The sequence below is a fragment of the Marmota flaviventris genome, chromosome 8, assembly GCF_047511675.1.
Source record: "Marmota flaviventris isolate mMarFla1 chromosome 8, mMarFla1.hap1, whole genome shotgun sequence".
NCBI lineage: Eukaryota > Metazoa > Chordata > Mammalia > Rodentia > Sciuridae > Marmota > Marmota flaviventris.
The window spans coordinates 127,985,692-128,114,671 of record NC_092505.1 but is presented as its reverse complement, the minus strand read 5'-3'; the positions used below and the strand labels follow the sequence as shown (position 1 = coordinate 128,114,671).

Here is a 128,980-nt window from a genome sequence, read left to right as displayed (position 1 = left end):
TGTCCCCGCAGACCTGGTAGCGAGAGAAGAGGCGCCAATATAGGGCGCGCCTACCTCCAACCAACTATTTATTTTGTGCTAAATCCTAACCTGCCCCATGGGAGAGAAGGCACAGTGACCCCTGAATGCCAGTGTGCCTATCTCCAGGACAGTGGCCTGAGTTTTTTGACCCTGGGGCGGCCAGACTGACAATGATGACACTCCTAGCCTTGGTAATTGTGTGTATCTGGACAATGAATTCTCAGAGGAAACAGCACTGACCTCCCAGTGCCTCTGTACTCGCCTGGCCCACTGAAGCACAGGTGATAAATTGTGAGTGGATGAGAGCAAAGAGCAAATGCCAAGCTTAGAAACACTCCCAGGACAGCTCCCATCCTGGCTAATGGAGGTTTTACAAAGCTACCTCTTACTCTCCCGCCACCCCATGGTCTTGTTCATTTGTGCTGTACAATGAATGTTTGGGGGGGATTATCATCAGCATATCTGATTATCATCAGCATACACTTTAGGGGTTATAGGAAGAGAGAGAGAGGAATGGGGGGCAGCCTTCACCTGTTCATTTGGAACAGGAGACATTTCTTCACCAGGAGACATTTGTTATTTCCCCCACCTTAGAATTTATTAGATATGCTCAAGCAGTTCCCGGTCTGTCTCCCTGCTGCTTCTCCCAGAGCCTCTCATTGCTTTTTAAACCCCTGACAGCAAGTGCCTTGAAACCAGCAGCTGGGATTCCACTCTTGGACCCCAAGAACCAAGCTCAGGGCTTAAAATAATACTTGTTGAATGCTCTAATAAATGTCTAGACCCCAAATCAGAAAAACCGTTCTTGTTCTTACATTTTGGAGCCCTAGGGGTTGTAGATCAACACTCTGAGATATCAGCTTAGCTGTGCTTGACATCAGAGTGAGGGCAACCTTCCCAACTTCCACCCTACCTCTGCTCTGGGGTTCTTCTCTCTAAGGAAACTGCATTCAGCATGGGGCTGAAGGGAGCTCCAGAGAGAAAGAGGAGACTCCCAAGCCACTACTCTTCCTGCCTCTGTGAGTGGTCCCTCCACCGAAGGGCCAGGGTGCCTGCTGGTCAAGGCACCCAACCAGATAACCATCCTCCAACTGCACCTTCTCCAAATACCTGGTGCTGTCTTCCTGCACCCTCTATGCTGTGCTCAGATCATCTGTGGCAAAACAAAGCAGCTCAGTAGTGTCAGAAAAAGCATCATCCTTTGGGTCAGTGTAAGCCAGTCCAGTACCTTCCCTGATCATCTGGACCTTCACACACAAGGTGAAATGGTGGTAGGGGAGAAAGCGATGGGCCCTTTGGGCATTTCTAAGCCTCTGTATCAACCCAGATGCTTGCCAGATGCAGCTTGCCAGAATGCCTTGCTGGACCCTGGCAAGATTCTTCCAGTTCAAATGACAAAAACCCAGTTCCAATCTCTGGGCTGTTGTAGTTGGGGCAGGTACTAATGATGCTCACAAAATGTCATCATCACACTGTGGGAATTAGAGCCTTAGAGATTCCAAGTCCACTCTGCTTCCATTCTCCCTCCTTCTCCAGCCACCGTTGCTTTTTCTTCTTACTCTGGGCCTTGCCCTTGACCTGCTCTAGAGCCATCAGCCTTTCTCTGGGTGGAAGAAAATGTGTCCACTCTGAACCGTATCTTGACAACCCCACTAGAGAGAGTTTCTTCGACATAACATCTTTGTGTCCCATCTTTAAGAAGTCTGCAGAGCTTCCTATTGAGTGTACACTATATATAGCGAAGTTATAAAGAAAACCTGTCACTGTGAATGCCCATTTGTTCTCCACCCAGCTGGAGAAGCCAAACATTGCAACACTTATGATGTCCCTAGGTGCATTCCTTCCTTCCCCAGCAACTTGAAAATCTAGAACCCTGGCTTTTCTTTTGCATTTTATCACATTTGAACATGTCCTTCAACTATACATTGTTTTGGTTTTCATCTTTTGAAGTTTATATAAGGTATCAAAGTGTGTGTTCTGTTCTATGACTTGCATTTTCTTCCCATTTTGTCCCTGAGATTCCTCTGTTGCTGCGCACAGCAGCAGTGCTTACATTTCCACTGCTGTTTAGTATTCCACTGTCTGCCCCAATTTTTAAATCATTTTCAATAAAATGTGTCCAGTTTTTAAAACTCCAAATAATTTTAGAATGGCATAGAGGTTGCCAAAAAGAAAAAAAAATCACAGGAAGTTTGTGTGTCTTTGCCCTGCTGCCCCATGATAACATCTTATATAACCACAGTGCATTAGCAAAGCCAGGAAATTAACATTGGAAAACACACCCAGCTTTCTTTCTGCTATTACAAATAATGCTGCTAGGAACATTCTTTACACTTCTCCTGATGCATCAGTGAAAAGTTTCCTTAAGATCTGTATTGGGGAGATAAATTACAGCATAGAACAAAGTGTATGTTTAATTTTATGACACACTGCTTTCTAAAGAGAGTTGTCAGGTCATATAGCTTACATCTCTCTCTCTCTCTCTCTCTCTCTCTCTCTCTCTCTCTCTCTCTCTCTTTCTTCTTTGAGAAGGACTTGGCTATTTTATTAAAGTCTGGGTTTTAACTCTGAGATCATTATAGATTGACAAGCAGTTGTAAGAAATAAGACAGCTCTTCTGTATCCCTTATCATCTGGTTTCCCCAATGGTAACATCTTGCAAGACGAGGTCCTGTAGTTCAATATCCCACCTAGACATTGACATTAAGACAGTCAAGGCACTGAAGCATTTCCATGAGGTGGGTCCCTCCTATTTCCCCTTTTATAGCCATGCCCACTTTCCTCCCACTTCTGTCCTTTTCTAACCTCTGTCAACCTCTAATCTGCGTTTCATTCCAATGAATTTGTCATTTCAAGAATCTTATGTAAGTGGAATCACACAGTATGTAACTTTTGGAGATTGACTTTTTTCACCCAGGAAAATTCTATGGAGATTCATCAGAATTATCGTTTACATCAATGGTTGGTTCCCTTTTAGTGCCAAGTAGTATTTCATAGTATTTTTTTTTTTTCAATTCACCTGTGAAGAACATCTGGATTATTTCCAATTTGGAGCCATTAAAAATAAAACTGCTTTGAACATTCATGTACAGGTTTTTGAGTGAACATAAGGGTTTTTTTTTTCCTATAAAATAATACTGGGCCATATGTATGTATGTCTGTTTTTTTAAAGAAACTGCCAAACTTTTCCAGAATGGCTCTACCACTTTATACTCTTGCCAGCAATGTATGAGTGATCCAGCTTCTTCGCACCCTCACCAGGATTTGGTTGTGTCAATATTTATTTTTTAAGCCACCCAGAGATGTATGTAGTGATATATCCTTGCAGTTTTTAATTTACATTTCCCTGATGGTTAATGATACTTAACATCTCTTCTCATTTTTTTTTTTTTTTGCCATCTGCATATTCTCTTGGTGAAATGTCTGTTTATTTCCTTCCTCCATTTTTAATTGACTTTTTTCTTCATGTGTTCGAGAAACTACTCCTTTGTTAGCTTTGTGGTTTGCAAATATTTTCTCCCACTCTGCAACTTGTCCTTTCATCCTCTTTACAAGGATTTTTGCAGAGTAAAAAAATTTTTCATTTCAATAAAATACAACTTACTTATTTTTTTTTTCCTTTATGTTTTTGGTATCATGTCTAAGAACTCATTACAAAGCCTTAAAATCCCAAAGGTTTACTCTTGTGTTTTCCCAAAATTTTGTTTTAAAAATAGTTTTATGTTTTATATTTAAGACCATGGTCCATTCTGAGTTAAATTTATGAGTTGTAAGACTTGGGATGGAGGTTATTTTTTTGTTTTTTTGCCTATGAATGCCCAAATGCCTAGTTTCTTTAGCACAACTTGTTGAAATGCTGTATATTCACCCTTGAATTGCTCTTGAACCTTTGTCAGAAATCTTTTGGGTCTGATTACTGTGGGAGGTGTGGAAATCCAGACTCCCCACATGGTTTCTGCTGACACTACAGATGGGAGATGGCAGTCCTACACAGCATAGGCGAAAATTCTGGTTCTGACACTCCCATCCTAGCCAAAGGGTTAAGGCATTGCTGTGATTTGACTGTGTCTCCAGATTTCAGAAACTTACTTCCCAAATTCATATGTTAATGGCATCTGGAGGTGCGATCACTGGGAGGTCTTCAAGTCCGGAGGACCCTATTTGTGAATGAATGGATGAATCTATTTGTGAATTATTAGATTCATGAATTAACAAGGGAGTGGTTTTGTTATAATAGTGAGCTCTCTCCTGCAAACTTGTTCTGTCTTGCTGTGTGATACCCTCTGCCACGTTATGATATAGCAAGAGGGCCCTTGCCAGATGCCAGGAAGATATGGGTGCTATGCTCTTAGACTTTGCAGAACCCTGAGCTAAATAAACCTGAATTATTCTCCTCCTTCTTCTTCTTCTTCTTCTTCTTCTTCTTCTTCTTCTTCTTCTTCTTCTTCTTCTTCTTTTAAGACAGAGTGAGAGAGAGAGGGAGAGAATTTTTAATATTTATTTTTTAGTTTTCGGCAGACACAACATCTTTGTGTGTATGTGGTGCTGAGGATCGAACCCAGGCCGCACGCATGCCAGGCGAGCATGCTACGGCTTGAGCCACATCCCCAGCCCAAAACCTGAATTATTTATGAATTACCAAGCTTCAGGTATTTTGTAAATGCAATGGAAAATAGACCAAGACAGACATATTGGTAAAGGCTGGTAATGGTGGAAGTCTGTACTCACCACTTGGACTTTGCTGCGTAGGAAGTTTCTCTGTGGTGTTTGGCTGGAATAGAGCAGTTACTAAGTTTTCTGTCTTTCTAGGTTACCCCTTTCCTGGTCCTTTGACTAAAGATCAAACTTTCATTGGGTATTCATTTTTGTCTGTGCTTGTTGGCATTTCTAGGGTTCTTGCTTCTTCAGCTCCAAATCTTGGACATATGAGATAAAAAGAAAACCCAAGGAGCCCATCACCATGTTGTTCCTTGGCTCTCAAGGACCCTACCTGATCTACCTTCTTTTACCCACCTTTCAGAGTTTTCTTTATATACAGTATCCAAAGAGTCCATTGTATTTAGCAGGAGAAACAGAGAAAAGTACATCTCTGTCATCTTTCCACATACATATTTTAATATAAACATATTGAAATGTAATATACATGCATAAAAGAAAAAAATCATAAGTATATGGCTTAATGAATTTATGAAGAGTGAGTATATCCATATGGCCACCACCCAGACCAAGAAAACAAATATTATCAGTACCCCCAGAAGTTTCCCTCATACCCTTCCCAGTCATTACACTTTATTGCCCACAAAGGAAATAACCATTCACATATGTCAGCATGGATTGGTTTTGCTCATATTTGAATTTTATATAAGTTGAGTCAAAATCAGAGTGTATTCATTTGCAAGTGACTCTTTCATTGAACATTGGGTTTGTAAGATCCTCCCATGGGCTGTGTGGTTGTAGTTGATTCATTTTCATAGCTATATAATAGTGTTGTATGATTATATCACAGTTATTCATCTATTCCACTATAGAGGGACATTTAGATTGCTTCCAGTGTTTGGTTACTACAAATATTGCTGTAATGAAAACTGGTTATGTGGTTTTTGTTGAACATATATACTTATGTCTTCTGGGTATATACTGAAATATATACCCCATAGAGTTTAGGTTTAGTTTTAGTAGATCTTCCCAACTTTCCAAAATGGTCATCCCAGCACCAGTGATTTATGAGAGTTCCAACATTTCACAGCCTTGCAAACCCTTGGTTTTATCAATCTTTTAATTTTATATATTTGGTATATTTGTAGTGACATCTCTTAGTAGTTTTAATTTGTATGTCTCTGATGACTAAGCATTGACCATCTTGTCTCATGTTTAAACATTTAGATAATGTCACAAAAGAAGTTTCTGTCCAAGTGTTTTCTCCCTTTTCTACTTGATTTTCTGGCTTTTTTTTTTTTAAATTATTGACTTGTGGGAGTATATATTTTTTGTATTTGTTAATTAGGTGTATTATGGAATCTTCTCATAGTCTGTGGATTGCCTTTTTACTTTCTTAATGATAATATCTTTCAATGAATAGATGACCTTATTTCTAATGTAGTCAAATATGCTGTCTCCTTTTTGTTAGGATTTTCTGAGTCCTGTTTAACAGAATCTGCCGCAGTCTGGCTGGGCACAAAATCACGAGCCACCACACAGCTTGTAGATTCAAACAGCAACTCTTTATTCCCGAACTCACACCAGCCGTCTACAATCACGTTCTGGGGAAATCCACGTTCTCTGCCCAAATCCACCCCCACTGGGCTTCTGTCTCCCCAAAAATACTGTCTGAATCCCGTGAGAACTCAAGGGGAACTCAGGCAGCAGGATACGCCCTATTCCCAGCAGGAATAACCTTAAACCTGGAACGCCCTAAACCTGGAACGCCCTAAACCCGATTATCCTAAACCGGGAACACCCTAAACCCGGATCCGCCCTGGTCCTTGAGCAAGGTCACCTACATGCAATGTCACTGCAAAATCTCCTATTTCCACGAGTCCTTCCACTAAGCAACATGGGGTACGCTGGCAAGGAAATTGTCATACCTACTTGGCTAATGGCTCCCAGCAAAAATCCTTGTCCACTCTAAGATATGAGTCTGAACATACTTTATCTTGTAGACGTTACATTATGTTACCTTTCATTTTGAGGTCTATAAAACACACAAAATTGATTTTTATGGGAATCGTATTTTCCCCATAAAGATATCTAGTTAGTGCAGAAACCAACATTATGGAAAAGACCTTCCTTTCCACATAGTACTCAGGTTTACCTCTTTTGTAAGCCGAGTGACTCTTCTAAGACCTGCTTCTCTTCTCCATTGGTCCATTTGTCTTTCCTTGGGCCAACACCACACTCTCTAAATCACGATAGCTGTAAAACAAACAATGCAATGCCTTCTTCAGAAAGCAACTTGTTCATTTTTATATTTTCCAAATACCCTTGGGAAACAGATTCTCAATTCCTGGACATGCATGTGTGTACACATGCTCATACACACTCATACCACAAACCTCTCTGAGAGGATTTTGATTGGAATTTCATTGACTCTTCAGATCAGTTTGGGGAAAACTGACATTTTTACAATATTGAGTGTTGCAATCCATGAACACAATATGATTTCCTTTTCTTCAGTGATGTAGAGAACTTGCACCTCTTTTATTGGATTTATTGATAGGCATTTATTGTTTTCTGATAGTATTATAATAGGTATAACTTAATAAATTTCAATGAATGATTTTATACTACTGGAGTATAGAAATAAAATTATTTTCATAATTGACCTTATATCCAGTCATCATGATGACTTCACTTATTTAATGTAATAGGTTATCTATAACTTCTTTTTGGATTTCTTATAAATACAATCATGTTACATAGTCAGTTGGTTGGTGTTTTTAATTTTAACCATGCTATATACATATGGTGGTATCTCTTTAATTTACATTTCCCAAATGATGATCAGCATCTTTTCATGTACTTGTTAGACATTTGTATATTTTATTTGACTGAAGTTTTGGATGGCTCATTTTCCTATTGTTTAGGTTTTGAGATTTCTTAATACATTATACTCTTAAGTCTTTTATTTATTTTTTTTAATTGGTACTGGGGATTGAACCCATGGGCACTTTACCACTGAACTATATCCCCAGTCCTTTTTATTTTGTATTTTGAGACAGGGTCTCACTAAGTTGCTGAGGCTGGCTTTCAACTTGGGATCCTCCAGCCTCAGCCTCCCATGTGGCTGCGACTACAGGGATGCACCACCAAGCACAGCATACTCTCAAGTCTTTCGTCAATATGGGCTGGGGTTGTGGCTCCGTGGTAGAGCTCTTGCCTAGCATGCATGAGGCACTGGATTTGATCCTCAGCACCACATAAAAACAAAATAAAGATATTGTATCCACCTAAAAAATAAATATTTAAAAAATATATGACTTATAAAATATTCTTTCTGTCTATGGCTTGTCTTTTTATTCTCTTAACCAGGATTTTCAGAGTCAACATTACTAATTAATTTTGATGAAATATAATTTGCCAGTTTCTAAATTATGAATGTGATATATAATAGAAATTTCGTCTAACACAAGGTTGCCCCAAAGTTTTCTCCCATTTTCTTTTAGAAATTTTACAATTTTAGGTTTTCTGGTTAGTTCTACAATATATTCTGAGTTAAGTTTTGTATGTAGTGTGAGGTATAATTTTTTTTTTAATGGTGTATGGTATCTAATTGCTTTGGCACAATTTCTTGAAAAGACTACTTCATCTTCACTGAATTGTCCTGGCATCATTGTCTCAAATCAATCAACTATTTATATGTGAGTCTATTTCTGGATTCTATTCTGTTCAATTGATCTATTTGTCTTTATGCCAATGATGCACTGTCTTTATTATAGATCCGCGACAGGTTTTAAATATGTAAATGTTTCAACTCTTTTCTCTTTCAAAAAAAAGAAACCTATTTCAAGACCCTTGCATTTCCAAATAAACTTTTAGTATAAGCTTCTCCATTTCTACAAACTGGCTATCTTTTTCAAACTAGGAGTTGTGCTGAAACTACAGTTCAATATGAAGACAACTGGCTTCTTAGAAACACTGAGCCTTCTGACCTATGAACATGACATCTCTCACCATTTACTTATTTAATTTCTCATAGCACACTATTATGATTTTCGGCATAAATAACTTGGAGATATTTTGTCACATTATCCTTGAGTATTTCACATTTTTAATATTATTGTATACAGTATTGTTTTTTGTTTCAATTTCTAATTGTGCAACTGTATAAAAGTATAATTAATATGAGTGTATTTGTTTTGTTTCCTGTAATCTTGATGAATTTACTTACTAGTTCTAGAAGTCCTTGTTTGTAGATTCCATAAGATTTTCTACATATAACATTATGTCATCTGTTCATATAGACAATTTTACTTCTTTCTTTGTAATCCAGATTTTTTTTTCCTTGACTTACTGCAGTGGTTAGAACACTACACTAATTCAACATTGAATAGAAGTGATGAGGGTTAACATTCTGTTTTTCTTCCTGATCTTTTGGGTAAGCATTAAGTTTTTCACCAGTAGAAATGATAATTTCATTAGTTTAGTTTTAAAGGTTTTGTTTTGTAGATAGCCTTTATCAGTTGAAGAAATTCTTTCCTATTTATAGCTTGTTGAGGATTTTTAGTCAGAAAAGAATGTTTGATTTTGTTACTGTCAGTTCTAAATATTTATAGTTTTTCTGTTTTAGTCTGTTATTAGAATAAAGTACATTAATTGGTAATGCAAAACTAAGCAACTTGTAGTCTTTGAATAAACTTCACTTGGTCATGACATATTATTCTTATTATATATAGTTGGATTCAGTTTTTTAAAATTTTTTGAAGCTGGGCATGATGATATGCAACTGTAATCCCAGAAGCTCAGGATTCTGAGTCAGGAGGATCGCAAGTTGAAAAATCCAGCCTCGGCAACTTAGCAAGTCCCTAACCACTTAGCAAGACCCTGTCTCAAAATAAAAAAGGAAAAGGGCTGAGGATGTGGCTCCGTTGTTAAATACTGCAATTTAACAACAACAGGGTTCAATTCCTGGTACCAAAAATAAATAAATAAAATTTTGTGAAGAATATCTTTTATTTATGTTTGTAAATAATACTGACCTGTAACTTGTAGTATTTTTTGTTTTTTGGATAGCAAAGTAATACTGGCCTTACAGACTCACCTGGGAAGTATTATGGTTTCATCAATTTTCTAGAATAGTTTAGAAATGATAAAAGTTCTGAACTTCTTTTAAAGTTTGATAGAATTAACCAACGAAGCGTTTGGTTTTGCATTTTCTTTGTGGGAAGATTTTTAAAAGTATAAATTCAATTTCTTCAACAAAGTTTTCTGGGTTTCTTTTTTCTTGAGGGAACTGTGGTAGTTTGTGTCTTTCAAGGAATTTTTCCATTTAATTTAAGGTATATAATTTATTGGTATAAGGCTATTCATAATATTGCCTAATTATTTTTAAAAATCTGTAGAACCTCTAGTGGTATCAGTTGTCTCACTCAGATATTGGTAGTTTGTGTTTTGTTCTTTTTTTTTTTTCCCTCATCATTCTGTCTAGAAGTTTATTGATTTTACTGTTTACCTCAAAGAAAAAGCATTTGATTGTATGGATCTTCTCTGTTGCTTTCTTTTTTAAAAAAATTGATTTCTGTTCTTATTTATATTACTTTCTTTATTTTCTGTAGTCTGAGTCTGATTAGCTCTTCTTTTTCTGTTTTCTTAAAGTGAAGGATGATGTATTGATTTGAAATATCTTATTTTTTAATATAAGCATTTATTGCTATAAATTTCACTCCAAATGAAAGAAGTCATTCCACCAATTTTAACGTGTTTTCATTTTAGTTCAGTTCAACATATTTTCTAATTTTCCTTTTGATTTATTGTTTTACCTATGGTTAGTTTTAGAATAGTGTTATTTACTTTATAAATATTTGAGGATGTTCAGGAAATAGTTGGTTATAATTTCTAATTTAATTTCTTTGGAATCAAACACCAAATTTTTTAGTATTAAAATTTCTGTTTTCTGGGTCCGGTGGCACACACCTGTAATCCCAGCAGTTTGGGAGGCTGAAGCCAGAGGATTCCAAGTGCAAAGCCAGCCTCAGCAACTTAATGAGGCCCTAAGCAATTTAGCAAGACCCTGCCTCAAAATTAAAAATTGAAAAAAGAGCTGGGGATAGGGCTCATTGGTAAAGTGCCTGTGGGTTCAATTCCTGGTACCTAAACCAAAACAAACAAAAATCCCTTATGTTATGTCCCTGTATATGGTCGGTCTTGGCAAATTTTCTGAATATCCTTGACAAGATGGCCTGTTCTGCTGTTGTTAGGTGAAGTGTAATATAGTCAGTCGTCCATTGGATCAACTGGTTGGCTGTTCTGTTCATGTCTCATATATTCCTACTGATCTTCTACTTCTGTCAACTACAAAGAGAGGGGTGTGGAAATCAGCAGTTGTCATTGTGAACTTCTTTATTTCTCTCTGGAGTTCTACCTATCATTGCTTCATGTGTCTTGCAACTCTGGCACAAGGCATGTTAGTTAACACGTAGAATGTTCACATCCTCTTAATGAACTGACCCATACACCGTTATGGAAGGACCTTCCCTATCTCAGGCAGTATTATTTGCTTTAATTTCTACTTTGTCTGATATAAATAGAACCACTTCAACTTTTATTTAATTCATTTTAGTACAGTATATTTTTCATACTTTCTTTTTTTTAAGCTGTTACAATTTGTATCCTTTTGACTGAAATTGTGTTTCTCGCTTCTTTATCAACACGGACATTCTCTGCCTTCTGTTAGGGCATTTGGACAAGTTTACATCTAATGTAATCATTAATATGATTCCACTTAAAATCTGTCAATTGCACTGTTACTATTTGTCTCATCTGTTCCTTACTCCTTTTCCCCTAGATTTCTACTTTTTTTGGATTGAGTATTTTTTTCTGATTCCATTTTACCTCTTTTGTTGTTTCATTTTGGGGGTTACATCAGGGTTTACATCTTAGATTTAGCATAGTCTATCATGTAAAATCATGAGATTTACCTGTAATTCAAGATCCATGTGATAATACACCTCTATTCCTGCCCTGTACATTTTTGTGCTGTTATTTTCATACATTGTACTTCTACATGTTGTGAAATATTATTCATTTCTCTTAAAGACCTGCATTTAATTTTTTTAAAAAAACCCTTTATTTTGAAATAACTTTATAATTATAGAAACATTGCAAAGATAATACAGTGTCCCTGTATGTCAATATGTCTTTTAACTGGTAATGTGAACTTTGATCATTTGCTTCAAGTGGTTTTGGTGAGGTTTCTCTTCTGTAAATTCATTGTTTTTCCATTTGTATTTAGTAACTACCTGGGGGGAGATACTTTTTAAGTCTATGCAAGTATTTTTCCTACCTAAATTTTAGCATTCATCTTTGAATCTTGATTGCGACTACTATTTCTGTGGGTTTTATTTTTCCAGTACTGGGAGTTGAAATTGCTGATTAGTGTGTTGTGCTAATGGTGATTTTTCCGTTCCCCTTATTTCTTCTACATTCGTTCATTGACATTATCTTAAAGAAGTATTATTCCTTCCTTACCAGCTATTAAGTATTCTCCCATCTATTTCTTTCAGTATAGATTTGTGGGCATTTATTTTATTCTTTGGCTTTTATTCCAATAGTATTATTTTTCATTCTATTCAAATTGCTTCAACTTTGACCATAGAGAGTTTTGTTTTCTTGTATATTTTTTTCAGATTCGCTTCTTTGCTCTGTATGCCTAAACTTTCTCTTTTTCCTTTGCTTTTTTCTTTCTTTTCCCTTCCTTCCTCCCTTCTCCCCCACCTTTTGTTTTTGTTTATTTGTTCAGTTCATTTGTTCATTTGTTTTTGAGCCAGGACTGAGCCCAGAGTCTTGTCCATGCTGGGCATGCACTCTATCACTGAATTATCACCCAGCCCCATTTTCTCGTTCTCTACTCCAGATCTTATATTTTCCCTTGGATCTCATATTTTTCCCTTCCCTAGTCCTGGTATCAAGCATCTCTCCAAGGGCCCTGGTTCTCTGTATCCTGGTTCTGGGCTCTCCAGATGTTCTTACTGTTACTGACAGATCACTGCTTCTAAGCCCTCTGTCTTGCTCAGCTTCATGTCACTGTATTGGAACACTGGAGGCAATCATCTTATAAAGAGTAAGCATGTATTCAGCTCAGGTTCTGAAGTTTCCAATCCAAGACCAGAAAGCCCATTGCTTTCTGGGCTGGTGAGGGCACAGCTGGCAAAATGGAGAGGGGTGGTGGGCAACTTCTCATCTCATGAGCTGGGAGATAGAAAGACACTGAGACTGGGAATCCACCATCCCTTCAAGAGCACTCGCCTGGTGACTTAAGGACCTCCCCTGCCTCATAAAGGCAGCACCTCCCGGCAGTGCCACCCAGGGACCAAGCCCAGGACACAGGGGCCTTTCAGGGACAGTCATCCCAACAGTAGCACTGTCCAAGAGGACAGAGCAAGAAACTGGGTGCATGTGTACTAACCCATGTATGTGGATCTATCTATCTATCTATCTATCTATCTATCTATCTATCTATCTATCTATCATCTATCTATCTATCTATCTATCATGCATGTATCTATTATGTATGTGATACCACCAGTTACTGGTGAGGAGTCCTGCTCCCTCACATGTTGAAGTGTAACATTAGAGAAGCACGCCAAGGCAAGCAGACAAAGCTGGTTTTACTTAAAAAGGAGTAACATAGACTTCTCCTGGAGGGAGAAGGGGGCCAGAGCTGGTATCCCAAGAAGCGAGGTGTTCTGCCTTTTTTCTATGTCTTAGGCTTCCTTTGTTCTCCTGCTCTCTTCCCCTTATCTCTCCTTCCTGTATATGTGACTAGGCCCAGGAGATGCTCGGTGGGATGGCCAAAAGGTGAGAAGCAGATGGGTGGAGGAAGAGCAGGATGGAGCAGCGCAGGACACATTAATTAACAATTTTATAACTCCCTTTAGTGAGGGGCAATTCCTGGGACAGGTTACCTTAGCCACAAGTTAGAGCAGGGGCAGATTCTTGATAAGGGTGGAGGAAGAGCTCTGAACATTTCAATCCCTCAGGGAGCAGTCTCCAACTTCCGGAGCTTATTCGAATTGGCCTCTTTGATCCAATCTGACTCAATTTACCTGTCTGTACTGACTCCCTGTCTAATTCTGGCTTTATATGTATGTATGTATGTATGTATGTATCTATGTATCCATGTATCTCCCTATGTATCTATGTATGTAGATATGTGCCTATGTATGCATCTGTGTCTCTATGTATCTAACTACCTATGTATGTATGTATGTATCTATGTGTATATATATATTTATCTATGTATCTGTGTATGTATGTATCTATGTATTTATGTTATCTATCTTTGTATGTATGTATGTGCCTATTTTTGTATCTATGTATCTATGTATGTGTGTATCTAGGTTTCTATGTATCTATGTATCGGTTTCTATATATGTATCTGTGTATGTGTCTGTGTATCTATGTGTCTGTTTATGTGTGTATCTATGTATTTATCTATGTCTCTATCTTTGTATCTATGTATATATGTATGTATCTATGTTTCTATGTACCTATCTGTGTATCTATCTATCTCTATCCATCTGGATAGCAACATGAGTTCACACCTGTTCCCAGCTCTAATCTGACATCACTGGGTTCATTCTAACACTACCTATTGGGGCTTATTTGAGACTTCTTCTGACCAAAAAGGGGCTGTCATTATCTATACTATTGCTTTTCTGTTCAAACTTGGTATACATATAAACCAGTTTGGAATTGTCTACTCATAGCCCTAAGAGAGTCGACCACAGCCTAGTGTTTGTGTAGAGTTCCTCTCATGATGAGCCTCATTAATATCCAGTCAGTGCACTTCCAAGTTTCCTTAGGTCACCTCCTTGGCTCCCCACCCTTTCAATGTGGTTATGTTTTTAACCAGATTTAAGAAGCTGCCAAACTGTTTTCAGTGTGTTTTCCAAACAAATGTGGCAAAGGTGGCAATTTAAAATTAAGAAAATAAACACAATTTATTCAAGCCAATAGGACTGTATTTAACTGTTGCATTATATATTATTGTATCGTGCGGTCGACAACAGTTTGTAGACACATAAGCACATTAGGTTTCTAGCTGGTGTCAACAGACTGATTCAGTATGAATTTTTTTCTATATATTGAAATAACACCTTAATATTCTATATAGATAACATGGTTACAGTGAGACCTAGCTATGTAAGTTGTAATTGGTAATGAAACAGTTTTCCTAGCTTAGAAAATAACTATGAACAAAATTTTAAGTTTAAAATGAAAACATAAACTCAGAATGTAGTGGAGATGTTAATATTATGACAAGAACAGTAAAAAAAAAGAGACTGGCAGAAATTATATACATATTTTATGATGAATGGCAACTGCAACTTGTTATAGCAGAGCAAAACAAAAAAGTAAATTACTAAGTAAAAAATTAAGGACAACAAATTGAACAATACTTACAGACATTTTGAGCAAATAGTGAATTTACGACTTTCCCTTTCAATAGTCACATAAGAAACAATAAAATTATTACCCTCAAAATCCAAATAAAAACTGCATTGGAATTTCATCTCATTCCAGTCAGAATGACAATCATCCAGAATGGTGAGAACATGGGGAAAGGCACACTCATACATTGTTGGTGGGACTGCAAATTATTGCAAACACTCTGGAAAGCAGTATGGAGATTCCTGAAAAAACTAGGAATGGAACCACCATATGACCCAGCTATCCCACTTTGGCATATATCATCATACTACAGTGACACAGCCACATCAATGTTTATTGTAGTGCAATGCAGTAATAGACATCTTTTGAAACCAGTCCAGGTGTCTGTCAATAGATGAATGGTTTAAGAAAATATATATTCACAATGGAGTATTACTCAGCCATTAAGCAGAATGAAATTATGGCATTTGCTGGCAAATGGGTGGATCATCATGCTAAGTGAAACAAACCAGACTCAGAAAATCAAAAGTCAAATGTTGTCTTTCAAATATATAAGCTAAAACAAAATAAAGGGGGAAAGAAAAAAATGGTGGATGGGGGATTGAATACTATTAGATTAAAGAAAGATCAGTAGAATAGAAGGAGATTGAGTGGATGGGAGAAGGAATGGAACAGGAAAGGGGAGGAAATGCAAAATAAATTTGACAAAATTATACTAGGAACATTGATAAATATACCACAGTGAACTTCAACTTTATATATATGAGATAAATTAAAAATAAATAGATAAATAAATAGAAAGAAGATCAGCAAAGTAAAGGAAGGAGAAGAAGGGAAAGAGGAGACAACAGAGGTTAGAATGGAACCAATTAAATTCCACGCATGTACGATCATGTCAAAATGAACCAACTACTATGTATAACCATCATGCACTAAAAAAAAGCACTAAAATTATTTCCCAAAATCAATTTATTTTACAATAAAAAATTTGACAACATTTCATAGTGTCTGAGCTGTAACTCTATACAGATAACTGAGGTTCTCGTACCAGCAGCAACAACATTTTTAGATGGAGAAATGGTAAATTAAACATTTGATTCAGTTCTGAAAATTTCCATTTAAAAATTATGAAGAAAAGAAAGATATTTTACAAAATGTGATCTTTAGTGAAGTCATCTGACAATTGTCTATAGACTAAAACCCTTTTCTAATAATATCAATTGATTCAATATTAGGTAAAAATACTAGTACTTTTCTTTAGCTTAAGTAAGTCATATATGTAAAAAATACTAATTACTGAATGTGGGTAAGTGCCCTGGGTTCAATCCCTGGTAATAAGATAAGTAAATAAATAATTTCAACTAGATGAGAATAAAATTAGTTTTAATCATGATAGAAGGTACTCAAGCCATGTTAAGAGTCCAGACTCATTGGAAGTTTAAAACTTGAGAACCAATAATCAATATTTTTAAAAACAGTACAAATGTTGGGGCTGGGGATGTGGCTCAAGCCGTAGTGCGCTCGCCTGGCATGCATGCGGCCTGGGTTTGATCCTCAGCACCACATACAAACAAAGATGTTGTGTCCTCCGAAAACTAAAAAATGAATATTAAAATTCTCTCTCTCTCTCTCTCTCTCTAAAAACAACAACAACAACAACAAAAAAACAACAACAACAAAAAAAAAAAAAAAAAAAAAAACAAATGTTGGCCAGAGATTCAATAGTTAAATATGTCAATGGGATTTACATTTTTATACTGATGTTATATTGCATGTGAGTAATCTAATTTTGAAATGGTAAGGAAAGAAAAAAGTTTATTTGCCACCTAGCTAAAGAGGAATCATAATTTATTTTGAAGGTACAACTTTTCATAATATATCCAACAACAATGATTTGGCCCCTTTTTCTAAAATGAATCAATAAGTTGAAGACTTTTATTGTGATTATTGCCATATATAAGCTGGCCACAAAAACTGTAAGAAAAATTTGAAAAATGCTTTGTTTAACAGTTTAGAGTTGCTTTTTAATTTATGTATTACATTTTTGATATATCTTTAATAATACCGAATTGAAACAAGGTATTAAATTCACTTACCTTAGTCAGACATAGTTTGGAAAACAATATCCCTTTTTCTCTAAAGTCAAATCAATCTTTCTAAAAAAGACGAGCTCATTTTTTAGTATAGATGCAAATACTAAAGGAAAATTATAATACTGAAGGAAAAATTGGGGAGCTCAATTCAGTTATTAAAATGCTTTATTATGTTTTTTGAAAAAAAATCTAAATATGTGAATCTAACCTTTCGTTTATAAATTTTGTGAAAATACAGCATCCACATTGTAATGTCCTATAAATGCAAATTACACGCTGGATTTCCAAGACTTAATATGAAAAAAAAATGTAGAGTATCTTCTTATTAATTTTTTATGCACAATCATGAACAGCTTAACGATGGTGTTGTGTTCTGAGAAATGTATTGTTAGGCAATTTCATCACTGTGCAAACATCTCAGAGTGTACTGACATAAGCTAAGACAAAAGAAGTCACTAGATGATATAATCTTTTTTTTTTTTAAAGAGAGAGTGAGAGAGGGAGAGAGAGAGAAAGAACTTTAATATTTATTTTTTAGTTATCGGCGGACACAACATCTTTGTTTGTATGTGGTGCTGAGGATCCAACCCGGGCCGCACGCATGCCAGGCAAGCGCGCTACCGCTTGAGCCACATCCCAGCCCTAGATGATATAATCTTAATGGATCACTGTCATACACGTGGTCCAAAGGTCATCACTCAATGAATGACCATATTTACTATGTTTTGAAATCACAATATTTTGGATATATTGGGTTAAGAAAATTATATTTTTAAAAGTAATTTCAAGTTTCCTTTTAGTCTTTTTAATGTGGCTATGAGAAGTTGCGAACTGGCATACTTGGCACAGATCACGTCTTTCCTAGACAATGCTGTTCTATAGAGTCAATATTCATTTAGATTAACTTGTACATTCATTGGTTCATCATTCTGTGCTTCTGCCTCCATCTCCATCTTCCCTCTGGGATCATTTTATTTTTGTCTGAGAAGTTCTTAAGTATTACTATGGAGCTGCCAGGGATGAATTTCCTCAAGTTTTAAAAAAGTATCTTTATTTTGCCTTTATGTTTGTAAGAGTTTTTTTTTTTTTGCTGGCAAAAAAAAAAAAAAAAAAAAAAAAAAAATTCTAGGCAGTTATTTGCATTCATTATTCTGTAAATATTCCTTGGTTTTCTGACTCCCGTGGTTTCTATTGAGAAGTTAGCACGAACTCTGCTGTTTCTGTAAGGGGAAATCTGCTCTGACTGCTCTAGTATTTTCTTTTTACTTTGGTTTTAGAAATTTGGCGTGTTTGGGTGTGCTTTCCTCTTTATTCCCCAAGATAAAATTCTTTCAACTGTTTGAATCTGTGACTTGATGTTTTTCATCAGTTTGGGGAAATTTTTAGCCATTAAAATATTTATTTCGCCCTTCTCTCTTTCTGGAACTACTAGTATTGATGATTAGAACTTACTGTGTCTTATATATCTCTTATTTTTTATTCTTCTGCCATTTCATGCTCCATTGTAAGTATTTTAGTCTGCTTAACCTTCCAATTTATTTATTTTCTTTTTAGCTCTTTTATCTTTCAAAATTCATCCAATGAGTTCCTAATTTTTATTGATATGCTTTAATGTCTAGATTTATATTTTCAAAATCTTCTGTATTCTTTTAAACATATATCCCTTTTATGATTTTTCTCTTCCCTCCTAAAATTTCAAATGTATTTTTTTTTTAATTTTTTATTGTGGGTTGTTCAAAACATTACAAATTTCTTGACATATCATATTCCACACTTTGATTCAAGTGGGTTATGAACTCCCACCTTCACCCCATACACAGATTGCAGAATCACATCAGTTACAAATCCATTGATTTACAAATTGCCATACTAGTGTCTGTTGTGCTCCCCTGCCTTCCCCATCCTCCAACCTCCCCCCTCCCCACCTCTCCCCTCCCCTCCCCTCCTCTCTCTCTACCCCCTCCACTGTATAACCCTGAGGGTCTCCTTCCATTACCATGCAATTTCCCTTCTCTCTCCCTTTCCCTCCCACCTCTCATCCCTGTTAAATGTTAATCTTCTTCTCCTGCTCTTCGTCCCTACTCTGTTCTTAGTTACTCTCCTTATATCAAAGAAGACATTTGGCATTTGTTTTTTAGGGATTGGCTAGCTTCACTTAGCATAATCTGCTCTAATGCCATCCATTTCCCTGTAAATTCTATGATTTTGTCATTTTTTAATGCAGAGTAATACTCCATTGTGTATAAATGCCACATTTTTTTTATCCATTCGTCTATTGAAGGGCATCTAGGTTGGTTCCACAGTCTTGCTATTGTGAACTGTGCTGCTATGAACATCGATGTAGCAGTGTCCCTGTAGCATGCTCTTTTTAGGTCTTTAGGGAATAGACCAAGAAGGGGAATAGCTGGGTCAAATGGTGGCTCCATTCCCAGCTTTCCAAGAAATCTCCATACTGCTTTCCAAATTGGCTGCACCAATCTGCAGTCCCACCAGCAATGTACAAGTGTACCCTTTTCCCCACATCCTCGCCAGCACTTGTTGTTGTTTGACTTCCTAATGGCTGCCAATCTTACTGGAGTGAGATGGTATCTTAGGGTGGTTTTGATTTGCATTTCTCTGACAGCTAGAGATGTTGAGCATTTTTTCATGTACTTGTTGATTGACTGTATGTCCTCCTCTGAGAAGTGTCTGTTCAGGTCCTTGGCCCATTTGTTGATTGGGTTGTTTGTTCTCTTATTGTCTAATTTTTTGAGTTCTTTGTATACTCTGGATATTAGGGCTCTATCTGAAGTGTGAGGAGTAAAGATTTGTTCCCAGGGTGTAGGCTCCCTATTTACCTCTCTTATTGTTTCTTTTGCTGAGAAAAAACTTTTTAGTTTGAGTAAGTCCCATTTGTTGATTCTAGTTATTAACTTTTGTGCTATGGGTGTCCTATTGAGGAATTTGGAGCCCGACCCCACCGAATGCAGATCGTAGCCAACTTTTTCTTCTATCAGACGGCGCGTCTCTGATTTGATATCAAGCTCCTTGATCCATTTTGAATTCACTTTTGTGCATGGTGAGAGAAAGGGATTCAGTTTCATTTTGTTGCATATGGATTTCCAGTTTTCCCAGCACCATTTGTTGAAGATGCTATCCTTCCTCCATTGCATGCTTTTAGCCCCTTTATCAAATATAAGATAGTTGTAGTTTTGTGGATTGGTTTCTGTGTCCTCTATTCTGTACCATTGGTCCACCCGCCTGTTTTGGTACCAGTACCATGCTGTTTTTGTTACTATTGCTCTGTAGTATAGTTTGAAGTCTGGTATCGCTATACCGCCTGATTCACACTTCCTGCTTAGCATTGTTTTTGCTATTCTGGGTCTTTTATTTTTCCATATGAATTTCATGATTGCTTTCTCTATTTCTACAAGAAATGCCGTTGGGATTTTGATTGGCATTGCATTAAACCTATAGAGAACTTTGGGTAATATCGCCATTTTGATGATGTTAGTTCTGCCTATCCATGAACAGGGTATATTTTTCCATCTTCTAAGATCTTCTTCTATTTCTCTCTTTAGGGTTCTGTAGTTTTCATTGTATAAGTCTTTCACCTCTTTTGTTAGGTTGATTCCCAAGTATTTTATTTTTTTTGAAGATATTGTGAATGGAGTGGTTGTCCTCATTTCCATTTCAGAGGATTTGTCGCTGATATACAGGAATGCCTTTGATTTATGCGTGTTGATTTTATATCCTGCCACTTTGCTGAATTCATTTATTAGCTCTAATAGTTTCTTTGTAGAGCCTTTTGGGTCTGCTAGGTATAGAATCATATCATCTGCAAATAGTGATAATTTAAGTTCTTCTTTTCCTATTTTTATGCCTTTAATTTCTTTTGTCTGTCTAATTGCTCTGGCCAGTGTTTCGAGAACTATGTTGAACAGAAGTGGAGAGAGAGGGCATCCCTGTCTTGTTCCAGATTTTAGAGGGAATGCCTTCAGTTTTTCTCCATTCAGAATGATGCTAGCCTGAGGCTTAGCATAGATTGCTTTTACAATATTGAGGTATGTTCCTGTTATCCCTAGTTTTTCTAGAGTTTTGAACATAAAGGGATGCTGTACTTTGTCGAATGCTTTTTCCGCATCTATCGAGATGATCATATGGTTCTTATTTTTAAGTCTATTGATGTGGTGAATAACATTTATTGATTTCTGTATATTGAATCAGCCTTGCATCCCAGGGATGAATCCTACTTGATCATGGTGTACAATTTTTTTGATATGTTTTTGTATCCGATTCGCCAGAATTTTATTGAGGATTTTTGCATCTAGGTTCATTAGAGATATTGGTCTGTAGTTTTCTTTCTTTGAAGTGTCTTTGTCTGGTTTAGGTATCAGGGTGATGTTGGCCTCATAGAATGAATTTGGAAGTTCTCCCTCCTTTTCTATTTCCTGAAGTAGCTTGAAAAGTATTGGTATTAGTTCTTCTTTAAAGGTTTTGTAAAATTCTGCTGTAAACCCATCCGGACCTGGGCTTTTCTTAGTTGGTAGTCTTTTGATGGTTTCTTCTATTTCCTCAATTGATATTGGTCTGTTTAGGTTTTCTATATCCTCCTGACTCAGTCTGGGCAGATCATATGACTTAAGAAATTTATCTATGCCTTCACTATCTTCTAATTTATTGGAGTATAAGGATTCAAAATAGTTTTTGATTATCTTCTGTATTTCTGAAGTGTCTGTTGTGATATTGCCTTTTTCATCCCGTATGCTAGTAATTTGAGTTCTCTCTCTTCTTCTCTTCGCTAGCATCGCTAAGGGTCTGTCGATTTTGTTTATTTTTTCAAAGAACCAACTTTTAGTTTTGTCAATTTTTTCAATTGTTTCTTTTGTTTCGATTTCATTAATTTCAGCTCTGATTTTAATTATTTCTTGCCTTCTACTTCTTTTGCTGTTGTTTTGCTCTTCTTTTTCAAGGATTTTGAGATGAAGTATGAGATCATTTATTTGTTGGTTTTTTCTTTTTTTAAGGAATGAACTATAAGCAATGAATTTTCCTCTTAGAACTGCTTTCAATGTGTCCCATAGATTCCGATATGTTGTGTCTGTGTTTTCATTTATCTCTAAGAATTTTTTAATTTCCTCCTTGATGTCTTCTATAACCCATTGATCATTCAGTAACCTATTGTTCATTCTCCAAGTGATGTATGCTTTTTCCTTCCTTCTTTTATCGTTGATTTTCAGTTTCATTCCATTATGATCAGATAAGATGCATGGTATTATCTCTACTCCTTTATATTGTCTAAGAGTTGCCCTGTGACATAATATATGATCTATTTTTGAGAAGGATCCATGTGCTGCTGAAAAAAAAGTGTAACTGCTTGATGTTGGGTGGTATACTCTATATATGTCAATAAGGTCTAGGTTATTAATAGTGTTATTGAGTTCTATAGTTTCCTTATTCAACTTTTGTTTGGAAGATCTGTCCAGTGGCGAGAGAGGTGTGTTGAAGTCTCCCATGATTATGGTATGGTGGTCTATTAGACTCTTGAACTTGAGAAGAGTTTGTTTGACGAACATAGCTGCACCATTGTTTGGGGCATAAATATTTATGATTGTTATGTCTTGTTGGTGTATGGTTCCCTTAAGCAGTATGTAGTGTCCCTCTTTATCTCTTTTGATTAACTTTGGCTTGAAATCTATTTTATTTGATATGAGTATGGACACTCCTGCTTGTTTCCGAAGTCCATATGAGTGATATGATTTTTCCCAACCTTTCACCTTCAGCCTATGTATGTCTTTTCCTATCAAATGCGTCTCCTGTAGGCAGCATATTGTTGGGTCTTGTTTTGTGATCCATTCTACTAGCCTGTGTCTCTTAATTTTTGAGTTTAAGCCATTAACATTTAGGGTTATTATTGAGATATGGGTTGTTCTTCCAGCCATATTTGTTTATTTCTGTTACTAAACATGGTTTGTTTTCCTCTTTGATTATTTCCCCCCCCTTTATTGTCCTACCTCCCACTGTTGGTTTTCATTGTTATTTTCCATTTCGTCTTCCTATAATGCTTTGGCGAGGATGTTTTGAAGAGATGGTTTTCTAGCTGCAAATTCTTTAAACTTTTGTTTATCGTGGAAGGTTTTAATTTCATCCTCCATCCTGAAGCTTAATTTCGCTGGATACACAATTCTTGGTTGGAACCCATTTTCTTTCAGTGTTTGAAATATGTTATTCCAGGATCTTCTAGCTTTCAGAGTCTGTGTTGAAAGATCAGCTGTTATCCTGATTGGCTTACCCCTAAATGTAATCTGCTTCCTTTCTCTTGTAGCTTTTAAAATTCTCTCCTTATTCTGTATGTTGGGCATCTTCATTATAATGTGTCTAGGTGTGGATCTCTTATGATTTTGCACATTCGGCGTCCTGTAGGCTTCTAGGATTTGGGATTCTGTCTCATTCTTCAAGTCTGGGGAGTTTTCTTGTATTATTTCATTGAATAGACTGCTCATTCCTTTGGTTTGGAGCTCTGTACCTTCCTGTATCCCAATGACTCTTAAGTTTGGTCTCTTAATGTTATCCCATATTTCTTGGATGTTCTGCTCATGGTTTCTTAACAGTCTTGCTGAGCTGTCTATGTTCTTTTCAAGTTGAAATACTTTGTCTTCATTGTCTGATGTTCTATCTTCTAAGTGTTCTACTCTCCTGGTAGTATTCTCCATTGAGTTTTTAAGTTGGTTTATTGCTTCCTGCATTTCTAGGATTTCTGATTGTTTGTTTTTTATAACCTCTATCTCCCTGTATAGTTGATCCTTTGCTTCCTGGATTTGTTTGCGTAATTCATTGTCGAAGTGATCTTTCATTGTCTGATTTTGCTGTTTAATGTCTTCCTTGATACTCCAGATCATCTGAAGCATGTATATCCTGAATTCTTTATCTGACATTCCATCTGCTGCAGCTGTTACCTCTTCTAAAGTTGCGTTGACCTGCATTGCTTGTGGTCCTTTCCTTCCTTGTCTTTTCATACTGCTTGCGTATCTTTCCTGCAGGTGCGGGCGGCGGCTCTGCTCTCTCCTTATTCCAATTGGGGTGTCGTGGCTACCACGCCGGCAGGTCACTGGGCCTGTTCTGGGAGCTGGTGGCGGCTCTGTTCTGCCCCTACTCCAATTGGGGTGACGAGTGTACCACGCCGGTAGGCCACCGGGCCTGATCCGCCGGTCGGTTGCAGGTTTGCCTACCCTGCAGGCGCGGGCGGCGGCTCTACTCTGCCCCTACTCCAAGTGGGGTGACGTGTCTATCGTACCGGCAGGCCACTGGGCCTGTCCCGCTGGTCGGTCGCAGATCTGCCCACCTTTCGGGCATGGGTGGAGGCTCTGCTCTGCCCCTACTCCAATTGGGGTGTCATGACTACCCCGCCTGCAGGACGCTGGGCCTGTTCCTGGCACGGGCGGCAACTCTGCTCTGCCACTACTCCAATTAGGGTGGTGTTTGTACCACGCCGGCAGGCTCCTGGGCCTGATCCGCCGGTCTGTTGTAGGTCTGCCTACCTTGGAGGCGCGGGCGGCGGATCTGCCCTGCCCCTCCTACCACGCCTGTGGACCCCTGGGCCTGATCTGCAGGTTGATCACTGGTCTGCTCACCCTGCGGGCACGGGTGGTGGTTCCGCTCCGCCCCCACTCCAATTGGGGTCACGTGACCACCACACCGGCAGGGCCTGATCCGGGCGTGGGAGAAGGATCTGCTCTGCCCCTACTCCAGTTGGGGTGACGTGTGTACCACATTGGCAGGCCACTGGGCCTGACCCGCCAGGCTGTCACAGGTCTGTTTACCTTGCAAGCGGGAACGGCAGCTCTGCCCTGCCCCTCCTACCACGCCCATGTACCACTGGGTCGTGGGTCTGCCCACCTTGCGGGTGCGGGTGGCGGCTCCGCTCCGCCCCCTCTCCAATTGGGGTCACACGGTCACCACGCTGACGAGCCGCTGGGCCTGCTCCGGGCGCTGGTGGCGGCCCGGCTCCTCCCCTCTGGCTCGACGACAAATTGAGGAGACTCGGGTGACTGTGCCTCACCCCCCCTACCAGGAGACCAACTGCTTATGTCACCGCTGGTATTGATGAAGTTCTCTCCTCCGCCGCTTTCTGCTGACATCAGATCTCTGCCATGTTGGTATCCTATGCGAATGGCAGCATTTCGTTCCCCTTGCCGGGCAACCAAAGCAACGGGTGAGTCCTGACCGGCCCTCAGCAGGACCCGGACCGAGAAGCAGTTTCCGCGGGCTCCTAGCCCCGGGCCAGGGAAGTTCCGGGAGCCGGAACTCGGCCGCTCCGTGCTCGGTGTAAGCTCCTATAAGTGTAAGCTCCAAGAAGCAGTCCCCGCAGGCTCCTCAAATGTATTTTTTAAAGATATCTTTGAATTGAGCAAGCATTAATTTAAACTCTGTCTCTAATATCTTCATTATCTAGATTTTTTGTACTTTTTTGTGTGTGTTTATGAGGTGTATGTTTGTGTGTGTGTGTGTGTGTGTGTGTGTGTGTGAGAGAGAGAGAGAGAGAGAGAGAGAGAGAGAGAAATTTTTTTGGTTGTTCTCTAATTCATGTTATCATGTGTCCTCAAGTGTCTAGTTATTTTTTATTATGTGACAGACATTGCATTTGAAAATCTGCTTCTGTAAAAATGACCTGGCCTAGGATGATGTAGTCTTTCTCTAGGGAAGATTTACATTTGTTTATTCTAGGCACCAGGGAATTCTAGTAAACACAGGGAATCTTAGTCCAGTTACAGAGATTGAACTGATTTGAAGCTGGCCTGATGTCTCTGTGAGACCCAGTCTACCTGCAATCCAATCTTCTGACTGTGTTGCCATTCTTTGGGTTCTTGTCCCAACACTGATTGTGCCCTTGGTGAATGCTGGACCCTGACATTTTAATCACTTTCCTTTGAGGCTGTTTAAAACATTGCTAAAGCTCTCAACCATCAGTAAATGGTCCCCAAGTAGAAGAAGTCCAGATGTTGACCTCAGTCTGGATTCCAATTTCCCCCCAAGATCTAGACCCCCCCCCATGTCATTGCTACCTTGCTATCACATTAGTATCTTCAAGAATGTATATACATTAAAAACAAAACAAAACAAAATGGTGCCTAGTTTGTTTTGATGTTCTGAATGAATTACCTATTCTGTCAAAAGAAGAGAGATTTCTTTTGTGTGGATTCTTGTTCTTTCTTCATTTTACTAATATATTCTCTCATATTATTACTATATTGATAATGTTTATTATAATTATTTTTCCACTGTAGATTTTCCTGTGGCACATATTATGTGCAATTTGTGAAGACTTGTTATGGTAAGATTAGAAGATTCCATTATTGGGGAGATTGATGATAGAAGGCTCAGTGTTAAATAGGATGCCATGAGACCCACACTTTTTCTTGCAAGAGTGTTTGAGAGACAATTAGCATATGAGTTTACAGATCTCCTTATCAAGCTCATAAAATGGTCTTCTCTTGAATGAAAACAAAAGAGTCATTCCCTCCTCTGAAGAATGAAGATCTGGGTTTCAGGATTATAGGATAAACTGATGAACATGTTGGATGAGTAGTTGAATTAACAGGATAAATTAGGAATGAGAGATGAATTTAGTAATTGTGAATGAGGGACTTGGTGGATAGGTGGATGGATAGATCAGAGTCTGAATGAGTAGGTGTATCTAGTACACATGTTTGAATGGATGGATGGATGTTGGAGCAAGTGAGTGTAAATAAATGGAAAGATAGGTAAACAGAAAATGAAGGGTGGATTGATAAATGGAATAGATGAAGTATCTGGATAGATGAAATGGCTACATATCTATATGTGTCTGTAAGTGTAAATTTATTTATGTATAAATGGAGTAAAGAGGACGTAGGTAGGTGGATATTTGATGGACGGATGGATATGAAATGTGAATAGATGCAGAACTAGCTAGGTAGGCATTATGGATAATGAGCAAATGTCTAAGTGAATGTCGGTATGAATAATGGATAGATGGTAACACAATAAGCTCTGAAATTAGACCTGCATTTGTAAGGATACAATCTGTATGACATTGAATAAAATCTTCTAATTTCTCTAAGTCTTGAGAAAAATTTAAATATCTGAAGAAAGGTCACAATTTGCAATGAAAACAAAAATATCCTTTTTTGTTGAAAATAAGTATTTTTGAGAATAAAAAACATTAAAAAATGAATATCACTAGCTGAGAGTAGAAAAGGTCTTATTTGAAATTAAATTTATGTAAATCAAAATAAAGGTTTCAGGAATGAAGAGCCCTGGGGAAATATCTAGTGTTAATTCTTAAAAACATTTAACTATGATGGGGCTGGGATTGTGGCTCAGCGGTAGAGCGCTTGCCTAGCATGCTAGAGGCACTGGGTTCGATCCTCAGCACCACATAAATGTAAAATAAAGATATTGTGTCCACCTAAAACTTAGGAATAAATATTAAAAAAACATTTCACTATGAAATAGTATTAACAAAATCATTTGTAAATCATAGCTATGAAATAAAATATAAATTAATATTATATGTAAAGATAAGGGGGAGGGAAAAAAGAATGGCTTTGAATCTAATGTCTTCATCTTTCTCAGCAGGGAATCAAATGATAAATTGTAATATGGAACAATAATGATATAAAATATGGAATTTCATACAATTAGTCACCTTTCTATTACTGTAACAAAATATCTGAGTTAATCAATTTATAAAGAGAAAAGGAATATTTTGTCTGACAGTAACCGTGATCATTTGGTCCTGTTGCATTGAGCTTGTGGCAAGCAACCCATCATGATGGAGACGGGGGCATAGCAAAATCACTGACATCATAAGCTCGGGAGCAAAGAGAGAGGGGAAGGGGCCAGGGTCCCATAATTTCCTTCAGGGATACTTCCCCCTACAATGATCTAAAGAACTTCCATAAGGCTCTACCTACCACCTTCTAGGAGCAACATCTTGGAGACCAAGTGTAACCCACAGGCCTTTGGAGAGTGCTAAAGATCCAAACTACAGCAGAATATAAACATCATTAATTTCTCTCTCTCTCTCTCTCTCCAAAACTTCTTTTGTAATTTTGAAAAGGTTTTTGAGAACAAACCTCTCAAGGTGAACAAACAATTTATTTGAAATTTTATAATTCTTTCAGACTCCCTTTGGCTTCTTTTTTAAAGTTTTAAATATAAATTAAATTAAATGTAATAACAATAATAGCATGTATAAAATAATCACATTTTTAAACACATTTCAATCTATCTCTTTAGACCATATGCACAAAAATATGTCTAGAATGATATGCCACCAATGTAAATGCTGATTACTCGTGAGTGATGATATTTGAATTATTTTAACCTCTATGCTGGGCTTGAATAATTTATAATAAGCATGCATTCTTTTTACAAAACCCACACTGATTTTTCTTTACATAAAAGAGGAAGCTGAAAAAATTAATTTTCTGCTTATTCTAATCTTGTCGTAACCTTGAGTAATTTATTTGCAGAAATGTTCTCTTAACCTTCTCCATTTTAACCCTAGGCTTTGTTATTAATTCTCCAAGGTACGTACCCCTCATCTCAAGGCCATGAAAGTGGTAGTGCTTGTTTTATTTTGTGTGTTTCTTAGAGAAAAGTGCAGCTATTAGATGTTTGTTATAAAAATTGTGACTGTTCACCTAGAGTTACAAAATATATATGTGGTAGGAAATTGATTTCACTCCCCAATCACTTGACAAGCAATCTCTGGCTATGTCCCCTCAGGTACTGTTATGATTAATCTGAGAATTTATAAACTAAGTGGTGTCTTTGGTGAATAAAAAATGTAATGGGGCTGGGCATGTAGCTCAGTGGTATAGTGCTTGTGCCTAGCATGCGTCAGACTCTGGATTTGATCCTCAGCAAGAAAGAAAGAAAGAAAGAAGGAAGAGAAAGAGAGAGAGAGAGAGAGAGAGAGAGAGAGAGAGAGAGAGAAAGGTAAACTTTTCTCCTTAAAAAGATTTTTGTAAAAAATTTTAGCAGATCCATTAAAACTAACTCTAACTCTCTCTCTCTCTCTCTCTCTCTCTCTCTCTCTCTCTCTCTCTCTCTCTCTCTCTCTCTTTCTCCAGTAAGGAGGAGTGTTGATTCAGATCCAGCTGGGCAGGGGCTCTATGGGATGGCATGCTGGGAGCATAATAAGCCCAGGCCACCTCAAAGCTAATAAGGAGCTGATTTTACTTTGCAATCACTAAGCCATGTGTGGAGAGGAAATGCCCACTCACAGTAGGTAGAGACCTAAGATTCTAGAAACCTGTCAGCCAGGAAGTTTTCTGGCAGAGACATGGTCTATTAATTTCCTATGGCTATTGCCACAAACATGGTGGCTAAAACAATAGACTTCTATTCTCTCTCATTCCTGGAAGCCAGAAGTCTGAAATTAATAACTACTGGACTATGATTAAGGTGTCAGCAGGGCCTTGCTCCCTGGGAGACACTAAGGGTGAGTCTACTGGGGGCCTCTTGCAGATTCTGGTGGCTGTAGGTATCCCTTGCCTGTGCTTTGTCACGCTAGTCTGTCTGTTGTCACTTCTTCTTGTGGTATGCATGTCTTATCTTCCTTTGCCTTCCTCCTATAAGGACACTTGTGAATTGCATGTAGGGTCTATCCACATTATCAAGATAATCTCCTCACTAAAGATTGTAAATTGAATTACGTCTATAAAGTAACATTCACAGGTTCCAGGGATTAGGATGCAGGCATATCTTTACAGACTATGATTTAGCCTAGCCCCATTGGTAATAAGATGGTAAGATTAAGAAAGAGATAGAAACACTTTTGTGTCCTCAAGTGGGGGCTATTTCACACCATATATGTTGAGGTTTCAATCTGAAAGATGGGAATGAGCATTAGGGTTTGGATCTGGATTGTAAAAGCTCATGTATTGCAAACATGGTACCCAGTGCAGCAAGTTTCAGAGATGAGGCTCTTAGACAATGATTAGATCACAAAGGCTTTGATCTCATCAATGTATGAATACATCGATGGCTAAATGAACCGCTGGGAGGTGGGACCTCCTTGGAGGAAGGAGGTCCCGGATGGGGTGCCTTGGAAGGATTTATCCACTATGGCTCCCTACTTCCAAGCTGCAAGAGCTAAGGAGCTTCCCTCCATCACACCCTTCCGCCATGATGTTTTCTGCATTGGAATCAGCTGATTACAGATTGAAACCCTGAAACTGTGTGAGTCAAAATAAATCTTTCCTCCTCTGAGTTGTTCTTATAAGATATTTTGGTCACAGCAACAAAAAGCTGACAAACTCAATGAGTTTACTCTGAGCTGAATTGTGAAGCCCCCACCTGAGAGGTTTCCAGACCACAGAGTAGGCTATTGGGTGTCTTCAGAGATACCCAGGTGCACAGGCCTCCATTCCAGAAGGCCCTCTGTTGCTAGAGGGGAAAGCCTTAGTAGGAGAATACACTCATGCTGGCTGGTTTGAGTGTGTCTTGGACCTGGATAAAAGACAAGAGGGAGGGAGTGTGTGTGTTTATCCACAAACAACTGGTCTGGAGCTTTCGTGCACTAGCCCCTATCTGTTTCTGACCTAAGCATCTCTTTTTCTTTTCCTAATGGTTCAGGGGCATTCGCATGGAATACCATTTGTACTTAAATAGGGTCCACAATTTATGAGCCATAAGAAAAATGGGTGCTTGCTGTACATGGGTCAAGAAGGAGTAGACTCCCTCAGGATGCTCTACTTTCTGCTTTCCAACCTGGAAAATCCCCTTCCTTGATTCACTAAGACAATGTATTGCATGAGCACTATAGAAGTGAGCCACCTGGAGTAACTCCTCCAGGATTGAGACCCTCTTCTCACTGTATCAGTGTGAAATGATGCTCCCCAAGGACACCCACATCAGTCAGTTGGGAGCTGAGAGGAGGGCCCGTCTCTTGGGATTCCTTCCTGCTCACTATTATGAATCATGGCCCTATGAGGTTATTGATGCAAAGTTGCAGAGTAATATTCCTGGATTCAGATGAACACTAAGGTGATTTTTAGAGTCATGACTCATTGCCTACACAACTAGAACCAATGAACAGTTTGTTCCTTCCCCCGCCCTCCATGTGTCCCTATACCCTGGGGAAGGGTGTGGGTGAGAAGGTGGGGGAGTGGAGGCTCTCTTTGCAGCCTCAGAACCCTGAGTGAAGGGATATGATTTTTAAACGGAGGTGTGTGCTAGCATATTAAATGAGTTTTAAAAAAAAATCCATGGGTAGTGTTGGGCAAGGTGGCACACATCCAAATCCTGGTGGCTCAGCAGGCTGAGGCAGGACTGTGGGTTCAAAGCCAGCCTCAGCAACTTAGCGAGGCTCTAAGCAACTTAGTGAGAACCTGTCTCAAAATAAAAAAAAATAAAAAGGGCTGGGGATGTGGCTTAGTGGTTGAGTGCCCCTGGGTTCTATCCCTGGTACCTCCCCACTAAAAAATTCATGAGTAGACAACTGGACTTTATTAAAAAACCAAAAACTTTGTTCTTGGAACAAGTACTTTGTCAGTATAAAATTAAACTATGCATTAATAATTAAGCTTTTATTTATAAAGTAAATATTGTGAGAGATAATAAACAGATGAAGATATTTTGGGGTAAAATCTCTATCAATTACAATGTTTTCAGTCTCAGATGAGTTTCAAACAGTAAAGACTAAAATGTCATGTGAAAACTAATAATCCAATCTCTCCCCACATCATTTATTTTCTATTGGTGCAGACTGAAAAGGAAGGAAGAAAAGTCATCTTACTTTTTTTTAAATTAAGTTAACAAATCAGATTTTTGGCTAGATGCCATGCTAGATAAAATAAGTTGCAGGGCAGGTGGCACCTATCAGCTTGCATTCCAAACAACTTCACATAGATAAAGTCACACAGGTCAATCAATGTTCTGCAATTGAAAATGCTTTTCATGGGAGGATATTTTAAGACAAAACCATTTATTTAAAAAGGTGGTATTGTATAATAAAACCATGACTGGTTGATTTTGACCTAAAATTTATCCGAAACCTGTAATTAAATAAATCTGTAAAAAAAATTAGGTCTGATTTTTCACTTTAAAATTGATTCTCTGTTTTATCCCTAGGATGATGGTGCAATTATAATAGTGCCCAACTGAGGTACGTACATGGAAGTATATCATTTTATACTGTGAAGTATATTACACAGAAGTACCTAAAGCATAAATGTACAACTCAGTAAGTTATGACAAAATAACGTGCCCACCAACAGTTCAAGAAATAAGACATTTCCACAATCACAGAACCCTCCCTCCCAGTTACTAAGTCTTCCCTCCTTCCAGAATTTAACATCTTTTTTGACTTATCACATGGCAGTTGCTTGTTTTTGAAATCACTGGGGATGTATTCTTCTGTGTGGTAGTTGTTCACTCAATGAAATATTTGTAAGATTTATCCATGATGTTGTGGTTAGTACAGCTCATTTATATTTAATTGATGTGTGTGTGTGTGTGTGTGTGTATGTGTGTATGGTGAGGTGATGTTTCCAGTTTGGGGCTATTCTGAGTAATGTTATTAAGACTCGTCCTGTGTGTGTGTGTATGTGTGTGTGTGCGTGTGCGCACACACACACACAATGCATTTCTGAGATTGTGTCTAGAAGTGGACTTTCTGGGTCAGATGACATATAATTTGTTCAACTTTATTAGAAAATGCCAAAATGATTTCAAATGGATTACACCAATTTACATTCCCAATAGCACCATATGAGCATTCCCATTGCTCCTTGTTCTTGTCAGCACTTAGTATCATCAGTCTTTTTAACTTAGCCATTCAGGTTGGGTTGTTGTATGCAAATGCTGAACTACTTTTAATTTTCATTTCCTTGATGACTAACATTAAGTACATCTAAATGCATTGGATGGCTGTTTGGATATTCTCTTCTATGAAGTATCTGTTCAAGTCTCTTACCTATTTCTATATTAAGTCTATCTTTCTTATTCACATGTAAGGGGTTTATAAACAGATTTGGAATACAAAATTTTTGTCTGATATATAAATTGCAAATCTCCTTTTCATCTCCAGAGAGCTGTTTTACTCTTTTAATGATGCTTTTTCTGAAAAATGTTTAATTTTAATATCATTCAATTTGTCTATCTTTTTATGGTTAGTTTTAATTGTACTCTAAGATACCATTTCTGAGGTCTTCTGTTTCTACCCAAGAGAAAGAAAACTACAAGCGAAATTTCTTCCATTCTTAAAACAACAGTAACAAGTTCAATAGGCTACAAAGACACAACTTTTCATGAACCCATCAGACAGTCCTCTCAACCAAGCACACATGAGATACACAAGCTATTTCACCCTCAGTGGGACATTAAGGAAGGAGTGACCACCATGCAACTGGGTAAAAAGAATTCAGCTAATATTCTAATGAATTCCTGAGAGCTGAATGTGGTCCAGCATATCACTCTATTATAACTATGAGTCCCAGACACAAGTAGAGCTTGTGCACACTCATGAGATATTCTTTATGACTCTTCTCTGGGTTCTCTTGAGAAAAATGGGGCCAGAGCAAGAGGCCAGACAAAGCTGCCTTAGGTGGTGTGGATATGCAGGAGGTGATTGTGGTGGCTGACACACCACCTGTTTCTCTTATGCCTTTTCTTATACAACCCAAAGCCTTAAGGTGTTGGGGTGGAACAGCAAACCTTATAGCTCAGTGCTATTGGAGGAGGGATAGGAACACATCCTAGAACCAGGCCTCCTCTAAACCTGCATTAAAAAGGCCCCAAATCAAGACTCAATGGGATGTGTAGTTGAAACAACTTGGAGATCCAATTCTACTGTTAGAGGGGCTTACCAACTATCTTGATGTGTTTTTAAACGATCTTGGGTCTTTATAGATTTGCCTTGACAAAAGTATATAACACCAAGCTTATACAAAGTAATCAGCTAATAGGTGAACTTCCTACTAAAACAAGTAATCAACACTCTTTAGAAGGCAATAGCAGAATTTGGAATCTCCACAACATGTCATTCACAATGTCTAGTATATACTAAAAAATAGAAAAAGGGAAATGTGACCCAAAATTCAGAAATAAAAGCAACCCAGAGAAATGGATCATTAGATGGCCCAGATGTTGGATTTAGCAGATGGAAAATTCTAAGTTGCTATTATAAATAAATTCAAAGAGTTACAGGAAAATAAAGGTAGGCTATAGCTCAATGGTAAACCAGGCATGGTGGCGCACATGTGTAATCCCAGCTAATAAGGAGGCTGAGGCAGGAGGATGGAAAATCTGGGCAATTTAGTGAGACCCTGTCTAAAAATAAAATAATAAAAAAGGGATGGGGTGTATCTCAGTAGTGGAGCACCTGCCCAGCATGTGTGAGGCCCTGGATTGAATCCCCAGTACCGCACACACATATATACACAAAGAGAGGAAAAGAAAAAAGTTTCCTGAAGTTGCTGCAAGAAAAAAATGGTCAACCTGGATTTTAATATACAGTGAAAAAAAAAAAACATTCATGAAAAATGAAAGACAAATAAAGCCATTTTTAGCTTAATAAAAGCTGAGGCAGTTTTGAGCCATGAGAATTATAATATAAGAAATACTAAAGAAAGTTCTTTGGGCTAATGTTAAATTATTCCAGATGGAAACCTGAACTTATGGGAAGGAAGAAAGAGGGACAAAAATGGTACATTAATAGTGATCTGATTGTAACCTTAATAACTTTGGTAAACAGTGTGACATTTCTTATACACATTCACTTGCAGATGGTCCAGCAGAAATGAGAACTTACGTCTCTGATACAAAGATTCATTGTAGCTTTGTTTCAGCTAATAAGTAGAATCAACCCAAATGCCCATCAATAGATCAGTGGACAAAATGTTGAGATATATTCATATAGTGGAAAACTGCTGAGAAATAAAAAAAATAAATAAATTTGACGCTAAAAAAAGTCTAGCACTTATTTAGAAAAAAAAAAAAAAACCCTTTCAAAACTCAACAATTAGAAAACATATAACGAAATGAGGTAAGACAGAAGACATGAACAGATACTTTGCCAAGAAGGATATACAGATGGTAAATAAGCACATGAAAAGATATTCTACATCATTAACCATCAAGGAAATGCAAATTAAAACCACAGTTAGATAGCTCCGCATACCTAAAACTTAAAAAGAATGGCTATATCACATGCTGGCAAGAATGTAGAGAAACTGGGGCAGTCATATATTGTTGGTGATAATGTAATAATGATCCTGCTACTCTGGAAAATGCCTTAGCAGTTTCTTTAAAAATTAAACACACAATTATTTGACTCAGAAATTACACTCTCCAGGTGTGGTGGAGCACACCTGTAATCCCAATGGCTCGGGAGGTTGAGGCAGGAGGATTGTGAGTTCAAAGCCAGCCTTAGCAATTTAACAAGGTACTTATCAACTCAGCCAGACTCTGTCTGAAAATAAAATATTTAAAAAGGGCTGGGGATGTGACTCAGTGGTGAAGCACCCCTGGGTTCAATCCTCAGTGCCAACAAACAAACAAACAACAACAACAACAACAAAAACCCAGAAATTACACTCTTGGATATTTATCCCTGAAAATGAGAACTCAGTCACACAAAAACTTGTACTATCAATAGTATATTTATTAATACAACAGTTACTAATAGGGCATTATGTAAAAATGTAGATGTGTAACCGATGTGATTCTGCAATCTGTATTTGGGGTAAAATTGGGAGTTCAAAACCCACATGAATCAAATGTATGAAATACGATATGTCAAGAGCTTTGTAATGTTTTGATCAACCAATAAAAAAAATAGTATATTTATTCATGCTAACTCAATTCAGCTCAGTAAGTGAATGATTAAACAAATGGTGGTACGTCCATACCATGGAATACTCCTCAGTAGTTTGATACCTGCAAACAATCTGGATGAATCCTCAGTGAATTATGTTGAATAATAATTATATATTGTAGGATTCAGTATATATCCAACATTGTTGAAATGGCAGAATTTTAGAAATGCAAGAGAGATTAATGTAGCCAGAGGAATGGGGTAGGTTGGGAGGAGGCAGGAGGAAAGGAGGTGGATGTGTTTATAAAAGGGTAGCAGGAGAGATTCTTCCAGTAATGGGACCATTCAGCCTCTCCACTGTGATAAAATTATATGGAGCTAAATATTCATGAACATGTGCACATATATAATTTTATAGTATACATGCAAGAACACAAATGAACACAGATAAGCTGGGGTGATCTGACTGTGTCAGTGTGGATATTCTGGTTATATATAACCTAGTTTTTAAAATGTTACAATCAGTAGAAACTAGACAAAGCATTCAAAGAATTTCTCTGCATTATATGTCACAACTTCCTGTGAATCTATAATGATCTTGATAAAAATTTACACTAAGATATCCCTTCAAAAATTATCCAAGCATAGGTTGGTTAGGACAGTGCCTTTTTTGAACCATCGTATAAGCATTTCCATGTGAAACTGAAAAGGCAGACTCTAAATTGATGCCTTCATGGAAACCTAGGTGATACAATTGTCATCAGCTTGTTCCACTTGAGAGACCACCTGTAGGTATTGTGGAAATTAGGGATATTCAACAGGCGGTCTTTAAGTATAAGTTTAGACAAGGAGCACTCAATAAATATATGACTTTAAGACCTGCATATTTTGTTAAATACTTAAGGAGTAGTAAAAGAGTTCAAGACTGCTGGAGTGATGGTTCACACCTGTAATCCCAGCAACTCCAGGGGATGAAGCAGATGGATTGCAAGTTCAAGGCCAATCTCAGCAATTTAGTGAGGTCCTACATAAAAAAAGGAATGAACTACTCATGAATGCAACGATGTGGATGAATCTCAAAAGTATTATGGGGAGAGGACATACTTAAGATTCTACTTATATCATACTTTAGAACAGGAATAATTAGTCTATAATGATAGACATTACATCCGTGGTTCTCTAGGGGCCATGGGCATAATAATAAGGAGAGTCTTGACTGCAAAAGGACAGGAGGGAGGTTACTAGGGAGATGAAAGTGTTCTATTTCTCAACTGGGATAACGTAGTCCTACGACTGCATACATTTATCAAAGTGAATTAACCAATTACTGAAAAATGTGTAGATGTCACTGTATGCAAATGAAACTGCAATGCAGTTGATTTTTAAAAAGCTAACAATACCAAATTTTCAAGAGTATTGGTGTATACACTGCCAGTGGAAAATGCTAATTGGCACAACTTTGGATATAAGTGGTTCCTTATAAGGTTAAACATACTTACCCTATGATCTAGCAATTTTTTGCATCTAGATATTTCCCTAAGAGAAATAAAGGTATGGGCTCACAGAAAGACTCATGTATGAATTTTAATAGCAGATTTATTCATAATTGTAAAGAATTATAAAAAATTTAATTGCCTAGGTGAATAGAGAAACAAATTATGGTGTATTCATTCAATGCAATACTACCTAGCAATAAAAACAACGAATGACTTATACATACAACCACGCAAATGAATCTCAAAGACATCATGCTAAGCAAAAGGTGACAGATACATAAGAGATGCAAAGTGCCATGCCATTTATATGAAATGTTAGAACAATTTTATTTAATTGATAATGAAATAAAGCATGTCAGCAGTTGCTTGTATAAAGTTGGGGAGAGGAAGTAGGTATTAAGTATTGTATGTAAAAGAGTACCAAGACACTTTTGGAGTTATAGAAATGTTCTATACCTCAATTAATAGGGTGCCGAGGATGTGGGAGAAAGGAACACCAACGCATTGTTGTTGAGATTGTAAATTAGTACAATCACTGTGGAGATCAGTATGGAGGTTGCTCAAAAGACAAAGACTGGAACCACCCTATGATCCAGCTATACCACTAAGTATTTATCCAAAATAGCCAGCATACTATAGTGATGCATGGATACCCATGCTGAAAGCAGCACAATTCACAAGAGCCCAGTTATTGAACCAGACTATGTATGTGTGTCCATCCACAGATAAAGAAAATGTGGTAAAGAGATATGATGGAGTTTTACTCAGCCACAAAGAAGAATGAAATTATATAATTTGCAGGAAAATAGATGGAACCTGAGACCATTGTGCTGAGATAAGTCAGATTCAGAAAGTCAAGGGTTATGTTTTTTCTTATATGTGGAAGCTAGAAGAAAGGAAGGAAGGAAGAAAGAAAGAAAGAAAAGGAACCTAGTGAAAAATAGAAAAGAGACCAGGAGAGTAGAGAATGGGGAGCAGGGGAGGTGGGAGGGATGGCAAAGGGGACCCAAATGAAGAAAATTATGCATTGTGCACATATGGAGACATCACCATGAATCCCATTAGAATGTATAATTATAACACACCAATACAAAATGGGAAAAAAATGGTGGTTACATGGTTGTATACATTTTTCAAAACTCATTGAACAGTAAATAGACTTAAAATAATTTTCATTGTAAATTGCCAGTATTTTTTTTTTTAAATAAGGCTTTTTAAAAGCTTACTTGTCTCCAAGTTTTTGGTCTAATCAACTAAGGCTGAAATAATACCATTAACTGAGATGGGAGAGCCAGCAAAAAGAGGTTTAGGGAGAAAGAAAGATGGGGAGTTAAGCTTCCCTGCATTTGGATGCAGGGGTCCGCTTGCACTTCTCCTTCACGCACCATTGCACCCGCAATTGATCAGCCAATTGCAACTGCGCAGTTTGTGTGCTTTCCTGGCTAGGTCGGTTTTCCTCCCCAAGGAGGAAGGGGCTTTATTTGTCTTGTTCACCCTCCTCTCCGGGCCTGGCGTACAGCATTTGCCCTAGTCTCTGACAGGGGCCACTAGGTGCCTTCCCAAGGTGGTCAGAGCCCCGGATACTGACATTGATTTCTTTCTGATGCCCGCTCCTGTCTCAGGCTGGGAGGCTGGAGGTGCTCGGGTAAACAACAATTGGGGGAAGGAGGAGGTGGAAGCTACTTGAACGCCCGCGGGCAGCCGCTGGAGTTCCAGATGGTGACGCTGTGGGGAGGCAGACAGCATCTGGGAGCGGGGACACCACGCTGCAGTGGGGTGACTGCCCTGCCCACAGCTGGTCAGAGAGCCGGGAGAAGCAGTGAGTGCCCGCACTCAGTCTCGGAGCCTGGTGCTGGCACGTTATTCTCGACATTCTTGTTGTTCAACTACATTTTACTGAAGGTGCATATGCAGGAGAGGGAGACAGGAGCAGGTCATGTCCAGTGAGCAGGCTCTGGTTGGCTCAGATCGCGGGCTCCTCTGGCGTGACCACATTAGGGAGAGTGGGGTGGGCACAGGGAGCCCGCAAGACCGAGGGCACCCTGGCGTGGAGGCCGGGCTGTCCGAGGGGTGCCGGGCGGGAAGCCAGTCCCCAGCCCAGCAAGTGGTCTGGCCTTTTGGTCGGCAGGGCGTGGTGCCTCTGCTGATCCCGACACCGGCCACCGCGCAGGTGGGCGGCGCCCCCTGGTGGTAGACTGCGACTCCAGGGCGCGGGAAAGGAGCCCTGTCCAGCTCGACCAGCTGCCGGGACCGCTAGGAGGCGCCGCTTTGCAGAACTCAGCGCCCGTGGTCCCTACTTGTGGCTTATGGCAGAAGCCAAAGGGAGGGAGCTGCGACCGCAGCCAGCTGTGCCTCAGTTTCCTCGTCCGTGAAATGACATGATAATTGTGTCTCGGGGGTGTGGTGAAGATTCAAGGAGATGTATGTAAATGATTTGTGTGTTCTGAATTTTTAATGCACTCAGGGCTGCAGCAGCCTCCCTGGTTTTCATGGGTCTGGAGAGGCGGTCCAGGTTAAAGAGGAACCCTGTGAAAATTGCATCTGTTCTTTCCCAGCATGAACCCAAGGGAAAGATTCTGCCTCATCTGAACCCTCCTCCCCACCTGCCCAGTTCCTCTTCTGTAAGCTGGTGGTCGGCAAGTGTAAGGAGGATGAAATCTTAAATATTTCTTCCTTTCTGGGATCCTTTTCATGGATTTGGTGATTGAATTTAAATGGGGATGCTTGCACATTGATGGGCCCACAAAGCAAAGAGAGGGGGTTGTAAACACATGGGGGTCCTGCATAGAAGCCCTTTTGAGTTAGCTGCCCCATTCTGCCCCGGGTCTGAGCCATTTTGAATTCCAGTTCCATGCCTGCAGAATCCCAGTTCTCTCAGCTGCAGAGACGCAGATGGGAGAGGACGGGGAAGGTGATAGAGCAGCTCAGTGCAGAAGAGGGAGACCAGAAATAGGCAGGTGCTCTAAGTGCCACAAGGTGGGGGGCTCCTGGGGAGTGTGCTGGGGAGGGGTGGGTGTGCTTAAAGTACTTGAGAAGATGGCTTCTCTGGGTGTAGCATGGCCCATCCAGCACCCTCTCCCATATGGACTCTAGGAGGATCTTCTGAATTAGTAATGCCTTCCTGGAACTGGTCAGCTGGGACTCTAAGGCCATTCTGCAGACATTCATGGGCAGAGCACCAACCCAGAAGCCAGAAGAGACTGGTCCCACTCCTCAAAGCCTGGTGTAAGTCAGCCCTAAAGACACTCTAGCGCCTGAACCTGACCCCTCTTCTGGCCTTACTATTGATCTCCTTCATGTGTCCTGGCCAGTGTGTCCTCAGAATGGGCCTCCTTACCTCTGTCTGTTCCCTCTACTGGAAAGTTTTCTCCTGCGTCTTTGACCTTCTTAAAATCCAGCCCAAGCCCCTTCTCTTGATGGCTCAGCTGAATTGCTCCCAGCACCCTGTGTTTATTTCTTATGAGCCCTGGAAGGGCCGGGAACATGTATTTATCATGTCCTGTCCTTGCACACATCAGGTACTAAATGAATGCAGGAAAGCATGAGCGACAAACTGGAAGAGTCTTTGTTTTCTCCAACTGCAGGTTTGATGGTCACCATGACCTCACAGGGCTGGTGAGAGTGCTGGGTGGGATTCCTCCACTGCAGATCAGGCCTCCTGCTCCTCCTCATGGACTCTGCTCAGCCAACTGTCCTCCTCTGGGCTCCTCAGACTTCCTATCCTTTGTTTCTGTATCCCAGCAAACCTCTGAAGACGACCTTTTCCTTATCCTGCATCTGTCTCAGCCACTGCCCCATCTCTACCTCCTCAGATCCAATCTTCCCCACTTTCCACTCCCCTGAAGACAGCCATGGCTTTGCCTGGATATTATCTCCTCATTTTGGGGGGCTGATCATTGAGGCTTTCCTGACTATGTGCTCTACTCCCTCGTCAACAGCTGGATAAAGCTGGTTTAAGTGTCTCAGTGAGCAGCTGCGTCCACCCAGGTTTGCTCCCCATGGTGGAGGATTCTGGTGCTTATCCACATCTGTTTTTTTTTTTTTTTTTCCTCTCTTCTGAGCACACAGGATTATCATGCTTCCCCACCTCCATAGCAGTGGATACAGCCATGTGACAGGTTCTGGCCAATGGACTAGAAGCAGAGTGAAGTGTGTTCCTTCTAGACCAAAGAGCCTGCTTACCCACCCAGGAGACCCTCCTCCCCTGCCTCATCGATCCTGACAGCATGATGAAAGGAGACCTCCAAGGTCCAAGAATTGTGCTTTACTGAGTCACCCTTGGAAACCTTTGTCCTGGAATGTCACCCAGACCCGCCATGGACTTTGTGTGAGCAAGAGATATAAACTTGTGTTGTGTCACAGGATTGAGATTGGTGAGGTCTGTTATCGATGCATAGCCAAACCTCCCCTGGCTGATTCACTGATGAAAGGGGCCTGTTAAAATGAATGGATGGCTTGGCAAACTGTTCAGACCCATGCACATTTCTTACCGTGATCAAGATGTAGCATGTGCCTAGGGAGGCAGGGACTTCAGCAAGGTGGTGAACTCTGTTGTGTGGCCACACTGCAGGGCTGGGATTGGGGGCAGGGAGTGGATGCACGGGCAGGGTGTGTCATGGGAGAAAGGCTTTCTCTCATTTATGATTTGCCAAGGGCTTGCCCAGGGCCTGTTTACATATTTAATCTCTGATGAAAGGTTATAATGAATCTGGAGCTATTGGCAAGAGATGGACATTTCTCCTAGGTATTTAGTTCCTGTGGTTGTGAAAGAGGAATTTTTCTCCTGAATTTCCAGGATGTCTCTCTCTTTCTCTCTCTCTCTCATGCATATACACAAATGCACAGAGCTACTGCCAACCTCTCTGGGAATCTATAATACAATATTTTAATATCAATCTGATACTAGCTGGATTCAGGCCCCTGCTTCATTATCTCTCCATCTTTGAGAGTGGTTGAAGAAAATCACAATATGGCTTTGTTTCATAAGCAAGAATCTGCTAACCAGTCACCAGATGGGGGTGTTCCCTTGAAGGTCTGCCTGCCTGCAGAGTTCCCAGAGCCTTCTCTTTTCATAACCTTATCCTCTTTGTCCCCTTTCTCCATGACTCTCCCTTAACTCCTTGTGCAGCAGGGCCGAATGGGCCCTATTTAATGAATAGTCATAATGTTCTTGTGCTGCACGAATAGGAAGTGGGTGGTTTCCCCCCCTCTGTTTCCTATCGAACAGTGCCCTAGAGATTCCTCCAGCTCCCTCCCATGGGTCAGTGAACTTCAAGGGAAAAAGAGGCAGTTTTTCTTATTTAAGTGCACCCCTCAACTCCAGAATGACTCAGTAGGGGAGATGAGGTTGCAACACGCAGAGAGAGCTGGACAGCTTGGTTTGAGTCCGGCACTGGCAAGCTATTATTTGTGTGAAGTGGGTCACAGTGGTTATGTCCTTGATTATAGATTCCTCATATTTAAATGGGGCCTTAAGACCAGACAGGCTGGTCTTCATCATGAATGAGGCTACGGTGAGGATCCTCCAGAGAGGGCTTTGGACCAAAGGATAATTGATGAAGATATGACATTTGGTTCTCACTGTATTTTTTCCTCTCTTATTCCAGGAAGTGTCAAAGAAGGACAGAGAGAAGAAGAAGAAGAAGAAGAAGAAGAAAGAAGAAGAAGAAGAAGAAGAAGAAGAAGAAGAAGAAGAAGAAGAAGAAGAGGAGGAGGAAGAAGAGGAAGCCCCTGTAGACCCTTCCTTTCATCCCTCTTTTGTTCATCCCACGTGGGGCTGGACTATGTAGGGAGCAGACAGATGGAGTGGAACAGGAGAGTGGGGCTTCCTAGGACTGGGCAGGGGAGGGAGAAGTGGGGAGAGGGTCTAGCTGTGGGTGTGCCCAGGGAGTGACCCTAGCCCTGGGTCAGCTTCTGCAGGGTTTCCAGACTCAGTGGAGAAGCCGGACCATGAGGAGGCCTCAGACTGGGAAGGAACCAAAGACCTACAGTGGCCTTCTTAAATACCTAGGACCTTGGGATGGCTCTGGGAGCTAGTCCCAAGCATAGTTGATATTGAACTTCCAGCCAGTCAGCAGGATGGGGGTTGGACATCCGGCTCAACTGATTTAAAGAGATAATTATAACAAGCTTGTGGACAGAGAGTCCCTCTCTCAGGACTGACAGGAGCCTGATCTAAATGTGAGCTCTTTTTTAGGCCTGCTTGTTCCTAGTTGCAGCCATCTAGGAAATGGGACTCCCTGGTGTCCCTTCACCCTGTCATCCTTCACACATATTTAAATTTACCAAAGGCCTATCCGACTATACGTTTTTCAGTGGACAAGACTCAGATGCACTGGTGATCCCAGACACGGGGTTTGAGGACCACCCACGTTGGCCTTGTGAGAGAGGCCAGTGAAAGTGCCATTGATGGGTCCCCCAGAGAACCACAGAAATAGTCTCTCAGGCTGTGTGGAGGGTGTTCAGGACCCACATTTGTTAAGTTTTGGTCTAGGAGTAAAATGAAAGTGATACCATTATATTTTCTGCTAGCATTTGAGAGGAAAGATTTGCTGGGCAATAGGAAGTGATCAGTTGTGATTATAATATTAATTCTGTCCTGTGTCACAGACATAGCTGTTCATGTCCAACCCCACTTCTGGGTCTAAACTCAAGGGCAGGTTAGGCCTCTCCAGGGCCTGGTACCACGGACCTTTAACAGCTTTCTGCAGAACTTCACTGGTACCTGCTCAGGACCAACTGACAGGTTGAGAACAGCAGGACCTTCAATGCCACTGGCCATGGGTTCAGAGGGCCCAGGCATGGATACTTCCTCTGTCTAGAAGGTGCAGGTTCTGTCTGTTCTCGGATAGATGTATGTGACAGCACAAATTCATGACCAAGTTACATCACTAGTAAAATTATAATATATTCATAGCAATATAATAGAATAAAGGATTAGGAGGGCAACCGATCTTCTAGAACCTGAAGGTTGACATTCATTGTTCATGAGCTCAGGTGAAGGCAGCACCTTGGGAATTTGGTTAAATTGTAGCGAGAAAGACCAGGGTTAGTTGGAGGAAACCGTTTTCCCAAGCAGAATCATTGCAAATGCTGAAACCGGCCCCTGAGGTTGCCTGGAGCCTCCTTTCCTGAGTGAGATCTGTGGAAATAAGGCTGGTGGCATTGGAAAGAGGGCTGTCTGTTATAGTGGCTCCCAGAAGACTTGAGTCTCACAGCAGTTGGGCCACTGACACAAACTGCTGACATGAGACCTTTCCAAAGGTGGCCTCCACTATCCTGCTGGAAGGGGGGGGTCTTCCAAGAGGAGCAGCACCAAAGGTCATGCATGGCAATGACCAATGCCCAGCTGCTCCAGGGGACACAGTGAGCCAGGTCTCCGTCACACAAAGGACAAGGTGCAGAGTCAGTCTGGAGGGGCCGTGGATGGCACCAATGGTCAGGTCAGTATCCTTCTTACTGATCTTAGGTCCTTGCTGTTCTTGACAAGCATGTGTGTCCCCTACATGCATTGTCCACACTGCCCATGAAGCACACACTCAGGGAGGGGGTCCTGGTGTACATGGAGGGAGGTGAGGTAAGATCTGAGGGAAGCTCCCTGGAGAACCATGTACTGGCACTGCCCAGCACAACGTCGGTCTCCAATAAATAGAGTAACCGATGAAGGCCTCCTCCGTTGGCCTCTACCTCTGACCTCCATCACGTAGCAGCAGCATCTCCCAGCCCAGGCCCACAGAGGGCGCTCGCTCCTCTGGAGTTAGTGAGAAGAGGCTGAGAGGATGTGGAGGATTATAAGCAGGTCTGAAACAAGGAAAGTCAACCTTGTCTGCTTTGGTTTTGTGCCTGCAGCTTGCCGTTCAGGTGGGGTGACAGTTGACTTCCACTCTGCTGCCATCTCAGAGTGTCTCTCTCCACTCCTCGGCCACGGGCTGAAGTCCAGATGGGGAAGTCCATGTGAAATCACTTCTTCTCCTCCCAGGCAAGTGTAGGGAGGGCCTTCCTGTTACTCTGAGATGAGGGGAATCTCGTCCCCACTCTGAGATTGAGACCATGACATTTCGGGCCTTCAGCTTGTGTGACTTTCTTTGCTTGAAATGTAACCCCAGAAAGACAGAGATAAACACATGCAGGTCCAGGGACACAAAGGGTTCAATGTGAGCAGCATTGGGAGGACCCATCCTCAAAGCATCTTCTGCCTGCTCTGGTGCCAGAGTGCAGGCACTGGAGAGGGATTGTGCTTCCCAACATGGCAGCCTCCAAAATGGCCTCCGTGGCAGGAAGTGAGGATAAAGGGAGCCAGCCCCTTCTGGTTCTATAATATGCTGAATACAAATGTGGAGGAGGTTATAGCTTCTCCCTCCCCTAGCCTAACTCGGGTTATTAATAACTCAGCCACTCTCTCCTTCCTTCCGTTCTGCTTCTCTGTGGGGTGTGGGCAGTCAGAGGAGAGTCAGACTGCTTAGGCACACCCCACCCTCAGGGCTGGTGAGGGGCAGGGACTGCCTAAGTGGGCATCCTTGTTGGAGGACCCATTGCTAAGGAGAACCTGGGCATGTGGGGGCTCCTTCCAGGGAACCAGGGGGAGAATGGATCCTCCATCTCTGTGCCTACCTGGTGATCCTACCCAGCCCAGATATATATGTCAGCTCTTAGAAGCCATGGGAGAGGCTTTGGGAGGAGGAGACAGGGAAGGCAAATAGTGGCTGGTGTTTTCTTTCTTATTTAAAAAACAAAAAGGCAAAGATATGTTAACATTAGTAAAGGCAGGTAGGGGTGGAGGAGGCAGGGTCCACTCTGGAAGAGGGCGGTGGTCCGGGCCGAAGGTCAGACAAGGCCCGCAGCCTTCTCCTGCACATTGTACTCCCTGTTCTTCTTTACCCTCCAGCTGATGAAGAAGAGCAGCAGCGTGCCCAGCGCCTTGTAGCCCACCTGCAGGCCCAGGTAGCTGTGGGACAGGAGGAGACAGGAGTAGTGAGGGAGAGGGCCACCCAGAAAAGGAGCATCATTCTCACAGTGGCTCAGGGAATGTGTCAGTACCACCCAGGGCCGCGGGGACAGGGGCATCACTTTCCTTATTCTTTTGATCTGAAAGGACATACACCTCCCAGGAGGTAGGAAGGGAGTAGATATGGGACTCCAGTGATCCTCAGTCCACTGGAGCCCCCAGAGGGTGACACTGCCATGCCAGCCAATCCCAGGGAGTCCTCCTCCCAGCAGTCAAAAGGAGAGGGCATCTTCTCACTGCCTTTTGCTCTGCCCCTCTCACAGAGTTTCCAGGTAAGGTAGCTGACCACACTGTAGCTGGGCTGGGCTTATTGGAACCCACCACCCCGGATCTCTGCTAGGAGTTTCTCTCCCTTTCCATAGCCACAGTCTCTCCCTTTAACCAACTTCTTTCTATTACTACCTGCCCCTCCTTACCCCTCAAGGGCCTGTGGGGTCAGCATACTAGGGGACTATGGTTTCCACAGCTCCCTACAGGCCCTGAAATGCCTGTCACAGTGACCCTGCTCCCTTTCCATGGCAGGACCTACAGAGTGGCCCCTCAGAAGCCTGACAAGCCTCCAGCACAGTCGCCAGACCAATGACCATTCTTCGCTCTTTGCCTAGCCTTCTGGATGCACACGCAGGCAGGGCCCTCACCTGTCCCGGAGAGCGTCATTGTCATAGTAGACACAGGCCCCTCGCCTCCCTGAGCACTGGTAGTTCCACCGGATGCAGGAGTAGTCAATGGTGAGGCCATAGAGGGCTGGAGACGGCAGCCAGGCTGGCAGCAGCGGGGAGGAGAGTTCAGAGAGCCCAGGTCAGGTGGAGCCACAAGCAGAGGTGCCAGCAGGGTGGGGCGCTAAGCCCACTTCAAGGTTCACACAGGTGAACAGCTCTGCCTGCCCCACCCATGGGGACCACAGTGGCTTTGAAAAGCAGAATAGCTATCAGCGAAGCCTGAATTTCTCTTTCACCAGAAGGCTTAGGAGATAAAAGGAACCCAGGCCATCCTTTCTGGGCAGAATGAATCATAGGGTCACCTTGATGCCAGCTCAGACATACAACATAGTTCTCATGCCCGAGGTTGGCCCTAGGTAAAGACGTGGACTCCCCAGGTCCTCACATAGTCTCATGAAATAAGGGAAGGTGAGCTTGGTCAGTTCACTGTTCCAGGACCAAAGGGGCTCAGGACTGGACTCTTGAATCCCTGTTTACCAAGGTTCAAATCCCATGTTCTTTCTCCATGACTTTACATTGTCCTATTGGGTCAGACAGGGTCCCTGGAAGACCTGCCACACCACGTCCCCAGCAGCTGCATTTTGGATGCCCACCCTCACCCCACCCCCACTCTGTACCATTAGGTCAAATGCAAGCAGCCACTGGCCTGGGAGGGGAAAGAAAGAGGTGGTATGTACTTGGGGCCCCACCCATGAGTGGGAAACTTCTAGAAGTGATCTCTCTAATTAGAACCTGCTCACTACCCAGTCTCCAGGGAAACAGGGAGAGAGAATCTGCCCCCAAAGATTGACCTCCAGCGATCCTTTCCTAAATAGAAATGAAATCCCGAAAAAATGTTCAAACAAATCCCAGTGGGTAATTATAAACCTACTGCAGTTTACAAGTAGGGAGTCTTTTGGTCTATCCCAGAGTGGAACTATATTCTCCAGCGATGAATGGAATCTCTCCTGGTCTGGGTTTGCTAACCATGGCTCTGTATCGAGTTTTCTGAGCTCAGATGGAAAAACTAAAGCAGCAAAGGCTTTGAGCAGTGGGAGAGAGTGGTCATTTTTCTTTTCTTGCTTGGTGGTATACCGGAGATTGAATCCAGAGGGGCTCGACCATTGAGCCATGTCCCCAGTCCTTTTTATTCATTTTTTAAATTTTGAGATACCATCTCACTAAGTTGCCCAGGCTGACCTCAAAATTTGCCATCTTCCTGCCTCAGCCTCTGTAATCACTGGGATTATAGGCATAGATCACTGTACCCAGCAAGAGAAGCGATTTTAAAGGTCACTGAAAGAATCAGGGCAGGGCTCATAGGAGCCCGTCCCAGCAGCTGGTTGGCTGGAAGGAATCAAGGTCTCCCTCCCAGCAGAGACCATAGAGCTTGGCCAGGAGGACAGGGCACCCTGTGTCTTGTGTCTTTATAATACAGGTCACAGGGCCTGGAGGGACTCCACAAGGACAAGAGGAACCAGTGGTATGAGACATGAGGTCAAGAAATCCCACTGAAAAAGCTGGTTCATTTCTCATCAGTATCTCCAGCTGGGCTGGATTCCTGCAAAGGCTCCTGCTCAGCCCACCCCAAAAAGGACACGGCCAATGCCCAGTGGCGGCCACTGCAGGGTGAGGTCTGGACCTGGCCCCCAGGGCTAACATGCAGAGGGGACTGCACAGTGTCACACCTTGATAGCAATGAAGTCTCCCTCTTTGGAATCTCCACGTTCCCCCCTGCAGTTTCCACCCACCGGGTCCTTAATAGATACATCCTCAGTTGAAGGGACCCTCAGTCCCTTTCCTTCTATTTACCTGTATCTCCAGGGTCCCACTTGTGTGCCTTGTGTTAATCTAGTGCATGGATGTGTCAAAAAGGGGCAGCCCAGTGTGAGCAGTCCAGGAAAGAATCTCACTCGGGGAGAGTTGAGTACCCCCGCTCCCTGTGGGCAGCTTGCCCTCCCTGTAGGGCACTGTTGATCACCTGTACACAGCTGGATTCCTCCAGGGGGCTCTGGGGCTGTTGGACAGGCAGGGTTCACAGGCAAAAGACCCCGCACAGAAGAAACATTGGCTGAACAGAAGTAGGAGGAGGGACTTTTTAAAATGGGAAGAAAGCCAGGGCTGGGTTCAGCTGCTGTTTGATGAAGGGCAGGAATGTAAGGTTTTTGTTCCTACGACAAATTCTTGGAGAAAGGTTTAAAAATACCTGCTGTTAACTCTCCAGGAGGTATTCTCAGCTGTGTCCATTTTTCCTTTTTCTTATATAATTTGGTTTGGAATTCATGCCATGGATGGAATCTTTCCTAACCTCAAGCAATCAGGGGAACGTCCATGTGGGGTTTGGCCATCTGCTGTTAATTATGCACAGTTTCTGTGTGCACTGGAGATGAGATGGGCTACCCCCAATCCTTCCCCACTCCCCATAACCCCTGAAAGCCCACAGCCCAGGTCCACTACTCAGAAAGGGGGCTCTAAGATACTCACCCAGCAAGCGCATCAGCAAGAACTGTACCCCGATGGCAAATGACTTTTCTTCCTGGTTCACCACACTGAAAAGGCAGACAGGAGATTAGTAGTGCAAAGATTCGGGGCCGCACCATGCCCCGGTCAGAGGCGCAATTGTCCTCAGAGTGGGTCCAAAGCTGCCCTCATGTGGCCCGAGAAGGCATCTGGCCAACTGGATTCACCTGGGCTGAGTGTCCTGCTGTTATACTGGTGGTTCTCAGAGCATATCCCTAGATCAGCACTTGTTAGAAATGCAGGTTCTTTGGCTCCAGGGCTAGTGTATGGATATGCCCAGAAGAGACAGAGACTTGGGGGAAGGGGAGAGAGATCTGTGCTTTCACAAATCCTCCAAGAGATTCCAATGCAAGCTCACATCTGAGAATCGCTGGTCTAGGTGATTTTCAGGGATGCCCGCTTTAAGAGAATGGGAGCAGGAGAGACTAGGAGGGAAGAATTGGTGGCGGAGGATTTTACGGCAGCAGGTCTGAACAACTCCCAGAGAGTGTCTGATACCAGGAAAAGACAGCCCTGGTATAATTGGGGCCCCTGGGCTGTTGGCTACTGTGCACAACTGAAAGAATTCTTTACCCCAGGCCAGCTTTGTGGGCGTGTGGCCTGCACTGCAGCACAGGAGTGCTCCACCCTCAGAGAGGCCCCTGCTTGTTCTAATGGTCGGCTGTGGCTGTCCTTAAATTACATTTTCACTTGCACTAGGTCCTGCAAATTAGATAGCTAGCCCTGTTCCCACCTGACTCCTTCCAGAGGGAAAGTGCATTTGGCTGAAGGAGGTTCAGAAAGAGGGTGGGTGGCCCTGCCATCCCAGTGGGGGGATGGAGCAGAGAGGAGCAGGACCTGGCCTCTGAGGCACCTGTCGACGGCTTGGGTTCTCTATGCGGTCAGTGCACACTCCTGGAGGGTGCTTGTTGGGAGAAAAGCATGGAGGGCTGAGGACATAGTGAGGAAGGGAATCTGCAAGGAATCCCACATCCCTCTACAGTTTGTTTTGATCCCACTACCAACGTTCTCCTAGCAAAGGGAAAGGGACCTCATTCCAGACCCCTGGAGGGATGGCCCAGGGAGGGGATACTTATTGGGGTATAGGCAGGAGAAAGAGGCACCATTGGGGATCCCCTCAATGGAAAATACCTCAAACCCTGATCTAATTTATGCTCCCTTTATCCTATAGAGCCCTAAATGGCCCAGTCCATAAGAGAGGCACCCTCTTGATCTTTGTCCCTACCCTGGCCAGACTCTCTCAGATTCTTAACTTATGAGACTTGGGAACCCCAGGTTGACTTTTGATTGAGATCCTGATGTCCCCCCTCTTACTCCTGCCCCATCTGGCCCTGAATCAGTGCTGGCTTTCTGACCACTCTTTCCTTCCACATTTCCCCCCAGCCTCTTTTCACATGCCTGGCTGGGGGCTAGGACTAAGAGAAATAATGCTCGGGGCACCTGTGGTCACCTTAAGTCTCACCTTCCTGACAGTAAGTAGCGTCCATTCTGTCTTCCTTCCCGGGGGGGATTTATTTTTAAACCATCAGGGGATCCTCAGATCTCCTGTCTAGTTTTACCCTAGACCCTGACCAGGCTTGGAAAGGAGAGATTTTTCTAGAAAAGCTCATCTTGGGGTTGAAATAACGCTCTGTTCTCCATGACTTCCCCATTCCCTGAGGTGTGGGGAAGAAGTCCTCAGGGTGATGATTTGATGGGGATTGTCCTCTCTCCCTTGAACTTGTGAGATTTCCTTACCCCGTCTCTCTCCTCCTCAGGGCCTCGTGTAGATTTATCCCAGGGTCGGAGAATCTACTAGGGTCCATCTGACCCAGAGTGCTAGAAGGGACTCCTACTGAGGTGCCTTAGATGAAGGCATCAGTGCTTGGAGCACAGGATGGGGAGCAGTAGAGAAGAGGGTGAGAGTGGCGTTGGTGGAAGCAACATGGGCTCTGAGCATCCCTGCATGTCCTTGGTGAGTTTTGCTGAGCATGCGTGGTCCTGGCTGCTCTGATGCTGGGCCATTTCTCAGGGCTGTGATTGCAGTGAGCAAACTTGGGGCATGAGTGAGACTCTAGACCAAAAAAGAAACTGTCTCACTGCTCACGGTGTCAGGGCTGGCTCTCCCAAGCTTCGCATTCCTCAGCTGTGGTAGAAACCCACTAGAGGGAAAGCATCCACCTGAGCCTTTCCCTGTCACCCCCTCCCCCTCAGGATGTGGGGGACAAGGATAACTGACAGAACACCAGGGTCATACTGCCTTCTGTATTGTATGGAAGTCCTTTGTCTCTGATCCAGGAGATTCCGATCTTCTGTCAGCATCTTCAAAATAGCAACCATGCTAGGAGCTTGTTGGCTGCAAGCTAACTCAATTGGCTAATTTGAAAACAGGGTAAAAATCTCAGATCTTGACAAGTAGCTGCTTTGCTCTGTCCTTATCTCCCAGTCTTCTGGGGGGAAAGAGGTCCTGGGTACCTAGCTGTTCATAGTAATTATTGCAATTTGCTTCATAGTGATAATTGACCAATGTATAGAAAATCCGATGTTTACAAAGCAACTGACCATAGAATTCTGACACTAACCCTTTGAGGTCAATGTCATTATCCCCATTTCATAAATGAGGAAGCTGAGATTCAGTGAGATTAGACAATAGCCAAGGGCACTCAGCTGGTATGTGGCAGCATAGGGACTTTGACCCTGGCACTGAGAGTCCAAATCCTGTGTTCCTTCCTCTCGGCTTTCAAGGTGGGTGAGAGAGGACAGGAGGGAGGGTACCCTGTGAAGTGGGCAGGGGGTGGGGCAGTGAACTTGGGTGGAGTGAGCGAAGGAATAGGCATTCACTGTATAACCCTCAGAGGCACCTGAAGGCCGTTTTGATGGACACCCCTTCTCCCCCTCCCACCTTGGCCAGCCTTTCCCTTCTGATCTGAAGTCAAGGTCCTAGCTCCTAGCATGCTGGGATTTTCTCAACAGCCCTCACTCTGTCTCTGGAACTTTCCTTAGTTCCTGCTTCGATTTTGTGCCTCCAACTGAATCATTTTCCTTTCTCTCAGTGCTTTTAGGATTTTAAAATAAGTGAACCTACAGTCATTTCCACCACAGGAAGCCAGGCAGCCTGGCTCCCCCTTGAGACTCAACCATTCACCAGCTCTGCCACCCCGGGCCAGTGATTGATGGAGGCACTAAGAGGGCCTGCCTCAGATGGGTGCCATGGGACTGAACAAGGTCATGCCACAGAGAGTCCAGCAGAGAACCTTCCATCACTGCCACGAGTATTATTCCCCCCTATCACAGGAATACCTTGCACATCATCATTCAAAGGACTCTGTGGGGCATCAAAGGAAAGAGAGATGAGAAGTAGGTGACAGGGTGTAAAGGAAAGAGAGATGTGGAAAGACAGAAACCAAGCTCTGGGCCCCAGAAAGCACCACTCACCGCAGAACCATCATGTAGAGGGGGTTGTGGGAGACGCAGGCTATCAGGGCCACAAAGGAGATGAGGAAGATGGTCGGGAGCAGGAAGTGGGCGCAGGGGATGGGGCACGACCCCGTCTTTGCTGAAGCAGATCCCCCCGTCACGCAGCTGCAGTTCAAATAGATCTTGAAGGGCAAGGGAGGACACAGCGGGGAGAGTTACCGTCACGATCTCATCTCCGCGCACTTCAAACATCCGCACCAGCTCTTGCCAGAGAGCCCCTCTGGTTTGAACCCCTCTACCCTCCAGGGAAGAGGTTGAACTGGATTTGGAAGCTGAAGAGGAGACCAAGTAAGGTTCCAAGGTGCCCCAGGGAGTTCCGCTTCTCTGGATGTCTGGGCCACAGGAGCCATCTTCAGCAAAGCCAGCATCTGAGTGTGGGCTGGCCTCCCACAGTTACACTCACATTCAGATGCCCAAGATCCACCACCAGGCTTTGTGTGTTTACCGCAGGGGAAGGTATCAGCAGCAGGGGAGTGGGAACACACGGAATCGCCTGAGCTCTGCATCTCTTAGGCCTTTGCAGAAGCTTCCTGCCTGCTAGGAATTCTCTCTGCCCATAAAGGACTCTAGAAGAGGTCCTCGTCCCAAGTCTGCAAGTCTATAGGGCTCAATCGTGTTACACAACTCAACTTTGGTGGCCACTACTTGTCTGATGGTCTTCACCTTCCTTCCTGCAGTGGCTGATGGCCCAACCCCTGACCTTGTGTTACAGCAGTTAAGGGGCCACTATTGGAACTAACGAACTGGTATGCTTTCCCCGCCGCACAGCGGAAATGATGTACCCTCTTTACCTTGGCTCCTAGGAAGCTCAGAAATATGTTATATATCATGTTGTAATATTTTTTAAAACGTATGACTTTTTCCTTTATACTTCCCAATATTTTCCTTTAGTATATTTTTAAAATATAGGGTTTTTCCCCCCCTTTTAATTTGCTATTTTTCCCCTTGATACTATGCGAATGGATTTTTTTTTTTATCTTGATTGTACTTATGCTGTTATTGGAAACTTTTCAAGATTATTTCTGGAAGTAGATGAGTCAGAGGTAAGTAAATAAAGATAAGGAAACCACAAAAGCCACTGCAGACTCCTCCAAGTTGAAGGCAGGTGAGGGAGCATCTTGTCCAAGCCCCTTGTCCTCCCTATATCTAAGAACCATGTTCCTTTGCCCATCGAGACAGCTGGGAAGCAGCCTAACTCTGTCCCCCCAGAGGATGGTAAGCGGGGGCCTGCCAGGCCCATGCCCTCCACAGAGGCTAAAGGAAGCAGGCCCACTCCTTTCCTTAGGAATCCTTTTGTAACAGTGGAGACTTCCATTGCTCTTAAGAGAAAGAACATCTAAGTGCTAAGCCTGACCTGCCCAACTCTGGCTCTTCCTGCTCCCTGGCCCAGCGGGGCATGACACTCCCCTGCCCTTTCTCTGCCCCTAACTGCCCAGCCTGTCCAGTGCATTCACGCCTGGGGCCATTTTGCACCTGCTGTTCCCCCTACCTGCAATGCTCCCATGATTCCCAGGTTTTCATAGGTTCTCTTTTGCTGCCTACTCAGTTTTAACCAATGCCACCTTCTTAGGGAAGTCCCCAGGCACCCTCTGACCCACTAAGTCTCTCCTCGGCATGAGTTATTGTCTAAAACTCTCTTGTGTCTTTATGGAACAGATGCAAAGTCCAGGAGGGCAGGGACCTTGTCTTCAGTACCTGTGGCCGTGCCCAGAGTCCACTATTTGTTGAATAATGACACAAATGACTTAAGTTGGTTTGCTATTAGCTGATCCTGAAAGGCCCGGAGCGACAGTGCTGAGTGACCTTGTTGGACCTGGGTCTATCTCTAGCTGACTTTTAGGTTGTCGGCATCTGGTCATGACCTCTAGGACAGGGGAGGAGGAGAGAGGGCTGGCAGGGCCCAGAGAGGCTAGGAGGCTGACAATGAGTCCCAGAGCCCGGGATGGGTCTGCATGGGAGCACATTGAGCCCTAAGATCCTGTGGGGGCTGTGCCTGTCCCTGGGGACCCCAGCTGTCCTTACCACTTGCTTGGAGCCTACAGAGCTCATGTTGATGCCGCTGCAGCCGGCATGGCAAGGAGAGATGTATTCAATCCCATTGTCTCCGCAGACAGGATGGAAGATGGAATCCGGGCACGAGCAGTCCCTGCGGCAGGCCAGAGGCTGCGGACGTATAGAACTTGATGTGCTGCCAGCAAAACAGGAAACGAGGAATCAAACAAAGAAAGACCAAAGGGAAAAAAAAAAAAGAAAAGAACAACTCTACACTCCAGCCCAATGTGAGTTCCTGGCCTGCTTAGTGTGCCTGTGCGTCTCTGTTTGTCTTGGGTCAGTGCCACCCTGGGATCTGAATTATACCTATGGGAGCCAAAAGTGAATCTGCCACTGTTGGAGGGGTCACGACATCTCCATTTCTTCTGACATTTGGAGCCCAAACCCACAATTACACAGTTGGAGAGGTCTGGTCAGCAAACCCCCTACAGTAGGAGTCAAAATAACCAAGGAGCTAAGACTCGGAGGAGAGAAACAGCAGCTGTAAGAGGAACATCGCAGGTAGCTTTTGCTCTCTTCCTCTTCCAGCTGGATTCGGGCTGACGGCAGTGACTGGGACCCTTGGAGGTAACTTGGGCTCTTGTCGGCTGCCTGTTCTCTGGGTCAACCTGGGCATTGCTCAGGTCTCTGCATCCCCTGAACTCCAATCAGGGGGCTCTCACAGTCTGATCTTATGTTCCCGTCCTGACTCGGGTCTGGTATTCATGATCTTCTTTGGGGAGGGTGGAAAAACTGCAGTCCAGAGCTTCATTAAAATAATAATACTAATGATAGTTACAGTTTAGGAGGCATCTCTCAAGTGCCGGGCGCAGTGCCCGGGTGCTTTTCATGTAGTCATGACAGTCAATCTACCATTAACGGCTCACCTTTGATGACGGATGAAGAAACTGAAGCTGAGATAAGTAACTTCCCCCAACTAGGAAAGGGCACCATGAGTGGCTTTCAGGCCAGTCTGATGGCAAAGCCATGGGCTAACCTTCCAGTGAAAATCCCCAAGGGGCTCAAAGGTTTCTGGGCTTCTCTCCACCCACCGTCAGCCTGCAGAAAAGAACTTCATTGCACACCCAGAGCCACCCTCCCATCCCTTATGGGGCTCTCCTTCCCCTACCAAAGACAAGAGGTAATTTCAAAGGGAAAGTGGAAACACCGCAGCTGAAAGGTTTAGCATCTTCAAATCTTGCAAAATCCAGAAGAAAAGGCCAGGTGGCGTAGGACAAAACAGACACTCTCCTTGCCTAGCATCCTGCCTCTCCCGGGGCTCTAAAGCCCCTCCCGAACATGAAGCCAGACTCCAAACTATGACCCATATTGCTTTACAAAAACTGACAGATATGCCTCTCCTGCCCTCCTCCTCACCTGTCCTGAGTTTTCAAGTGTGCCATCTCTTTTATCGTTCTTCTCCAGATCTTTTCAAATCTCCTCTTATCTTTCTTCAGCTGTTCAATGAGACTCTGTAATTCTGATGCTAAAGATAGCTTACTTCCTGGTTCCTGGGGCTCAGGTTGGTCCTGAAACCAAACTAATTAGTTTTGGGCGCTTCTTAAAAAGCAGAACCCTAACCCTGACTGCTGGTGGCCCACTAGGACCCTTTGATCATGTCTCATAGCGGAACGTGTATTTATGGCCTGATTTTCTAAGTTCCCGTGTGAGAGATCAAATCAAAAGTGAACAGGAGAGAGGACAGGAGAGGGAGCAGAAAAGAAGCCCTACGACAGTCAGATTCAGGCCTTGGCTTCAGCAAAGGATATCTCTGCACACTTTATTCCCCTTACCTAGGGGGGTAGACCTCGGCCACAGTGGGGGTGGAGCATCCCATGAAGAAGAGAGGGGCACAGAGGATCATCGAGATGGTGATGATGGTGGCAGCCACACGGGGGATGGTTTGCAGAGAGAAAACAAAACGCTTCATGAGGATCCCTCCAAACAGCATCCCTAAGGCGGCCGCGGGGAGGTTTACGGCACCTGCAGGGGAGAGACAGAGCTGGTCTGTGTGCTGGGCCTGGGAGCTCTGAGCTGGACCCCCAGGAAGGGAGCATGGCTTCAGGATGAAACACTGGACATGTTAAATTACCATAGTAATTGCTGACATTAATTAAGCACTTCTTGTTTGCCAGGCATATCTAGAGAGTTATCTTCACTAAAGCATTATCCTGCCTGTGCCAAAAATAAAGTGCCACTTTTGCAACCCAAGGGATGTGCATTTATTAAGCACCTTTCACTACCTGTGAAGGAAAAAAAACCAGGAGGCGCCGTATCTGCCTCCACTGCCAAGTCCATCTTCTCTCTCTCTCTCTCTCTCTCTCTCTCTCTCTCTGCTGTCCCTGATGATGTCAGCTGGGAGGCTGTCAGACTTCCAGCCCCTGAACAGGGAGGAAGGCAGCCCCCAGCCTCCACCCACTCCTGACTGGAATAATGAGAGTCCCAGAAACCTGCCAAGAACATTCTAGATTGCCAACCAGGAAAAATGTCCTTAAAATGCTCTCTCCTGGGCAAGTCCTCCTGTCTCCTGTCTGTGTCCGGTCTGGTCTCTCCCTCAGCCGGAGCGGCCCCAGGCCTGCAGCCCGCTCTGGACTAACCAATGAGAAAGTTGGCATAGGCCGCGGAAGCGCCATACTGCTTCTCCAGGAACTTGTTGAGGAACGTGGAAAGTCCGGCGATGACGGAGGAGAAGGTGCACTGGGCCAGGACCACGAGCATGAAGAGTGGGTTCATCAGGAGCCTCATGAAGATGCGGGGGAACCCTGCAAGCAGACTGTTGTCAGGGCCCAGGCGACCTCGAGACCAGCCAACCATCCTGCTCTGAGGAACCAAGAGTGCAGGACCAGTCTAGGGCCACACAGCCACGGGGGCTCCCACAGGACATGCTCTAGGGCTAAAGCCAGGCTGTGTCTAAAAGAAATCTGGGATTAACACGGAAAACTGTCTCCTCCCACGACTGCCACCTCCACATGCAGGGAGGAGGGACAGGACGCGGGGGTCAGACTTCACAGTGCAGTACAAACTGCCTCTGCCTACAGACCACCTGCTTTTAATGTCCCTGACAACACACCTGACCACCTCCCCCACAACCACCCAGAGCCAGCCCACCCAGGGCAGCGGGGGTTGTCAGTTACGTTTAATGAAATCCATGAGGGAGCCTCTGGACCTGGCTTCTTCCAACTTCCTCGCCTCATCGACTATGGCAGGAGACCTCTGGAGGCAGCAAAAGGGGTGAGCATTAATGGCCCTTCACAGAGCCCCTGGTCTCAGTGGCTCAAGGCTGGTGTGTGTCTGAGAAAGTATCAGAGCATGTGCCCCTGAAGCAAACACCACCTGTGCTTCAGAGAGCCTGGGGCCTTGACCGCAGTGCATCTGCGCCAAGGTCTCTCCTGATACCTATGGCCACATTATTTCATGTCTAACTTTCCCATGACCGATGCCAAAGGTGTCTTCCTGGATCCCAGCCCTTGTCTATATGTCATGGCTACACTTCTCCCCTATGCTCAGATTTCAGGGGCTGCCAGCTTGTAGGACACAGGGATCTAGAATGTCCCCTGTTTTCAGATCTCCGTCTCGGTCTCCTCTTTGGGGTCCCTGCTTCCTCCTGGGCCCACAGGGCAGTCCTGCTCCAGGCTCTGGCTCTGTCCTTGCACTTTGCCTGCATCTTCTGGGAACCCAGCTCCGTGAACTTGCCTCTTCTGAATGCAGCAGCCCCGCCCGAGGCCCCAGTTCCAAACCACTGCACAGATGCCAGGCCCCTGAGTGCTGTCACTATTAGGGTCCTAAAGGTGACAGATGCTCCCATCCACTGCAATGTCTGGCTCCTCACCACTTCCTTCCCAGGTAGGTAGTCTAATTATCTTGAGTATTTTAACGAAGAGGAAGCTTTGGTACAAAGCAACTTGCCCAAGATCAACTGGCCAGTTTATAAGCAGCAGAGTTGTGCTCAAACTCAGATCTGTCTGACCCCCAATCCACCAGGACATGCTGCCAACCTCAGGAATTCTTCCCCAGTCCAAGCCAAGGTCCTCTTCCCCTGCCCCTCTTCCCACAGCTGGGCCCAGATCTCACACGCCTCATTGCCAAACATGGAGCTCCATATCTGGCTCAAAATCTGGGCACAAACACAGTCTTCTTCTTCTCCAACCAGATCTCTGCCGAGTCCTTCTCAGGACCCCTCAAGGAACGTCTAGCTTAGCCCTTGTCCCAGCGCCCTGACCGCCACCACCTGATCCTCAGTGCATTCTCCCTCTCTCACCTGTGCCTCTTCACATCTCCAGATTTCATTCCATCCTGCCTCCCCAGCCTCAGTCTAGCTGCCACATTGCCACTCAAGTGGTCACCCAGTCACTGAAGTGCCCAGACAAGTTCAGAACAAGTTTTGGGCCCTCAGCCTCACGTCCTCCCCCCAGTCTTCTCTTCCCTGTCCTCTGTTCTCACCCTCCCTGGATTTCTGTCCCCAGCACATCTGACCAGCAGATGCATAGATGGTCACCAGTTTAAGTGAACTCAGTGTTTTCCAGACCTTGGAACTCTCATGATTTTTGAGATGCCAATATGGTAAAGGAACATGAATGACGAGGCTAGACGTCCACCAGTCCCTTCACCCCTCAAAGCCCCTAAGATGCTCTACGTCATTGAACTTCTTCCCGTTTCACCCAGAATTTGCTTAGCCCGCTGCTGCTTCTCAGCTCTTTTTTCTTTTTCCACACCTGCATCTCTTTCTTAAACTCCTATTGGTAGAGCTGTGGCCTCCAACAACTTACCTCTTTTCCTCTGGACATTGTTCGAGGAAAGAAAAAGAAGGGGAAAGAGGTAAGAACCAAGAAGCCTGAAGAAATGAGCAGGCCCAGCCACCAGGCTCCAATCCATCGAGGGTCACCTGGGCTCAAGTTAACTGCAGCTGAAGAGAAACCAAAGAATACAGGTGTTTGTTGAATAAACGCAGAAGCTCACCTTACTGGACAAAGAAACTCTATTCAGGGTTTTTTTTGGTTTTTGTTTTTCCTTTTTATTATTTTTAACTTTTTTCCTCACAGGACAAGCCTGGAGACAGAGCCAGAACCTGGGTCTGGAGATTTCCTTTCCAGGTCATTCTGCTCTTGCCAAAGAACCAACCGAGGACACTGCACATGAAGCTCAACAGCAGAAAAGCCCCAGGCTGAAGGGAGCAGTCCCTTCCCCTCACTGGATTTTATTCCCAGCTGTTTTATTCCCAGCTCATCTGGGGGTGTCTATGAAGTAGGAGTTACATCCATTCACCTCTAACCTATCAGAAAACTGGAGTTTGAGAGGTTGAGTCCCTCGTCCAAGGTTAAAGTCAGTGAGTATCATCTCATGGGTCAATTTCAAACCTAAGTCTTCCTGGTGACCAAGGTGTACAAACCTTAACCATGAGCCATCTTAATCTTAACCACTGAACTCTACCACACCCCAGCTTTATTACTCCCTAAATAAAGGAGGCCCCATAATGCTTAGGAGCTAGAGGAAGCAGCCATCAACAGCGTGGCTGGCCTGGCCCCCAAGGGAGAAGCTCCTCCTGCAGTTCTCCACATCTAGAAGTCTGCCGTTGTGTTTCTGAAGGAGAAGGTGGCAGAATGGCTCACAGTCACACGACGACAAGCATTCCTGGGCACTGATCTGGGTACGCAGGGAGCTCAGTTGCTGGTTTCTTTGGACAGCCAAGTATCAATCAGCTCAGGAAGGGCCAGCAAAGGGCACAGATGGCTCGATCCAGAGGCACAAAACTCCCCTTGGTTCGCCACTTCCTCTTGATGTACAGGCAGATGACACTGTGGTCTGACAGCCCCTACGGATAGTCATCTAGGCTCTGGCAGCACGGGTGTGTTTAGCACCTGCCCAGTTCTCTCTGAGATGGACAGGCCTTGCCCTGGGTGAATGGGCACTGATGTTGCGGGGGGTGTCCTTCCTGCGGGTCTGACTCGGTCCTACCTCCCAGTACCTTCGGCGAGTGGGAACTTCCCATACCACCCCCCACCTTGCACTCCCTACTCTTTCCACCCTCTTGGCTCTGATGGGGGGGTTTCATCCACCTGGGAAGGCCTTCCTTCTCGTGACTACTGTGCAAATGTCCCACCCACCCACCATGGCTCCATGCAGACATCATCTCCCTAGAAAGCCCTCCCCAGTTGTCTCATGCAGGAGCTCTCTTGCCTTTGAACTTGGAAAGCACTTTGCCCATCTCTCTTCCACCCTTCCCTGTCTTGCAGAAGGCTCATTGGGGTAGAGTATGCCCACAAAGGCAAGAATCCCTGGCTGGACGCATACTGAGGCTGGCTTCCTGAGTCCTGGTGTTCATGTCTTTGGACTTTACTTTCTCATTTAAGATATCTGTGACTTAGTCTATACCATTTTTTTTTTTTGAAAAACGCAAGCTCACACCTGCTGATCTCTTAATATCTATCAGACTCACTCTAATCTTTACAAGAACTCTACTACTATTATTGGCCCAATTTTACAGATGAATAAACGTAAGCACAGCAAGGTGGAGTTATTTGCCTAAGATCACTCAGCTAGGAACAGGTGGAAACAGGATGAGACACAAAACTAGTGCCCATTGGTAAAACACCATGTCACGTTCTTCTGGATGTGTGTCATTATCATAAGAATATCTTGGGCAATGTTTCTTTTTTCCTTCAACAGAGTTCTTATCAAATATTTTGCTTTTAAGCAATAAAGCAACTTCTGAAAATCAAACAACCCGAGAAGTCTTTTTCATGCCACCACCAAGATGGGCAGGTGAGGTGATAACAGGTGGGGTCCTGCCTTGGGGTTCAAGGTTTCCTACTTGAGTGCAAAAAGTGTGTTTGCTTTGGCAGCTCGTTACCCACAAGATCTGGCAGGGGCCCTGGTGAGCACAGGAACAGGCTCTGCTCCTGGCTGTCAGAGGGACTTCAGGAGTGGGGGAGTGGAGTGTGAGGTGGCCATGAGCAACTGAGGTGAAGCCTCATTCCCTTCCCTGATTGATGGGAGGGTGATGGGATGCTCCATGGAACAGGTAATGAGGATGGGTGTCTTCTGCACATGCTTACCTGTGTCAACCCTGCCGTAGTCCACAAAGATCTGCAGCATGACAGAGCCCAGCAGGTACCCGAAAGCCGGTCCAAATACAGCTATGGCAAACAAGATGGCTGGAAATGGAAGCAAAGGAAAATAGTTTGAGGGGGGCTCAGAGGGTTTGGCAGCCCTAGGCTTCCAAGCCCAGGGGGATACCTGAGATGTCACCATCTGTCCTCTGGACCTAACAAGCCCACACTATCTCCCACTGATAGACCACTCGAGATGCCAAGACACACAGAACCAAATGGGTTTCTCCTCCAGCCAACTGCCAGAGACCTGCTGTCCAGGAAGGAAAATGGTCTTAGCATTTTAAAAATGACAGCCTGTGTGTGTTGATGGGGGGCACTCCCTGCAGGTGACAGTGCTGGTCACCCTGGCAGGAGCTTGAGGGGTCTGGAGCCTGTGGGTGTGGTGTGTCTGGTCTGGGTTATGGGTCTCCAGGAGCTCACTGTGGCTTGCTCCAAGGGAAGGATCTGGGCATGCAGAGGGTCACTTGCTATCTGTTTTCTATGTGCTTGTTTGAGGTCAACCTGCCTCTAAGTGGATAGCTCAGAGGACACATGTGCCTGGACTATGCCTGGAGGACTGGACAGTGATAAAGCTGCTGTTGATTCAGGATCGATAGTCTGCACTCATTTGCTGTGTTCTGGCCAAAGTCAGACCTCATTTCAGTCCCAGGACCTTGGCAAGTGCTCCAGCCAGGCCTGATCCTCCCCACAGCCCTCTTCAAGCCCAGGACTCACAGATATACAGGGGTGAGTTGTTGGGTTCTGCAAAGTCATCCACATAGGAGATCCCAAAAGGCTGAATGGGCACCGTCCCGATGCCGGCCAGCAGCTGGGCCATCACCATCAGGCTCCACATGCTGCTGGTCTCCTTCCGAGTGTCCTGCATGGTGCTTTGGCACTTAGTAGGGGGCAGGTCCTGCCAGTGCTTCTGACAGAGATCATGTTGGAAGCTGCTGCTGTTCCCTGTAAGGAGAAGCTCTGGTCACCACAACTGGATCCACCAGCTGACCTCTAATCCTGGCCTTTCTCCCATGACGTTGGGGAAGAACCAAACCAGGGCCAGAGGCTGTGCTGGCAGAGAGAACATGGCTCCCAAGAATCACTCTTTCTGTTTAGCTGGCAGAAGGGACTCTAGAGACAAAGGTGAGAGAAAGGTAGAATGTGGGGCCCATTCCAGGAGGAAGAGGGAGCTGCTTCTCATGGTGTCCATGCTTCCTCCCGGGGTGGTGATGAACAGCTGAGCATGGTCAGTACCCAAAGGGTCACCCACCTGGAAAAGGGGAACCCATGATCAAAGCTCTAGCTTGTTGGCCTGCAGATCTGGGTCCCCAACATTCTCTTCACCAGGACAGAGGTCATTCTGTCCCACAGAAGACAGGGTCCCCTTCAGCCTTGATTGTGTCCCGCCTGGGTCATGACCTCTAGAGCTTTCACTCCTTAATGAGCCCAGCTTCAGGTCATACTGGAGGACCTACTGCCAAAGACATTAAGTGACCTTGCCATACCTAGGCAGAACCCCAAAACCACAGACCTTTGTAAGCTAAAGGGACTGTGAGACCTTCTAGTGCAATTTCTTGTATCATAGAAGGGGAAGCTGAGGCTGCACCAAAGGAGCTAGGCTGCACTTGGGGTCCTTGTGGGAGGGCCTCCGTGTGGCCTGTGGGTACTATAGTTCCTGTGACTATGGATCTGGCCAAGCTGGGCAGTGCTTCTATGCCTCTGTTCTTTTTTGGGAGGTGTGGGAGGTACCGGGGTTGAACTCAGGGGCACTCAACCACTGAGCCACACCCCCAGCCCTATTTTGTATTTTATTCAGAGACAGGGTCTCACTGAGTTGCTTAGCACCTTGCCATTGCTGAGACTGGTTTTGAACTCACAGTTCTCCTGTATCAGCCTCCCGAGCCCCTGGGATTACAGGAGTGTATAATTGAGCCCAGTTTATGCCTCTGTTCTTAATTGGGCCCATACTAAGCAATCAATATTGTATCCCCAAGTCCTTGAGAGTTTTGAGGGGCTCCTTTCTACAAGACCCCTTTAATTCCTGCCCTCTTCTGGCCAATGGAAATCACTGACATCATGGATCTGAATAACACTAATGGGATTCAGCTTGGTCTTCATTTGCAGCACTCCCAGAATGGGTGTAGCCCAGATCTGGGAGGGCTTCAAAGTCCCATGGAGAAGATAAGTGAGGGCCATGGACTAGATCTGCTTCCATACTGGATTCTCCTCAGCTCAGGGCTGTCCCGGATATTGTGACTGGGACTGTGGGGGTCTTCCCTCCTTCTCCTCTCCCACATATGCCTCATCCAGCGTGGCCCCACCACTGCCTGTCTCTACCCTGGTATATGAGATGAGACTTGCTTGAAAATTGCTGACCCGGGGGGCTCCGATAGGGCATTGAGGGCAGTCCCAGGAAAAGCAAAGCTGAGCAGGCCTTCTGTTTTGGTCAAGATCATCTAGACCCTGTACCATCCGTGGGCAGGAAACTGAGCACCCTGGCAAGATGCCAGTCCCCAGACATCGGATAGTGTTCCTCTGTACCTTCCTCCTCCATTGCATTCCCATTATCCCACTTTCCAATGAAGAATTCAAGCAGTGGTCTAACTCCAGGATGAAATAATAGACAGCCTCGTAGACCCAGAGATAGGATATAGCTTATTAACTTGGAAAGACACTACAATATCAGGTTAAGCCCCCAAACTAACTAGTAGTAGTTTGAAGAAGAATATGATCCCTAACTTATAAAACTTGTGTGCACTACCTGAATATGGAGTCAAAACCTTTGGAAGACCATGAGCTCTCTTCTATGTGATGAGATAAATCCATCTGTTTGGTCTGCCTCAGTTTATTTTCTCATTTTTCTTCAATAAACACATGATGATTTTTAAATCAAGCATGCACACGCACACACACACACACACACACACTTTAAATTTAAAAAGGTTTTCATAAATGAACATGTTCCAAATTTAACAATGGCTCCCTCATTTCTTGGGTCATTTTCATTGCGCTTCTTCCTGATGTTGGCCCTAGGCCTGCACAGGTGTGGGCTGACTTTCTGCACCCATCCTCCCCACTTGTCACCTCCTCTTCCCTGGGGGAGGGTGAGCCTTTCTCCCCTGGTACAGACTTTACTGTAGAGACTCAAGTTCCAGCACCAGGATTTTTAAACCTCCCTGGACAGGCTGAGCCAGACACTGTCCTCAGTCTGTGATATACATTGTCTCCTGCTCACAGATGTTCTTGACCTACCTAAGGTGGCTGGTTTGGGGCAGAGTTGGAATTTGATTCTGCAGGTATCTGACTCAAAGTCCAAACTGAAACCAAGTCTGAAAGGTAGCTTTGAAGACGGAGCACACATATTTCAGGGATGGGAGCAAAAGGCTTGGGGAGAAGTCCTCATTCCCTGGTCACATTCAAACATAAGAGGTTTTTGACCTCTGAAAGTACCTGGAACCTTATACCTACTTCCTCTCAGGCAGAGGTGTCCTAGAAGGGGGTTGGCTGTTGGCAGGAAGAAATTTGGCAATGAGATACAATAAATACACAGCATAGGGAGTTAAGAAATTGATTATACTTAGGTAGCTAGGTAATCTTCAGCAAATTTCTAAACCTCTCTGAGCCTTAGTTTCCCTTGGAGTAGAGACCATAAGGTAGCTCTATAAAGGGATTGCATAAGGGACCATTAAGACCTAGAAGGCTATGGTTCCAGAAAGAGGCCTGGGCATATGAAGTTGAAATTGCCAGTCAGTAAGAAGGCCTGGTGTCTGCATCTGCACCTCTGAAGGAAGGCTGGGGTGGCTCAGCAATGCTGCAAGGTTCCCATCCTCAGGACAGTCACTTTAGTCTAGAAGCACATGATTATAAAGTGCTTCTGCTGAGATAGAGCTCCAGGGGCTGTCTGATCCACCCCCACCCCACTCAGGAATCCTTCCACCAACACTGACTGGTATCCAACACCCAGATCTGGGAATGGTGCTGGCAGGTCCCCAGGGGGAAGTCCTAATGGTTGTGGGCAAGCAAGGCCAACAGATGTTGGAAGGACTGTACTAGGAGCCTAGGATGTGGGTTCTGGTCTTGAATCTGTGACTTCATAGGCCAGCAATTTTGACTTTGAAAGGCCTTAGAAGGTTCTAGGGAGAGGCCAAGCACAGCAGAATGGGGGAGGTTGCTGTTGAGCCAGATGGGCAGAGGAGGTTCACACTCCTGGGCTGTCCTCAGTGCATCACAGGCACCCCTAGGCTGCTGGCCCAAGGTGAGGGGTTATTCCTTACCACAGGCTGTGCTAGTCCTTACAATGAATGGCAAGTACCATGGCTTCTATGCCCTTTTCAACACCAAATGTGCATAGGCAGGACTGAGGACCGAGCAGGCTGCCCGGCCTGGGAAGGGCTCAGGTATTTAACACAAACCCACCTGACCCAGCGTAGCCAAATGGCCCAACACAGCTGCATGTCACTCAAATCAGCTGGCATGAACACTCCTCTGCTCACTCCCCTGCACCAGCTTTGACCAAATCAATGAATTCTAAAGAGCCAGCATATATACTTTGGGTCTATAAATAAATGGGCTGCTGCCAAGTTTTTAAATGAGTATTTATTTCCAAATATTAAAAAAACTTTTCAGGTATATTTTATATGAGGAAATGAGCAAAATCAGAGTTCCCTAAAACCTCAGGCTGTTGTCAATTGAAAGTGTGTTTGGCTGAGCCACCCTTGGTGTGACAATAGCTCTCTGTGGCGTGTTGCCTCAGAGGCTAATGGGGTGTCAGGACCAGATCTAAATTGTATTCAAGAATAGTTTAAGGTCAAATAATGTTATGGGTGTCCCCCAAATCTCCTGTGTTACTGTAGGAGGTGAAGTGGTTGATTTGTGAGAGCTATAACCTAATCAGTGAATCCTAATTTGAATGGACTAGGTGGTTGATAACTAGTGCAGGTGGAGCATGGCTGGAAGCAGCAAGTCACTGGGGGTGTGCCTTTGGAGATTATATCTAGTTCCTTGGCTCCTCTTTCTCTCTCTGCTTTCCAGCTGACATAAGCTAAGCAGTTTTTTCCACCACACCCTTGTGCCATGGTGTCCTGCCTCATCTCAGGCTCACAGCACCGGAGTCTGCCAATTATGGACTGAACCCCTGGAACCGTGAGCTCAAAATAAACTTTTTCTTCTCTAAGTTGTGTAGTTTGGCCAACAGAGATGAAAAAGTGACTAATACGAATGATAATACTGAGAGAGGGGTTCAAAGAATTGGCTCCGAATCCCAGCTCAGCCACTGAAAGAAAGACTGTGCCTAGGTTCAAGCACCTGTCCCCTCAGCTGCAATATGGATGATGCCTGCTTCGCAGGCATAAAGGGGGAGTGCTGAGTCCTGAAAAAACACCTGGACCAATATCCATTCATTTTTCAGTCATTCAGTAATTTTTTCCAATAGTGACTGGGTGGACCTTCTGCTTGAGTGGGAGATATGAAGGTGATGGAGAGGCCCAGGCACTTTTTGTACAAAAACATTTCAGTCTATTATGGTAGGCAGATCTTAAAAAAACAACATGGGACAAAATTAGAAAAGAAAAAAAAAATCAAATTATCACTGTTGGCAGATGATATGATCCTACGCTTAGAAGATCCAAAAAGCTCCACCAGAACACTCCTAGAGCTAATAAACAAATTCTGCAAAGTAGCAGGTTACAAAATCAACAAACAAAAATCAATAGCTTTCCTATACATCAGTAATGAATCTACTGAGAAAGAAATCAGGAAAACAATCCTATTTACAATATCCTAAAAAAAAAAAAATACCTAACCAAGGAGATGAAGACCTCTATAATGAAGAAAGAAATTGAAAACACAAGAAAATGGAAAGACTTCCCATATTCATAGGCAGAATTAATATTGGTAAAATAGCCATATTACCAAAAGCAATATACAGAGTCAATGAAATCCCCATCAAAATACAAATGAAATTCTTCATAAAAATAGAAAAAATAGTCCTAAAATTCATCTGGAAGAATAAAAGACCCAGAATAGCCAAAGAAATTTTAAGCCAAAAAAGCAATGCTGGAGGCATCAAATCTTGACTTCAAATTATACTGTGGAGCTTTAGTAACAAAAACTGCATAAAAAAACGGATTCATAGATCAAAGGTACAGAATAGAAGACACAGAGACAAGCCCACATAGAGACAATCATCTGATCTTTGACAAATCACCAATAACATACATTGGAGAAAAGACACCCTTTTTAACAACTGGTCATCTATATGTAGAAAAATGAGGCTAGAACCTCAGTCTGCACAAAAATCAACTAAAAATGGACAAGTGACCTCAGAATTAGACCAGAAACTATGCAACTCCTAGAAGAAAACATAGGGTCAACACTCCAGCTTTTGGGCACTGGCAATGACTTTCTCAATAGGACCGCTAAAGTTCAGGAAATAATGCCAAGAGTTAAAAAAATGGATGACATCAAATTAAAGAGCTTCTGCACAGCCAAGGAAACAAGACTGTGAAGAAAGAACCTATAGAATGGGGGAAAAATCTTTGCTAACTACTTTTCTGGTAGAGGATTAATATCAGAATCTATAAAGAACTCAAAAAACACCCCCCCCAAAAGGAACCCAATTACTAAATGGGCAAGTGAATAAATACAAATATACAAATGACCACACACATATTAAAAAATGTTCAATATCTTTAGGAATTAGAAAAATGCAAATCAAAACTACACTGAGATTTCATCTCATTCCAGTTAGAATGACAACAATAAATGCTGGAGAGGATGTGGAGAAAAACACTGTTGATGGGATTGGAAATTAGTACAATCACCATGGAAATCAGTATGGAGGTTCCTTAAAAGACTAGGAATGGAACCACCAAATGACCCAGCTATACTACTCCTCAGTATTTATCCTAAAGAATTGGTCAGAATACTATTACAATATGCACAGATCCATGTTTATAGCAGCACAAATCACAATTATAGGCAAAATATGGAACCAGCCTAGGTGTCCATCAGTAGATGAATAGATAAAGAAAATGTGGTATACATACACAATGGAGTTTTTATCCAGTCAAAAAGAAAAATGAAATTATGTCATTTGTAGAAAAATGAATGGATCCGAAGAACATTATGTTAAGTGAAGTAAGCCAAACTCAGAAAGGGTCCTGTTTTCCTTCATATTTGGAAGCTAGAGAGAGAAAAAAGGAAAAGAAAGGTGTGTGTGTGTATGTGTGTTTGGGGGTAGAGCTCATGAAAACAGAAGGCAGCAGATGAGTAAAGTAGAAAGAGACAGGGCCCAAGGGGGTGGGGAATGATACTGACCAAATCATATTGTTGTATCAGGTGCATGAACCAGTATCTAACAATGAATCCCACCATTATGGGTAATTATAATGTACCAATAAAAATGTGGGAAACAAAACAATCACAGAATTGCTTGAGCAACCCAAACCACAATGAGATCACTTCGTATCTGACAGGATAACTATTATGAAACAAACAAACAAACAGAAAGCAAGAAATGTGGGCAAGGATGCACAGAAACTTGTGCACCACTGGTGGGAATGTAAAATGGTACAGCCACTGTGGAAAACAGAATGCTAGTTCCTCCAAAAACTATCCAGTAGCTCAACTTCTGGATATACCCAAGATCCCTGAAAGCAGATTTGAAGAGATATTTGTACTCTCGTCTTTATAGCACCATTTTTTATGAGAATCAAAATGTAGAGATAACCTAAATTTCCATCGAGGGATGAATGGATAAACAAAATGTGGTCCGTACAATGGAATATCATTCAACCTAAAGAGGAAGAGAATTCTGACACACGCTACAGTATGGGTGGGCCACAAGGACACTAGGATAAGTGACATAAGCCACATGCAAAAAGACAACACGGTATGACTACATCGATACGAGGTATCTAAAGTGGTCAAATTCATAGCAACAGAAAGTGGAATGGTCACCAGGGCGGTGGGGGGGGGGGGGGCCGGGGGCAAAGGGAACAAAGAGGTAGTGTTTCATGAGCAGTGAGGTTTAGACCGGGAAAAAACGGTGATAGTTGCTTGACAATGAGAACGTACTTAATGCCACTGAACTCCATGCTTAAAGTGGTTAAATTGTCCATTTCATGTCGTGTATATTTCACCACAATTGGAAAAAAAAAAAATATTACCTGGCATATGTTGAGACAGAGTGCCCGGGAACAGATGGGAGAGATGTCAAACCCAGGTTTGTGAAAAATTCCTAGAGCAGGGGGGGCCTCTGAACTGAGAAAAATGGGGCACCGAGGAGGAAGGGGGAGGCACACAGAGGGGCCTCAAGGTGGGCGTAGCATACTCCATGACTCAGAGTGAAGTTCATGATGGTTGGTGGGCAAATACAGCCAGGGTGAGGCGTGGCTGCTCCTGAGAGCTGGTGCATTCTGGGAATGCCCGGAATGAAGGGTATTCTAGGGAACACCCCAGAAGGGTGAAGATCCTGAAGGCACAGTGTGGGGAAGACATGGAGGGATCAAGGCCAGTTTTCAAGGCTCCACATGGAAGGAGGGGAGCTCCCCCATGCTAGTGGGAGGTGGGAGGGGTGGGCCGTGCAGTGGCCGTAAGATGCACAAGGTCAGGCTATTGTAGGGGAATGGGGACAGGAGAAACTCCCCTAGGTCAACACGGGGGCCAGAGAATTAAGTGTTCCTTTTAAGAATGCCAGTTCGTGATTATGCTGACTCTCATTATTTTACTAAATTCACATTTATTAGCACATTGTTGCTGACTTGACTGGCGAAAGCATTGCATGTGGGATGTTTAACGATCATCAAATATCATAAAAATGTTGACTGTCTTACGAAGTCTTCACGTGGCACGTTGTGTGGTACACCAAGGCCACAAAAATCCCCATCGAGTTTAACCTAATGAAGTTGTCCAGGAGGCAAAACACTCTAGGGATCGTTTAACTGTTATTGTTAACTTTAAAAATGTCAGATGACGTGTCAGCCGCTGCGTTGGTTAAAAAAAAAAAAATCTGTGTTTAAAAAAAAATTAATCAGTTGGCCACAGTTACATCCAAGTCTACAGAGTTCCTCTTCACTATTCTAGCATTCCATATTGATTCAAGATCTGCCAACACTGAATGAGGCCCAAATCTATCCTAGAGCAAGCTCCAACATTTGTGGAAAGAAACAGCAGTGAAATGCAGCCCCAGAGGGTAGTAGCCCTCAGGGAAGTAGCAGCCAGTGGTCCCCAGGCTGGGGAGACTTTGCATCTTGGAGCCAGGAGCAGGGCAAGCCAGCCAGTAGGAGCTGTGTTAATAGGTCCCTCTGCGTGCCTCCCCCTTCCTCCTTGGTCCCTGTTTTGTGTGGGGACAGGTGCTTATGTCCGAGCCATCCCAAGAACTCAAGCCTGGGACCCTCTGCAGCCAGTGGCCCTAGTAAACTCAGGGTCAGCTAGAACTTCGACCATTAGGTTCTTCCCTTAAAAATAAGAGGACCGGGATAGGGGAGTGCAGGGACAGGAAGAAATGGGGAGAACAGACAGTGGGACCCTGTCTGAAGTTGGCCTCTCATCTAGGGACACTGACAATAGATGGCCCCTGGCAGACAGAACTGGGTAGGGGCTTGGCTTTCTGCGGTCCATTCCCCCACCTTCTCCCTGGAGCAAAGTTCTCATCTTTCTTTGGGAGCTTGAGCCCATGTAAGGGGAACACAACAATCTTACCCTTTTTCACACTCTATACCTGGAGAATCTCCCTGTAACTTACTGAAGAGCAGTAGCCACCCCACCCCATCCCCCACCCTGCAGGGGCTGCTCATCCCAGCCTTCCCACCATGTCAAATCCAGTGGTAAGGTCAAAGAAATGCCAGCCACCACAGAGGCCCTCTTCCAGCGTCCATCGGCCCACCCAAGGCTGCCCACCTCCATCTTAGAGTGGCCTTCATTAGCTGGATGTCAGTCTGTTTCTCATCTCCCCTGAAGCAATGTTCTGGAAGAATCTAGTTCATTAGAGCACATTCTTTTTCCTGCAGGATTGCAGAGGCCTGGCCCTGCCAGTTTTCGCGGGACTGTGAAATGCTAAATAGAAACAGGCCAGGACCTCTCCCCTCCTCTGGCTCCCCCAGCCCCACCCCAGTGGCACGTGAGTCAACACTCTGATTCATCCCACAATTTGAATATGCAGAATTTCAGTTCCCATTTCTGGACCTTTCCATGGGTTTGGAAATACAAGAGACTGTGTCAGGAAAGGATGCTTCCCCTAGCGAGGGACCCACAGAGATGGGGCAGGTTTAGGGCAGAGCAAGGGATGGCCACTTCCTTGTTCCAGGCTCCTTCCTACAACCTCAACTAGTCAAGCTGAGGCTGGCTGGGAGGCTGTTGGGGGCATAATAACAGTGTCTGCACATAGGTCAGGAATGGGGCCGAAAGAGGGTCTCAGGAAGACCAAGCAACATAAAGAGGTGGTGTTGAGTGGGCTTCCTTTGACTGGTCAATCTGTCATTATGCAGAGCAGAGAGAAAATCCTACCAGGACCCAAGAGGGCAACAGTGAATCCTCCTTCAAGTCATGGTTCTCTCAAGGGCATGGCTATGCCTGGGGAGCCTGTGGGTGAGTAGGGTAAGATGGGGAGGAAGATTAACAAGCCCATACCCAGATGCATAAAGCAACAGAGACAGGCAGGGGTGTCTCTGGAAAGTTCTCAGGAAGCTGTGGCCAAGATGCTGAGCCCCTGGGTTATCGGTGCAACCCCTGGAACCCTCTTTCAGAATGTTCTACTCTGAAGGACCTATTTCCTCATCCTCCTAAATTCAGCGACTCTACAGTTCTTCCTGAAACTGGCAACACCCACCAGTAGGCTTGGAACACACTGTCCGGAACTCTGTCATGATTTGATATCTCAAAGTCATTTGTAACTTGGATTGTTTGCAAATCAAAAGGTTCCCAGCAGAGTCCACAAGTTAATCCAGAATGCCTCCTGTAATAACGTGTTCTATTCCAACTAAACGAAGCCCCATTTATAAAATAATTTCCATAAGCAAAGACATTCTGAGCCTCATCTTGGGAAACTAGGAGAATATAATCAGTACCAGCAGAAAAAAAAATCGGTCAAGGTTTATAGCCTGGGGGACATTCTGGGGTAATGGAAAAAATTTACCTTTTGAAATCAGATGACTGGGTTCAAATCTTGGTTTTACTGCTTATGGGTCAGGGACCTTTCTGAACCTCAGTATTGTTGTCTTCAAAATAGATATAATGATACTTGAAGTATTCTTATGACAATTAAAGATAATGATAAAGTTGGGTAATTATGGCTGACAACAATTAATTAAATATTTCCAAATAGCTAGTAGCTATGATTTTGAGTATCCCCAACATAGAGAAATAGCAAACATCTGAGAAGATACATATGCCAGTTTTCCTGATCTGATCATTACACATTGTGTATATGTACCGAAATGTCACACTGTACCCTATAAATATGCACAGTCATTGTGTCAATTAAAAATGCAACATATTTTATTTTAAAAAATTCATGTTATAACTTTGAATGTAGTGATCCTACCTTAATACCAATTTTCATAAAAAAAAAAGATGAGTAATGTTGAAAAACTCAGATGGATAAGAGAAATGGCAGAAGCCTGGAGACAGACAGTGTCACCCAGGCTTTTAAGAACTTGGGGACTTGCTGGGTGCAGTGGCTCATGAGTGAGGCAGGAGGATTGCGAGTTCAAAGCCAGCCTCAGCAAAAGCGAGGCACTAAGCAACTCAGTGAGACCCTGTCTCTAAATAAAATACAAAATAAGGCTGGGGATGTGGCTCAGCGGCCACATACCCTTGAGTTCAATCCTTGGTACCCCTCACCCCTGTTAAAAAAAAAAAAAAGGAACTTGGGGGCTGGGTTTAGAAAAGAGACAAGATTAGAGCTGGTGTCCAGCAACAGATGGATTATAATAGAGAAATCACAGATCAAGTGCTGAGAAGAGTTTGCTACTGTGCAGAGAACGAGTGAGCTCAGTGGAGTGGAAGGAGAAGTGTCTCTGCTTAGATCCGAGGCTGAGGGTGGATTCTCCTTTCCACACTGCCACCCTGGCCCCAGCAGCAGGGGCGGGGTCCCTGGGAAAATGCCTAGTTTTACAGAGGAGGCTGAGTGATGGATGAACCGGGCATGAGCAGGTGGGCCTGTTGTATACTGCCCTAGAAGGCTGGGTGACATGCTGCTCAGCAGGGGCTCCCCCACCTGCCTCCTCAACCCCCCTTCCCAGTGCACACAAGCCCACCCCCTGGGCAGCACCTGGCTCATCTCATCATTGAGTTACTTCTTCAGTGGAGAGCAGGGAAGGAAGGCATTATCTAAGCAGGCGGGTGGCAACTCAGGGCCATTTAATTTTAATATTCAAAGAAATGTGCACTTAATTAGCACCCGCCCCCATTGAGTATGAGGCAGAACTTGCTGTTCACAGATTTATTCAGGAGGCTGATGAGGAGTTCTTTGAAGAAAAAAAACAAAGCTGTTACAGAGCCAATGTGAGTTCATCAAAAGCCATTTGTATACCCCCGCCCCCCACCCCCATTTCCTCTGTTCGTGGGGCTCCCAAACCAGCAGGAAGCCATAACATGGTGTTTATTGACAGAAGGAAGCCTGTTGACAAAGCCTGTCATGATATCCCTGCTAGACAAGATGGGGACACGTGGCTGCAGAGTCCTCAGGGGAGAACTGCTCACAGTGCACCTAGTATGGAGTGGCCCTACTTTTACACAGTGCGCCTAGTATGGAGAGGCCCTGTGAGCCAGCTATCCCACTCCTTGGTATTTACCCCAGAGAACCAAAATCAGCACATTACAGTGATGAAGGCATACAAATGTTTATAGCAGCACCTATGTTTATAGAGTCAAGCTAAGGAACCAGCCTTGGCGCCTGTCAACGGATAAAGAAAATGTGGTATGTGTACACAAGAGAGTTTAACTCCACCATTAAGAATGAAATTGTGTCATTTGCAGGTAAGTGGATGGAATCAGAGAACATCATGCTAAGTAAAATAAGCTAGACTCAGAAAGTCAACAGTGACATGTTTTCTCTCTAATGAGGAAGCTAGTGGGTGGGACAAACAAATTTTAAAAAAAAAAGGACCCAAGAAATATATATATAATAAAAAAGGTGGACAGGGGGCAGATCACACAAACATAGAAGGAAGACCAATAGAGTAGAGGAAGGGGATCATCGGGAGGGAGGGAGGAAGGAAGGGAGGGAAAGGGGAGGTACAGGGCAATGAGATTGAGAAAATTATGTTATCTGCATGTATGATCAGGCATAATGAATCCCACTATTATGTCTAATTATAATGCACCACCAAAAAATGGGGGGGGGCTCCAAGCAAAGAGTATGACTCTTACGGGGGTAAAATACAAAGCCTTACTTTAACTTCAAAGAAGTCATCTAGTCAGCAATTGGAAGCGTTTGTGGGGACAAGTCCCTGGTCCTCTTGATCACATGTTCCTAATTTCAGTCTGCATTAGGACTCTGTCTTCTTCCCAGGGAGGCCACCCTGAGGGCACCATTTCCCTGCAGCCTGGTCCCCAAGGGCCTGAAGCCTTATTCCATAAGGATGAGAGAAGGAAGTGAAGCCAAGGCAGCACCGACTTGCTGGGTGCAGGGGCGCGTGCCTGTGATCCTGACGACTGGGGAGGCTGAGACAAGAGCATCACAGGTTCAGGGCCAGTCTAGGCAACTTAGCAAGACGGGGTCTCAAAAGAAAAAAATCGAAGGGGCTGGGGGATGTAGCTCAGTGGTAGAACACTTGCCAAGCATGCACAGGGCCACAGGTACTGCAAAAAGAAAGAAAGAAGCAAATAAACAAAAAACTCTGGACCATAGGATGGCTGTTGTAGCTGTGGGCTGCTGGGCTTGTTCTGGATGGTTCTAGGAGGCAGACCCGGAACCCATGGAGTATGTTAGGAAAGAGAATTCAGGGACACCTAAGAAAAGGAGTTCACACTTGGGGGGAAAAGGGGAACTTGTCTCTGTGATCCAGGCTGGCAGGTCCTTCACCTTTCAGATTTGGCTCTGGCTGCCCAGCAGCTGCAGCGGACCCGCCTAATCTTGAGAACTGTCTGGTCTAGTGGTTGGCAAACTATGACTATGGGCTAACCTTGGTCCCCAGCCTGTTTGTGCCCAAATGTTTTGTGGGAACACATCTAGACCATTTGTTTCACTACGGTCAGGGGAAACTTTCGTGCCACCAAGGCACTGCTGAGGAGTTTCAGAGACCTCGTGGTGGGCAAGCCTGAAATATTCACTACCCCCCAGCATTCTTGGTGGCACTTTACCGGAAATGTCGACTCCTGGTCTGATTCAGTGGTCTTTAAACACATCAGCCAGTAAAATCTTTCTGAAATCAGAGTATTTGGAGACATATCATGCATGAAACAGATCCAAACAGAGGTCTTGTCCAGGCAGGTGCTCCCCTGCTGAGACCTCTTCTCCCCCAGGGCCCCAGGCCAAGAAGAGGGGAGAGGCACCAGAATAGTGAGCTGTCCCCCTTTCCACCCTGGATGCTGGCTCCCAAGGAGACCCTCTCACTACCTTAGCTGGGCCCACGACACAAGACCCACCAGCCTTCCCTGAGAAGCGACTCTTGCTGGAGGAGAGGGCCGTAGCTTGGCTCCAAGACCCTTGACCTGAAGCAGGCCTGCCTTCCTGCCTCATTCCTGAGCAAGAAAATCAGGTAGACACACCTGGGGGACCAGAAAAAAGGAAGGGAGTGAGGCTCAGGGGTCCCCTAGGACGGTGCCTCAGACCCAGGAGATCAAGCCAGCTGAGAGAGGCTGTGACTTGTCAGAAAAACAGACATTCAAAGAGTGTGAGGGAATGTCAACTAGATCAACTGCCCTGGGCTGTGGAGAGGCTGCTATTTCACTACCATGGAGAGGAGCGGGGTCTCCATCCAGCCCTTGAGGACTTACTTTTTCGCCTTTGATGTTCAACATAGCTGCCTCCTGTTTTCTATCACTTTTCCACGTTTATTTCTACCCTTTCCTTCACCAAGCATTTTTAAAAAAAAATGTTCCATATCAAATCTCATTAGGTTTTGTTCTGCTCATCTGTTCAGGGCTATTTTTCTTTCAGCTGAATTAATAACACCCATGTGTCTTGTGATTTTTTTTTCCTTCTTGTTTATTTTCTCTTCCATTTCAGGTTCAATAGATCCAACTGGTCGGGTTGGACAACTCCCACGCTGACCACCCACCTGCTCATCCTGCAGCGGACTGGCTTCCCGCTCCCCCTCACATAGGCCTCACCTCCACGCACCCCCAGCCATCTCCCCAGCCCATCCTGTGCATGTCCACCCATCCTGGCATCTCACGGACACCACCCACCCACCACCACCATCACCACCACGTTCAGCTTCCTACCTGTAGAAACGCCCCGCTCATCACACACCTGTGTACCAGCAAAGCACTCACACTGCCCAGCTTAGGAGGTGCCCTGCACTTTCCTCTGGGACTTACTAATATATTCATTTCACCCTGCAGGTGGGTTTCACCCCCTGAAATTTCCCAGAGCCACGTTCCCTCAGCTCAAGGACCCTGTATGGCTCACAAGGTTTAGGGAATGGATTCTGCTTTGGGGGCTGGGGGCTGGGGGCTGTTCACCAAGGAAGTGACATTGTCACTCAGGATCCCAAGGCCTTCCCACCAGGCTTCTTCCCAGGGACAGCCTTGGGATGGGTGACCACAGCATGGGGACTGGCAGCTTCATGAATAAAGAACTAGAAAGTGACTCTTCTTTTTCTTTTCTTGGCTGCTCCAAAAATACAATCCCCACTCCCTCTTCCTGCTGCACCTGGGGAGGGAGCGGGAGGAAGCTTCCTGCTTGCAGCATCCATTGTCTGTGGGGGTGGACTTCCCTCTGGACTTGGCCTTGGGATCTTTCACAGGTTACACCTACTGCCGCCAGACGCTGGTTTCCGAAGACCCTTCTCTTATCTCCTGGGAGAACTGGTCTCCGCTGGCTTGTTGCCCGCCTATGAAAACCTTTCTGTGCCTTCCAGGAGTGGGCTTGGAGGCTTTGGCTGGGTAGCCAGTCTCTCTCAGAAAGGCGCCAGGGCACATTTCCGGACCCCACTGACATTTAGAAAATCTAAACATCCATAAATGTCTGCGTGGCCTTTTTAAAATTAGCAATTAGTAGTTAAAGGTCTCCTTGATTCCCGCAATGCTCAGCCCTTCTTTAATTTCTTTTCCTAAAACACGGAGTTAGCCTTCATTTCCCATGTTTCTTTCTGGGGCAGCTTTGTTCCAAGGGGGAAGAAATCAGTGGTAAGCACATATAGTAGGTCTGTGGGCCATTACTTATGCAGAACAGAATTCAAATACCACAAGGGCTGGCACATGGAAATGTGCTGGAGAGCTAATATGAGCCAGGCACTTCACATATGTTACTTCGTTTCATATATTTATTTGGTACTAGGGATTGAACCCAGGGGTGCTTAAGTATGGAGCCACATCTTCAGCCCTTATATTTTATTCTGAGACAGGGTCTTGCTAAGTTGCTTAGGGTCTCATTAAGTTGCTGAGGTTGGCTTTGAACTTTCCATCCTCCTGCCTCAGCCTCCCAAGCCACTGGGATGAAGGTGTGTGCCACCACACCCAGCTCATTTTAATTTTACTCTCAGATCATAGTGAAAGCGAAGATATTATTGTTCCCATTTTACAGGCAAGGAAATAGACTGAGAAAGGCAAAGTAACTCCTCTAAGGAGAGTTGGAAAGTGAGTGTGGCTGAGCGAGGACTAGAATGTCCTGTTTTTGCTCTACCAACAAACATCACCAGACTGCACCAACCTGAGAATCTGGGCATCGAGCAAAAGAGCACAAAGAAATCCCATGGCTTCACATATGAGGATGCAGCAGCGACCATGCCCAGAGAAGGGCCTTCCTCCAGACCAGAGCAGAGGATCAGAGAGAAGCCCCCTTCAGATGCCCCCAATCCCAGGGCTAGGACTATTGTACTCAGCTCTTCCCAGGAAGCAGGGCGCTTTCTCATTTGGGATCCTGAGCAGTTACTAACTTATCCAAACGGCACACATGGATTGTCCCCACCACCAGGAACAAGAGCCACCCATTCACGATTATGCCTGTGCCAGCCACTGGCGAAGCGCGTAGATGTGCAACTTTGCAGTCCTAAGGGATCTTACAGGGAGGGACTGAGTGAGACTCAGCAAGAAGGAAGCGGGGTAGTGGCCCAAAGCCACACCATCAGGGAATCTCAAAGCCCAGCTCCAGAAGCCAGTTCAGACTCGCACCAACGTTCAGGGTGTTGCATTTTAATGAAATGTGCTTATTTTTGATGAACTCACACAATTCAAACTAAAGTTCCCATAAGAATACATTTGAAGTAAGAGTCACATGTCAGACTTTTCCCACGAAGGGGAATTTTGATGAATATTTTTCATTTGCACATATGATGCACGCTGGCACCCAGTGCACAGCCCCACCTAGATCCCACAGATGTGCTTTCTGGGCCAGAGTCCTGCTCATTCCTAGCACTTGGAACCAGGAAGATGCTCTGAAGGTAGCCCAGCCCTGAGCATTTCCAGCTGTTGCTCTGACCCCAGCCCTGGCGAGCAAGACTGATGTGCCCCCTTCTTGCAATTAGAATTTGCACAAAAAGAGCAACAGTGAGCAACAGTCCACTCTCCTGGCCTGTGGACACCCCCTGCCACCCTGCAAGAGAAGCTGTGGCCCTTCTCACACCCACTTCCCGTCCTCTCTCGGATGATTTTGGCTAAGACCACTGAGGTTGAGACTGAACTGGCAGAATGTTTTCTTCTGAGCTGGAGGTATTTGGGTGAGCTGAACCCAAACCAACTGACCGTCACTAACAAGGAACAGAGATGGGCCCCTCTCTAACCATCTTCCCATGGCTGCTCTGCAAAGCAAAGACCACTGGGATCTGGGCCTAGGCCGCGGGGAGCCCAGTCTGTGAGGCTGAGCAGGCTACGGGTGTGTGGTGTCTGGCAGGAAGGCTCCCCTCGGCCTGGCCCCAGTGCTCCAGGCTCCTTGGCTAATTTCATTAGCCCTGTCTTCTTGCTCTGGGGAAAGTCCTGTCCTGACTCTCTCCTCGAGAGCTGGCCTCCAACTCCTTGTCCAGACGGAGGGGGTGGAAGTACTCATGGGGCAAGAGCCATGGGCTCAGTTCTGTCGTTCTCTGCTCACTGGAAGAAGGACTCAGCCTTGAAACAGTCCAAATAGACCCAAGACCAGAATGTTCTTAAGGGAAATGATTAGTGCACTAGTGATTTACAGAGAGGTGGAGAAAAGATTTTTCAGGACCAGAATGCATCAGACATTTTGTCGTGAGACATCCCTGTCTCTGCTCCATTCTTTTCCCATTCCAGCCACCTATCTCCCTCCAGCATAGGTCTCAAAACGCACAGAGGAATCCCATCTATCCTTCCAAGTGATTCATTTCTTGAACATGTTCTATACATCTGAATTTAAAAAAAAAAAATATTGTTAGTTGTAGATGGACACAATATCTCTATTTTGTTTATTTTTAATTTTTATTTTTATGTGGTGCTGGGGATCAAACCCAGTGCCTTGCATGTGCTAGACAAGCACTCTACCACTGAGCCACAACCCCAGCCTTACATCTAAAAGAACTTTGTATTTAAGCAAACCAGAATCAGTTATTCCCTCAGCACATCCCTGAGTGGCTCACTCATCCCCAGACACGTTTAACTCCACTCCAGGGGACTAAGGATGAGCATTTGCAGACTGGGCATCTCACTGCTGTTCATCGTCAAACCACGGCTACTTCCTCCTCCCTACTTCCCTTAAAACAAGTGCAAATTTCCCCCAAGCTAACGAAGTCACATAACATGAACTCCAAAGCACAATGTTCCTGGGGTGCTGAGGAAATGCACACATAGGCACAGAGGCACTCTGTAGAGCTATTTCCCAACCCTGGCCACAAACAATTTCTTCAGAGGGGGAAAAAAAAATGCCACTGTAAATGGCTCCATGGTCAAACATTGTAGACCATACAAAGAGATGGTTTGCCATGAACAAGAGCAAGCAGACACTAATCAGCAGGAGGATTAACATTCCTCAAACTTGAGCCAGTAGCAAAACTGGAAAAAGATGACCATAAAATAAACATATTTAAAATAATTGAAAACATTAAAGAAAAAATAGAAATCATAAGGAAAACACCAAGAAATCATGAAATCAGGGCAGAAAGATTTGCAAAACCATCATAAGAACTCTGAGAAACTAGCCAAATAGAGTTATTAAAATTCACAATGTAAAAGACAGACTTGACACTAAGAAAGCTAAAGAGAGGCTAAAGAATCAGAAAGATCTGCTTGAAGGAAATCACCCAGGATGCAGTGCAGGTGAACAAAGCACTGAAAAGTATATAAGAGAGATCAAGTACAATAAGGCCAGAAGTTAAATGACCAGCATACATTTGTAGAAGGAATTTAAAGAAAGGACAGGAAAAAAAAAAAAAAGGTGTGACATTAGGAGCATTTTTGGCTTAGCATTTTTCAGAATTAAAAAAATAACAAACACCTTAATCTTCAAGCCTAATCTCCAGAAAAACAGCACCATGAACTTCCAAACTCAGATACCTTATGGTAGACATGCAGAACAACAAAGAAAAGACAAAAACTCTTAAATACAACTAGATAGAAAATATGGCATACCTAAAAAGGAATGATAATTAGCAGTCCCAACACCAACAAGAAATGCCAAAAGACAGGTCGGTATGTTATCTTCAAAGCACTCAGAAGAAATAACCATTAGTTTAAAAGTTTGTATTTATTTAATATACAGTTATATAGTTTGTAGCTAAACTATAATTCAAGAACAAAGATAAAATTGGCTCGTTTTAAGTCAAAAGGAGATTTTTCTCACTCATGGGCCTACTTGAAAGAAGCATCAAAGGACATACTCAGGAGAAAGGGAATTGAATCAGCAGGAAGGGTGAAATACAAAAAGCAATGCTGAACAAAAAAAACCTGGCGAACTTGTGGGTAAATATAAATAAACTTCAACTTATTTATATGTAGCAATATAATAAAAATACTAATGACCACTATGGAGATTAAATGCAGATGGAACTAAAATGCTATTCAGCCATAATATGGGAGAGGAAAGGGGCATCAAAATATCCTAGGATTCTTATCTTGTTCTCTTGAAGAATAGATCAACTTTGGAGTTTGCTAAATCAAGGTCAATGTTAAATTTAAGAAAAATGATGAAGTATATTGTGTTCACAGGTAAGTAGACCTGACATAATAAGCATGCTAATTGTCCTCAAATTGATCTGGAATTATAATAAAAATTCCAGAAGGATTTTTCTTTTAAGTACAGATGAACTAATTTTAAAATGTATATGGACAGACAAATGAATTAAAATAGGTAAAACAATTTTGAAAAATAACAAAGTTGGAGATGTACCATGAAACATCAGTAAGAAAGACCTTGTAATATTGGAGAAGATAGACACATGGATCAATAATGTGGAATAGAAAATACAGAAACTGACCCACATGAATATGATCCTTTTGGGGGGCATTGCTGTGTATGAAATCCAGGACTTTGTGCATGGGAGGCAAGTGCTCTGCTACTGATCTGTGTCCCTGGCTCAACTCAATTTGTTTTTGATAATGGTCCAAAAATAATTTTATATAGGAAAGAGGATTTTTCAACAAATAGTGTTGATACAATTTGACATACACTAAAAGGAAAACTAAAAAAAAAAAAGAAAGAAATGCTATAAAAATTTAAATGAGAATTGATCACAGATCTAAATGTAAATGTAAAACTGGAATACCTTTAGAAAACATGTTGAGTCCTGAGGTTGGCAGAGTTCTTAAAGGCAGCACCCCAGGCACAAGTCATAAAGTAAAATTTAGAAAAAAGATAAATTGGACTTCATCAAAATTTAAAACTTTTGTTCTACAAATGATACTATTAAAAGGATATAAAGGAAAAGCCAAGGACATACGGAAAATATCTGCAAATCTCATATCCAGTAAAGAAGTAGCCATAATTTATAACAAACTCTCAAAATCAACAATAAAAAAAAATCGCATTTAACAATGGGTTGAAGGCTTGAATAAACAATTCACCAAAGATGACATCTGGATAACAAACAGCACAGGAAACAATGTTTCACCTCATAAACATACAGTCCTACAAAAACCTGTACACAAAGATTTATAACAACTCTGTTAATAATGGCTACAAACTGGACACACTCCAAGTGTCTTTCAGTAGGTGAGTAGATAAACTGAGGAACATCCATGCAAAGTATGTCAGGAATAAAAAGGAGGGAACTGTTGATACATGGATCAACTGGGATGAATTTCAAAGGTTACATGCTGGGTGTAATACCATTTACATGATATTCTCAAAGCCATAAATCTGAAATGATAGAAGCAGAATAGAGGTTATAGGTCTGGGGAGAGTGAGTATAAAGGAATAGCAGAATGGAATTTTGGGGGGAGGGCAATGGAACTGGTAGGGAGGGACCCTGACTATGGTGATTGTTACTTGAATCTATAAATATGTTGAAATTTATAGACGTGTAGTCTTCCTCCAGCAAAAAAAGTCAATTTTATTGCATAATAAATTTATTAAAAAATTTAAATGTAAGGTAACTAATAAGCCAGTAGGGAAGAAAACCAGGTCTAAAGAAGTAGGACACTAGAAGGGGGAACAGTAGGTACACACATCAGCAGTGGCTTAAGAACACCAGCTACAGGCCAGCAGCTAGCCATGGGGGAGAGGCGAGGGAGGAAGGGAACAGATAACTTCCTTTTTAAAAGGAGGTGTCTGACAACCCCAGTGTTATAGTTTACATATGAGATGTCTTCCAAAAGTGCATGTGTGAGACAGTGCAAGAATTTTCAGAGGTGGAATAATTAGATTATGAGGTATAGCCTAATCTTTGTGGATTAATCCACTGATGGATTAACTGGGCGATAACAGTAGGCAGGAGGGTATGGCTGGAGAAGGTAGGTCACTGGGGGTGTGCTTTTGGGGGTTATGTTTTGTCCCTGGTGAGCGGATCTCTCTCTGCTTTCTGGATCCATGTCTTCTACCACAACCTTCCGCCATGAAATCCTGCCTTGGGCCCAGAGCAATAAATTCTGCCATCTATGGACTGAGACCTCTGAAACCATGAGCCAAAATAAACTTGTCCTCCTCTAAGTTGTTCTTGTGAGGTCTTTTGGTCACAGTGGTGAAAAAGCTGACCAAAAAATACCAAGTGTCTATCAACAGATAACTGCATAAACAAAATGTGTCATACATCAACAAAATATACTCAATCATGATGGAATAAATCTGATCTATTCTACCACATGGATAAATCTTGAAAACATGATGCTAAATGAAATAAGATAGGCACAAAGGATAAGTATTGTATGACTCCCCTTTTACCTGAAATATCTAGACTTGACAAATGCATAGAGGCAGCAACTGGATGAGAGGTGACCAGGCTCTGGGGATGGGAGTGGAGAGATATTGCTTATGGATACAGAATTTTTATTTGGAGCCACGAAAATATTTTGGAAATATTTTCAGTGGTGCTTGGACAACATTTAGAATGTGTTTAACAACACTGAATGGTTAAGACAGCAAATTTTATATTATGTTCATCTTATCAAAGTTTAGAAAAAATAATGTAGTATATCAAAATTAATTAAATTAGGCACTTAAAATGGATGAATTATATGCCATGTGAAGTAAATCTCAATACAGTTATTTTTTTTTAAGTTCTGAAGGAAAACCACTAAATCTTGATGGTCAATACATAGATATGTGTCACATTATTTACTTTGCAATGCTTTGAATTTTTTCATATGAAAATAGAATAACTTTTTAAAAAGGGATCAGTTCCTGGGCAAATTTAGTACCATTTAATACAATGCTTATGAATCATGCAAACTCTACCCATCTCATCCTGCCCCGGATATCTCACCAAGGAGAGGTGCAGATCCCAGAAGGAGCATTTCTTCAAGGGTCAAGAGATCTAAGCCTCTCTCTCTCTCTCTCTCTCTTCTCAACCAAGTGGTCCTTAGGGGAAGTCAGTGGACATCTGTGAATCCTTAACTTATACCTTTTCTCTGCTCTTCACTAGTGTCCAGGGGAACAAATGCATGCACTGTAGAAATGCAATATCATCTAAAGAATGATGGACACATGTTCAAATGTCAGGAAGTGCCATTAAATATCAAGAAATGACATGTCTCATTATGATTGGTGCTTGGACCCTATTTCCTCCAATTATTATCATGGGCACTGTTCACAAGTGTCCTCAAGCATGTGAAGTTTGGGTCATTTCTGGCATGGAGCCTCAGGAGTCATATGAAGGGGGCGGGGGCTGCATGCTCCATCCTCAACAAACAGGGCTTGGAACAAATACTCAATGTATCTAGGGGAAAAAATCTATATCTACATACTTTAGTGTGTTCTGAGCTTCAGATGTGCATTATGGAGAAACCAAACAATTAAAGTCAAGAAAACTCTGGTTCAAGCCCTCTGCCCATTTTTAAATTGGGTTATTTGTTGTGTTATATATATATACTAAATATATGTACATTTAGTTGTAGTTTGGATAAAATACCTTTATCTTATTTATTTATTTTTATGTGGTGCTGAGGATCCAACCTAGCGAGGGCTAGGGGAGCGCTCTACTGCTGAGCCACAACCCCAGGTTATTTGTTTTCTGATGGTTGAATTTGAGAGTTAGTTCATTCCAAACTCTGAATACAAGTTCTTTATTGGACATAAGATTTGCAAACCTTTTCATGGCCCCCGTGGTATCCACCACCACCCCTCCAGTAGACCCCCGTTCCTCCTCCCTGTGAGGCAGGGGTCAGAGGCCACTCACCGACGCTGACCGAGGTGTACTGGTAGGGCTCCGAGAGGAAGTGTGGCAGGGTGAGGACGAAGGCACCAGCAGCCAGGAGGAGACCCCCAATGCCGATCAGTCGTGGACGGTGCACCCGGCTGCCAAAGTAGCTGACGAAGATGATGAGGATGGCATTGCTGATCTGCAGAGGAACGGAAGGACTGGATGAGCCACAGATCCCATCCTTACCCACCTCGTAGGAGACCTGGCCACACCTCACCCGGAAGACTAGAGAGGGAAGAGGCTCCTCCAACTCCAGCCAGGAGCCCCAGCAGAGATCCCCCAGCCAGTCCTGAAAGCCTTCCCCCACCCTGACCCCGCAGCCACACATGCGCAGTCTCAGCTTTCCCTTTTGTCCAAAACCCATCCCAGCCTCCGCCTTCCACCTTCCAGACCAGCGCTAGGGAAGTCATTCTCCGAAGACACGAAGAGCCCCAGGCTAAACATCAACCATCATAGGACCAATCTTTTGGGGCAAAATCTAAGTGAGTCTCCAATTCTGATTGACTCCTAGGAAAAGTACGTGTTCCCCAACTAAACACCCAATCAGGATCTAACAAAAGGAGCCAAGGACTTTGGTAGACAGAATGACAACCGAGCAGCAAGCATTAGCTCATGTAACCACACAACAACTCTCATCATACTAATGACAGAAGGATATTAATACCATGCCTAGGATAACGAGGTCAGGAAGTGGCTTGAACTAGGCCTGCCTTTGAAGTGTCCAGGCTTCATTAGAGTCATTGGCTTCTTGTGGGACAAGTGCTGTAAGCCCCCCTCTTATCTGCCACTTTGATCCCACAACTATCTTTTTTTGGGGGGAAGGGGTACCAGGGATTGAATTCAGAGGCACTCAACCATTGAGCCACATCCCCAGCACCATTTTGTATTTTATTTAGAGCCAGGGTCTCACTGAGTTGCTTAGGGCCTTGCTAAGTTGCTGAGGCTGGCTTTGAACTTGAGATCCTCCTACCTCAGCCTCCTGAGGCGCTGGAATTACAGGCCTGAGCCACTGCACCTGGCCTCAACGACGTTTCTTCACTTATAATAATCTTGTCTACCAGATGCTTTATCTTTGTAACTAGAGATTACATTAACCTTTCGATTTTTGTCTCTCTGTTCATTCCTACCTCCCAGCACGGGGCCTGACACATAGTTGGTGCCCATTAATATGAGCTGAGCCAGTGAAGGCACTGACGGGCACATGGAGCCTCATTAAGAAGAGGATGCGCCGTGTGGAGCTTATAGCACAGCCAAGAGTACGAGGCTGTGATACTCAGAGGAGGATGTGAGGGTGCATGAGGAGGCAGCCTCAGCAGAAGCTGCTCCAGCCCCTGCAGGGGGGAGGAGTTCTAGAACATTCTGAAATCTGCCTCTGGAAAGAGCGCTTTATTCTTGGCTTCTTGGATGTCCTGTCTTTCCTTCTTGCTTCCCCATCGTTTTCCATTGAATAATCAATTGTCAGGCCATTTTGGCTATGCTAACTGAGCTGACTTGAAAAGGCCTGTGTGACAGTGGGCGAAGGCCCCAAAGAGGACCCAGGGAGAACGGACAAGTGGTGGCCACCAGGCGGCACAAGTCCTCTGGTCTCTCCCGGGGCGCACCTCCTCAGGTGTTATGGCTGATGCTGGCTTAGGACCTTGCTGTCAAACTCATCTTCAGCAGCACAGTCCCTTTGAAAGAAGTACTCTTCCCTTCTAGAAAATTCCTGAAATTGCAGCTGTGCATGCCAAGAAGAGGGCCTAAGGCCTCAGGCCTCAGCCTCCAGCCCTGGAGTGCCCCTGGGACAGCTCCAAGAGGAGCTGGGAAGCCACCTCGAGCTGTCACAAAGCCCATTAGTAGCACGTCCTGCTCTGCCGTGTCTCAAGCCCAAGAGCCCCCACAGCTCTAGTGACAGGCGTTAAGGGCCGGGGGCTCTGGGCTTCTGTTCACCTTGGTTCCACAGCCCTGGCTGGTAGAGGACACAAGAGGAGCCGCTGCTTCCCAGAGCCAAGACTCCCATGGCTCTTGTTCAAGGAGCCCCTCCTACTGCCCCTGAACTTCATGCCTATCCAGTGCCCCTTCACTTCACGGTCTGCTCCAAGAAGGTTTCTGAGGCTGAGACCACACAGGCCACAGCACAGATGGCCTTCCTGTCCCCTGCACCAGGTTGAATTCTTCTCACACCCACCAGGCCTCACAAACATACACAAAGACACACACCTAGTCATACACAAATCCTCAGAACTCACAGATGTGGGCACCCACAGGACACACACATAGTTCCACACAAATCTCCAGTTACTCACAGATACGCAGAGACACACACACAATCACACACAAATATGCACACAGACACATAGTCACGCATAAGACATGAAAACATACAGGTACAGATACACACAGTCACACATAAATCATGACTCCCAGACACAGATGTAGACATACACACAATCATACACACTGTCATGCACAAATAGACACATAGTTACACATAAATCCTCAGACACCCATAGATATAGATACACATAGACATACACAGTCACACACAGAGAGGCACACAAATAGTCACACACACAAATATATACACAGATACTTGAATAGTCACACACATATACAGACACACACAGACACCAATATGTACAGAAATAACAGATGCACACAAGTACACACAGACACACAGCAACACACAATTTTACTTAGACACATGGACACACACACACAGACATATACACTAGGACTGAAGAATGAACTCTTTACAATGAATACTTTGGTGGTATTTGTTTGGAGTTGTACCCATGGCCATGATGTGGAGTCAGATTCTTGCAGTTTGGGGAAGGGGAGATTTAGTGGTCAAGACATTTTCATCTGGGTTGAATGAATGATAGCTCTGGGGCAATATGACACCCTAATGCGCCTCACCAGCCTGCTGTCTTAAACAGCCAGCTACTCCCTGCCCCTTGAAAACTCTAATTGTTCCTGCACCCACACTTTTCTTCCAAGCTCAGGGACAATATGGGTGAAAACAGCCATGGCAGATGATAGATTGGCCAGTTTGGGGGGGCTGAGCTGGAAAAGAGTATTCGCCTTCCGTGCCAGCTCTGGTTCTGATTAGTAGAGGGGTGTTGGGAAACTAGAACACTGTGCCGAGAAGGATTCAAGGGCAGGGTCCAGACTCAGTAGGAAAGAGGCCTGTGGGCTATTCACTCACTATGTGCCAGTGCCAAAGGGCAGATAGGATTGTGGTGACACAAATGTCAGAGACTTGTTTTCCTTGCTGTCTGTCATGAGTGAGGCCAACACATGCCAGGGTATTATCCAAGTCAAAGGCCAACTTTAGGAGGGTACCTTCTGTGTCCTGATACGGAGAGAGGCCTGAGCCCTAGGTATACCCAGGCCTCCAGCCCCCAGCCCACAATCCCCTATTCTGCTCCTCCTGCTTCCTGTGATCAGGGTGGTGTACAAGTGGGAGCTGATGGCCCGGTACCTCCTACTTACCTCGTTCAAACTGGAAATGAGACCCGAGGAAGAACTGGAGAGCCCAAAGCGTTTCTCGATGGTGGTGAGGCTGCTCTTGAAGTAGGCACTGTACAGGAGCTGGCAGAGCTGCAGGAGGCCGTGGCAGAGCACGAACACCTGTGGGGAGCAGACAAAGAACGGCCCGTGAGGCCTGCACACAGAGAGGCCTGGCACCCACTCAGCCTTCCATGCTGGGGCCTCCGGGTGAGGCCCGGTGGGCAGGCCTCTGTTTCCACGTCTGTTATACGGGGACATTTAGTTCATAGGGTGGTCCTGAGGGTGAAATGCCTCCATCATTATAGCATATCTCACTCCACAAGAAAGGCATCCCCAAGGGAAAGGCTCGACTTATCAGCCCGACATCTAGGGCATTCACCACCTTGAGTTGTCCCCAATGCCCCATGGGCTGCCGGGCTGACGTCCTCCTGTGCCCTGTGAGGGCTAAAGCCGCACCCCCCACCCCATCTAATTCAGCTCACTCCCAGGAGCATGTACAAATTCCGGATCCACATCTCCTGACCTGTCCTCCATCCCCAATACCCAGTCTCCAAGGACCACCTCTAATGTCTTCAATAAGGCGCCATGATGTACCACCCAGTTTGAATGACTGTCCCATTCACATCCTCACCAAGCTTGTTATGGCTTCTTGTTAGGCCTATCTTGGCCCCTTGCCGGGGTATCTATGGTTGTAGTTGTTCCTTTCTGGAAGGATGATCAAGGTCTTAGGGAAGAGACTGAGGCCATTTGTCACTGTATCCCATTGCATCCCATGTACCTTGTCCTGCAAGTACTGAGTAAATGTGAATTCCATGGTTCCTGGGGACAGATGTAAATCAGGCAGGTGGGCGAGGGGTTTGAGGGCATTCTTAGCTCCAGGCTAAGACATAGAAACTCTGGTGGTCCATTTTCAGAATATAGTATTTATCCTTAAATATAAAATTGGGATGTAAGAAAGGCAGCCAGAGGGGAAATAGATCAGAATGGAAAGTTACACAATAGCACCATGGCCTATGGATTTCTTTAAATAACCCAACTAGCCATTTTAAGTTTCCAAACCTGTATCCAATTGTAACTATAACCCTTCCCTTTGCCTTCCCCAATTTTAAAATTAGCTAATCTCTTAGATTGTAACCCTGAGTTTCTCCTATCACAGCAAGGGGCAGTGCTGTGTTATAGATAAAAGCAGGTGTTTGCTTGCCAGACTTTGTTCAGTAGCACACCCTTCTGCAGAAGTAAATTTTGCCTTGCCGAGCTACTTCCAAGTATGTGTCTGATTTCTCATGACATCCAGTATTTCTAACAGTTCAGGCCCTCTTGGGTTCTCAGCTATCGGGCCAGAAATGAATGGGTTCTAGGCCAGAAGTCTCAGTTCCTAAGTGGTCAGTGGAAGGTACCCTTCTGGGCCATGCTTTTGCTCCAGGGAAGGGTGGAGTGTCATTATGATTGTTGCAATATGTGTTACAATCACTGGACTAGAGGGCAAGTCCTGGCTCTGACTATCTGTGCAGAAGGTGATGTGTGGAGGATTAGAAAGTGAAAAGCAGAAAACCCATAATCTACAGGAGCTGCCACTGTAGGCAAAAGGAAAGACAAGAACCCAGAACAGATTATGGAAAAATAGCAAATGCTGATGATGGTGAAGTGCTGAGGCGCTTAATGCTCCAACATCAAATGTGGGGAGCTCAGGGGCGTGGAGGAACCACTGCGGAGATGGTTTCAGAGAACAGCATCTGCTTTATTGTGCAGCAAGAATGGCTTTTATAGCAGGTATGTGCCAGGTTATGTATAACAGTCATGATAGGCCAGACGTGATACATACATATCATCTTACGGAAGTCAAGGCACCAAGAGTCCAGAAACTGCCACGTAGCCCGACCCTGCACCAACAGGGGAATGACCTCTTGTCAAAGGAACAAGGAAATTGTGCTTACCAGTGTTCTGACAGCACTTTGTCCCAAAACATAGCGTTCTAAGTTGGGACTTCCCTGCTGCACAATGAGCAAGATAAGCATTCCTCTATGAGGACCCAAGGCTAGGCCCTGCAGCAGTGGAGGTGGTGGTGGTAGTAATGGGAAAGTGACATGGTCATGGTGATGGGGAAGAGAAAGTGATGCTGGTGGTGAATGTGAAGGTGAAGGTGATGGTGATGAGGAGTTGATGGTGATGCTGGTGGTGAAGGTGAAGGTGATGGTGATGGTGATGAGGAGGTGATGGTGATGGTGAATGTGAAGGTGATGGTGATGGTGATGAGGAGTTGATGGTGATGCTGGTGGTGAAGGTGAAGGTGATGGTGATGGTGATGAGGAGGTGATGGTGAATGTGAAGGTGATGGTGATGGTGATGAGGAGTTGATGGTGATATGGTGGTGAAGGTGAAGGTTAAGGTGATGGTGATGGGGAGTTGATGGTGATGCTGGTGGTGAAGGTGAAGGTGATGGTGATGGTGAAGGTGAAGGTGAAGGTGATGGTGAGAGGGAGGGGAGGTTAAGGTGATGGTGATGGTGATGGGAAGGTGGTGTTGATGAGAGGTGATGGTGATGGTGATGATATTTGTTAGTCTGATCATTTTCCACAGGCACAGGGCACCAAGCACATTCAATTCTCTGGTCCAGGAAAGACTTGGGAAAGAGACAATCTGATCTTTAATTCCTTGCCAGGTCCTTCTCCTCTGGCCATCCCCTAAAGGTTAATGCCCCCCAAACTCTGTAGTCTCCTTCTCTGGACATGGACCCTTTCTGCAATGCCATTTGCCACTAGAATGATGGTACTCAAAAATCTCAGTTTTCATTCCAGAACTTTCCCCAGAGCTCTGTACTCAGGTCCATTTACTATCTGTTGGACAGCTCCACCTTAGGTTCTCGGGCTCCTCAGACTAATGACTTGCCAGATGGACTCATGGCCTTCCCCCACAGACCTCTACTCTTTTTCCTTCATTTCCCATCACCTTCACTCAGCTTCCCAAGAATCCCCTGGACACATTTAGGACCTTGTGAAGTTGCTGAGGTTGGCTTTGAAACCTGCCATCCTCCTGCCTCAGCTTCCAGAGTCCCTGGGATTACCGGTGTGGGCCACCGTATCTGCCAAGAGCATTGGTTTTCATCCCCCTAACATCCGCCCCATGGCAAGAAGCTACGATTTCCTCTTGGGGGTCTCTCGTATTTGGCCCCTCTCTCATGTCCAGGTTCATGCCTTGGCTCAGCCCCTCACCACCTCTCCCCTGGATTACTGCAATACCTCTCACACGCCTCCTGTCTGACCCCTCCAAATCTTCCACCAAACCACCCCAGGAGAGCTTTCTCAAGAGCAAATAAGAGCAGGTCACACCCAAATCAACATGTCTCACTGGCTCCCACTTCTTGTGAATGAAAACCAATGCCCAGAGACTCCAGAAGCTGAGGCAGGAGGATTGCAGGTTCAAAGCCAGCCTCGGCAACTTAACAAGGCCCTAAACAACTTAGTGAGACCCTGCCTCAAAATAAAAATAATTTTTAAAAAGGGCTGGGGATGTGGTTCAGTATTGAGCACTGCTGGGTCCTATCCCTGGTACCAAAAATAAAAAATCCCCTGCCTGCCTACCTCTTTGGTTCTGTCCCCTGCTGAGGTTGATCATTTTTTGCAAAGATGGCCACACCAATATCTCCCATCCACATGCACCTCTTATAACGTGCCAATGACATGCCATAAAGAGGCAGGGTATATGTTCTGTCTCTTTGAGTATGAGCCACCTGGCTACTTGCTTCTAATGAGGAGAATGAAGCAGAGTAGAGCTATGTAACTTCTGAGGCTTGGTCCTAAACACAGGTAGAGAATGCATGGCCCATTCTCTCTTAGGATCCTTAGAACTCAGACACTGTTGGGAAGCCCCATCTTCCTTACTTGTGGGGAGCCCACAGTTGGTGTTCAACTGACAACTCCGGCTAAGATTTCAGCTCTTGGTCAGAGTTCACTGTCAGACATATGACTGAATGAGCCTTCAGATGATTCCCGTCTCAGCTTCTGATGCCAATTAAAACAGAAATGAGCTACCCCTACTGAGCCCTGTACCCATTGTAGGTTGCCAGGAAACCAAGAGCTGTCACTGATTGAAGCCCTAAGCTTTGGGTTGCTTTGGCAGGCAGCTTTGGAGACCAGCAACACCTGCTATCCACTTTGCTCCTTGGACATCATCAAGGTTCTACTCTCAAAGGTCCCCAGAGCACACACACTGTGCCTTTGCTCACAGTCTGTGCAGAATTATCTTCCCCTTTGTTATCTGGATTGCTCCCCCTGGCTTTCCGGAACCCCCGTACCCAGCACAGTGTTCAGTTGTGTGACAAGTTCGAGGTTGCTTCTGACAATCCTAAGCATCCTGTTGCTGACTTCACAGAGGCACATGAAGACTCAGCATGTGGCATCCAGCAGAGGAGTGAGGACCATCATAACAGCGGAGGAAAGACAATGATGGCTGGATCCAAGGCCTCGCCAGGGCAGTGGTCATGTAGGGAGGGCAGATCAGGGCCTCCTGCAGAGGCTGAATTGACACTGATTCCCGGTGGAGGAAGAGAGGTGATTGAGTTTCTACCATGACGGCCAGAAAGAGGCAAAGCTATACTGGACACAGGACCATGGAAGAAGAGCTTCTGTGGAGATGAGATCAGCTTTGGAGCACTCGAGTTTCTGAGCACTGAGCTCAGAAAAGACCATTCTCCTTCCATCCAGTTTAGTAATGAATTAACAGCAGTTACTAATCTCTACTCGCTTCCTCAGCAGTCTCATGAGAGGAAGATGGGAATAGTGTGAGAGAATATCTATCTCATATTTTTTCCTGAAAGATAGATTTTAAAAATTTCCTGTAAGTACAGAAATTCCCCAAGCTGCTAGGTGGAAGACTCCAGCAAGAATCAGCTGACATCTTTCCTCCCCACTCACCTCCAACCCCCTTACAGGCCAACCTCATCTCCAACTGTGGGTCACTACAGCTCTGTCAAGTCTGTGTACCTCATGGGTGGCCTAGCAGAGGTGCTGGAGTGGATGTGGACCCCAGGTGTAGACACAGAGATCAGATATATGACTATGGGGGGGGGGGGAGGAATGCCTGGAAATGAGACAGCAGTAGATGGATGGTTCAACAGAACTTTCTGGCCAGGGCCCTTCAAGGTCACAATCATTTGACCTCAAAAACTGTGTAATGTGGATTAGATCATGGGACCATGACCCAGGCTGCTCAAATCAAATACCCACTATATGGCCAGCCGTAAATAGAGTAAGGAACACTCAACATGGGGTAGAAGAGATAGAAACCCATCCCTCAAGGACATAGGTTTCAAAGTATTAATGTAGATGGATTGGAGAAAGCAGAAAAAGGGTTTCAGATCACCTACACTGTCACTCAGGCAATACAGTGCTCTGATTTTTGATGGTTTGGACTTTGGAGTTTCAGATCCTGGCTCATAGGAATGCATGACCTTTGGCTACTAATCTGATCACTCTGAGCAGCATTTTCTCCCACTTGTAAGTGGGAGCAGTAACACCTGAGTTATGGAGCCATCACCAGAGGATGAGTTTAAGGCACCTGGTGCTCAGCCTGGTCCACGCGGAGGGAGATTCAGTAAGTTAAGCTGACTCTACTCTCTCTTCTTGCTCCCCAAGTAATTCAACTTCTCTGTAGCTTTCAGTTTTCCTGCTGCATGAGAACTCTGGGAGCACAACTCTCAACAATGTGTTAACATAGAGCACCAGTTGCTCCAGACTTTCCAGCTCAAAAGGATTCCCTGAAGAAAAGAATTTGGAAAACATTGCACACTACCGTCCTTCCTCCTGAATATTTACATTTTAAAGGCTCTGAAATTCCTTAAGCAAAGACCTGCTTAAATTTGCTTAATCCAATTCCCCACCCCCAACCCACACCCTGTATTTTTTTTTTTTTTAAACCAAGGTATTGTATGTTGGCGAGGCTGGTCAATCTCCTGGATTGAAGCAAGCGATTCTGCCTAGTAGCAAGGACCACAGACTTGAGCCACAACACCCAGGTTCCCCATACTTCTTTAACTACGTAACCCCTACCCGTCCCAACCACCACCACTCTTCCCCTCGTATTATGGATACTAGAACTCTGCAGAATTTACTTTAGGGAAAGATAATATGTCCCATTTAGAAGTAGCTTATTTGGATCCTGTGATTTCTTTCTTTTTCTTTTTAGTTGTTGATGGACTTTATTTTATTCATTTATTTATATGTGGTGCTGAGAATTGAACCCAGTGCCTCACACATGTGAGGCAAGTGCTCTACCACTGAGCCACAACCCTAACCCAGCCTGTGATTTCCTTGCAAAAGGAAAACAAATGGTGTGTTACGTGGGTTGCCTTACCTTCTTTAAAATAGCACACTATCATTTTCTATCTCCTCGTTCTACTTTCTTTTTCTGGGCATTTATTGCTTCCTAAGATTACATCATGCATTTGATTTCTCCTTTATCCACCTCTGGCCCCCATCGGCATATTGACTTCATGGAGGAAAGATGACAGGTGCTTCTTAGGACAAAAAATTCCCAGTGCTTGGAGCAGTACCTGGTTCATGATGGGGGCTCAGTCCTTCTCAAGTGGGCAAGCATCTTTAGAGTATTCTGTTGACCCACGCTCACAGGACTCAGCCATCAGAAAAGCCACCTGCGAGGCTCAGATTCTCAATGATCTGTCCTCCATCATTTAAAAACGTCCCCTATGATGCAGCTTCATTCCATAAATCACACAATTCCCAAGGCACAGAAGAGCATTTGCCAGTTTTATCCCCAACACACTTAACTTGGTTCAATTCTAAATCACTTTTGGATATTTCTAACTCAAAATAAAAGGTTGAAGAATTGCAACTTGCCCAAGGAACTTTCTGGTGTGGAGGGAATAATCTATATTTTTATAATGGTGGCATTTATATAGGTATAGTTTACACTCATCCAAACTCAAACTTCCTTTATATTCAGAGATATGAAAAATTGTGTTCTATATGTGTAATAAGAATTGTGATGCATTCTGCTGTCATGTATTTAAAAAATAAAAGCAATTTTAAAAAAATAAAATCTATGCATTTTATTATATGCAAATGAAACCTCAATGATATTGACTGAAGAAAGACTGTTTCAAAAAACAATTTGTAACCACAAAGGTATTTAATCTTCTGACGCTTTATATGAATTCCACAAACATTTTTTTTAAGTTATGAACATTGGCAACGTCACTGGAGTAAGCTTGTTTGTTCAAGGGGCCTACTTTGAAAGGTTTAAGACCCATGTAAATATCTAGGTTAGTGTGTGAGTGCTAATTTAAACATCCAAGTTTACACGAGGGGTGTGTGCGTGCATGCATGCGTGCGTGTTAAAATTAACATGCCACTTAAGGCACATCTTGTAGAAGGAAGCTGGCAGAGAAATCTCATACTGGGGCAACAACATTTTTACAGGGTGGAGTGGGACTGGTTCTCTCAGGTGTCTAAATGCGAAGGTCATGCTCACAGCCCCATCCTCCCTCTAATTCTAACAAGCCCAGAGAGGGAGTGTGGAGAGAAAGAGAGGAATCAGAGAAACTGGAGTGGCCATGAAGATCTTTCTTCTAATAAAGAGGGGACCTCTTACCACCTGTGCCAAAGAGCTAAGGACGGCTGAAGAGATGCGGAGACACCAACTGAAGGTGCAGAGGTGGAACTGCAGGGATGTAAGATGACCATAAAAAATAAAGCATGAGGACAAGAAGGGACACCGCCACAGGCAGGGAGTATGGGAAAAGGCCACAGTACAGCTGATACACGGTTCCTCTCCATCTACATGCTCACAACTGGCTTTTCCCAACTGAACATTGGAACTATGATCTAACCCACATTAAACCACAGAGGCATCTCACCGTGGTCACAGGGACACTGGAGAGGAATTCTTAAGTTCAGTAATGGTACGGTGACCACCTGGTCAATGACTGACTCTGCTGTCAGCCAACTCTGATTTTGTCGACACAAACCTCAGGGGAGACACAACTCTAGAAAGTTCACCTGATTCCTTCTGACCCCTGTGATGTGACTTCACTGAGGCGATTCCATATGATGAGGGAGCCCAGGCAGGGGAAGGAAAGTCCTTAGGAGCAGGAGATGGCACTGTCACACAGCCAGTGACCTCCCAGTTGGGAACAACTGCTTCTTGCCCTAGGTGGTAATTGTTTTCCCAAACAGAACAGCTTTTCCAAAGGGAGGGAGGGAGGGAAGGAAGGAAGGAGAGAAGAAGGGAGGGGGCGAAAAATAGAAGAAGACCTTTCTCTCACATCCACAAGGATGCAGGAATCACTCAGGACTGTGCTGAAGGCCACTCTGCAGCTCTCTATATGACAGAGGGGACATTGGAGGTGACATTTGCTTAGCTTTAGCTCTGTTGACCTCTAGGAGTCAAAATCTGGTCTTGGAGACCATCTGTCCCTCTTCTCACTGAGCCAGAGCTGGCTCCACCCCAGACCCAGAGCTGACTACACTCCAGATGGACAGGAACACATCTCTTTGGAAGGAGAGCTTCCTAGCAATGCTGATACCCCAGGGCAGCAATTTGCATTTAGGAATTCCTTTCCATAGCCAGTTGGGTCCCACCTGTGAAATTAAAATCTATTTACATTTCTTCTTCTCACTTTTAATTTTTTAATTTACCTTGTATAAGTGTAATACTTGCTGTACATGTTCAGAAAGTCAAGCAGGGCTTAGCATGGCAGGACTGCACTCAGCTCCAGCCCACCACCAGTGTCATAGCTCAGGGACAATCACTTCTGTGGGTTGTTTTTTTTTTTGTAGTTTTAGTTTTTCTGTTAATTACACCCACACATCCCCAAATATACTTGTGCAACTTCTTGACTTGTCACTTTTGAGTGCTTGCTACTAGAGAAGAGAAATGAGCTCACTTAGACTTGCACCTCTGTTTCTCCCCCATTGCTCCCAGCTTTAATAGTCCTGGATTTTTATTGTGATCAGATCTCTTCATTTTGTGGCAACAAGCTGGGAGCGAGAGGGGCAGGCTTTCCCTCCTGGACAGAAGTACCCACACTAGTGATAGTTCCTCGGATCATGAAGGGAGGGTGTCTGGAGTCTGCCCTGGGGCAATGTGCTGTCCTGCACTATGACCGCTGATTCTACACCTGTCCCCTCTCTGGGGCTGTGCCTAGCTTCAGAGATGCCTGCCATGGTAGGTAGGGTACCAGCATCTGAGAAATTGCCCCTTCCCCTCCACTTCATCCATCAATATCCCATAACTACTTCCTATCCTACCATGGACTTGAGATCTTCCATATGTTCTCTCCTTGTTCAAGTTTTTTTCTGTTACTGTTTTTAAAATTATTTTTATTCAATACTTTCATTATAATGGGGGTACTGGAGATGAGGAGAGACAGACACTCTGCCCTCTTGAATTATAAACCTAATCTATTCCCTAACATTAACCTAGCAGATCAATTATTCTGTCCCCATTTTTTCAGGAGGGAAAAAAAAAGATTCTGAGAAGTAGATACAGTTGCTTCTTGACTTCCCATGGGGTTACATTCTGACAAATACATCATACATTGAAAGCACAATAGGTAAAAAAAAATGCATTTAATCCACCTAACCTACTAAATCCCATAGTTTAGAATACTTCCATGAGCCTACAAATGGGCAAAATCACCAAACATAAAGCCTATGATATATTAAAGTGTTGAATATCTCCTGTCATTTATTGAAGAGTGTATGGGTATGTTTTCATACCATGGTAAATTTGAAGTTGTTACACTGAATTTTCCTCAGTTGGGGACCATCTTCACTTATGAACTAAGCTACCAAACCAAAAAGTGCACCCTAATTCTTTCTCTCCCCCCACTACTTTCAAGTACCCTGATACTGTAACAAGAATTTAAAGGAAACTTTTGCTGAGTTCATGGACTCTTCACTTGGGCCTGCTGCTAGCTACTTTTGGGGTAGATTCCTGTATACTTCTGGCCCCTGGCTTTTTCCGCCCCCCCCCCCCCCCCCCCCCCCGATGTAATCCCTAAGCTCGTCTCAGTATCTCAAAAACAGGGCTTCAATGACTGGTCCTCCTACTTCTTCCCAGTTTGGCCAAGTATTGTTGGCATTATAAATCCCTTTCTTGCTTCAACACCATGCATCTCTCTTGATTGGATTCTCAAGGTGGTGGATGGCCGAATCTGATCTGCTGGGACCTCCAGAAAAAGGTCTCTGGCCTCAGACTCTGGAAATAATACTTCATTTATGTGACTGAATCTTCCAAAGTGGTCAGGTGGCCAGAACTGGCTCTGGGTGTCTGCTCATCTCCACTTACAGTTCTCTTTTTTTCAGTGTCTCTGTTCTCATAGCTCATCCTTAGTCATGATGGGCACTTCACCAATGGGTAAGAACTGAGGCGTGAGGCTCAGGGTTCAAGGGTCCCTAATGCAATGAGGACAAAAAAATGAATTCACAAGAGTGACTCCTAGTTATCTCCTGATGTCGTCAGAGAGGCAGGCACTTGAAACCGGAGGCTGAGTGGGCTTCTCAACTGGAAGAACTGGGAGCTGGAGTCAGAGGGGCCCCTTACTCCTTGTCCTTCCAAAAGAAAAAGGTAGTAAAGCAAAAAATCAGTATGTCCTTGAATGGAAAACTCCTTCAGTCTATCAGCCTGTCTGCTTCTCCATACCTTCAGCAGGGTGTGGCTTTGGATCCAAACTGTGGTCCAATGCCCCAGCAGGGAATATCTCTTTCAAGAAGTAATTCAGGAAATCAAGTATGTTCCCACGCAGGAAGAATGTCTGCACAAGATAAAGTTCAGAGATTCAAAATAGCCATCCTGGGGTCAGAGTTGGTGGTGTTCACAGCAGCAATAATAAAAGGTAGCTTTAGCATTTATTAGTATTATTATAAGCGAGACAAAGATCTTTGATAAGACAGGGCTCTGTGGGCCCTGAGAAGTATAAAAATCAGAACAATCTAAAAATAAACACATAAATTTCCATCACAAGCTCCTTGCTGCTTCAGAGGGAAGGAGCCCATTAGGGGAGCCGGGCCTGGGACCAGGAGGGAGATTGGCAGGGGCCTGGGGAGTCAGGTCCCTTGGAGTTCTCTCAAGGTCTAATATCTTCCCCCACCCCTTTTCTCTCCAGTCCCTTTTTGCCAGCCTCTATTATCCCAGAGGGACTTTGTGGTCTGACAGGGCTCCCTGATAGGCTTTTAGAAAAGCCACCCTTGAAGGCCCTGGAGAACAGCTTCTGGAAGGACAGGTGTGTCTGGCCTTAGTGGAGGCCACAGGAAAATACAACAGGCCCAGTAAGCCAAGTCCAAGAGGGACCCTCTTCCCATCTTTTGCATTGCCTGGGGGACCCCAGCCAATGGCATCTCTCTGAGCCGAGTCCTGACTCAATCGGACCCAAGCAGGGTTTTCCAACCATTTGTAACCTCTTATACTCAGCTTACACAAAAATCTCACTTGAAGGCCACCAGGAAAGACAAGACTAATATGGATTCCGGAAGTCCTAATCTGCATATGTATGTGGCTTCTGTTGTTATTTTGAATTTGTCTATTTTGTGTTATTATGAACTAAAAAAAAAAAAAAAAAAAAGATCTTTTGATAAGACAGGATCCCGGGCATCCTTAGAAGACAAAGATCAGAACCATCTGAAAATGAAATGTGCACATTTCCATGATGGCATCTTATTTGAAAGGTAGGCCATGAAAAAGAATCTGAAAAGCTTTCTAGTTCATGATAATACCAGAAATCCTACTGTGGTTGTTTTGTTCTTTTCCTAGTGGTGTCCTATCTGACACGCGGCGGCAGTGGGACCGTGTGACAGGAATCTACAGAGGGCTGCCTTTGCCAACAGCAGGGACCCTTTACCTGGATCTGCAGATGCCCTATGAGTAACTGGAAGCAGATAAAGCTCTGGGCATCTCTGCCTTAGTTTTTCATCTGTCTTCTTTATTACATTAAATGTTGGGTCAGGCCCCTGCTCAGCTCTGCCTTTAGACATGTTAATGACTTAAGGAATGTTTATCTAAAAAAACTAGTAAATCAAGGTTTATTAGCCCTAAATTAACCTATTTTATTCCCCTCCAAGACAGATGCCAGATCTACAGAAAGATTTATAGCATCCTGTTCCAGAACTCTGGAGTGGCCCAAGACGTTTTCAGTCCTTACCCCATGTCTTCCAGGAACAGCGGAAGACTGGCAGGCATGAGACTCCCCGCAAGCAGGAGTCTCAGGAGAACTGAACTGTCCCCTTCTAAGATCACAGACCTGATGCATAAACATCCTGAGCTGTTCACAAGCTGTAGGAATTGCCCCCTCAAGTGATAAGGACGTCTCTCAAGGGTGTCTCTGTAGCCATCTCACAGAACCAGACCGGAGACAATAAGCCATCAGATCAGTTTGACCAAGATTGTTTAGTTATGTATCTCTCTCAAGTTCTCACCCAATTCTTCTTTTATTTAAACCTAAAACTCATGTCAGCACCCCTAAGACAGGGCTGAGACACTGGATCTCGCTTTGCCTTCCCAGTGTGGACGTATTGATTACTTTTCTGCTTGGTGTTTGAGGCGAGTGGCCAGACAGGATTTATTAGGACCTCCCCACCACCACCACCAGAGTCAGACCTCTGGGCTAGGATTTTGGTACAAGTGGATGAGGTAGACAGCTGGACTTGTGTCTGGGATTTTGTAGTGAGATTTGTGAGAGGATAAAATGGAAGAGCGAAAGGTGAGAGATTGCCTGAGGGCTTGGGTCTGGGATCTGGGCTTTAGAAGTCTTAGATGCAAAAAACTAAAAGTTCTGCAAGAGATGAAACATAAGCATGTGAGACTAGATGAATTTACCAGATTAACTAGAAATGTGGTGCTCAAGGTTTCCCAGAAAAATAAACACTTTAAAACAAAATTATCAACTGGCAGTTATCTAAATATGTGTCCAAATTCTTCTTCAGAAATTCCTGAAATCTTTTTTTTTTTTTTTTTTAAGTCAAGAAAGCTCTCCTTTATGGAGAGCAAGTGCCGTCTTGTCTTTTGGGGAAGTTGGCTCAGGAGTAATTTGTTAGGACAAAATGAGGCCTCATTAGGAGATCTGCTTTGAATCCATTCAGGGCAGGAAAAGGACGTTCAGACCATATGAATATGGAAACTTTGCTATTTTATATCCTTCCTACTCTTTGTTCTCATAACAAGATGGGATGTCAATGTTTTTGCTCACATCCTGGAAGGGTTTGAAGATGAAGCCCTTCCCTTCCTGCCTTCAAGGAAAGGGAAGCCAGTTTTTCAGAGAGAGAAAGTGAGGATTGGGGACACAGTCTTAGAGAGCCTTGGATCTTAAGAGCTGATCCCAAGGAAGTTGGCCAGGAAAGGAGGGGCCCTGAGGCCCAAGAAGCTGGGTGACAGCCACAGGGAAACACTCTGGGAGATGGCGCTTATTTCCTTCATGTCATTGCATTTGTTAATTTACTTGTGCATTTCTGTCTCCCCACTTGTCAGTCTTGATCACTCTGTCTTCTGCCTCTGGCTATCAGCACATAACAAATGCTCAATAAATACTTGCTGAAATAGTCAATCCTCCTACCTGCCCTGAAAGGTACAAATGACTCTTTGGGCTTATGGAGGAAGAAACAGGCTCAGGAGAGCTTGGAAAATTGTCTCCTATTGTATTTGGTAGGTGGTAGCAGCCAACAGATGCCAAGTCAGCCCATCACTCTGTTCCATCACCACACCCAGGCTCATGAGGGTTCAGCAGAAGGAGTGCCAAGGAAATTGTGTTCAGCAATGTTGCCAGTTGCTGTTCTCCAACAGTTGCTTTACCTGAGTTCTACAGGATTTGACACTCGCCATTTGTAATGTCACTTGACTTCCTAGTGTTCTCGTTAGCTCCAACTGTTCCCCCTTAGTAATCCCGTGAGAGGCTTCTCCTGTCTCCCTGCCTGATGTTGACGGCACTGGGGCTCTGTGCCCAAGTCTCCACATACTCTTCACTCTGTGTCCTGTTCATCTGGTCACAGGGAGTCCTGGGCTGTGTCCTGAAGATGCCTTCCTAGCAAACTGTGTCCCTTACATTTCAACTTCGACTCCCGATCACCCCTCACATCCATGCCCCAGACCGGCACTGCTCCCCCGTATCACCTCCTCCTGATTTCAGTCTTTGCTTGGTGCTTCTTCAAGTCTTCAAGCTGCCATACCCACCTCCTCTAGCCACCCTCCAGTCCCCAGCCGCTCTCACGTGGCCCATGACCATGACCTCCTGGCTGTTTCCTACACCCACTCTCTTCCCCTTCCCATCTATTTTTTAAACAACAGCCAGAGAAACCTTTTTTTTAAAAAAAATTTATTCAAGTATGACATTCCCCTCCAAAATGCATAAATTGTAAAAGTATGGCTTGAAATTTTTCACAAGCTGGGTATACCTAAGGGATTGGTACTCAGAGCAAGAAACAGATTGTTGCCTGCTTTGCCGGAAGCGCCCTGGGGCCCCCTCTCATCACCCACCTTACCTCCAGGGTAATGACTCTCTTGACTTCTAAGAGCAGAGGTTGGTTTATCTGTTTTTTACTTTATAGACAAAGAATCAGATAATACATCAGTACAATCTTCTAAAAATGGAGATCAGTACTTGTCGTGACTGTGGAAACCCTTTCAATGGATTTCCAGCACCTTAAATTCAAATCCAAGCACAGTATCCAGCCCACAGAGTCCTTCCTACTCCAGGTCCCATCTATCTTCTGCTTTCTCTGAGCTTCCTGCCTCAATGGCTGCCTCTCAGGTTCCAATCTATCTATATGCAGTGCTTGGTAATAATCAGTGGAAATGTGTAGCTGAGAGTCCACATCAGATGGTGCATTGCCTTAGAGACTCTGGGGCTGGGGGATATGGTCTCTGCTTGGGGTGCTCTTTATTCCCACCCACTCCTTTGGTTAATTTCTACTTATCTTTCTGGTGCAAAAAAATCCCTCCTGTTACAGTTCTCTATTGTTCCTTCAGGGCACTGAGTTCAGATTGCAATTACAACCACCAGGAGTGTTTTGGGTCCTGTAGCAATTCTGGTACCCAATGCATATATGTCACCAAAAAGACATAAGGAGGGATCTTAAGTGGAAGAAGAAATCCTCTCTATAAATAATGATGAATGAACAAATCAAATAATAATCTTTGGTGAATGACCCCACCAGTTACCTAGGTATCCAAAAGTCAAAAGTGAGTAAATACAAAATTATTAAATTGGGTTGTAAATTCATTGAAGAAAAAGATATCTTCCCTTTATTGTGTCCATTTTCTCCCGAGAAAATTCTGGAGACATAGGAAATGACTTAGCAAATGCTTTTAGGTTCTTTCACTTTCTTGAGAATACCCAAGGCCCATTCCATCCCAGAGCTCCCAAGAAAATCATCTGTATTTAGAGAATTGAAGCCCTGGACCCAGTTTTGCCTCTTTGGCTCTACCAGGTTTGATTTGGCAGACAAGAGACTGGAGACTCACTCTCTGAGCATGAGGAAGGGAGATAATCAGGCTGTGTCCCTGAGGCACCCAGTGAGGAGCTCCAGGAAGTTTCATCAGGAGCTAGTCAGTGTCCCCCAGGGAAGGGGAAGGAACCCTTGCCCAGGGAAATCCCTGCCCTGAGGCATCTGCATCCATCCACCACCAGCTCAGCCTCTGCAGCAGCAGTAGCTCCAGGAAGACCTGGAGCACACCTAGCCTGCTCAAAGCCACAGTAGAGGTCTGAGAACAAAGTTTCAAGAGTCTGTAATGGGAGCCCCAAGTAGTAGATGCTTAAGAGCAGGGACAACAGGCTGCCCACGAGTAGAGGAGACCACATGGAGGGACAAGGCGCCTGACAGTCCTTCCCCCAGGGGCAGCCCTGAGCCCTGCTGCTGGTCAACACTGTCTCCACTGACTGCTCAGATGTCAGAGTCTGTCCTGAGGCTATGCATTCCAGAATTTCACCTAGGACAGACAGGCAAGCTCAGCTGCCATTCCTTCCTGACTTCCAGAGCCAGGGGCTTCCCTGCAACAGGCTGTATCACTGACAGAGACATCTGTTTCCACACAAGACCATTCCCACACCCTGTCCTAATCACCCTGGATTCTCCTTCCCTGCCTGCCTGCCCAGGGACCCTGATTCACAACCACACGCTGTCTTCACAGGTGTCCTCTCCCTTCCAAGACACTGCCACTCCCAAAGTAATGAGCAACGCTTTAAAAAGTTGGTGCCCTACAAAGCAAGTCCTCAGCAGCTGGAATAAGATGTTTAGTGGGGGGAAAAAAGGAAGATACGGCAAGTGACAAAGCAGATTGACCCTATGTAGGAAAAACACTTCACTTCTGGGGGCATCCCTTCTTGTTTTTCTGGTGGCAAGTAGGAGAAAAAGGCTTTTTGTCTAATACTCAAATCTCTGTGTCCCACTGGACAACTCAACAGAAAGAAATGTGTTCCCTAAGCACTAAGCTAGGAGCACATTCCTGATCATGAAGCAAGACGTCCTATAGATCAGAGGAGGGTCATATAACTTGGTCAGTTTACCCACTGGCCAACAACAAATACCAAAGATATGGACCCAAAGGACCACATCTCCTGTGGATGACTCTGGGCACAGAGGACTGGATGCTCATCCCCGCCACACCCTGTGGGTCTCCACTTCCTCCCAAGTGCCTCTTAGCTTCAGTTCCACCCATGACTCCCAGCAACAAATTTCATAATTCTCTCCAACCTACTGGAACTTGCAGCAGGACTTTCTCTGCCCCCAAGTTTCCTCGATGAGCATTATGGGTTGAGTCATACTCCCAAAAAACATATGTCAGAGTCTTAATCCAGGGACCTGAATGAGACATGGGTCTTTGCAGATATAATCAAGTTAAGATGAGAAGTCATATCAATATATGGAGGACCCTAATCCATTGGCTGATATCCTTTTAAGAAGAGGAAATTTGGATACAGAAACACATGAGGAAGAATACATGTGACACTGGAGGCAGAAATTGGAGCAATGTGTTTCCAAAGCAGTAAATGCCAGGGATTTCAAATAATCCCTAGAAACCAGGAGAGAGGCATGGAATGGGATCTCAGCCTTCAGAAGGAACCAACTGAACCAGCACCTCAATTTTGGATTTCTAGCCTCCAGAATGGTGAGAGAAAAATTTCTGTTGTTTTAAGCATGCAGCTTGTGATATTTTTTTGTTATGGCAGCTCTAAGAAACCAATACCCTGGGCCAGGGCTTTGGTCTGAAGGCAAGGGCTAAGGGCACGAGCTTTGCACGAGATCTGAATTTGATTCTTGACTTTGTCAAGTACTATAAACCATAAGATGATAGGCAACTGATATTTCTTTGAGGCCTCGGTCTCTTCATGTGTAAAGTATTGATAATAGTAATGACCATTAATAGTCATGCAGGATTATTTGGAGACTAATATGATATGTTTACAAAGTGCTTAGCACACAGCCTTGCTCTTAGTGCCAAGTAAGTGCTCACCTTTGATGGCTGTCTTCTCTGGTAATGGTACAAAATTTAATTCCCTGGGTCTGAAACATCTTTGACAGATTTTATCCAGGGCTATTGGTAGCATATAATTGCTAATTCTGCCCGGAAGGAGCATTTAAGATAATGAGCAAATATTTGTTGGCTATCATTCTCGGCCAAGCACATTGCAGGAGAGACCAAGGATCAAACAGGAGGAGACCCCACCCCACCCTGGGAGCAGTTTGTTAACGAGATGAGGCAGGTGGACACTATAGCAGCAACCACTCTGGAGGTCACATAGCAGATACTGGAGGTGACACAGTGTGATGGTGTCAAATGACAAGGGAGAGTGAGGGAGAGGTCCTTGAAGAAATGAGTTGGAGCTGGGTTTTTGAGGATAAGTCGAATTTCAGAAAGTGGAGAGGAACAGAGGCGCCATCCCCAGACGTAGGACACAAGACAAAGAGTGGATTACAGGGTAATCACGGGTCAGGAAAAAAAAAAAATCTGGTTAGTCTAAGAAAGTTCTGGGTAGGTGAGAGGAAGAAACCAATTAAAGAGAGGGTTGGTACCCTACAGGTACCATACTCCGGCAAAGTATGACTCCGTCTGGCATTAGTGAAGACTTCTGAGCAGGGATGATGGCTGCAGACTTTTTAGAAAGGTTGACCTGCAACAGGTGAGACAGCAGACAGGTAGAGGTACAGGGACAAAGTAGAAAAGCCTCCATCAGGTGGTGGTGGTGACCAAGGAGAAATATGGTAGAGAAACTCAGGCAAGGCAATGGCCTGAGGACTGAGGAGGTGCAGGGGTGGTGAGGGGCTCCTGATGACCAAGAGAGGGGAGGGTAATGTTAGGGAATCAAGGGGTTCAAAAGACAGGTGGAGTTGGGTAAGAGGTGGGGGGCGAATGGAGACTGTTGAGTCGAGGGGAGAATAGTGGAGACCTCCAAGGAAGAGTGTGGGGGCAGATCCAGGGAGGCTGGGCAGGACACCTCTTACCCACCTGGAGCCACAAGACCAGTTCTCTCCAGCCTTGTAAACAGGTAGTGTCCACTGGAGTTGCATAGCTGGGGAAGAGTGTGCAGGGAGCTGACTAGCGGTGGTATCAAGAAGGGATCCCTGGGTTTCAGCCAAGCCAACAGGTGGCTCTAGGGAAAGAGAGTCTCATTTTTGTCAACTGTTCAACTTCACACCCTGGAAGATTCTTTCTGGACCATATGGAACCCAAAGAACCACATTACATTGGGAATCCAATAGCTACATTTGGATTCATTCCAGGCTGGTGCCCTGGAGGAAGACTGTGCTTAGAGCAGTCCTGTCCATCATCTCTGCTCTTTTGTCTCTTCTCCCATGAACAGAACCTCATTGGTAGACTCCACACGTTTGCATGTACCCATTAGTAAGTGGAGGACTTAGCTGAAGCAGAGCCCCAGGGATGCCTCCTGACAGAACCTCACCAGTTAAACTGGCAAAAGAACCAGGACAAAGGCCCCATGGATTGACAGATGCGCTAACATATCTGAACCCCAGCTTTTCAGACATGGAAGAACCGGAGCTAATGGGGGCCCTTGATTCCTACTAACATATATAATTTGGGCCAAGTCAAATTTCTGGTGAGGTCTTTGGATGATAGAGATCTGCCAATGTGGCCCCACCATGTCCCTTCTACAGGACAGGGGTGGACGGCTTTGTCAGTGAAGGCAGCACCAGGAGAGCCGGTGGTCAGGCCATCGGCTTGGTCTTATGTGGTCACCCCACCCCCACCTCAGCACATGGCCTGGGCCACCTGCTTACCCCAAGAAGCCTCTGCTTGTGCTCTCCTCTATCACTTCGACTAATTTCTAGACCTTTCCAGACAGGGAGCTGCTGCTTCCACAGCGTCCCCTCTCTTGCTTTCTCCTCTGTGTCTCCAAGTGTCCCCTCCCCCTCCCTCCTCCCCTCCAGTCCTCAGCTCAGCAAGGAGGGGAAAGAGAAACATCTGCAAGGTTTAGATAGGGAAAGGGGGAAGAAACTGAACAAAATAGGAGAGAGTGACTTTCACCAGTACCACCGAAAATGCCCAAATCCTTTCTCAGAAAATCTCCTTCATGTCCCAGGCTGATGTTAAGAAAGGAAAGGAAACTGGTTCATGCGGAGGTCAAGGCAGAAGGTCAAGAAAGGCATGCTTGCGTCTTTCCCGTGTTTAGATAACAGCCACCAAAACATGCCTCCCTGTACCCACACCCTCTGGTACTCCCTCCCAGCCCCCATGCCAGGGCTCCAGAGAACAAGGGAGTAGGTCACAGTGAGGCCCTCCCACCCATTGCTTGGGATGGGTCAACCAGGGCATCTTCTCTGCAAAGTAAGCTGTCCAGTCCAAGCCTGGGAAATAAGGCCAAGAGCAGGTACAGAGAGAAAAGTAAGCCAATTTCTCAAATTCCCTGTTTACCTACAGTATTGAAACTTGAAGCTAGAAATATTCTTTGGAACACTCCTGACCATTTCAGCTTCCCAGACCATTTGTCCTTTCCAAACTATCTGGGGACAAAAAGAGGTAGATATAGAACTTAGTCTAGCACCGTGAGTCCGTGCGCCCCAAACACCCCTGGAGATTCTCTGAATTCCAGTATGTGGCAGCCATTCCTTGGTAAGAAGGCCCCATCTCAGCACCCTCCCACTCTCAGGTCTCCCGGCTCAGGAAGATCTCAGGGTTCATGGTGCATAGCCCTTGGCTTTGCCCAAGCCACGGAAGGAGGTTCTGGGAAGCCTTCACTGGCCATCTAGAATGTCCCTGCCCCCCTGCAAGACTCCTCCCATCCCTGGTGGCTCCCACATTAGAAGCTCCTGTTCTTTAGCAAATGTTTGGACTGAATACTGATTACTTCCTCCCAATCACTTTAATGAATAAATATCTTGGCCACAAGCATCTTACACATATCTCAGTGGCCTCTGCATGTGAATCAGTGCTCCAAGATGCTCTAGTCTCAGAGCAGATGTTGTCTAACTGGAGGGCACATCAGAATCACCTAGAGGACTTGCTGAAACAACTTGCTTGGTCCCTCCAGATTTTCATTCAGTGGGTCTGATATGGGGCTCAAGAATTTGCCTTTAAAAGGAGCCAATTCCATTGGTCTAGGAACCACACTTTGAGAACCCATGCCTTAGAGTCAAGTAGGTATTCCTGAGCTCTAGCCTAAATCCTTCTTTCCTGTCATCCTTTTCCTCAACTTCTATGTGCAAATCTATTCTGTGAGTGGGGTAGCCAAAAAGAAATCTTTCTCTAGGGTAAAACTGAGTCAACCCCTTGACTTCTCTACTCCCCTCGGCCATCTTCCCTGGGCATGAGGACTCTATCCTGGTGAGGGTTGGCCTGCACTGTTGGTATGGCTGGGAGCACCCCAACAACTGGTCCATCTGCCAACTACTCTGCTTTGTCTAGAGTTCTTGAAGGCAGTGCATGGGAAGGTGGTTTGATCATCCACACCTGGTTGGTTTCGGCTGGACTTTCTACCTGTAGGTTTCAAAACTCCTGAGTGAAATCACCAATAAGCATCTTTAGGTGGGGAAAGATTAGCTAAGCAAATACTTGACGCCTACCAGCTGAGGTCCTCAGAGCAGCAGACATGAGCTCACCCCCTTTCCAACACCACTGGTTGACTCATGTCTACAGCTCAGGGGCCTGTGACCTCAGTGACAAGCAAGGTAAGGAAGGGGAATCTAGGTACTGGTGATATGTTGGGCCTTTGATCTCTGTGGCTCTGGAAGAGTTGGTGCAGAAGAGGGAAAGATACCCCAGACATGGGATTTTCAAGCTGTGGGGAGGAGCAGACAGGAAGCTCCATTCCAGGACCCCTTGCAAAAGTTCACCCAAGCATGCCTTCCTTCCGCCAGCAATTCCACCAAGGCCCCCTAGCTCCCTGCATCTGTCCTTTAGTGTTCTCTGTGGCTAAATGGTGCTCACCACTCCTGGGGCCCTCCGACTGCTACTGCCACATTCTGTCTTGTATGTGCCCAGAATGTCATTGCCTTTGTCATTCATGATTCTGTGACAGTGGTTTTGATGTGTCAGCTTGGCTAGACTACCGTCTCCACCTACTCAAACACTAATCACAACACAGGTGTTGCTGTGGAGGGAGTTGGCAGATGTAATCAAAATGTACCATCCCTTGGCTTTCAGTGAGGGAAATTCTTCTAGATAATCTGGGTGGGTCTGATTTAATCAACTGGAAGACCTTAAAAGCAGGGTTGACAATTAAGAGTGTGAGGGAGATGGTGGGGATTACAGGAGGAAAGAGAAATCCCACTCATGGAGAGCAGCTTTGGCCCATGCCTGTGAGTTCCAGCCTGCCTGTCGCGGTCCCTTCTGACTGCCAACTTTATGAATTTTGGATTTGCTTAGCCAGCCCCCAGAATTGTGCAAACTAATCCTTTGTAATAAATCTCTTAGTATATATTCACGTGTTGACTGAACTCTTAGTCATATAATATAATGTCCTCCTAACGTCTATATCCCAATCCTCCGAACCTTTCAATATGGTGCCTTACATGGCCAAATGGAAATTTCCAGGTGTGATCAGTAATTTTAAATTGGGAGATTATCCAGATCATCTGGGTGAGCCCAATGTAATCACACATGTCCTTATAAGAGGAAAGCAAAAGTCAAAGAAAAAGGTGAGATGGAGAGAATTCATGACGTTAAACTGTCAGTTTTGAGGACAGAGAAAGGGATCATGAGTCAAGGAAGGAGGATGACTTCAGAAGGTGGAAAAGGCAAAGACAGATTCTCCAATGAAGCCTCTAGAAGAAGTATAGTTCTCCTCATTCCCTGAAGACTCAAGGATTCCTGACCTCCCAAACTGTAAGACAGTAAATGCATGCTGATTGAAGCCACTACATTTGGAATCATTTGTTACAGCAGCAAATAAGGCACTAACACAAACCTCGATTCATGCAGATTTCTTCCCTTTACCTCACTGCCCTTATTCAGGTTGCCTCTTTTTCCTAGTAGCAGAATGACAAATAAAATTTGTAGGAGGCCACCTGCACTGGGTACACAAAACAAACCAATACAGAGTTTAATTGTAATAACTGAACCTTGATTGGTTGGTTGCTGAAGGCCCTACAGCTATATAAATAAGCTGTACCCAAACAGATGACTAATCTGTAGCCTATTAATTAGTTTTCTATGCCTCACTTCCATTTTTCTATAAATGCTATCTGATCACATTGTTGGCTAGAATTCTCAAAATCTGCTCTGGTCTGGGAGTTGCTGGGATTTGTCAATCATTTTTGTTTCACTTCTTTGTTCAAATAAACTGTGCTTGATATAATTGACCTAAGGAATTTTCCCTTTTTAACAGGGACCATGCCTTTTTTTTTTTGCATCATCCCTGTTTAAGACACTGATTCTGTTCTCTTCTTCTCCAAAGGAAGTCTCATTTGTTTTCTCTGTTCAGCCCTATCTGAGATCAGCTCCCCTTTTGTTTTGGAGAAGGATATCTATTTGACCTATTCATGCTTCAAGCATTCGTCCTGGCCTCAGGGAGGGACACAGAAACCAGCTGAGCCAATCACAGCCCTACCCTGAGACTTTTTCACATCGGAACCCAATGAAGAGTAGCAGGAACTCTCTAGTTGCTAGCTGTGATTGAGCAGTGGGGAAGTCAGAGGTTTATAGTGGAAGATAATGACAGGTGACATTCAGGGAGAAGGAGAGAAGATAGATGGAGCCCGGCTGGCCCTCCAGCCCACCTGCCCAAGCCTTCACAAGTTGAGCGACTGGGCTTCCTGTTGATTATCAGGAGTTACTTGTATTTTCTAGATATTAGTCCCTGGTCAGTTTTAGACTCTGCAGTCATCTCACAGACTGGCATTCTTTTTTGCTTTAAACACTCTTATCTGTTATTGAAGTAGATAAATCATCTTTCTTTAGCTGGCATTCTTCTGGTATATCTTCTTCTGCCTCCGGATTTCCAGCCTTTCTGTGTCATATTATTTTAGATGTCTCTTTTAAGGAGCATATGACTAGATTGGCACTGTTTTTAAACATCCAATCCTGGATTCTCTAGCTTTGAAATGGTAAGAATAGTCCATCAGCATGTGCTGCAATGCTGGATAAATCTAGATTCCACTCTGCTTATTATATTATGCTACCATTTATAATAAAGGGGTTTTGTTTGTTTTTCTTTCTTTCCCCCTCTCCTCTTTCCAGCCTTCTGTTATTTGGTTAATTTTTTTTTTAAATTTTTTGTTATATTTCTTTATTCTCCCTTGAATTCTATTCACCTTGGAAAACTTGCATCCTGGCTGGGGCTGTAGCTCAGCTGCAGAGACCTTGACTTGCACATGTGAGGCACTGGGTTCAATCCTCAGCACCACATAAAAATAAACAAATAAAATAAAGGCATGCTGTCCATCTATAAATTAAAAAAAAATTTTTTTAAAGAAAACATGCATCCAATGTCTTTTGTCTTAATGATTACCCATATATTTTTTTAAAATTGGGGTACAATGCATATAACAAAATTTACCATCTTCACTATTTTTAAGTATAAGTTCTGTGTTATCAAGTACATTCATTTGTGTAACCGTCACCACCATCCATCTCTAAAACTCTTTTCATCTTACACAACTTTATATTTGTTGAATACAACTCCCCTTTCTCCCCACCCCCAGTTCCTGGTCAACAACCATTTGACTTTCTGTCTTTACAAATTTGGCTATCATAGAGCATTTGACTTTTGATGACTGACTTATTTCACTTAGTGTAATGCCCTCCTGGTGCATCAATTGTACAGCCTGGGTTAGAATTTCATTCCTTTGTAAGGTGGAATAATCCTCCATTGTATGTCTATACCATACTTGGCTCATTTATCCCTTAGTGGAAATCTTATTTGTTTCTACCTTTTGGTAATGCTGCTATGAATTCGGGCATGTAATTTCAATTTTTTATATATATCCCAGTAATGGAATTGATGGATCCTACAGGGATTCTATTTTTAATTTTTCAAGGGACTGCCATGCTGTTCTCCATAGTAGCTGCACATTTCACATTCCCACCAGCAGTAGGACTTCCAATTTCTCCACCTCTTTAACAACATTTATTCCCTGATTTTTTGTTCTATTTTTTAGAGTGGCCATCTGATTTGCATTTCACTAATCATCAGTGATGTTGAGCGTCTTTTCTGGGCTTGTTATCCACCCAGGTATCATTATTGGAGAAATGTGTATTCAAATCCTTTGCCAATTTTTCAGTTCCTTATCAGATGTCTGATTTGCAAATATTTTCTTCCAGTTTGTAGACTGCTTTTTCACTCTTTCAATTGGGTTCTTTGATGCACATAAGTTTTAAATTTTGATATAATGCAATTTGTCTATTAACTTCTGTTGCTTGTGCTTTTGATGTCATATCCAAGAAATCTTTGCTGAATTCAATGTCATCAAGCTTCACCTCCAACTTTTCTTCTAAGAGTTTTATGTCTTACATTTAGGACTTTGACCCACTGTGAATTAATTTTTATAGATGATAAAAGATAAGTCCACCATACAGATAGGATAAATTCCGTTGCTAATTCTATATGGTACAGCTTTGAGGTTTTAATTTCCCAGAGGAATTTTTTTTTCACCAAGGAATCATGTTAGAAATAAAGCTCCTCTGTCCCTGGGGTGGTGGGATGAGTTTATTAGTTCCCCTTTTACCACGGGACCCAGCTTTATGAATGGGTTTGAGTTCCTTCCAACTGCCCATGACATCTTTCACACCTGTGTGATTACTAAATCCCATTCCCCATGAGGAGTTTCTTTATTTTATTGTTCTAATCATACCACATTCATTTTTCCTTTTACTCTGCCACAAGATCAGCTGTTGCCCTTATTATTCTGGTGTTTAATCCATTCTTCATTTTGCCCTTTCTTGCAAGCTCAGCTAGTGTTTAAACCTTTGGAGTTGTTCTATATGATGCAGCACCTCTAGGTGTTTGCAGTAGAGTTTCCTGTTCTGTGGACCCATAATGTTGATGGAACCCATAACTCATTATAACTCTTCATAGTCCACCTAATCCCATCTAACCACAGCCTTTGGAGGGCAGGGATCTTACCTAATTCACAGCTGTGTCTTCTATACAGAGGATCTACATGAGAACCACAAAGGTGACTTGTTAAAATTCAGAGCCCATGGGGCTGGGGTTGTGGCTCAGTGGTGGAGCACTTGCCTAGCATGTGTGAGGCACTGGGTTCGATTCTCAGAACCACATATAAATAAATGAATAAAATAAAGGTCCATCAACATCTAAAAAAAAATCTATGAAGTCACCTTTAAAAAAAATTCAGAGCCCATAATCTAGATGTATTTATCAGAATCCAATTCTATTTCCACCCTGGTCTCCCTCCTAAAACATAGTTCTTTCCCTACTTATATGACATGCTTTATAACTTTGCATTATTTGTGTACTTATCCACTGCCTATTTCACTCTTGAGGACATAGCCCACGATGTTTTACTCATCATTAAGACTATAATGATTGTTGATAGTGATAAATAATAATAAGTGAATGAATAAATGAGTTTCAGGCATCCATCCTAATACCACTTGTGGTCTCAAGAGTTCAGAAATCCGTGCTGTTTAGAATACCAGCAAAGAGTTGTCTGCAAACAGTGGGTGGTCAATCAAGACTCACCAAATGACTCAGTGAAAGCCCACTCTGAGAATTCTTTCCACATCCTCCCAGGTGTAAAATCCCAGGCACAGGACCAGACCCCTAATCAGCCTTTCGAAGATCCTATCCTAGCTTCTGTTCTTACCACCTTACCCTTGGACCCACTCTTCCTATAGGGCAAGGAGCCAATCAGATACACTCATTTCTCTAAGAAGTGTGTCTAACCCTTAGGGCTGGATTCCTAAGCTCTGAGCCAGCCCTTGAGAGTGGGCACAAGAAGAGCAGAGAGGACTTCCTGGACAGAATCACCTCCTAATCTTCCCAGGATATGTTCTGAATTCTTGCCTCTCTTTAAGACTTCAAATATTGTTATCTGACTTTGCCTCCATCCTTGGAGAATTGTGAGACTCAAATACAATAACAGATACAAAAAGGCTGTGGGAATGGTGACAGTACTGGGAGACATGGTCCTTCCAGACAATCACATCCGCCTGGCTGCAGTCTCAGCTGCATCATCCTTGGTCTATCCTTAGGGACCAGAAGGTAATGCAATTACATTGCATTTCATTTACCACAATTGAGATGCCAGGTGTACCTGGCAAAGGAGTGTGGCTGTCACCATAGACTTTAGGACTTCTCAATTGACAGTTTTTTCCTGAGTATAAATACAGGACATATTTACTGTAGAAAAAAAATGGAGAACATAGAAATCCACAAGGAAGAAAAATGAAGCTGTTAATACATTTTCCATGCAGAGAGACTCAGCACTACCCAGATACACCCCCTTCAAGTCTTCCTGCTCTACATGTTAGTAACCTAAAAACTTTTGAATCACCTCTACATATGGTCATCCATGATTCTTCCTCTCACTTCACAGTAGAGGATGGACTCTTATCCAAAGTTTAAACTATTTTCAGCCAAACTTTTAAAAACGATTTGTAAATACTCTGTAGACAGACATCCTGTGATTGATTGGATGATTCTCCAATTGCTACATATACAAGCCCTTTCCCTTCAATGTTTCTGAGCAGATGAGTTACATGATAAGATACAGTGTAGCTGAACAGTTCCCACTCATTCTTTCATTTAGAAATCAAGCGTTTCTAAGCTCAGGGTTGCCCACACCCACATCAGTGCTAACTGCTCGCAGCTGCTCAGCTGAAGTGGGGGGTCTAGGCCCAAGATCAGGGGTAAGGGACTGTGCACCAAGAAAGGAAACTGAGGATTGAAGACTTGCAAGACTACCATTGCCAAATTTGGCTTGGAAAACACAACAAGAAATAGAAATAGGCAACTCTGCTGTGTCTGTCAGTATGTGGCAATGCTCTGGCTTGGGGTTTATGGTGAAGTACAAAAGCAAACATAGTGGAAAAAAATCTTGAGCCGGTGTCACCCAGAGAGCCCCACAGTAATGTGGCAATGCCCAGAGGCTGCCTCCCAATTTTTTTCCATTGTAAAATGTGGATAGTAAGTACCTCACAGCACTGGGAGAGGGGCTTAGTCAGGTAGTGTTTCTGAAAGGACCTAACCTTGCTCAAAGTATGTCACTAAATTTTCACATAGTGGATGCTTCCAAGCAGGAGGGCTCAAATGTATTCACAACTAAATATCCATAAACCCCTTTGTATGTTTCCCCATGCATATAGGTCCTAATAAAATAGATCCACATGGGGGATGATATCTCAGAAAATTATAAAGGCCACTCAGAATGTGCTGATTCTGAGGGTGGGAATCCTGAATATATGTGACGTAAAGACAACCCCAAACCGGGGTGACTAATGCCCATCTCCTGGTAAATTTTACATGTTTACACATTAAATTTACAGATTGGCTCCACGAACCCAATGTTTTCTAGATTGCTGAAGGCTGAAGAAGAAGGAGACTCGAGAAATAATTTGGCTGCACAGAAAGGCAGCTTCCCAACGGAAAGAGCATCTGACAGTGAGACAGACTATCAGTGACCCCTGTGGGTTCATGCAGCTGCCCCGACAGATGAGGCTGGTCCTTCACTAACTTGGCCCTCCCAGCCTAGGGAGTTGGGGTGCAGCCACGGAGCACAGGCTGGACCCACAAGGTACATTCCCATGAGCATCAGGCCAGATTCCTGGGGAGAGGCCTTGGTTGGGCCCTCTGGCAATGAAACCAAGACAGATGGTCCACTTCTCTTCTTTCTCCAGAGGGCCATTGTTGGTCTAGAGGCTGGACTCATGACTGATCCATGGCTTCTCTGGGCTTGTTGTGAATACTCCATGAAAGCTTCCAAAGTTGGGAAGGAGCGAGAGCTGGGGTGTGAGAACAGAGGGATGTGGAGTGAGAAGGAAGAGAGTGAGAGATGGGAAGAGCAGGTCTTAGAGATGGTGAGGGCATCACAAATTTGCAGGGCCTGGTGGGCTCTGGGTCCCCATCATAAGATGCGCCACTTCATAGCAGCTGTCCCCAAGCCTGAGGCACTCACATGAGTAGTGATGGAGCTTTTTGCAGAGATAAGACAAGCAATGAAACCTTTGTGATCAGGGACAACAGGAGTCAGGGGTCACACTGCACTCACCCCAGCCATGCCCACCTTCACAGCCTGGTCTGGCTTTCAGAAGAGCATGGCTCAAGCCACCTGGATTTCTGTTTCAACCCTGCTAAGCAGTCCCCAGTTAGGGGAGCTCTGGGACAGGGGAGACCTTCCTAGTGGAGACAGGAAGGTGAGGGGTTCTGCCAGCTTCGCTCCGAGAGGGATACACACAGAAGGACAGGCACAGATTTCAGTTCAGTATGGGTCTGCTTGGTGAGGTAGTGTGATGTCCCCATCCCTGGAGCTATGTGACCAGAGATGGGACTTCAAGACATTTCTGCATCTTGGAGCAAATGAGCTCATTTCTCGTGGTCAATTCTGAAATTCAATAATTCCTGACACCAGGAAGCACCATCTTTCTGTAGCTTGATTTTTGTCATCATTTGTATAGATTCTGTGCAGGGAGAAGTTTCAAAAGGCCATAAAAACCATGACCAACAATGAAGGAAAGCTGAGGAGGAGGAGGAGGAGGAGGAGGAGGAGGAGGAGGAGGAGGAGGAGAACAGAAACAAGACAGAGAACCCAGTCTTGCCACTCTGCAGGACCCAACTCTGCCTCCCAGCCCTGCCTCCCAGCCCCACCCATCTGCTCTCAGGAAGCCACCCCTTTCTGCCTCCCTGAATCCCTGAAGTTCATTTTCATCTTGGTCACCATCTCTGACCCTCCTCCATGCCTTTCAGGGGGCAGGAGTTTGTTCTTATAAAATGTCTTAGCAAGAGCAGCAACAAGGTAACTACTTGTTCCAATTTGCTTAGAACATTCCAACTTTTTTTTTTTTTTTTTGGTATCAGGCATTGAACTCCGGGGCACTCGACCACTGAGCCACATCCCCAGCCCTATTTTGTATTTTATTTAGAGACAGGGTCTCACTGAGTTGCTTACTGCCTCATAGTTGCTAAGGCTGGCTTTGAACTCATGATCCTCCTGTCTCAAGCTCCCGAGCTGCTGGGATTATAGGCGTGTGCCACTATGCCCAGTGAACATTCCCTGTCTTAAAGCTGAGAGTCGTGGGTCCCTGGAACCCCCTCAGTGCTGGGCAAATGGAGACAGCTGATTACCCTGGGAGGCTGGGAACTTTGCAGGCAATTGTTTCTTGGAAACTTGGGAGCCTCTTAGGGAGGCTGGCGGGGGGGCGGGGAGTGCAACACACATCATAAAGGGCCTGACCCACAGACACTCAATAAATTCTCAGTGACTGAGCGAAACTCAGGCTCCTACACCAGCACTCAGCTCCCAGCTTTCCCTCAACTGTGAACCAAAGGGAAAGCTTCAAGTTGCAAAAGTGCCTGAAGCGCAAGTGAGGAGTGACTTATAAAACAGTCTGAGAAAGTGATCAGTTTAATCCCATCCAGGGATCTCTGGCAGTCTGAGGGCAGGAGGAGCAGGACTCTGGAAGCCTGTTGTTCTCTCTACCACTGCCCCTTTCCCCAGGCCCAAAGGGGCCTCACTGTGTTCCCCTAGCTGGGCTCCTCTCCTGAAGTCCCATAGCGCTCAGCCCAGGAACTTTGGGACACCCATGCCCCACACACCTGTCCCTTCAAACTGTCTAGGTGCCAGTCCCTCTGCGCCCAACAAGTTAGCTGGGTGAACTCACCAGATCAACTAGTTCTGACTTGACATCTACCTGTGTTGCTTCCCAAACTTGGTACACTCCACCTGGGAGTCCGCATTTGGGAGACATGAGTTAGACGTGGCACAGCTTCCTGGAGCATCAAGGTTACCCCAAGATTTGGGGCAAATACTTTTATTGGAAACAGGTGATTGTGGAGCAGAAGAATATATAATTCACTTGAGTTTCTGACAAAAATATATCTACAAAATGTCATGCTCAGGGTTAAGCCATATCCCAAGATATCTTCTAGAATTCAGGGCCTTTTTTATAAATGCTAGCTCAATGTAGTCCCCTCTGATGACAATTGCATTCTAACTGAGGCCCCTGGTGGTCCAGAGCAGCATGTCCCAGAGATGCTGGTGGAGCAGTCTGAAGTATGGAAAGCAGCATTGGGTAAGCAACACGGAACTTGCCAGCAGACTCCCAGATTGCTCCAGAGCTCAGATACACAGTCTCTGACAAGAGGATAGCTGGCCACGTTTCTAGAGGTGAGGGATAGTGCTGATCAATCGGAGTGCCCACAAAGTTCACAAGTTCCAAGGTTGCTGCTCCTGGCTATGCCCCCAGGCTGAGCCCAAGACTCCTGAGAGCCTCCTAAGCCTTCGCCTCCAGTGATCCAAGATCCTGGGAAGATGGGCCCTGGAAGAAGGCTGCTCAGAGACTTCTGCTGTGCTTTCATTTCCTGCCTGTGAGCACATTTAATCCATCCCAAACAATAAGGCACACCCAGAAAATCAAGGTCCTCTAACCCAAGTGAGCTGGGGATTGATCAAGGACAACCTGGCGGCTTCTGCCAGGTTTCATAACAGTTCCCAGCAAAGATCAGACTCAGCTGGCCCCGTTCCTAGTCTCATCTCAATCAGTGATTTAAGAGCATGAGATGAGAATCTGAGGATGGAAAAGAAAGTCCAAGATCACAAAGCTCAGGTCCAAATGGTCAAGGATGAGAGGATACAGAAAGGGACGGGGGAGGGAGATGACCCAGGTGCAAATTCCTGCTTTGCCAGTTACTGGATATGTGTGGCCTTGAATCAACCTCAGTTTCCCCAACTATGAAATGAAGATGTTGCTGCCTCGAATGCAGGGCTATCGTTGAGATTAGAAGAAAAAAAAAATCAGAAACATAGATCTAAGATCAAGTTCAAGAGAAAGGATATACTGCTCAGCTAAAACCAGAAGAAAAGCTGGAGCATAAATACACAAGATCCTACACTGTTACCAAAAGTGAGCTTTGTTTTAGAAAGTAAAGTAAGCTTGGATTTTAGGAAGATTCCCAAGACCTTTATAAAAGTCAAAGTAGAAGGGAAACCGAATGGGTTATAAAATTTGGCAGCCATAAGCTAAACACATATAATTGCAGGATAAAACCAAGCTTTCTCCCAGCTTCAAAACTTGATCCATACCTACAAAAAAATCAAGACAAAGCAGGCTTGCTGGCACATGCCTCTGATTCCAGTAGCTTAGGAGACTGAGGCAAGAGGACTGCAAGTTCAAAGCCAGCCTCAGCAACTTAGCAAGCTTCCAAACAACTTAAAAAGACCTTGTCTCAAAACAAAATAAATAAATAAATAAAAATGGCTAGGGATGTAGCTCAGGGGTTGAGTGCCCTGAGTTCAAACCCCAGTACCAAAACCAAAACACAACATCAAGCAAGAAAGCTATTCACACAGATCAATGGAACAGAATAGGAAACCCGGGATAGACCTGCACAAGTATGGTCAACTGATTTTTAATGGTGAGTTTTTTGTTTTTTTTTTTTTTGTTGTTGATGGTGCTGGTTATTGAATCTAGGGCTTCACCCATGTTAGGCAAGCACTCTACCACTGAGCTACATCCCCAGTCTACCAACTGATTTTTGACAAAATGCAAAGGCAAATCACTAAAATAAAGATAGTCTTTTTAATTAAATAGTGTAGGAACAACTGGCCTGCAGTAGCCCTCTTCACCCCCAAAAAGAAGAACCTTAACCTAAACCTCACACCTCACACCTATAAAAAAAAATTAACTCGAAATAGAACACAGATTTAAATGTAAAATTAGAAAACTAAATTTTAGGAGAAAATACAGGAAAAAGCACAGAGAAACTAAGATTTACTGAAGAGTCCTTAGCCCTCAAAAGCAAGATCCAGAAAACTAAAAGGTTGATAAATTAGAATACATCAAATTAAACATTTTTTTTCTGTAAAATAGTTAGTTAAGATGATAAAAAATAATCTACAAACTAGACGAAAATATTTGCAAACCACATACCCAACAAAGGACTTGGATCTAATATATATGGAGAGAACCCTCAAAGCTCTACAAAAAAAAAAAAAAAAATCCAATTTGAAAATGGACAAAATGGGGCTGGGACTATAGCTCAGTGGCAGAGCACTTGCTTTGCATGTGTGAGGCACTGGGTTCAATCCTCAGCACCACATAAAAATAAATAAATAAAGATATTGTGTCCATCTACCACTAAAAAAAAAAATAAAATTTTAAAAAGAAAAGAAATGGACAAAATACATGAACAGATATTTCAATGAAGAAGAGATACAAATGGAAATTCATATAAGATGTTCTATGTTATTAGCCATGAGGGAAATGAAAATTAAGACCATGATATGATGTCATTACACATTTATTAAAATAGCTAAAATAAAAAGTAGTGACAACATCTAATGCTGACAAGGCCCAAAGTAGCTGGAATTCTCACACATTGCTGGTACAAATCTCGAAAACAATTTGGCAGATTTGTAAAACACCTCAGCCTGCAACTAACATCTGACCCACCAACACACACCTGGGCATTTACACAAGAGAAATGAATATTTCTCTCCACACAAAAACCTATACATAGTTGTTCCTCGAAAACTAATTTGTAATAGTCTCTAACTAGAAACAACCCAAATGTTCTTCAATGAGTGAACATTTAAACAAACTATGGTACATCTATCCCATGGAATACAACTCAGCAATAAGAAGGAACAAATTCTTTATATGTGCAATAATTGGGATAGATTTCCAAGGCATTGTGCCAAATGAAAAAAAAGCTGATCTCAAAATGTCATGACTTGTATGATTCCCTTTATGTAACATTCTACAGATGACTAAATTACAGAGATGGGAAAAAGGTTCATGGTTGCCAGGGGTTGCCATTCAGTAGTCAGAAGAGGAATGGATGTGACTCTAAAGGGGTTAACATAAGAGAAGCCTTTGTGGTGGCTTCAAGCAGTGGACCAGTAGTTACAAGAACCTACACAAGTGATAAAATGGCATAGAACTGTACACACGTGATAGCAATGTCAATTTCCTGATGTTGATTATACAGTTATTGTAGTTATATAAGATGGAACCAATAAGAGAAGATGGGTGAAGGATACACAATACCTTTAAGTACTATTTTCCTGTGAATCTATAATTGTTCCACACTTGTTAAGGTTAGGATCTTGAACGTCCCCCAAAAGCTCATGTGTTGAAAGCTCGGTCCTCAGTGCAGCTATGTTCAGAGGTAGGACTTCTGGATCATGAAGGCTCTGACCTCATCAATGTATTAACCTATTGAGGGATTCACAGCTCACGGACAATTGGAAGGGGATGGAAATTGTAGGAAGTATAATTTGGTTGGAGGGATGGGTCCTTGGGGTCATGCCCTCAGGTATTTTGTCATAGCAAGAAAAGCTAACAGAAAACTAAAAAATAAAAATAAAAAAGACTCAAAATAAACCAAGTTTTGTCTTATATTAAGAGCTCAACTGACTTTCTCCTGTGATCCTTTATAGGAAAGTCCCTAAGTACTATGGTGACAGCCATCTGTGTGGATCCCGTAGGATATGGACAATGGAAACTCACACACCTGTTTCTTCATGTCATTCTCCAAAGAAACTGAGGACGGAATGGCCATGTAAAGATCAATGAACCTAATAATGTAAGAACAGGGGCCTCTGAAGGACCCTTTCACTCCAGGAATATCCCTGGCTTCTCAGGTCCACTTTCCCTGCTCTCATGCTTTGGCATATAAACTGGAACTCTGAGCAGGCCAGTGCCTCCAAGGCAGAAAAGAAGCTCAGGTGAGGTCCAGATGTGGTTGAAACCATGGCGCAGGATAAAACCTAGCAGAGGCTGCAAAAAGAGAGACTGAGGAATGGGGGAGGCCATATAAAAGATGTATAAAATGATTTCTGGCCCAGCAAAACAGAAGAAGGCAAGGGGAGGCCAGACTTCCATCCTAACATCCCATCCTAGGTCTCCCAGAATGGAAAAAAAAAAAAAGGTAGTCACTATCATGAACAGAAGAGAACAATCAGGAAGAGATGAAATGAGCCATCCATGCCGTGGAACACAAGTCACTTCCCAGCTTGTTCTGTGTCAGCATCACTAGAGAGGAAATATAAGCCAAGAAGGGTTTTGAGCATCACCCAGGACAAGATCTGAGTGACCTGTGACGCCCTGACCCCAACAGTTCACGTTGTTCCCCACCAGAAGCAGTGCCCAAGGGTGGCCTCTCAGGGGGGCAGATTCCTGAGAGCTAAAGGGTGCTATCTTAAACCTTAGAGGAACCCACCCTCTGGGGAGGACTGGGGATCTTAATTCAGAAGGTCAGAGAAGGAATTCTTTGGCCCTGAAGAGTTGATTGAGAGTGTTTTCCGGAGCATGAATCAGGTTGCTGGGATAGAGTATTTTGTTCTAGAAACTGAGAAGTTAAAGCCTAAAATGCCTCCCTGTGATTGAGAATTGAAGGCCTCCAAGTGTGGCCTGGACACAAGCTAGGACAAAGTACATTCCCCCAATTTTTGGTTCTCCCAGGTTAGAGGTTACCAGGGCTGCTTGAGCCAAGCCAGAAGGTTCACCTTGGCTTCTTCCCACTGTTCTTCCTCACCCTTCACCCCCAGCGAAATGGACCCCACCCCACCAAGTATATATGATTCCACTACATTGGAGCTGTGGGCAGCAGTGATCCAATGACCACTCCCACTATAAGATAACCTCAGTTTGGCCCCCAAAGAAAGCTTCATTTTAAGGAAAAACAGATCTTTTGAGGCTGCCAGGATAAGTTAGCCACAAAGTCTCCCTTCTACCAACACCCGCCCCCACCCCCATAATGGCTGAATGGACCTGTTTTTAATTTAGAGTTCTGGGCGCTGGACTACTCCCTCCAACAGTGATTCTCCAGCAGGTCCTGAACTTCCTAAGAATCCCGAAAGTCAGAGGCCAGAGACTGTCTCTAAATTAAATACCAGGATATTTACTGCTGCAGGGGAGTCTAAAAAAATGAACCCTAAGAGTTGCCAGTCTGTTTGGATGTGAAGAATGATGAGTGAAAGAGTAGAAACCAGCGAGCCACTGGGAGCACACATCCTGCAGCCACCGCAGCTCCCCTGGGTCACAGCTGGGACTTGTGTGTCACCAGAGCCTGAAGAAAGCCCTCTTAACCGAAACCCATGGAATCCCCACCTGCTAAACCAGCTGATGAGAGGGCTGGGCGGTACAGTGGTTAGAGTCCATGTTTCTCTACACTCCATCCCTTGCTGGTTATATGTCCACACATGGACATGGGGGGTCCCCTACCAAAGCCTTATTTTCCTCATTATTAAAGGGGACAATAATTCACCTGATGGAGTTGCAAAGAGGACAAAATATGGGTACAATATTTCTGTAGTTCCTGGTATATTCATATAGCTCAATTGCAGTTAGCTACTCTTATTATTATTTTGGACATTATTATTATTATTTGTAGTTTTTCTTCACTAATAATTCCATGATGGAATTGATAGAACAAAACTTCCAAAATGGTATTTGAACATACAGTTCTGTTTGTTGAAGGAAGAAGCAATCTCGGATTGACCAAGCCTACTTCCTGTGCCTCATCCTGGTTAATCCTTACTGAGCTGACTCCCAACATGGGCATTGTTCATTTTATCCACTTTTTAAGGTAAGGACCCTGAGGATCAGGAAAGGTGAGAAATGCTTCCTTCCCTATGTCACACAGTTAGTAAGTGATTGATATGGGGTTTCTCAGGAATGTCCACAAGACCAAAAGGTTAGTCTGTCCTAGGAAAATGACAGATCCTCAAGTTGAGTGTCCCCTTTCCTTTCCATATCTCAAGGCATATGCAGCCCAAACCCTACTGAGAAGGTGCAAGGCCATCCCCCAACCTCTCACTTGGAGGAAGAAATTTCCCCTCAAATAGCAAAGCCCTGGATTACTTATTACTGTTCCAGGAGGGACACTTAACTAATCTGGGATTCTAGATTCCAAATTTCCCTGGTTTCAGGCTCCTGAGTTGAAGCTCAGTTGAGATTTTTCCAAATTCTGATCTTAAAACTGTTATTCATCCAAAGAGGTGATGATTAAGAGAATCTGGTTGTTGGAACTGGTGAAAACCTCTTAACTGATGAGTCTTTAACTCCCTCAGGGGGCCAATTGGCCTGAGCTCAGAGTTCAGGCCTCAGGCACAAATAATCAGCATGTGAGAAGTTATCTTATTCTTACAGATCTTCAAAGAAATTGCTGCCATAAACTGTTTTAGGGTCTAGGGCAGGCCAAGCCTTACCCCTCCTCACCCTCACTGTCAGGAATCTGTGCTGGAACAACCGCCCCTCCTGCCATTCCTGGGGGTAAAGGAGTTAGATTTCCTGTACCCTGTTTCCTGCCACGCTCCACTCCTTTCAGACTACCCAACCCCCACACGGGCTCTTTCCTTCCAATTCCTAATTTTAAGATATCAAACTTTCCACAATTCTCAGCTGAAACTTCTCCAGAACACTTGGGAATGGTGAAATGGAAATTGCACACAGTGTTCTATGCAGGTTTGGCCAAAAGGTGAGGTTTGAGATTATTTCAAAATTTCTGTCTTATTTATATTACACCATGAGATCAATTTAACCTTTATTATTGTGGTGCGGGAAAGAACAGAAACAGGAATGGGGAATTCCACTGGAAACAATCTAAGTACATATATGTAGGTGGGATCCCCTCTGATCTCCAGATCTGTTTCTGTTAGATACATGTAACCAGTCCACAGAGAGTCCCAACCTGCCTTTGTGAGATCTGAGTTCCCCTATCTGCACCACTGAAGGCTTTACCCATTTCCATCTGATTGTATGATTGTGGGAAACAACCTAATGTCTCTGTGCCATAATCTCTACCCTGACCCCAATATGCCCTCAAGAAACTCTGAAGCCTTCCACTTCCTCATAGGGAAGCTTCCCTCTATCAGGAAGTCCCCAAAGAACTTGAGTGTGGATTCAACTACTCTAGGTCCTCTTGGACTTGTGAGAGAGTAGAAAGTGTTTCTGACTCTTGGGGAAGAAAGTGTTGTCATTCTAATAGCTGCCAACACCCCCATTTTCTCTTCCCTGTGGCCCCATAACTTGCTGGGCCAAAGGCACCTGCTCTGATCTTTCTGACCACTAGGGCTACTGATTTTCAGACCAGGAAAGCTCGTCCTAGGAGAAGGGTTGGTTGCTGAACGGCTGAGAGGGAATTGCAGCCAGGTAGCACGGTCCCCGCCAGCGTTGGCAGAAGTTGAAAGCCCCGGGAAGAACATCTTCTGCCATCAGGACCAGGTGTGCTCTGATCCGCACCATCTCAAAAGTGCCCCCATCCTATCCCCACAAGGCCCCACTGGGCACCTCCAAGCCCGTCCCATGAACGAAGTTAACTGTCTGCGGGAGACAGTGTTCCTCCAGATATTCTTTTGCAAAGATGGCAATTCTCTCACTGCCATATCTCTACACAGTTGTCTCAAAACAAACAACAACAGGTACTTCCGATGTCCTGTTTCTTAACCTGATGCGGGCATGTGAACACGCACACACGCGATCGCGCGTGCGGCCGGTCCAGGTGCGCCCTGGCCCGTAACGCCAAGCGCCAGGGATGCGACCTGGATGGTGGCCCTGAGGGCAGAGGAGGGAGTTGGAGCACCCTTGCACCCCCTGGGCTTCGACAGCACCGACGCCGGTGGTGCCTCGCGGGACTGTCTGCGGACTCTGCTCACCTTAATGTTGCCAAAGACGGAGCGGGGACAGCGGCCGGCTCCGCCCGAGGAGGCGCTGCTGCCCTGGCGCGCGCCGGGGTTGGGCAAGAGCCCCATGGTGACGGGGCGGCGGGCCGGGCTGCAGAGCGACACGGGGGTGGCGTCCCCTACCGCCCGGCCGGGGCGGTGGTTGCAGGCTCCGGGCTCTGGGTGGAGAGAGACCGCGCGGGCTGGTGGAGCCGGACCGGCCGATGGCGAACTTGGTGGCGCTGACCTTAGGAGGCGCGCGGCGCGGAGACTGAGCGAGAGAGTGCGCGCCCAGAAGTTTTTATAAGTGGCCGCCGCCGCCGCCGTCGCCGATGATGAAACGCGCTCTCCCTCCTCCCTCTCTTCCTCCGGTGTCCAAAGCGCAGCGAGCCCCCGCCCCCCGCCGCCGCCGTCGTCGCCTCCTTAGACAGGTGTCTTCGGGACGCGGGAGTCGGTGCTGCCTAAGCCCAGGAGGCGCTGGGTACGCCGGGGCTCGACCTCGGCTCGGACCCGCGAGGCTTCACGGTCTCGGGAGAAGGTCCCGCCTGCTGGGAGGGGTGGGGGAAGGAGGGAGTTAGTGGCAGGAGGGACGGAAGGCTGTAGGCGGGTAGGGGGATGCCTGGGAAAAGGTGGGTGCGGCTGGTGCGGGCAGGTGACTACAGGGGATCTTGAAAGGAATGGGCAGGGCCAGCGGGTGGAAGGGGTAGTAGGGTCCGAGGGGCGCTGGGGTGGGGACAGCAGGAGCAAGGTGGGGGAGGGAGCCCGGGGTTCCTGGAGAGGTGAGCCCCGGCTCCCCGCCCGCCCGCGCGACGCACTTGGGAAGATTTACGCAGCCAGTCTCTGCTTGTTTGCACTCGCCGCGGCAAACGTGGGCCCTCAGTTCCGGTGATGGCTCTGAGACTCGCCGAGGCTCTGTTTGTGCTGCGGGCTGATTTATATTTAAACTGCTCTTTGCGCTGGAGAGGGGGGTTGGGTAGCAAGGTGGAGGGGTGGGGGCCGTCCCGGGCTGGGCCCGAACTCTCTGGACCTGAGCCAAGGTA

The 128,980-nt window shown here is 44.3% G+C and overlaps 1 protein-coding gene across 1 annotated transcript; it reads right to left on the bottom strand.

Annotated features, from left to right (window-relative positions):
• Positions 1 to 44,449: 44,449 nt before the first annotated feature.
• Positions 44,450 to 128,030, bottom strand: Slco2a1 (solute carrier organic anion transporter family member 2A1). The gene is made up of 14 exons (XM_027934062.2): positions 127,935 to 128,030; positions 89,686 to 89,823; positions 86,188 to 86,350; positions 63,038 to 63,265; positions 62,267 to 62,365; positions 59,981 to 60,117; positions 58,349 to 58,427; positions 57,812 to 57,976; positions 57,008 to 57,197; positions 55,206 to 55,371; positions 53,142 to 53,305; positions 49,692 to 49,756; positions 47,148 to 47,271; positions 44,450 to 46,449 (listed from the first exon to the last, which is right to left on the bottom strand). Exons 1-14 carry the CDS (start codon positions 128,028 to 128,030, stop codon positions 46,329 to 46,331), a joined length of 1,935 nt encoding a protein of 644 aa, XP_027789863.1. The 3' UTR covers positions 44,450 to 46,328.
• Positions 128,031 to 128,980: the final 950 nt, after the last annotated feature.

What these genes read in the sequence shown, in the direction of transcription:
- Slco2a1 (XM_027934062.2), bottom strand. Translation starts at nt 128,030, where the DNA reads ATGGGGCTCTTGCCCAACCCCGGCGCGCGCCAGGGCAGCAGCGCCTCC. An exon ending in CCTCATGGATTTCATTAAAC is followed by an intron (nt 57,977 to 58,348) that starts GTAACTGACAAC and finishes GTCTGCTTGCAG; the next exon opens with GGTTCCCCCGCATCTTCATG. An exon ending in CTTGCTGATGCGCTTGCTGG is followed by an intron (nt 47,272 to 49,691) that starts GTGAGTATCTTA and finishes CGCTGCTGCCAG; the next exon opens with CCTGGCTGCCGTCTCCAGCC.